This window comes from Microtus pennsylvanicus, chromosome 16, assembly GCF_037038515.1.
Source record: "Microtus pennsylvanicus isolate mMicPen1 chromosome 16, mMicPen1.hap1, whole genome shotgun sequence".
Lineage (NCBI taxonomy): Eukaryota > Metazoa > Chordata > Mammalia > Rodentia > Cricetidae > Microtus > Microtus pennsylvanicus.
The window spans coordinates 8,441,869-8,586,047 of NC_134594.1; positions in this window are offsets into that span (position 1 = coordinate 8,441,869).

Below are 144,179 nucleotides of genomic sequence, written 5' to 3' on the forward strand. Positions count from 1 at the left end.
TCCATGATCCCGGGGCACGAAGAAAGTCGTCTCCGTACTTCTGTTGGCCCATTTGTAAAATGGAATGCTTGGTCCTCACGCTCACACTGGTGCTCAGAAACCACAGCCATCACTTCGGGGAGACACTGATGAGAAACAGAAGGGAGAAAGCAAAAATCTCAACCTTCTCCTCATGATACCCAGTAGAGATCAAAAATGGTATTGGTCTCTGGTAGCTCCGCAGCGTCGACATTTTCACAGGTGTTTCTGCTGGAGAAAGAGCTGTTCAGCCAATCCCAGTTTGGTCCAGCCTTGTCACAGGAACTTATGGGCAGATGATGATTTTTGTTGGATTCATGTCTTCAGAAATGTTTAGCTGACTCACGTGTCTGTGTGTCCACAGAGCAGAGACAACCATGAATGCTTGGCTTCTCGGTTAACTTAGCCTGGGTCTCACAGAGGAACACAGTCGGCCACCTCTTCTCCCGTGGGATCAGGGGACTCTAGAAAATAAGCAAGTGACAAATCCATAAACAATGTCAACAGAATTAACCCTGTGACTGGTTCTGTCCATAATAGATCACTTCGGCCCCATCTCCAGAATACAGAGGCCAAAAGCTTAGGAGATTCACACCTGTGGGTAGTGAGGTCCTAGCCTTGGGCCTGAAAAGAAACTCCAAGAGCAGCTGGATCAAATCCACCCTCCCAGCAGAGCTGGCCCTTGTCTGCCGGGGGTCAGCCCTTTTACTTTGCCTCCAGATTTTAGCCTGTCTCCCTCGCTTCAGGTCAGCCACCTCACCTGCTGTGTGCTCAGACCTGTGGCCAGGGCACACTATGAGCCCTATTTCTCTGCCTGTTGTTTCCAAAGAGCTGAAGGAACTCCCCCTCGACAGAGAGTCAGGGGGTGTTCCCCTCCCAGTACCACTGCCAGCTCAACCTGTCCTCCAGGATCGAGGCCTCAAGTCACCCAGGGAAACCCTTCATTCCTGATCCCGGGGCAGTCCTGACCTTCGCCCTGCCTTTGGTCCTCAGGAAACTGCTATTCCCAGCATGCCTTCTCCACTCTACCCTGGACTCTGCCACCTGCCTAATACCTTCAGCAGCACCTCAATACCCAAACTTCCCGTCCCTCCCCACGCTGGCACCTCACAGAAGACATGTCCCTCGGACAGGCAGCAGGGCCCAGGTCTGACAGTACGCCCCATCACCAACTCTGAAATCAGAAGAGCCTGAGACGGGGAATGGGGAGATGGGTCCATGGGTGAGAGTAACACTGTGGAATCGTGGGGGTGAAGGTTTGAATCTGCGCATCCATGAGAACAGCTGGAAAGAACCACACACGCCAGCAATTCCCGGGCTGGAAGGAACACGCTCTGTGTGGGCACACATACAGAAACATGAACCAAGAGAATCATAGAAGGGCTCAAGGACCACAGGTGTGGTGAGTGCATGCCCTTAGGAAGAAAGACTGGAGGTCAGTGGAGGAATCCACAACATTCTCCTCTCGACTTTCTAATGTGCTAATCTGAGCATAAATGTCATCTAATTTCTCATGGAAAAATGTGGGCACTGGGTCCTACTCCCAGAGATCACTGTGTACTGGTGCTGGACTGGGCTGCCGCCTACCTGTGTTCCGTTTATATGGAAGGCGTTGAGTTAGTGATATGGAGATACACACAGCTCACTGTGTGTAACAGGGAAGCAGGGTGCCTCTGTGTGGCCCCCCTCTGAGGAAGTTTCAGCCGGGATCACGGTCTCCACAGTAGGCCTCTTTCCAAGGACAGGCAGAGGGCAACGGACTCTCCATTGGGGAGCAGAAGTTGACAGTGCGGGACCAGCAGCCCAGATTTCAGTCCCGGCTCAAATTTGACTCTGAGCTTCTCTCAACTCACAGCCTTGTTGCAGACATGCAGTTTGCTGCATGCACTGTGACATGAGAGGCAGGCAGAGTCTCAGTGACAGCAGGGCAGCCCCTCATCCCTGCGGTCTTTACCCCATCGCCTCTTCTGCCTACTGAATCACCTCACGGCACCGTCACCGACTGCTGGGTCTGACAACAGGACCAGGCCACACCGCCCGCCATCCTCTGCCGGTACAACCGTCTACATCACTGGACCTTAGCTGCCTAACTGCAATCCTTGCACAACACAGCACAGGGGTCTCCCTGGGCCAGGTAGGGAACCATTTGGGCTGAAGTCCTCCTGCCTCATGAGAAGTTCTAGTTAAGTCCAGGACAGAGTGGCCATGAGAGCAATTCCATGAAAAAGGCACCAGCCTCCTTTGCAGCTGCCTCTTGAGTCTCGTGGCCTTCCACACTGCACCCCTTTCTTTGGGAACAGCTGTGTCTCTTTTTGTTTTGTTTTGTTTTTTGGTTTTCCGAGACAGGGTTTCTCTGTGGTTTTGGAGCCTGTCCTGGAACTAGCTCTTGTATACCAGGCTGGTCTCGAACTCACAGAGATCCGCCTGCCTCTGCCTCCCGAGTGCTGGGATTAAAGGCGTGCGCCACCACCGCCCGGCCAGCTGTGTCTCAAATAGAGATGAGCACTCTCTTCTCTCTGGTCTTTTCGATCCCAGGCTAAGAACAAATGCGTTTCTATGCTTCTCTCGTCCCAGAATTCAGTGCCCATGGACCCCATTCTCTGAGCTGAAAACACAGATACTTTACATGCACAGCTTGGGGGGAGGGGGGTCAGGTAGGGAAACCTGCTTCTTCTTCCAGAATGCCACCTCCAACATATTCAGGCTGTGTACCTCCTGCTCTGAGCTCTCACCCGCCCCCCCAGCACTTTGCCACTTCTCTTGAGGAAGGGAGATGAGTGTTTCACTAGCCATGTTCCACGTTTCCCGTATCAGTGCGTTTCTCTGGGCAGCGGGAAGTTCCAGTGCTGCCGCCACAAGAACCCGGGTACCAAGGGGAGAAAGGTGGAGGCAGACTTTCCTCTAAGAGAAGACTGCTTCCCACATCTGCAGGAACTTGAAAGAAACACACGTGCTGTGCCCCGATTCTGAGGCTCTAAACGCACGTGCTGTGCCCTGGTTCTGAGGCCCTAAACACACGAGCTGTGCCCTGGTTCTGAGGCTCTAAACACATGTGTTGTGCCCTGGTTCCGAGGTTCTAGATAACTCCACCTCCTCAGAGCCCTTGACACTGATCCAGACTCCCAACTAACCTTTGCCAGAGAATTGCTGCCACTGCCACAGAGAGCATGGTGTCTTCATTGTGTGGCATACTGTACAATAAAAAAATGAGTGTGGCACTGTGGTGGTTTGAAAGAAAATGGCCCCTAAAGGGTGATGGGGGAGTGTCATATGTCAATCTGTTGATTTCATTGGCTAAGCAATAAAGGAACTGCCTTGGCCCATCTCATTGGTTAGAAGATAGGTGGGAGGAGTAGACAGAACAGAACGCTAGGAGGAAGAGGAAGTGAGGTCAGACTCGACAGCTCTTCTCTCGGGAGCAGACGCAGGAGAGACGCCATGCTACCTGCTCCAGGGAAGAGGCACGCTATGAAGCTCCGACCCAGGATGGACTTAGGCTAGAATCTTCCCGGTAAGCGCACCTAGGGGCGCTACACAGATGATTAGAAATGGGCCAGAGCAGTGTTTAAAAGAATACAGTGTCCGTGTAATTATTTGGGGCATAAGCTAGCCGAGCCAGGCGGCTGGGGATTTGGGGACGCAGCCTCGCCGCCGCTCATATTACTACAAAAGGGGGTGGCACTATTAGGAGGTGTGGCCTTGTTGGAGGAAGTGTGACACTGGAGGAGTGGACTTAGGTCTCTTTTCCTCAACTGTCCCTCAGTATGACAGTCAGCCAACTTCCTGTTGCATGCAAGATATAGTACTCTCAGCTCCAGCACCATGTCTGCCTTCAGGATGCTATGCTCCCTATCATGATGATAATGAACTAAACCTCGGAAACTATAAGCTGCCACCCCAACCGAATGTTTTCCTTAGAAGAGTTTCCGTGGTCACAATGTCTCTTGACAACAATAAAAACCCTAGACAAGCCTGCTGGAAATCTGAGAGAGAGAGAGAAGCTGCATTGAGGTAGGTAAGAGAGTCTTTCTTCTGCCCTCAGTTACCTCTGTCTGGGCCTTTGGAAAAGTCACAGTCTCCCTGGCCCAGATGGCTTCCCACACCCTGTGTAGTTGAAGGAACATGTGGGGTCGATTAGCCACAGTTCCCAAGTCACAGTGACACACTGGCCTCCCGATGCTCTGTCTGCACCAAGACCAGCAACACTGGCTTGTCAAACAGGGATGCCGCCCCAGCCTTGGCTCACGTTTCCTATTAGGACATCTTCCCGCAGGGTCTGCCTCAACTATTCAAAGGACACTGGTAGCTAGGGCACTGTCTCCCCTTTAGAGGCCTTGTCTGCACTCAGTGTGGGCAGGTGGAGGTGGTGGCCATGGTGACCGTCTCACTAGATTCATTCCTGCTTCTAACTGAGTCTGTCCAGACTGCCCCCTGCCTCCTGTGTGGGAAAAGATTCCATCTACAGCTTGTTCAACATGGGAATAGCCAGGGTGTGGAGGCCTGAGGTCTGGAGAAGAACAACAGGCCAGAGGGAAATGCCTCCCTATTCCTTTTTGCTTACACAAAACCAATGGAGGACAGACACCAAGAAAGATCTGGCTCAACTCTTTTAAACCCCCTCTGGTTCTTGGGAAACTCCTGTCCAGTGCTGCAAATTCGTCCTCACTCCAGGTGCAGATCACCCGCCTGCACCGTGGGTATCTGAACTTGTGTGAGGTAGCTGTGCTGTCTCCGATGTCCAAGACGAGCATCACTTCTTAACTCTCCATCAGCAGACCTTATCTTCCCAGAAAATAGATGAAAAGGTCTGAGGGAGGCTGGGTGCATCGGGATGGGCAAGGCTTTTATTAATGGAGCATTTTCTCAGGCCTTAACTAAAGCTCATCCACTTTTGTCGGTCAGGGCCGACAGTTGAGAGCAGTATTAGAGGAGGTAATTGCACGTATCAGTCAACAGCCTTTGTCCCTTGGCCGCCCAGAATTACAGTAAAACAGGCCCAGGAAAGCAGCAGGTTGGATTAAAGCGAAAGAGCCCTTTCTCGGGTTTCTCACACTCGCCAGCTGTTCTGGGCTGTGGGCACACAAGCAGCAATAACGTCTGGGGAAACCCACCCTGGTCTGGGCTCCTTCCCCCTTCCACTCCACCTCGAAAGTGATTTATCTTTGACTTTAAAGAGAAACATTTTCAAAAAGCATTCTGTCTCCCCGGAGCAACTAAGCGACTCACTCGCTATGAATTTTTCTCCCGTTCAAGTATGTGAATCCGCATAAACCTGATTCCCCTATCACTTCTCAGACTGACTATAAACTAACCAGCCCAGAGCCTTTGAAGTCACTTACAGGTCCTGATGGTTGCTTAAGTAAACACCATGCAGGACACAGGCATGTTTTATATGCCCAGGACTGACTAAGTGGTCCCCACTTCACTCTGTTGGGCTCTGCGATCCACCTCACCTACGGGAGTGCTGAGTTAAGACGGGGAAGCCTCAGCTGGGTTTGGGCACTTGACACAAACTTTCCTCCTAGGCAAGTGTGACTGTGCCCAAGTCCCTGATGATCCAGACACTGGAGCTTCTGAGCTCTAACCTCAGAATCCTTGCCTTCCTCTCAACTGCAAGGGAAGGTTGCCTAAAGACAGCCCAGCAGGCCTGGCCACAAAAGAGGAGCTGTTCAGGACTGTGTTGTGTATGTGAGAGCAAAATTGACTGTCCTGCCAGGCAGTGGTGGCACACATCCTTAATCCCAGCACTAGGGAAGCAGAGGCAGGAGGATCTCTGTGAGTTCAAGGCCAGCTGGTCTACAAGACCTAGTTCCAAGACAGGTTGCAAAGCTACACAAAGAAACTCTGTCTCAAAACAAAACAAAATAAACAAAAACTGATTGTCCTAAAAGATGGACTGATGCCCAGGAGACCAATGGCAGAAAACAACTGTTTTGGTCAGTTTGGCCAGAGGGTCGTGATGAAACTCGGGCTGGGGTAGCCTTAGCCAGCTTTACCATGGTCTGGCAAGGAAAAAATGAGAAACCAATGCTGAGGGCCATGGGAAAGCTGACAGCTAGTAGGTTGGAGCTTTAAAAACTAGAAATATTGTTGTACCCCAGAGTGGCCATGATCAAGCCATAGCGTGACAACTGTCTTCCATCTTAGAGGTGGAGGCCAAGGTCTCCACACACAGGGAAGCTCAACTGAGTTAAAGTAGCCCACGAGCAACACCAACACGATTCTGGCTCAGCCAGCTTTCAAAGCCATCTCACTGTGGAGTGGGAACTCGATTCTGGACACTGGGGGACAGGGAGCTCATGAGCGGCCCACGATCCTTATTGTGGAGGCCCAAAAATGTGAGCCTGTTCCACCTTGTCTGAAGCTCAGAGAGTTTGAGGTTGCTCAAAGTTGTTAATAACAAGTGTGACTACCCCTGACCTAGGGCATGGTCACTTGGTGTTTTGGACATTGAGATGGCCCATAGAGGCAGATCCTCTCCACTCTGAACAAAAGTCAGAGAATTCAAGGCTACTTCTGCTCCTTCTTTAGAAATAGGAGGTTTGACCTAGGAAGTGCCTGCCTTCGGGATACTTGGTCTAGGGTGGGTTCACTGCCTAAACAACAGAATGCTTTTCTCAAGAATTAGTGACTTGATGTCTCAAGTATTGAAGCAAGTAACTGTTCTAGTTGTCCTTTGTATCATGTTGAAGCAGTCTTTGGCTTTCCCTCCCCTGTATAGGTGTGTGAAAGTGTATGGAAAATTAAACACAGCCAAACTCAGAACTCAGCATTCAGTATCCACTGAGTTGCCCTCCCGGTACTATCCTGTGTCTCTGTGTTTCTTTCTTATCTCTGTTCTTCTAACACTTCTAATTCTCATGCCTCCACCCTGGAATGTACAAACCCACCATGGCAAGGGTCACGGCAGAAGTCACCCCAAAAAAGTGTCTCCTGACACCTTGAGGCATCAGATTTATTTTGATGTTGGTGGATGCCAAAAGACAAAGTAGGGTGTCATGGAATGAAGCGGTTCCAGGTGACACTCACGCCTTACCTTTACAGTCAGTGGCTGGAGCAGTCAGCAGGACAGTGTTGATATGCATTCTATGAAAGGCTGGTGGGATCAATGTGATGCAAAACTCAAAAAGTTCACAAAATGATGGGAAGTTCTCTCTCTGCTGCCTCCATCTTCCCGTTGGTAAAAGCTACATCTTCTCTCTGTGCCTATGTGTGTACAAGACAGGAGGCATGTATTAAAGACTAAATATTTTCCTATTTTTTGAGCACAAACAGAGCCAAGTAAGCATGTTTTCCACACTTTGTTTTTTTTTATTATTATTATAAATCTGACTTCCTATCCATTTTTTTAGAAATTCCTCTCATTCTGGTGTGTGGCTGCTTGATGCTTTGTCGTTCTGCTGCCTGGTTCAATAAGCACACTCTGTGTTCTGTAAGCACAGCACCGCAAACAATGCTTCAGGGAGTTAGGCGGACGTGGGTCAGTTCACACTTCAGAAAACTTATGTGAAGTGGGTGCCTTGTCAGAAGAAGACCTGCTAGGTCTGTGATGGGCACTTCTCCTCTGCACAGACACAGCAGAGTTCTCTCTATGGAAGTCATCCCAGTTGGGTGTGAGCTGCCTCCAGGGCAATGCGATGATGAAAATGGAATCACGCCATCACGGGAATCTGCATTTTTCCTAAGAAGAGCGGGGTAGCTTTTCCTGAACATGACAGCCTGTTCTCTGCTCTCTGAACAGCCTGTGCACACCCTCTGCTAGCCTGGTACAGGGGTTAGAGCTTGTTTAACTGGCTTGTAAACTGTTTCATGACACAGAAACACACTCCTGTCCAGAGACATGCGCTGCAGTTTTTATAGGCCAAGGATATTTCTTCTCTTATGCCAACTTGGTGGCACCAGCCCAATGCTGAGTCTCCACACCCAGGCATCTGTGCCTCCTGGGAAGCTCCTACGCAGCCTCAACCTGACTAGATGAAGCATCCTGCCGCATGAAGACCATATATATCATTTACACACATACACATTATAATACAGAGAACTTCAGCTATTACCTGATATTAAGGAGAACATACTGGCCTACTACCAAAATAACATGTGATGTCCCTGGGGCTGAGCTGAGCCACATTTTGCTAACTTGAGACGCTGAGAGCTCTAGCTGCTTGAATTTCAGGTTAAAAAACAAACAAACAAAACCTAAAGAACCTAAAGAAGCTAAGTAAGAAGGTGAACCCAAGGAAAAACATATAGTTATCCTCTTGGCTAAGGGAAGTAGACAAAATTGCCGGGGAGAAAATTGGGATTTTGGGGGTGGGGTGGGATGGGGGTAAGGGGAAATGGGGAGAGAAAAGGTAGAAGGGAAGGAGGGGGGGACTTGGGGAAACAGGAGGATTGGGATAAAGGAAGGTTGGATAGGGGAGCTCAGAACCACAATTCTTAGTAAAGGGAGCCACTTTAGGGTGGGCAAGAGACTTGACCCTAGAGGGGCTCCCAGGTGCCCAAGCTGAGGTCCCCAGTTAGTTCCTTGGGCAGCTGAGGATAGGGAACCTGAAATGACCCTATGCTATAGCAATACTGACAAATATCTTGCATATCATCATAGAACCTTCATCTGGTGATGGATGGAGATAGAGACAGAGACCCACACTGGAGCAATGGACTGAGATCCCAAGGTCCCAATGAGGAGCAGGAGGGAGAACATGAGCAAAGAAGTCGGGACCACGAGGGGTGCACCCACCCACTGAGACAGTGGAGCTGATCTATTGGGAGCTCACCAAGGCCACCTGGACTGTTACCGAAATAGCATGGGATAAAACTGGACTCTCTGAACATGGTGAACGATGAGGGCTGATGAGACGCCAAGGACAATGGCACGGGGTTTTGATCCTACTTAATGTGCTGGCTTGGTGGGAGCCTAGCCAGTTTGGATGTTCACCTTCCTTGATATGGACGGAGGGGGGAGGACCTAGGACTTACCACTGGGCAGGGAACCCTGACTGCTCTTTGGACTGGAGAGGGAGGGGGAGAGGAGTGGGGGGAGGGGGAGAAGGGTGGGAGGAGGGGGAGAAGGGTGGGAGGAGGGGGAGGGAAATGGGAGGCTCGGAGGAGGTGGAAATTTTTTTTTATTCTCCTTTTATCAATAAAAAAAAAAAAGAAAGAAAAGAAACCTTAGCAGGAGCTGGGGAAATAGCTCAGCTGGTAAAGCGCCTGTTGTACAAGCATGTGGATGAGTGTGAGTCCCAGCAGCTGATGTGGGAGCCCCCTCTGTGTGTTGCTTGTATTGGTTAATGAATAAAAAAACTGCCTTGGCCTGATAAGACAGAACTTAGGTAGGTGGAGAAGACAGAACTGAATTCTGGGAGGAAGAAAGCAGAGACAGATGCTGGGAATTTAACCCGGTAAACCACTGCCACGTGATGATACACAGATTAATAGAAATGGTTTAAATTAAGATGTAAGAATTAGCCAATAAGAAACTAGAGCTAATGGGCCAAGTAGTGATTTAATTAATACAGTTTCTGTGTAGTTAGTTGTTTGGGGCTAAGCTAGCCAGGTGGACGGAACCAACAAGCAGGCCCTCCTCCTACAAAAAAAAAAAAAAAACATAAATTGTACCTGAATTCAAGGGCAGGACATCTACTTAGAAAACCTGGCTGGAGAGTTGGAGCATGACAGGTATATCCCAGCTTACCAGGGAGCAGGGTTTCTGGAGCCACCCACGTCCACATCTGTGCCAGCAACTGATGCCATAATAGCTGACCAAGGGATACCCACATCTGAATACCCACGACTGCATTTATACAAATAACCTTGCCCAGTTCAAAACAACTCCCATCACCTAGGAGAGACAGGGTGACTCGTCCAAGTGACATTGATGCCACCTCAGGAAAGTCAGGGCATACAATACTTCTGATTCCTTACTCCCAAATGGCCACCAAAGAAAATAAGGCTAAGCGGTATCTTTCAATGCAAGCCAAAAGTCTGGCTTCCATGTGGCCAGCCACGCGCAGGCAGCATCAGTGTGTGCTGTGGTTGTTCAGTGCATGTATGCATACATATGTAAGAGTATGTGTCTGTGTGTGTATGCATGTTTCTGAATGTGTGTGTGTGCGCGCGCGCGCGCGCGTGTGTGTGTGTGTGTGTGTGTGTGTGTGTGTGTGTGTGTGTTGGTTGGTTGGTTGGTTTTTGTCAAGTTGACTCAAATATAGACATATCTTGGAAGAAGGACTCTTAACTGAGAAAATGACTCCATAAGATTGGTCTCTAGGCAAGTCAGTGGGGTATTTTCTTAGTTAATGATTAATCCCTGGGCAGGCGGTCCTGGATTATTCAAGAAAGCAGGCTGAGTGAGCCATGGAAAACAAGCCAGTAAGCAGCATCCCTCCGCAGCCCCTGCTTCAGTTCCTGCCTCCAGGTTCCTACCCAGTTCCCTTCATGAAGGACTGAAAACTGTAAAGCAACACTAACCCTTTCCTTCTCAAGATGCTTTTGGTCATGTCGTTTAGCAACAGAAACCTAACCAGTAAAATGTGCTTATGTTTATGCGTGTGCATGAGTGTGTGTTTGTGTCTATGTGGAGATATGTGTCTTTGCATGTATGTGTGTATTTAAATTTCCGTGTGTGAGAGTGTGTGTGTGCGTGTGTGCGTGTAAATGTCCACATGTGTGGTTTTGTGCTAAGAGGCTCTGAAGCCAGGATCCATTCCTGTAACTGAGAAATCTCATGCAGGAACAAGTAAGACAAAAATCCTCATTCTAGTTTATAAAGCAAAAACAAGCATCACACACTATCAAACACAAATCAAATTGAGAATATTCAAGTCTAGTAATGTAGGTGATGATACCTTCTACTTTTAGTCCTAGAGAGAGCTGCATGTGTCTTGCACATCTGGGCATGAGTTCTATCACTGAGCAGAGTCCCCGATCTTTATTTCTTTATAATCAATGTTCACTTTAAAGCTGGTAACTATTAACGGACTATTAACAACCTACTTATTTATCATTCTATAAGCATTTTAGGAGCTGCTAATTTGTATCAGAGGTTTAAAAAACGGCAAATCCAAAAGGGGGAGCATTCATGAGCGAGGAGTTTGTAGGAAGCAAACCAGCAGCCGCGGGGTTTTAAGGGCATTAGTAGAGATGTCCTTGGCATTTTAAGGTAGGGACCTTGAAGTAGGAAAAGTGACAAAAGGTGCCTGAAAGAGCTAGGGAGTTGTGCGCACAAGCAATAGAAAAGCTATCCAAGCGGGTACATGTACCCAACCCGGGGTGACAAACTCCCACCCACAGGCCCCTACTGTGGCTGGGGCCCTGAAGGCCAGGACCACCAAGAGTGGGCTCTGAACACGAGTACAGCCAGGTTGTGAAAGGTCAAACTCCAAGTTCACACTCACCCTGAAACCCTGAAGACCTTCTAAGGTCTTCTAATGTACCAAGCAGAATGGACAGTGACCTCTCTGAAGGCAGAGTGGCCAAAACTGCTAAACAGGAAACAGTGTGTATTTCCTCTAGTCTCCATACTAAAGTCGTTTCCTTCCAAGCCCACCCCTGTCCTTGGCTTTCTGCATGGCAGATCTGCTTAGGGAGGAAATAATTCATAACTTGGCACAAATGACTGATAAGACTCGATTGGTTATGTTTCGATGAGGCAAATGTCAAGCAAAGGAATGAACTCAATTGTGGAATTTTTAAAAATCAAATTAAGTTGACAGGAAATTAAGTTATCAGGGTGGGAAAGGCCAACCAGCATTTCCCAATTTAGGGAGCTACCTGCCCTCTCTCTCTCTCTCTCTCTCTCTCTCTCTCTCTCTCTCTCACACACACACACACACACACACACACACACACACACCAACCACATACACTCAAGGAGGAAGTCGGAGGCAGGAAGGTGTACTCTCTGAGGACCTTTAGGGAACAAACACGTTGTACTCATGAGTGGAGAAGTTTGACCTCCCCATCACAGAACAGAGCCTCTGCTAAAGGTCCGACTCCCAACAAGGAATGCATTGCTGGGAGTTCACAAGGCAGCAGGAGCTATGTCAACTGATAACACCCAAGGAAGCAATTTGAGAGTCTGTCAAAATTGCAACTACATACATCTCTGACCTCAAAATTTCATGGGGAATTTTAACACACCCGTGTGCAAAACATTTATAGATAAAATATTCATTATAAATACTGTTTTAATACCACATAATGAAAACAACACACTATTTAACATTTGAAATTAAAACAAATTATGATTTTAAAATAGAATGAAATAGCATGCAGCTATGCTCTGAAGAAATTCATTCACTGATCATGTAGAAAAAAATCTTCAATACATATCATCAAATGCAAAGTAGAACACAGAGAAGAGATCACTAGTGTTTGCCCATAGAGGGCCTGGTTGAGCGCTCCTGACCACCAGAGCCTGGGAAATATGGAGTTGAGGCCCAGAGACTTCCTTCTATCCCTTTCTCAGTGATATTTAGAACCAGAGAAATCAAAATAAAAGCACATCCTCATCTTTGAGTAGCTCAGAAACGAAAGATGAACAACAGCTATACAGCTGAGAGCTGATCAGAAGGAATAGGGATGTTTAAATGTCTCTTCTCCAGAGTAAAACTGGAAAGTGCATTATTTATTTGAACTCCCCCAACACGTCAGTGCCACCAAAAATCCTAAAGGCGTATTCATTACTGAAGGCACCGAGGTGGGGCTCTTTGCCCAGTGCCCTCACCCTATAGGGACTTGCTCACATGGGGCAGAAGTTGGTGCCCCACACCCAGGGTGGGCTGCTCTCACCTGGTGCCAGCACAACCTATGTGGCACCCACCTGCCCATCACTGGGCCACAGCAGGGTGCAAACCCTGAACCCCTCAGCTTAGGAAATGGTGTGCGTGGCCAGCAGTGTATCCGCTCTGTGTGGGCAGTAACCCTCAGCCTCTGCCATTGATCCCACATCTGTCTTTTCCAAGGGTCCTCCATTTCTCCCTAGCCGCACAGCTTCCCATACCTCCGGTAGGAGGCTGAGTGTGCAGCCGGAGCCGGAGAGCATTTCCTAGTGATCTCTGAGCCCTGGCTTGCTAATAGCGCTTCAGTTCTTCCACTGAAGTGTGCTTCCCACCCAGGACTTCCGTCTGCCCTGCAACCCCATGCAGTTAACACTGAACTCCCTTTGGCCTCTTTGTTCTGCTCCTTCCTCCACACTGGATAGCATCGGCCCAGGCCTAAAAATAGGTCCATCTTCATGATGCTCTCTTTCATCCGTAACGCTGCTCCTTGGCCCCTTCCCCTCCTCCAATGGGGCTAGCGCAGATCTTGCTTTACCAAATTTAATTCGATATAAATAGTATTTTTGAGCTGACAAGATGGGCCCACAGGTAAAGGTGCTTGTGACCAAGCTTAAGACTGATCCTCAGAATCCACACATTGAAAGGAGAGGATGGACTGTAGAAGCTCTCTTCTGACCTCCACACATATGCTGTGATGCAATGTGCACACACACACACAAACACACACACACACACACACCAAGTAAATAAATTATAGTATCCTTATGCTGAACACTGAACTAAATACTTAGCAAGCATGACAGATAATAAACCTTGAGACAAGCTGGTTTAATTGTTGTGCTACCAAAACTGAAGTTTCAACGTCTGTTCCCACAGCCCCCACACTCTTCCCAAGAAACATGAGCTAAATGTGCTGTTATCCACAACAATACAGAGCTCAATATTAAGAGTTAGGAAGATAAATCATGAGAAGGAGATGGGCTCCAAGAGACTCTCTCTGTTACTGTGTGAGTTCTCACGGAGCTCAGTAGCCTGGGGTGGGAATTTTTGAAATGTTATCATGTGAAAATTCTAAGAGAAGACTGATTAGTGCATTTATGAAATTATGCTTTCTGAGGCACGGTGGTTCGATTGAGAGTGACTTCCTTAACTCATACATTTGAATATTTGATCCCCAGTTGATGGAACTGTTTGGGAAGAATTGGGGTTGTGGTCTTGTGGGTGATGTCTGTCAATTGGGGTAGGCATTAAGGTTTCAAAAACCCATGGCCATTCCTACGTGTGTGTGTGTGTGTGTGTGTGTGTGTGTGTGTGTGTGTGTGTTCTTATTGGCTAACTCTTACATATTAGTTTAACCCATCTCCATTAATCTGTGTATCGCCCCATGGCTTACCAGAGATTCTAACCAGCATCCCTCTCAAGCAGAGGATCCACGGCTTCTCTCTGACTCTGTTTTCTTCCTCCCAGAATTCAGTTCTGTCTTCTCTGCCTGCCTTAGTTCTGCCCTATCAACTAGACCAAGGCAGTTTCTTTATTCATTAACCAATGAAAGCAACATATAGACAGAAGGACCTCCTACACCATGTGTGTGTGTGTATTTGTTGTATGTGTATATGTGTATACGCATGTGCATTATGTATGTATGTGTATATGGTGGTGTGTGTGTGTGTGTGTGTGTGTGTGTGTGTGTGTGTGTGTCTTTATATCCCTGTCTTCTACTTGCAGATCAAATGACAGTTCGCAGATGTCGCTCCAGTACCATGCCTACCTGCTGCCATGCCCTCCACCATGCTGGTTCATAGACTTTATCATCTGGAACTGTGGGCCCTTAAATTAATTCCTTTCTTTAATAAGTTGCCTTGGTCCTGGTGGGTTTTTTATGGCACTAGAAAAGTAGTTGAGATGTGGAACCTCACTGCCAATTTTTTCATGATAATTTTTTAAATTGTTTTTAATTGAGCTATATATTTTTCTCTGCTCCCTCCCCCTTCTCATCTACCCTCTCATGACCCCCATGCTCCCAATTTACTCAGGAGATCTTGTCTTTTTCTCCTTCCTATATAGATCCATGTATGTCTCTCTTGGGGTCCTGTTTATTGTCTAGGGTCCATGGGGCTATAGACTGTAGGCTGGCTTTTCTTTGCTTTATGTCTAAAAGCCACTTATGAGTGAGTACATACTAAATTTGTCTTTTTGGGTCTGGGTCACCTCACTCAATATGTTTTTTTCTAGATCCATCAATTTGCCTGCGTATTTCAAGGTGTGATTATTTTTTACCACTGTGTAGTGTTCCATTGTGCAAATGTACCACATTTTCTTTATCCATTCTTCAGTTGAGGGCATCTAGGTTGTTTCCAGATTCTGACTATGACAAATAATGCTGCTATAAGCATAGTTGTTGAGCACATGTCCTTGTTAGCTAATTTTTAAAATAGCCATTCTATTGAGCTAATACCCAAGCCTGGCCTCCATGCCTGAAACCTGTTTCCTCTGAATCAGGCTTTTTTTCCCTCATCCCATCATAGTGATATTGTTCATTGAAATACCATAATATAATAGGTAATCAGAGCCGTCATTTCCCTGCCTTATACACACACACACACACACACACACACACACACACACACACACATCTCCCAAGGACAAGACGTGTTCTACATTTTTAACCAATGAACAAAGTCATGAGCAAGTAAGAAAAGCATGCGCTGTGTGAACATCTCATGAAAGATGAGCAAATATTTCATGCCCTCGACAGAGGATCAATGACAGAACAAAGGAATGCTTCTACCCAAGGTGAGCTTGAGAATTGTTGAGTTTAACTGCGGCTATTGTCAGGGACATGGGCAACTTGTTTCCATAGCTGGCTATACCACCAAAGAGAGGTGTCTCTTCCTCAGCAACTATAAACTGCTTCTACATAGCTGGGCAGGAGCTGGGCCTCTTTTGGGTAATCACAGCAGCTGAGAATTCAAAAGAGCAATGGCCATGTCATGCCCAGATGACAGGGTTCTACAGGAACATGAAGGAGTAATGGGATATAGCTCAGTAGCAGGGCACATGCTAGACATGAGAGAGGCCGGAGTCTCACATCCAGCCACAGAACATAGAACAAAGAAGTGAGAAACTCAAAGCCAGAAGTCTGTCATTGGCTCTCAGGCTCTCTGGTCTTATTTTGACTTCCTGGTGACCACCCAGGATGGGAATGCAGTCGGCCAAACACCCTCAGATTCTACACAGCCCAGCTTCACAAAGCATCCCTTACCATTAGGAATTAAACTATGAAAACCCCCTACTGACCCAGGAAGAAGAGTCATCACAGAAAATAGTTTCAAAATTTGAAATGAGTAGGCTTTGGAGAGAATGTTAACAAGAGGTACCATCAGTTGGAATGCTAATGAAGAGATTAGGTTTATGTAAGCACATAACAAGTGAAAAAAGTTGCCAAGAAGGTCTTTGTGAGAACAACTATGCCCAACATGTCAATATTGGGCAGGAAATACCACCAGGGAAATGGGTCAGAACTCTGGCTTCCCAGTTTCTACCTGGTGTGAGTTCATTACATGTTGAGATACTTAGAAATAAGAATACCTGGTCTCATAGGAGAGTCCCAGGAGGCAAATGGGTGTTGAGACTGAAACGGGAAGGGATTAATACCACGGCATGCCCAGGACGCTGGTGCCACACTGCCTTGTCTGTGTTTGGTCCATCCCTCTCCTTCTCTCCCTGTGAGAAAGACCCAAATCACTCAGCCTACGACCCTCTCTCTATCTTCTCCTAAGATTCTCATCGCTTAGGATCCTTATTCTCATCCTTAGCAAGCTGCCTATGCATCCCGGATTCAATGCTTCTCTTATATGCCCACGGGTCCCAAATCCACAACATGGGTCTCTGGGGAACACAGCTCAGATCTCTCTCCAAGGGCTGGCTATTCAGCCAACAGCTTACAGCCTGTTGTACCTCAGCAGAGTGATTTGATTTTTAGAGTACAATAATTAGAAAACCATACAGTTAAGGAACATATTGTATCCAGAACTCAACCAGCAATATCTCTTTTTTGGCTCCTTTGATCAAATATTAATTTTATACTCCAATAAAAACTAATTAAACAAGCCCTGAGTTGGGTTTTCTAGGTTTTCATTTTCTACACATGTAAGCTTTAATCAAAAAAAAAATTGAGATTATACAATTACATTATTTCCTCCTTCCCGTTTCTCTTTCCAAATCCTCTCATATACTCTTTTATGTTCTCTTTCAAATTCACGGCCTCCTTTTTTGTTGCTAATGTTACATTCATGTGTGCATGCATGAGCGTGAGCATGTGTGTGTATGTGTGCATGTGTGCATATCTTAAATACATAAATACAACATCCTTAGTCTGGATAATGTTACTTGCATGTATGTTTTCAGGGCTAATCTTTGCTATTGGGTAACCAACTGTATGTTCTTTCCTGGGGAAGACTATTTCGCCCCTCTCAGCACCCCTTAGTTTCTTTCCATCCTTTGTGTAGGGTTCAGGCCTCTTGACCTTTCCCCCAAGCACCTTAGTGTGTCTATTAGTGTTGTCTCTAGGATGAAAGGGGCCAAAAGTGAAAAAACACCCTGCCCCTGCCTTGACCCCAGGACCAGGGCCACCAATCCTTGAGCTTGCCCCAGAGTTAGGCTGCAGAATCCCACCAAACCCTGAGCACAGAATCCCATCAATCCTTGAGGTCCCTGAACAAGAAAACCCACCAATCTCCCGAGCTTGCCACAAAAAAAACACCAGTCCCAAGTCACCCTGGAAAGCTTCCTCCCCTTCCTCCCCTTTCCTCTCACCCCTACCCACCCACCCATCGCCACCCAAGAAACTCTATATAAATTCTGTACCCTGATCAGTTTGCTGCTGTTTCCCACCCTAGAGGCAGCCACCTCCTGGATCCTTCCTTCCCAATAAACCTCTCCAGTGAGGTTTGTTGTGCAGTTTGACATTGTTGCTGGAGTGGAGCCCAGCTGTAACAGCTTTCATGGGGACAGGAGTGGAGCAGAACTGTGACACGTTTGCTGGGGAAACTTACTCCTACCCTAGCAGAATTGTTATTCTCTGGGGGACCTGAGCGGAGCTGTAACCCCTACCCTAGCAGAATTGTTACTCTCTGGGGGACCTGAGCGGAGCTGTAACCCTTCTCCAGAGCCCGGTGGAGCAGAGCTGTAACAACTTCGCTGGGGAAACCCTCCTCTGCCAGCACAGAGTGGTTACACTTGCATTGGGGAAACCTGGAGCAGGGCAGTAGGCTGCTACACTTAAGGTAACTGTGAGGTATTCCTTGGCTCCCGACTGCCAGGATACCTTTCCACCTGAGCTCAATGCCTACATCGTCCGTGTTCGGCTCATGTTTAGACATCCACATATTCTTATTCTGCTCATGGTCAGGCATCCACGTTGGTGATACTTCCCCAGTGACTGAAGCACACAGACGGACACTGGCCTTGTCTTCAGGTCAAGCTCATTCCGCGTCTTTCCTGTGCCTAATTAAAAGATAACCAATGAAGCTATGTGACTGATTTCCACGACAATGACTAGGCCCAGTAGAGAACGAGAGTGATGGCCAAGACTTCTAGAGAGACCTCTCTGCAACGTGGGGCTCCTCATTCTACCACAAGGCTGTGCAGTCCAGAAATGAGGAGTTCTGGGTAAGGTTTCTGTGCCCATTATGTCCCTCGGGCTGGAGCCTTGCAAGCAGATACCTGCCATTGTGCCAGGTCCTTTGTGCCTCCACAGCCACCCATCTCTAATTATAGAAATGCATGTGACGATCGCGTTCAGCTATGTGGATGCATTACAGGGAAATAAAGGTTAACGCTGAGAGTCAGTTTTCTGACAAAACCAGACTAACGTTCCCATGGCTATACAAAATAGACAAATGCCACTGTCTGTCTCCGTACATTGTTTCATTAGACAGAACATATCAATTTAATACAGGCAAACTTGGACTCTGTGGACGGCCGAGGAAAATTCCTCTGTAGCATCGTGGCAGGGTTTCCCACCGTCCTTCTCTTTCTGATGAAATTAACTCCCCATGGTTGGCCAGCAGGGTAATCTTATTTTAGCCAATCAGCTTGGGAGCTGCAGTTGACCTCACAAAGGGATCGGAAAGTACGTGCAGTCATAGCAACGGCAGCTCAGCACTCGTCAGCTCTGGACCCTTCCCTAATGACAGACACCGGCTGGCTTCTTCCATGATTAAACTTTTCCCCTGTGATCCTCCTGGAATACATTAGTCAAACGAGTCTGATAAATTTGTTTATCCCAAGGCAATCATTAGGAAATTACCTGCAAAAGCAATTCTCGACAGAGCAGCCCATGAAGAGGGAGCCATATGGCACTGCGAACCAAATGAGCGATGAAATCCTGCATTGTGCATTCCAACAGGTCGGGCAAGGCTTCCCCTTCAACTTGAATATGTTGAGCAAAATCGCAAAATCTCAGTATCCCAGAGACTATTTCATTTCACATGAGTGAAAGCTTTCTTCTGTAGGTGCCAGTAGTTCCCAAGTAGCACTGCAAGCCTACTACGTGCTAGTCCTTGGAGATCAGTGTCTTCTCCAGTCCCGGGGTCTTCTGGGAGGAGGCAGGTGGGTTAACAGATGATTACAGCTTACCGGGAGGTGTGGAATGCAGGGAATGGGGGAGCAAAATGCACAAACCCGCAAGGTTTTTGCCACGGTAGCATTTAGATTGGCAAAAATGGCTGAGAATAATGTCTCCCTGGAGGAGACAGTCTAGGCAAGCATACAGCATCCGAGAATCGTGAGACTGAGTTCAAGCAACTAGAGCGCTGTCACAACTGGTTCCAGACAATGCGTCTGGAAATGGCAGTGGGGCACGGTGAGCACATTGTGGCCTCAAAAAGACAAGGATGGGGAAGAGAGAAGGGGCCGGCCTAGAAGCTGCTTCTCATAGTGTCTCAAAGGAACAGTTTCAAGATATCATGCCCCTTACCCGGGGAAGAGAGAGCCCTGAATGTGCTGGCGCCTTGGGCCATGCCACCCACGGTCACCACTCCACAGAGGCAGGGAAGTTTGGTAAGTGAGTCAAGCTGGGGCCCTGTAACTGGAGTTCTAAAATGAAAGAAGGCATCGGTAGAAGCTGGCGATGCAGATGTGATGACCCAGATGTGATGGCCCAGATGTGATGACCCAGATGTGAGCATGGCCTTGCTGACCCCCATAGGCTTCACAAAAACGAGCACTAGAGAAACTTCCTAGTTCCAGAACTGTAAGGCACCAGATGGGGGCTCTAAGAGTGGTCACACCATTGAACCCAAAGCCATGTTAAGGCAGGATTCAGCTCAGACCGGAGCAAAGGGGCCCACAGCTAAGCCTGTCATTGTTAGAATTCTGCAGAGCAGGGTGTACACGTCCAGACTGTGGTCCATGCCAATGTCTGCAGACCTGTTTTAACCTCTCAGCTCTGGTCTTTAGCTGTTTGCACAGTCTACAAAAAATGACCATCCCTATAAACTTGCTGCGGAGGTGCTTCCCAACAGAACTGGCCGTGAGGATAAGAAATAAGAAGTCAATAGGTTTCAAATTTTCAAAAGTATGTATTAGCTTTTAAATTAAAATTTTATTTCTTTTCAAGATAGAAATTGTAATAAAATTACCTTAAAAGCAGTCTCTGCTGCCAGCTCCAGAGAGAAACGAGTGTGAGTATCACACATGCCATCAAGCACCTGTCTATGCTGAACCTCAGGTTGAGCCCTCGCAGGAGACGACAATAGTTTTTCATTGATTATGCTTTGATAGCTTTATACCTGTGAACAATGGCATCTAATCCCAGCTGCATGCCCAGTACCAACGAGAAAACAGCCTTTGGAAGTGCTTATCTGGAAAATAAAAGGTGCTGGGCTGGAGAGATGGCTCAGAAGTTAAGAACACTGGCTGCTCTCTCTGAGGACCTGGGTTCGATTCCCAGCACCCACACAGTGGCCCACAGTCATCTGTAATTCCAGTTTCAGGGGACCTGGTACCCTTAAAGTTTTAAAAATAGTAATAAAGTGCTGTTCTACCCTCATCTGGCCAAGGAGGGAGCTGGGAGGGGTAGAACCCTGCAACCCAAACACTTAGGTAGTGAAGGCAAGAAGGTTGAGGTCATCCTTAAATATGATGTGAGTTTGAGGCCAGTTTGGGAATTTTTGCTCTAAAAATCCCAACACCTAAATCAACCAATAAATAAAATTATAAATATAAAGTCTGAACAAGTAAAAAAAAAAACCTGAAGAGAGATAGGAAAGTGAGAACAGCAAGGAGAACAGGAAGGAAGGGAGCAGAGGAGGAACTCAGTCGGCTCAGAGTTCTGCCTAGAAGCTTTGTAAACATTGACCAAAAAGAGTGATCTTTGTGGCGGCCATATTCCGAGCATCTACATGCTAAGCTCTCAAAGCCTAGAATAAAGACCCTGGGAGTCTCAAGAGGAAGGATGCTCATGGACAATCAATGCTGAGGCACGTGGTGTGCGCCTTGAGAGAACGTGGCTAAGGAATTGACCAATGGACAGAGGAAGCAAACGTGCCATGAGGCACACCCCAGTGAGCCACTGCCCCTCTGCCAGGGGGCCTGGCCTTCAGCTCTGGGGCATTTAATGCTGGTTCCCAGGCCATAGGAATCAGCAGAGATGCAGTCTTCCCAGGATGGCATCCAGGGGAGGACAAGGAGTCTAGATTTCAGGGGCATATCTAAAGCCATGCCACTGCTCCATGACATGCGGGATTGGAAGCTGGGTCTGCATAGTTCTGGGTACGTTTCATTGCAGTGACATTATAGAAAGGCACCACATTCACATGTGAGAGATTCCAGGGGTTAAGACTGGGCAGCCAACCTTCAGACGTCAGTTTCACACGCACACAGGGCATGACACACTCCACTCACTCCAGGAGAGCCGGAGGCATCTCTTTCTGGATGATGGGAGCAGAGACTCCTTACCAACTCCAAAGAGCTTGTGTTTTAGTTCTCAAAGACAGGCTACACATTAGTTTAGAATTTTCTCTCTCCTGACCTGGAGATTTTATACACCATAGCTTTAACAGACTCTTCTTCCTCTGCCTCTCTTTCCCCTGCCCCCTCCCTACTCTACCTTTCTCCAAAGGCGTTCTCCACCCTTCCTTTTCCTCCCTGAATCCCCTGGAGCAATCAACCTTAATCTTGTGTCTTCAAAGGTAAAAGTCTGCAAAGACTCCACAGGCTTAGAGGATGTTTAAAATTCAAGCAGAGGAGACCCGAAGGTCCCTTATGAGAATAAGAAGCCTGGCCCCTTAACCCAGAGCAGCATGAACTATGAGGAACACAAAAGGCCCAAACACTGGCTCTTTTCCATTCCCTTCTCCACCTTAGATCACCAGCAGGGAAAATCCACCAGAGCAAGAAGGCTTCCTTAGTAACAGTTGTGTATCCCTATCATCTCATCTATCTAGAATTCTCCACAGGGAACACCACCAGATCCAGGGTGTGGGCCACCCCCACATGAGTATAGATACTTCAGGGAGCAGAGTCCTAAAATAAAGAGACTTTGATTCAGCGCAGGATTCTCCTTGAGCAAGCCAAAGACTTAAGCAAGGGTGTTGAGTACCTGGCTGGAAAATAGGTACCCTAAGGTGGGCTAATGATCTTTGACGAGGTTTGTGAGGTCTAAGAAAGATGCCAGTTCTAGTGGTGATCCTGAGAGCAAACCAAAAGCTAGGGCAGAAAGACAGACAGAAAGATAAATACAGACCAGGTGTGTCTCTAGAACAAGCTCCTGTCTACTAGGCATCTAGCATCTAAGGTTTTCTCTAAACATCACCAATAACAGTATGGTTCTGTTCCCCTGCTCAAGAACCTATACAGCTCTTTGTTGCCTCCTTTTGCTATGGTAACTATGCCATCTGGCTTGCTCAGGTTGTCCAGCTTATAAGTGTTATGGAATCTCTGGTTATTTTCAATAGCTCTCCATTTGCTTGATCAAATGGTCACCACATCTCCTCCATACTTCGAGACTACCCAGACCACCTTGACATTCTTTAATGCTTAGGAATTCTTCAGAAAGGTCTTGTTAGTCCCAAAACTTTCAGGAGAAAGACTATCGATCCAAATCATCATGGTCAAATCAATTAAAGCAGGCAATTCATTAAATCAAGTATTTTTATTTGTAAACTTGGGCTGCCTCCCACTAAGGTAGGGCTCAAGAGGTCAGCATTATATATGAAGAAGACAATGTTTTCATAACTCAGGGGTGGGGGCTACCTGACTGGCAGGCAAATAGGGAGGGTTTCAGGAACAAAACATAAGTATAATAAGTTAATCCTAACAAGTCCTGAAACAAAGACATGGTTGCAAGGTGGTCATAACAAGGTAGTCATAAAAACAGGAGTCCTAACAACCTTTTGAAACAAAGGTAGGGTTGCAAGATGGCTATAAACAACTTTTTGAAACAAAAATATGGTTGCTGTTTCCTGAAGCAGGCAGTACAGAACCATTTGTAGTTAAGTTGCAGGTGGGGCATAGCACAATCCTGAAGAAACAGATTTAATCATGCACAGGACTGAGCCTAGTTTGTCTTTACTATAAGACGGCTTTCAAGTCTAAGCTGGGGGTAGGCTGATTCATCGTCTTATTAGCTATGCACTGTTAATGTGGTTATCCCTACAGCCTCAGCAGAACCATAACTATGCAGAAAACAGCCTAGAAGCTGCCTCTTCTTCAGCTCCACCGTCTAATAAACACAACTAGAGTTTGCAATGATGAAGTCAAGCACAGCTCTCTATCCCAGTAGAGTCACTTACAACCTCTGCGTGGTCACAGGCAGGATGACGTTCTCTCCCATCTTCCTCATTAGAAAACAGTGATAAGCAGAAAGCCAAATCTGGGCAGGAAGATCCGGGTGCTTGACTCACACGCTGAGTAATAGATCGCCACTACGGCCACCCTTGGTCTCTAATAACACTGTCCCGATGGCCAGTCTCTCCCCACAGGGGACAGAACCTGTCCTCCTCTGCAGCACAGACACCTATGAGCGATAACCACAGCTTAGGGGCATATCTGGAGGGGATACTGTCTTAGATCACAGCACGTGATGGGTTGGTTTGTTTGTTTGTTTCTCAAATGACTTACCGAGAGAGCTTTCCTGGGGCATTGACTTTCATAAGCCAGTGTGACTGACTAGTTGCAGAGAGAGAAGAGATGCTGAGTAAGATGCTGCCTCAGTTCAGATGGACTTCCATCCCATCCCGTGGGGAAACTCGTGCATCACAGTGAGCCCTACCTTGAGCAATCGGGCTCTGTTAGTGGAGGACCCCTATGTGACCAGAGGATGTCCAGGATGCCAGACAGCCCAGAGAGACTGGAACTTGGACGTCTCTTATGTAATACATTCATCTGTTATGTAATTGTTCTAGCATTAACAAAACTTGGGAATCAGAAATTGATATAAACGTGGGAGCCCACAGTTTTAGATCCATTCCATCTTGACTAAAGATCAGAGTTCAAACCTATTCTTGCTCCTCAAGGACAAATAACAGGAGGTTTTGGCCAAAGGTGTGGCTACTGAATGTCTTACTACTCAAAGACCAGAGCAGGATGTCCGACTTAAGGTGTGATTACTAGGTGCTTTGAGCTGTAAGGAGATAATTATGCTTGTTTGCTCCTTGTGTCCTGGGAGAGACGTCTTGTGCCCTCCCCTTTTGATTGGGGCATATAAGGACTATGAATAATAAACGTGAGGTGGTTACAGTATTAAACGGAAGCCCTTCCCGTGCTATCTTTTGTCACTTGTCTATCGCTTTCCTCAATCCTCACAAACCTTTTCAGGAATGTGCGAACAAGCTGGCCAACCCTGACATATGAAAATCTAATAAATCCAAAGAACAGCAGAGGAGAGATCAGCTGACCCAACTAACCACATTTCCCACATCAAAAAGCCCGTGAATCTTTTCCAATTTTTCGCTCCCAAGTCCTAGTTCATATTTCCCTCCTTTGTTACCCTCCTCAGTCTCAAAGGGATTTTGTTCAACTCTAAAAGTCCTTTTCTCATGCAATTCCATACATCTTAACATTTACTTCACCGGTTCTGTGTTTAAGATCTTAAGAATTCCTGACTGACCTTAACTCATTGAATCCACCTGTCTCAGCCTCCCCAAACTGAAATCTTGTTACAAGCATGTGTGACCACACCCAACTTATTTAATTCATTTCTAATTGTAGATGTGTGTTTGGTCAGTGGTCCTCGATCACCTGCCCCACCAGAGTCCAGGCAATTGCGCAGGACCACGTACATCCTTCTGTTTTAATTGGCCAGTGTTTTCTGGTCAGGATAATGAAGTGCCTTCATTGACCATTTCAATTCTCAGGACTCTCGAAGCCAGCAAAAATCCTGTCCTAGAGTCCAGAGGTGCTCAGCTGACAACCTGGGCCAACCGTGCATGTAAAATGAATGATAATGGCTTCCCCCGCCATTTAGGTCACCGATGAATCTTAGGTGAGACTTTTCTATTGGGCTCTCACAGGTTCTGAAAATTGGCACCCTAGGAGGTGCAAAGTGAACTCCCTGCACAGCCCTGATTACCAACACAGTTTATGCATGCATTGGGCGGCAGCTACAGGGCTGGCCGCCCCCTGCATCTAGAAATTGCTTATTAAATCAAACCTTAACTATTTAGCAAGTACAGAGCAGCCTAATTTATGCAATAAGTATATTTTTGGAAAGTTGATGCAAATTGAATTTGGTAGGGTAAAGGTCACACTATAGCTGAAATTCCCTTGGAGCCCTTTCTAAGTGAGAGCATCAGACTGAAGATTTTCCTTGTAAACATTACCCACCCATTCGTTCAGCCAGTTAGAATGCAGTTTTTAGTTCTTTTTCTGTCCCTTTAAATCAAGCTACACCTTTCAGGCTTTTTGAAAAATAAAATTTAAGAGCTACCATGAATTAATCCTATTCTACTTTTGCTATCTTCTTTGCTAATTCAAATAAGTTACTTCATTCATTTCAAATTATTACAGTTTTACATCATAGATCTTTTTTTCTCTTCTCCCAGCACCAAGGAGGCAGAGGCAGAGGGATCTCTTCTCTGTGAGTCAGAGGCCAGCGAGGTCCAGTACAGCTAGAGCTATTCAGAGAAACTCTGTTTCAAAAAAAACCAAAAGAATAAAATTAAGAATTCACAGAAATCAAATCCTCCAGTTATACTGCTACTCGGGTCTGAGGCTAAGGTGACTTGAACAACAGTGATAAATTTTTCCAGTTGCGGATAGGAGCCCAGGATTATGGTTTCTTCTGATAGTTTCTTTCCTGACTTGCAGACAGTCCTCAACAACCATAGTCTAAATGTTTGTAGCCCTTTAAATGCATTTGCTCAAAACCTAACCCCCAGGGTAGTGGTGTTTGGGGGTGAGATCCTTGGGAGGTTATTTGGTTAGATAATGACATGAGGGTGGGGCTCCCATGACTGGATTAGTGTCCTTTGAAAGCAAAAAAAGACACAAGGACACTCAAATTTATAACCTGTGTATTTGAAGAAAAACTGAATCTTTTTCCTATGACTATAAAGGTATCCTGAAGTCACCAAAATATAAAACTAAAAAGTAATGGATTTTTCAAATTTTCAGTGTCTTTAGTAATTTTCTTTAAATGGTAATAAATGGAAATCAAGTCTTGTAATGGTTGTTTTGATGGGAAAGTTGGCAAGATTTAGAGTCAATTAGAAGACGAACCTCAGAGCAGGTCCCTGGGAGTGTTTGCAGAGAGGATAAACTGAGGCAAAAAGGCTCATCTCACAGTGGGAGTCCCCTTGTTGACCTTCTGACATGGAAAACCAGGGGCTCTCCAGGGAGCCCTCAGGCCCTAAGCTCCTGACTGGGACTACTAAGGCAGCCAGCCTTGTTGTCTGAGCAAGTAGCAGGCTCTAAGCCTCTCTATCTCTAGCAGGTCTGTTGTTGAACAATCCAGTCCCTGTCATGCAACACATTTGAGTAAATCCCCTTTGTATCCTATCTGTTCTTTTCCTCTACAGAGCCCTGTCAAATACAATTTATAAATGTAGAATATATGTCTCAGATGTCCAGCAGTTACTTGGACTGCAGATTAGCCAGTAAGGGTTTTCTTCCTCTTTAAACAAGTTCGAGCTCTGTTTCCAATGAGCAATACACATCTATAAACAGAAGATAAGAACCTTGCCATGCAAATGGATGGATCTAAAAAGCATCATAGTGGGTGAGGTAACCCAGACCCAGAAAGATAAATATCATATGTACTCACTTATAAGTGACTGTTAGACATTAAAAAAAAAATCCTACAATTCTCAATTCCAGAGAACCTAGACAACAAAGACGACCCTAAGAGAGACATACATGGATCTAATGTACATGGGAAGTAGAAAAAGACAAGATCTCCTGGGTAAATTGGGAGCATGGGGACCTTGGGAGAGAGTAGGAGGGGAGAAGAAGGGAGGGGAGCAAAGAAAAATATAAAGCTCAATAAAAATTTTTAAAAGGTCCAATCATTTTCCCTGAAGAAAAAAAAAAGAGCCCTACCATGCTTCTGCCAGCCCTCTCCACACAGAGCGAACACGGGGGTTAGAATGCAGAGAGACTTAGGCTCAAGGTACAATGGACCTCAGGAATGCAGCCCAGCAACTCAGCTAGGAACTGCTCCCAGAGTAGAAGATTCCCTGCGAACTGAAGCTGACCTTGGCAGGGTACCTCTTCTGCTCTTGTCAGACACACTACCAGATCCTTGAGACTGGCAGATGTGAGGATGGATGGATGAGTCCAAGGCCCAAGGAGAGGATGCAGTGCTGCGCACAGACTTTTGTCCAAGTCAGGAGTGAATCTGGAATCTGGCAAGGGTTGAGCCTAGAGAAGGAGGGTACTGGGATGTCAGCAGGAGGAAACAAGTACCACAGGAAGATAATCAAAGGGATATAGGGAGGATGCTCGCCAGAAAATGAAGAAAGATCCCTGATGTGTAGCATTGTTTGGTGTTCACGGTGTCAGTTCCTTGACTGTGAGACTGAATGTGGAATCAAGAGAAGCACACGGGTGTCTCTGAGGCACACCAGTGACAGGCTGGAAATGCCAGCACTGTACCAAGAACATGTGCAGCGTGTGTATACGTGTGGCTTACGCAATTAAAAAAGAGATCAACTGTCTCAACTTCCCACCTTATAGAGACATAGTCAATGGCGTGGCAGATACAGACTAGTCAACATGGAAGACGATGCATAATAATATTTAATGTCAACATATTCAAAACAGTATAAGCAGTATAGTGAAAATATAAATGTATAATTGAATTTCTAGCCGAGGTAGTTGAGAATAAAATGGAAAAATAATAAAGACCAAATGTCACAAACAATGGGGAAAACAATTGACATTTTACCTAAAAAGAATATGTGGATTCATTAGTACTCAGAATTCTAACTCAACTGTCTTCAAGAGTAAAAAAAATAAATGGGAACCCAGAAATCACAATACAAATTATCACAGAAAGAAGCATGGAAAGCATCTGAAAGAACTACCAAAATTAAAAGAGAGAAAGAAGAAACAGGACACAATGATTAAGGAATAGATGCATTGCTAATATAATTTTAAATAACTGCTGAAATCTATAAATAGACTATAAAATGCGTATCCCCATGAAGAAGAATTCAATGTGGCTGGAGAGATGGTTCGGCTGTTAAGAGCATGTACTCTAAGACAACCCAAGCCTGGGTCCCAGCAGCCTTGTCTGGTCATTCAAACCATTCACAACTTGAGTTTTGAGGATATCTGACCCTCTGGCCTTTGTGTGCTGTGGGACAATGGTCTGTACCATGTCACTTGTATTTTAAATAAACACAGATTGGTAAGTAGCCTGGCAGGAAGTATAGGCGGGGTGACCAGTCAGGAAGTATAGGCAGAGCGACAAGAATTCTGGGAAGAGGAAGTTTCAGTCTGGAGTCATCACCCAGACACAGAAGATACAAGATGTGCCTGCCTCGCTGAAATAGGTCCCAAGCCACGTGGCTAACAAAGACAAGAATTATGGGCTAATATAAGCTATAAGAGTTAATAAGAAGCCTGAGCTACTAGGCCAATCAGTTTATGATTAATGTAGACCTCTGTGTGTTTCTGTGGGGCTGAACGGTTGCAAGACCCAGCAGGACAGAAATCTCAGTCAACATTTGTGGGCACACACATTCACATGCACATACCTACATAGAGAAAACATACATGTTATTGTTGTTGCTGCTGTTGCTGTTGTTTTTCAAGACACGGTTTCTCTGTATAGCTTTCTCTGTCCTGGAGCTCACTTAATAGGCCAAGCCAGCTTTGAACTCAGAGATCTACTTGCTCTGCCTCCTTAGTGCTAGGATTAAAAGTGTGTGCCACCACCACCTGGTCACACATAATTTTTTTAATAATAAAAATAAATCTTTTTTTAAAAAAGGAAATCCACATAGTTGGTGGAGAATGTGACTCAGGAACAGCCTGGGATGAGTTGGAGAGGGGAAGAGGAGGTGGATATGCTCTAAATACACTGTATTTATATCTGCAATTAACAAAGAATATAAAAAGAATAATTCAGGGATTGGAGAGATGGCTCAGCAGTTAAGAACACTGGATGCTCTTCCAGAGGTCCTGAGTTCAATTCCCAGAAACAACTTGGTGGCTCAAAACCATCTGTAATGAGATCGGGTGCCCTCTTCTGGCCTGCAGGCAGAACACTGTACACTTAATAAATAAATGAATCTTTTAAAAAAATAAGAAAAATTCAATCTAGTCAATTTTTAAAAGTCAAAAACTGAGGAAGTAGGAGCTGGAGAGGTGTCTCAGAGGTTAGTTAGGTGTTTCCTGCTTTCCCAGGGGACCTAAGTTTAGTTCCCAGCAGCCAAGTGTTCCACGTGTCCACGGTTCCCTCTAGGTATCCAAAGTCTTTCTATGGCCTCCTTGGGCAACCACGCTCACACATGTACATACATACACATAAGCAATAATTAAACTTTGTTTTTAATCTTAAAAAGCATTAAACCAGCTCTTAATGACTCATAGATCAATGCATCTGTCAACGCCTCACAGAGAAACTCTGATGAACACAGAGACCCACACTGGCCAACATGCAGAGAATAAGAGACTGAAGAATGCTCAGCCCTAAAGGGAACATGTATTCTGCACCTTCCTCCCAAGGATCAGGAATCAGGAGGCAAGCTGAGTGTAAGAGTCGAGGCATTGGATGACTAGGAGAAACAAGTTCTGGATACAAAACTCAGAACAATTAGAACAGCATGCACAGAACCAGGGCAAGCCCAGCCAGACCACATCCCAACATAAAGAGGGGAGGGTTGGGCACACAATCCCACCACTGCCTTGGAGCTATAGACAACTGTTAGCTCCCGCAAAAGGGAGAGACTATTTTCTCTAAGAGATGAGTTGACCTCACTCCAGGGGACAACCATGCAGCCAAGAATATTTAGGCAACACAAACTGATCTTGAAAGGTTTTATTTTCTTTAATAACACAAAATTGGGTGGTATAGTGTTTGAATGAGATGCCAACTCTAAGTCTTGGGCATTTTTCATGCTTAGTCCCAAATTGGTGGCTGTTTGGGGGGGTGGGGATTGGGTGATAGAGCCCTGCTGGGGGAAATACGTCTCTAGGGCTGGGCTTTGAGGTGTCTAAAGCTTCACACCATTTGTTAGGTCTTTCTGCTTCCAGCTTGCGGGTGGAGAAGTGAGCGCTCAGTTGCTGCCCCAGCACCATGCAGCCTGTCTGCTGCCAGGCCCCCCACCATGATAGTGAAGGACTTGTATCCCTGTATAAAGCACCAATAAGGTTTTTCTCCTTTAGGTTGCTGTGGTCACGGTGATTCATCACAGCAACACAAACTAAGACAGCTGGGTTGGAAGGACGGGGTAGATCTGGGAAGGGAAAGGTGAATACAATCAAAACAGGTTGTGGGAAACTTTCAGAGAACTAATTACAAGACAGATTTGAATTCATTGAGAAAAATAAACCTCTGAATAAATAAGAAATGAGAAAATGAACTTACACAACAGCCAGGCATGGTGTCTCCTGCCTGTATTCCTGGCAATGCAGAGATTGCAACAGGAGGATTGCAGTGAGTTTGAGGCTACGGTATGCTGCAAAGGAAGGAGCCATGCAAAGCACATGGAAGACGGCTGTGGTTGTGCTAGTAGGGGAGCAGGCACCTAGCCAATACAAGGCCCTGGGTGCTCAGTTCCTTTCCACCAGAGCAAGCATGGAAATACAGACAACACAATAGCTTCTCAGACCAACCGTACAAACAGACATGCAGAATAAAAGAAATAAGTCTGTAATCACAACAAATGGACTTCATCTCACTGATTAGAACACAGAGACTGTTGATTTGAGGAAAGGGTTAAGAATGTGCTACATTGGGACTGGAGAGGTGGCTCAAAGGTTAGGAGTACTGACTGCTCTTCCATAAGACACAGGTTCAATTCCCAGCACCCATATGGAAGCTCACAACTGTCTGTTACTCCAGTTCCAGGCAATCTGACACCCTCACCCAGACATACATGTAGGCAAAATACCAATGCACATAAAATAAAAATAAAATCATTAAAGGAGAAAACAAATGTGCTACATACAAGAGGAACATCTGAAAACAAATTCGTAATTTAAAGGATATTTTTAGCTGTGCAGTGGTGGTGCACACCTTTAATCCCAGCACCCCAGATGGGAGGCAGAAAGTTACCTGTCCGAGAGAAATGCCTGGAGCCATCAGAGAACTGTATGTCATGATTACAAGCCATCATTAACGACACATGGACTTTTAACAAGCGATGGGAATTCCCTTCATGAAGTCACGCGGGCTAGTCAGAGTGTCTTCCTATAAGAACCTTTTAAACAAAGACTTGGCAGGCGACATGAACAGAAACAGAAAAGGTCCTTTGATTTGAGAAGCTCATTATATTTCTTTATGGTTCTGTTCAAAAGCTGAATTTTCCATTCTCTGCTTTCAATACCTAGAGATACCATGATTGCACAAAATGGACTGAAAAAAATTATGAAGAGCTGTCAAATGAGAAATGTCCCCCTTGAGCTTAGATATTTGAACACGTGGTCCCCAAAAGGTAGCACTGTTTGGGGAGGATATGGAACGATCAGGGGGTGGAGCCTTGCTGGAAGGAGCGCATCACTGCGGGTGGGATTTGAGGGTTTATAGTCTCTGCCTGCTCCCTGCTCTTGGCTTCTTGTGTGTGGTTGCAAATGTGGCCAACCAGCTTCTTCGACCTGCCGCTGTGCCTACCCTGTCCTACGGACTCTTCCTAGAACCACAAGCCAAAATAAGCACTTCCGTCTATAAACTTCTTTGGGCCATGGTGTTGTTTTTCTGGCCGTGGAAACAATCTGCTCCCTGAACCATGCTAACGCTGGGAGAACAAATAAACAATGTTGCTTCCTCACAACATCAAAGGAGGCGGTTTGGAGTCACCAGCGGCCACCAACCGGTATCTGCTCAAGGCAAGTTTAGGAAAGAAACCATGCTTGGGAATTCTGAGTGATTGTGACCACAGATATATTCAGTCTCTACCATTGCTACTGACAACTGAATTTCAGAACCTCAAGAAATAACTGAATGGATCTAAAACAGGCCAGACCAAGCAAATATTCTGCTTGATACTATGAGTAGAAATAGCGCAGGTCCTCATAAGAGAGGACTCTTTGGCTGGGTGACAGACCTTCTCCTTGGGATCTGGCATGATGGTCTCCAAAAGTAACAAATAGTCAGTGAACTCCCTTTGTCCATGCCTACTGTCTACTATTTGAAGGATTGGGCCTGCAGCTTGTGAAGAATTCACTCATAACTGTTTTTAAAGACAAGAGCCAAGAGAAAAAAAGAGGAACCACTCAAAACACAACAAATATCCCGCAAACCCAACATAGCGGACAGTGATGAGCTGCTCTCCTAATTTCATTGCTGTGATGAAGGTCCTCTGACAGAGCCGCTTAAAGAAAAAGGCGTTTGTTTGGCTTTCAGTTCAAGGTACCGTCTCTCCTGGCAATGACTGACGTCAGAGCAGCAGGAGCTTGAAAGAAGCATGCACTTACACTCAGTTCTCGCACATCCCAGGATCCCCTGCTCCAGGAAGAGTGCATCCACAGTGAGGGCTTCCCACCTCATTAACATAATCAAGACAGCCCCCCACAGACAAGCCCACAGACACGCCCACCAACCACCCTAATCTAGGTCAGCTTCAATGGAGACTCTGCCCAGGTAATTCTAGAGTGTGTCAAATTGACAACAATATATGTCACATTTACTCAATGACACCACTGTGGTTCTTCCTGACAGTGTTTGGGTTCAGAATGAGAATAGAGTTATTAGGGCCGCCTGAACCCATGTCTCTCTGCACAGACTCTGACAGGCTCAGGGGTCTTGCCAGGCACTCAGCTCTATGTCTCTCCTCTCTCAACTCCTCCTTCGGTCTTTGGTAACCGACAGGATCACCTTCCTTGTCTTCCAGCCCCTGTGTCTCTACCTCCAGCTGACTATAACATCCTGCTCCTCTCGTGGAGCCAAGGTCCCTTCATCTGTTTTTGAGAACTGGGCCCCAGGAGACTGCAGGCTTTGTGCAGTGCTCCCGAGTCATAAATGTGCATCAGATAGCAAGACCCAAAAACTTAAGTTTCCAGATTTTTTTTGTTTCAAAAGCTAAATAAATAAAAATGGAAAAAAGTAAACAAACAGGTAAACTCAAACCTGTACCCGAGCTCAGGGTTGGGGAGGCTGAGGCAAGAGCATCTTCAGTTGGAGGCAGCCTAAACCACGTAGTGAGATGATTCCTCTATTTGGAGTGAGGGATCAGAATCAGGAAGGTCCGTTTCCACAAGTGTCCTGCGTCCTGCACACCCACCCCCATTCCTGGTGCAGACTTGTTACCCTGGCCAGTCCTGAGACTTGAACCAGGGACCAAATCCAAACCCAAGAGCAAAGGGATATCTGCTGCCATTTTAAAAGCTTAGTTGTGCAAGCACGTGACAAATCTCAAATGCCAAAGCTATGTTGGACTTAAGTGGTCGACCCTCAGTACATACTTGCAACTGAGCATGTTCAGACTAAAGCAGCATTCCAGCTCGAGTGGTCTGTCGGCAAACTCAAGCAGGAGTAAGTTATTTAAGAGCAGAGATCCTGAGCCGCGGGAGCCTAGGAGAGAGAGAACTGAGAAATCAGCTAGCGTGCTTGTTTCTCTTTAACATAAAGGTAAATGGCGGCAAAGAGCTGCTTCAGAGCACGGGACGGGGCCTGGGAGACAGCGCGCATGGTAACAACTGCTCACAAAGTTTGAAACATGAGTTCGATCTCCAGCACCAGGAAAAGGACTCTGCAGAGTAGCTCACACTTGTAAACCAGCTCTTTGAGGCAGAGACAGAGGATCCCCTGGGCTCACAGGCTACTCAGCTTAACCCAATGAGCAAGCCCCAGGCTAGTGAGAGACATTATCTTTTAAAAAAAAAAAAAATAATAATGAGAGCCAAAGCTGATCTCTGGCCTCTACGTGTATGCAGAAAGACATAAACACACACACATGTATGTGCACATACACTTGTATACACCTGTACACAGACACACAGAGAAACAAACGAGCATAGAAAGGAAGCTCCACGCAGCACCAAGGCCAGTTCATACAACTTCAGACCCAAGTTAGCTTCAGGACCACCTCCGACTCATCGCAGAGCCTCAAGAACACTTAGGAAGGAGATTTTTATACCGTAAAGACTGAAATGCTTCCTCACCATCATTTCCCTGTAATGTGTTTCCCTTATTCTTTATGAAGTTAAGATCATTGATCCTTTTCATTTCGGAAGTGTCCCGTGAACACAGGCATGCTCTAAAGTCCTGGAGGGAGGGAGGAAGAAAATCATGCCCCATCCCAAACTCACATGGCTTCATGTAATGAAGAAAAACATAAAGAATCAAATATTTTCCATAGCCATAAAATAGAATTTTCCTGAGGGCGCCTGGAAAATTGCCTCCAACATTCTGATTGATAAGCTTTCACGGGAGACAGGGTGCATTTTGAGGTAATAAATCGCCAACTGACATGTTCTGTACAAAGCAGCAGTGTTTGAAACCAAGCTGCACGGACCGGAGTACAAAGGCATCAATTATCCCAAAATAGACTGGGGCAGAGTCCAGTGCGCTATTAGTTCTGTAAGCTGCGTCCACAGGGGCTGGAGAGAAAGGGGGATTTGGCAATCAGCTGGTTAATTTGATCACTGTAGACAACTGCACTGGATAATTTAGGTCGGAGACAAACCCTGACCTGGAGTTCCTCATCTGGAACATTCATCAAAATAATCAAATAATTGGGAATTCTCCATTTCACTGAGCCCCAAAACAGGGTTCCGGGAACACAGATCAAGTGCCCACTTTACTGTCATCGGCAACATGTGGCGGGACACTGTCTGAGCATCTGTGTCTTCCTTCCGTGCGCATCCTCTACCCAGGCTTCGTGGCCACCTCCTCTTATCCCACCCTTCTCTGCAAAGTGAGTGTTTTCTACCCTGTAACGAAAAGACTCCATAAGCCGCAAGAGTCCTTGCCCCACATCTGAGCAAGCATTGCACAAGCAGTGTGCAAACACTGCACACGCACTGGCCAGGCACTGCGGCACACCCTGCGGCAGGCAGGCACACCCTGCAGCACACCCCATGGCACACCCTGCGCACCTCAGCAGGGGACCTTCCTGTCTCAACACCACCAACTTCACCAGAGCCCGCAGCTCCACTTCTCAGGAACCTTTGCTGTCTTTTAGGTTTTTTGCCTTTTCCTTTGTTCAGCAAATAAGAGGGGACAAATCCACACACTGCTGATCTTTTTAAATTAATGGAAACTTTCTGGGAGGCCATGACGGCAGGTGTTGAGGGGATTTTAGAAGTTCATGTTACAGACCCAATGAAGTCTTGCAAGTTGGCTTTGTTTGTTTGGTTTTTTTGTTTTGTTTTGTTGTTTGTTTGGGGAAAATATGTAGGATAGGGAGGGAGCTGAATTTTAAAGATGTACTTGGTACTGTTGTGACCGTGAGGGGAATTAAAAACAAATTAAAAGGCAGACATGTTTCTGGAGGGTTTTTAATGTTGAGGGCAAATATCACCAAGTGAGAAGTTGTACAAATGTATACTGAAAGTATGCTCATGTAAAAAAAAAAGGCAGGAAGGAAGAAAGAAAGAAAAAGAAAAGAAAAAACAGGCTCAGTACCTGCTACTATGCCGAAGTGAAGCCCCTCTGTAAATGAGGCCACTCCAGCGTGAAGGATGGTGTGTCTGTCATAAGCCTGCCCCGCCCCTCAGCAGCAAGCGCAGTCTACACCATGGACAAGTAATAAATCTCTGCTGAATGAATGAATGAGGAGTTTTATTTCTGTCTAATTAAATAACTCCATATGGAGAAATACCCGGGGAGCGGTAAGGAGACAGGGTCTCGCCAATTACATCAGCCAAATCAACCGTGGCAATTAATTTGGGGCAGATGCTGGAGCCAAATCCTGCAACGCAAAGGCAAAGCCGCACTCATGCGCTCAGTCTCCGCAGCCAGCTATGATGGGGAAAGGCCGGCGAGGACCAGCAGCACTTTCGGGCTGTCACGATGGGGTTGTGGGTCGGTTTTGTGACTTTTTCGTACCTTCCTACAACATCCCACTCGCCTACCTCTGACTTAGGAGGAAGTTTAGAGTCAGGTCATCTTGACTTGATGTCCCTGTCTCACTTCCCTGCAACCACGTCTCCTGGAAGGCTCCTCTGCCCTTTAATCGCCAACCACACCTTGGCGCCATCATGCTGAAGTCTAGCATCGCCACTAGCACTACAAGCATCACCATGGACCTCCGAATTGTTAAATCCAGAGTTTAGCCCTCTGCTCACCTTGGTGACCCCTACATTATTGCCCAAAGCCGTTTCTTCCTTTGGACCCCAAGCAATACTCCGGTCTCCTCTCCTCCAGCTTTTGTTCCTCCCATACCCTGGTGAGTGGCAGGTACCCTCTCACTGCTCATAATGGACGGTTGCTCTCACACCGCCTGACATCAATCAAGTGTTCAGACAACTCCGAATTATTTGTCTAGAGAGCTGAAGCTCCCACATACCTAACTGCCCACATTATGTCCCATTAAACCCTAGAATCGCCACACTGAAAAGTAACAGCCCATCTTCTGTCTGTCAGCTTGATCTCTGCTTATAGCATCACCCCAAATATGAGGGATCTTGTGAGACCCCATGGCCACTCTGACATGGTGCTCCAGAGAGTCTCATCAACTGTTCAGCCGGTGGGCTTGCTCGTGACTGTGACCTGTGCATTCCATGCATATGGGTTAATTAATTAGGTCCATCTCTTGACTCATTAGGATTCGCCACCTTATGAGAAAAGCAGACAAACCAGTCATGGACAGCATGCTCAGCAGTTTGAGTGCATATCCGAGGCCATGAGAGTGAAGCATAACCGAGAGATCCAAGAGGGGCCAGGGGTTCCTGTAGGCCGGAGGGGAGGATAGCAATGTGTAAGAATAAATGAAGCCTGTGAAGCTCCAGACAGTCCCAGGAAGTTTGGGTGCTAGCCCAGCAGCAGTGTGAATGAGCCTAGTGATGAAAGAGGAGAAGTAACTTTAAGAAATGAGCAGTACTTCACTAAAACATGGGGCATGAGCCGGGCGGTGGTGGCGCACACCTTTAATCTCAGTACCCAGGAGGTAGAGGCAGGCGGATCTCTGTGAGTTCGAGGCCAGCCTGGTCTACAGAGTGAGTTCCAGGATGGTCAGAGTTGTTACAGAGAGAAACCCTGTCTCAATAAATAAATAAATAAACGTAAGTCGGGTCGGATACCAAAAGACACCTATGTCTACGCAGGTCAATTGTCTTCATTCACTGGGAGAGAAAGTACAAAGCCAGGCACTGTTCATGATCTCCACTATCTTCATTAGGGAGGGAGAAAATAAGAACCCACATTCCTATAAGAAGTATAAGTACAAATAAATTTGTGATACATGTACAAAGAGCCCAGGAGGATAAATATAATCAATGAAAAAAGGCACCAGGCCTTTACTCCCAGCACTCAGGAGGCAGAGGCTGACAGATCTCCGTGAGATACAGACCAGCCTGGTTTACATAGCGAGACCCTGCCTCAAGGAGAGGGGAGCAGAGAGGGTGAGAAACCAAGAGCGACCTCTATAAATTCAAAGAACAAGGATCGCTTGCTCATTTCTGTGTTTAAACAATGAATGAATTACTTTTTTTTTAATTGCCTGTGGGGAATACAGTAGTCACAAAGTCTCACAAATCAAAGGCTGGGAGCTCAAATGAAACAAAGAGGTCACCAGTGACACGGGACAGAGTAGCAGTTAAGTGGGGAGGGTGGAGAAAGGTGGGGGGCTGGAGCTGGAGGGATAGGACCCTCTTCCAATGTAGGTTTGAAAGTAGGGGGGGAAAGGGGGTGGATACTGGGGCGTATCTGAGGAGTGTTGCTGAGAGGTTGGGAGGAGAAAATCTGGGGGAGAAGGGGCTTCCCCAGGCACAGGTCTCCCACACAGCTCACAACGCTCTCCTCAGACTCCCCCTCCCAACAAGAACACACAAGTTCTCCATTCTGTGGTCCTACCCAACGACCCTCCTCCCCTAACAATTTTCACCTGCAAAAGGCTAACCTGTTTCTTAGTTTGCTTACATTTCTGCTAATTTACTTTTGTTAAACACACACACACACACATGATAATAAACCCTGCTCAAAGTCAAAGGCTAGTTAACACCAATGAAAAAATATGGATGAGAAAAATATGATAGAAACAACTTACCATGCAACAGTGGAGAGCACCAAAGCTTTAGGGCTGAGAAGGTAGGAAGAGGTGCACTCACTGTGGGAACCCCTCCCCCCACACCCACAGCCACCCCATTGCTCCCCTCAACCACAGCACTCTTCTCTGCTCTGCCTGTACATTTGTCTGTTTCCTGGAAAGTAACAACCCCAGACCTTTGCAGGAGTTAAACGACACAAGTCATCTTTTTCAGTCCCCTCACTGTGCTGCCTCTGAAGGCTGCAATTCCATAGATTAAATGTGGAATTTACATGGGCTCCTCACATTCGCATGGAAGGCTTGCGGGTTCCAGATTTCAACGCTATTTCCATGCCACACTGCAGAAGTTACAGGGTCAAAAGGTAAGAACCTTGAAATTTTTAGTAGCTGCTGTCAAGGGCTCTCCAAAAATATTCCAACAACTTACACGGTTCAGACAAGCTCTGATTAGATCTGCTGGTGCATGCGAGAGAGAAAAAGAATGAGACGTGAAGTTAACAACCACTGGCAAAAACAAAGCACACGGGAACGGTAAAGACACACAGTCATCCACTTCCTGTGTTCCGGCTCTCATCCCAAGGGTCGCCCATGTGTCCAGCAAAGATGCCCAATGCCCCAAATTGTTTTCTGGATAAGCAAGGAAAGAGCATAAGGAAGGCTGAAAATGGAAAAGATCAGTCTGCTAAAGTGGCATTTCACGATCTATGTTATGTGTGTGCGAAATACATGTGTGTCTGTAAGAGGGTCCCTAAAAATAGATGAATAAAGACGAGTAAAGATGCTATATACATACATATATATAATATATATATTTTATGTTTTTGTAATTGCCAAACCTCCAAGTTTTGGCTAGGGTGCTAACTAAATGCATTTCTGGTCGTGTTCTGGGGGCACTGAGGCCAACGCTGCCCAAAGCAGACATTCCTGGTGGACCGCAAAGAAAGCAAGCTGCTGGCTGGCTTTGAACGGTGTCGACCTTACTTACATTTTCCCACCAATGCGATTGACGGTGTATTGATATGTGCACATCCCTGGTGACAGAAAAAGCAGCCTAGGGTGACCCTGAACATGAGTAACACTGCCAGCATAGACCTGTGAAACAGGGGCGGAGGGAGGCGGGGGAGGGAGGGACACTGGGGAGCAGCAACACTTAACTCTGAACTTCTAAAAGCTTTTCAATAAAGTTTAATGTCAGGGATATTTTGTAGTACTATATCATGCTTCTGCTACTGTTCTGTAAAGTGCTATTGGAAGAATTGCCAAGGGTCTCCTTAACCCTAAAGAGAGAAGCTCCAGGGATGGGAGTTGCCAAGATGCTCCTTATCCTAAGAAGAGAAGGTCTAAGCAGAGAGGAGGCTTGAGTTTCCAAACCTTCCCAGCAGTGTCCTTAGCCTGGTGAATAAAAGGTGCTTCAGGCTGCCCTCGGTTCTGTCGCTCAGGTCTCAAGGGGCCTGAACCACCACAACTTCATAGAATCTGATTTCACCCAGCACCCCCAGAGCAAAAGCTTTACCAGGTATCTGCAAGCACACATGGAAAAGTTCAGTGGTTCTAGAATCCATGGAGGAAACATGCTTTGTGGATTGCATTTATTTTACATGGCAGGATACCTTCCCTCTGGAAAAGAACAACATAAACACAGCAAGGACCATTTCTCTCCAAATGTCCACTCAGAAATGCTTTTAGGATGTAGGCTCACCCCAGCCTGCCAGGCCCATCCAGACCTCAGTTTCTTCACACCCCCTGGGATGACAGTTGTTCCCAACCCCTCAAAGCAGCCTTAGTCACAAAGTCAGAATGACAAGCCAACCCATCTGTCAGGTCAAAAATCCAAACAGTCCAAAGTGAAAGGCTTTCCGTCTTCTTCACCCCGCCCCCTCTCCCCCAATCTCACACAACCTGAATTCAAATATTACAAAATCTGAACTGGAGGGTGGAGAGATGACTTGATATTTAAGAGCACTTGCTGCCCTTCCAGAGGCCCTGGGCTTGATTCCAAGAACCCACAGGGCGACTCACAACCATTCAGGGCATCCCATGCTCTCTTCTGGCCTCCGTGGGCACCAAGCGTGCGCATGGTACATAGATTGTACATGCAGTGAAGGCAGCCATGCCTATCAAGTGAATTAACAGATTAATTTTTAAAATTACTTTAAAATCTGATCTGTCCAGGCATGGTGATTCATGCCTGTAATCCCAGCACTCTGTCCCAGAGACAGAGGCAGGAGGATTGCCTCAAGTTCAAGGCCAGTCTAATCTGCATAGCTAACTGTAGGCTAGCCCAAGCTACATTAGTAAGAAGATAAGAAAAAGAAGGAGGAGGAAGAAGAGGAAGGAGGAGGAGGAGGAGGAGGAGGAAAGAAAGAAAGAAAAAAAGAAAGAAAGAAAGAAAGAAAGAAAGAAAGAAAGAAAGAAAGAAGAGGAAGAAGAGGAGGAGGAGGAGGAGGAGGAGGAGGAGGAGGAGGAGGAGGAGGAGGAGGAGGAGGAGGAGGAGGAGGAGGAGGAGGAGGAGAAGGAGGAGGAGGAGGAAAGACAGTTGTCTAGGGGGGTAAAGTGAGAACCCACAGTCCTAGCTGCCTGTGAGGCCGATACTTTTGGCCTCTGAAAGTGTTCAACAGACAAAACCATGCAACATCTAGCTCTAAAAGTTCCTGTTTTCTGAAACAGGGTCTTATGGGTAGCCCAGGATGGCCTCAAACTTGAAGCAATCCTCCAGCCTCACCCTCCCGAGTGCCACCCTACTTCTCCCACTTAAGCCCTGCACGTGTTAAGCGAGGGCCACTACCCTGTGACCAGTGACAGCACTGAAGAAATCACAGCCACACTTCTCCAGTGACGGGGGCAATGTGACCTTGCGCTTGAACACGCACAAAGAGCCTCAGGACACCTGTGAGTCATGCCCTCATTAACATACAGAATAAAATGTTGATCTTAAACAAGCATAGATAAGAACTATGGTTCCCAAAGCCTAGACAGCACCATGGGGAGGAATAGCCAGAAGATGGGTGTTGGACACAGGGGCCCAAATGGTTGGGAGGACCATATGCTAGCACTCTGGAGAGCAGGAAGCTGGCGGAGAGGACTATGGAACGAGTGACCGTGGTGAAGGACCTGCTGACCACTGTGAATGAACACTGCCAAGTGTGTGTGTGTGTGTGTGTGTGTGTGTGTGTGTGTGTGTGTGTGTACTGAACTCCAAAGAGTACCAATTTAAAATGGTCATACTTTATAGACCCAAAGCTCATGAGACATCTTTGCCTAATGATGTAACTCTCACCCCTCCTCAAAGATGCGTCTCCTTGAAACAGGCAGAGACCTGAAAAACACAACTGGTCAAACAAAGGACAGCTGACTGTGGGGTGCCCAGCCCTTATAGATACATCTACAACATGCTTCCTGCACCTAAGCCTCAGGGATCCCTGCGGGAAGCTGCGTAAAAAGGCATTTATTATTGCAAGTTATTAGGAAATGAAAATAATATGACATCATTCCCCAGCCACTAAATACATCAGTGGTAAACAAGACAGAGAAGACCCAGTGCTGGCGGGGACTCCCATACATTACTAGCTGAGATGCAGGCAAAACAACTAGTTTGCAGCACAATTTGGCAGGGTTTTTTTTGTTGTTCAGTTAAATATTCATTTATCATAAGTCCATGTAACTCCACATCTAGCTATCCAGCCTTGAGAAATGAAGACTGGATGTCCACACTAAAACGTGTGCATGAATGCTCACTGAATCATAATTCACAACAAGCAAAAGCCAAAACATCTTTAAAACCAGAACATACAAACAAATGTACATGAGATACCTGTGATCTGGACCACAGCTCTCCAGTGATGGATAAATTCATACAGAAGGATGGGGAAGCCTTATACAGATGTTAGTAAGGGGCTGCATAGATGGATCAATGGTTAAGAGCACTGGCTGCTCTTCCAAAACACTCAGATTTGTTACCCAGAACCCGCATGGCAGTTCACAACCATCTGTAACTCCAGCCCTGGGGACCCTCACACCCTCTCCAAACATGCCCGCAAAACACCCATACACATAAAAATAAATCTCAAAAAAAAAATACTTTGCTAAGGAAAAGAAGCCAGACTCCAAAGACCACATATTTCTATTCTATTCATGCAAACGTTAAGGATAGGGCAGTAAATTCAGAGTTTAGGCTGGTGTGTAAGGTGCAAGGTGCACTTTCTAAAGTGAGAGAAATATGTTCATGGGCTATGCTGCCGGTCACACAGGTAAAGGAGTGTACTGGAAATCACCCAGTTGTTTAAAAAGAAAGCCACTTGGGTTTGCTGTAGCTGTTTGCTTCAGTAGTGTGCATGCTAAGTATGCACTCAACCTGCAGAATCACTCTTTCCTCACAAGTGATACACTTTCAAGAGACCAAGAATGTGTCTGTACCAACAATAGACAGGACCTCGGGAAACTGAAAAGCTTCCTATGACAAAGGACACCACCACCAAAGTGGTAGGCTCCACAAGTTTGTCTTTAAGAAAAGTGAAGCAAAGCAAGAGGCAGGGGGTTGACTTTATTCACTCGTGTGTGTGTGTGTGTGTGTGTGTGTGTGTGTGTGTGTGTGTGTGTAATCTGAATGAGATGCCCCCATAACTCTCCAGCATTTAGATATCTGTTGGTTGCTTGAGAAGGATTGGTAGGTGTGGCCTTGTTCAAGGAGATGTGTAAAGAGCAAAAGCCCTGACTAGAGGAAGTCCTCAGTGGATGTGTGTTACATTGTTGACATGGGCATGGCCATGTTAGGGACTTCAATGCCTCAGTCCCACAGGAGTGGCAAAGCAATTCCAGAGTGAGGCTCCAAAGGAACAACACAACGTCCCTCCAAGTGTTAAAGAATGACCAGTGTGTGAAAAGCCTAGCAATTTCAGGGCTTCTCAGTCAGCAGAGACCACCTCCCCCGGCTTACCTAATAAACAGGCTGAGGTTGCAAGTTGCAGGTGGAAGTAGGTGGCCCAGCAGAGCCTCAACGTCCCCGCTCGTGTGTCCATCCCTTCTTCATCCCCTCGCTGGGAAGAGACACCATGGCCATGGCGTCTCTTCTAACGGAGCACATTTCACTGAGGTGGTGGTTTACAGTGTCTGAGGTTTAGTCCGCCATCATGGTGGGGAGGATATTGACCTGCAGGCAGACATGGGCTAGCTACATTTTGATATGCAGACAACAGGAAGTGGATTGTCTCACTGGACACAGCTTAAACAAAGGAGACCTCAAAGCCTAACCCCACAGTGACACACTTCCGGTTCCAACAAAGCCACACCTAAGTGTCGCTGCCTTTGGGGGCTATTTCTCTCAGACCACCACAGAAGCTCTAGTCAGGGTCCCTGTGCTGACCCTAAGCCTCCGAGCCACTGTCTCTGCCTCCCTGGTGCTGGGATTACACGTTCTCAGTAACACAGTTGGCCTTTTTGTTGACAAAGTTGGTGGGGGATTTTTAGGGGGGAAGGGGTTTTAGATTGGGGCGTTTTGAGAATGGATCCTGCTATGCAGCTGAGACTAGCCTCAAATTGGAGATAATCCCACCCCAGTCTTCCAGTGCTAAGCTTACCAGAATAAGTCACATAGCCTGACAGTGATATTTTTGGTGAATAAAATAAACCACCCCTGAAGCTAGAGAAGTAACTCAGTAGCACGCTGACTTAGGATGTACAAAGTCCCAACATCCAATCCGCAGCACAGCACCGAAGAGAATGATAGCATACACCTATATAACCTATAACTCAACATCCGGGAGGTGGAAGCCGAAGAATCAGAAGTTGAAGGTCATTTTTGTCCACACAATAAATCTAAAAGCAGCCTGTGCATGAAACCCTCTCATCTTCCCCCTCCCACTCCTTCTCTCTCTCCAGATAGATAGAAATATAGTTATATTCATGTATCCTGGAGCAAGCATGAAGCCAATCCTAAAAATATCTCCTTCACATCGTCTCTAAAACTAGCTGGAGGCTAGAGATTTCTCAACAGGCGCGCACACTTTTCTTCACCTTCAGCAAAGGGTATGTTCATATTCCTCTGGGAGCCACTTGGATAAGTCAGGGGAGAATATATCCCTGCTTCGCCTGAGGCACCCTGGGAACAGCGGCTGCCCTGTCATAGCCCTTACAGCTTACTGACCCTGTCACCTGATGCAGTGGGCAATATCAGCATTGGGAGAAAATTCTTTTCTTTTCCTAGCGACCTTCTTTCTCCTGAGTGAGTAGGAAAATGAAATTAATCTGCTTTGAATGTTAACTTTCAAACGCATGGTGTGTTGACCTCATTGCTCCAGAGAGCCAGCGTGAAGATGAATACCTATCTGAAAATTCTTAGCCACCGATTGCCTTGCATATCCTGGTAGATATAGGTGTAGATACAGCCGCGTTCTGCAGCCCAGGCCGTCCTAGAACTCACTGCTCCTGTTTCAGCTTCCCAGTGCTGTCACTACAGGCGGGTATCACACCCATTTAACAGCATTTATGTACACAGATTAAACAGCTCGAACCCAAAATTTAAAAACTAAATCAGAAAGTTTTTGAACATTATTACGAAGCTGGAACTGAGTAGCGCTGCATCATGGACCGAAGTCAAAATGCAGACACACTAAAAATATGGCTTATAATCAGTTTCATAGAGTGCCTACGAAGCCAAATGAATTTCACATCTAACCTTACATTGTTGAGTATATGCAATTCCCAAAGAAATCTGAACAAGTTGAGCTTGTTTGTCAACTTGACACAAGCTAACTTTACCTAAGAAGAGAACCTCAGCTGAGAAAATGCCTCCATCAAGACTGCCTCTAGGCAAGTCTGCAGGGAATTTTCTTTAATGATTGACAGCGGGGTAGGTGCCACCTGTGGGCAGATGGTCTTGAGTTCTATAAGAAAGCAGGCTAAGCAAGCCGCGAGGGGGAGGCCAGGAAGCAGCACTCCTCCATGGCTTTTGCTTCAGCTCCTGCCTCCAGGTGCCTGCCGTGAGCTCCTGCCCTGACTTCCCTCAGTGATAGAGAAGTGACCAGAAATCCACGCGCCTACCCCACGAAGTTACTTCTCTTCCTTCCTTCCTTCCTTCCTTCCTTCCTTCCTTCCTTCCTTCCTTCCTTCCTTCCTTTTGTTCTTTCTCTCTTCCTCCCTCCCTCTTTCTTTTTTCTTTCTTTCTTCCTCCCTTTTTTTTTTTTAATCACTGCAATAGAAATCTAACTAAAACAAATCCCAAACACTTTAGATAAGTGATACTCTAGCCATTCTGAAACAGAAAGCAAAGTGAACCGAGGTGGAAGTTTCCCACCACCTGAGGTAGTAAAATGTACCACATGTGAATTCTACAAATAGCTACATTTCAACTATGGGGTTCACTGCAGCTCACAGTCCCAAGGGCCACAGTGGAGAAGTCAAGGCAGTAAGGGCTTGGGGCAGGTGGTCCCATCACATCCACACACAGGGAACAGAGTCGCTCACTTTCTTTTTGCAGCACTCCAGCCCACAGTGGGTCTTCCCACCTCCGTGAACCCAACCCATACACCCCCATAGACATGCCAATCAGTATACCCTCACAGGCATGCCCAGACACCCCATTACAGGTGACAATTAAAATCCACCATCACACGATTCTTACTCCAAATCCAAACACGGGTCTTTCCAATTTCAGTCTGGAGCTGTTGGCTGTACGGGCCTATTGGCGTGCTCAGGCAGCCGTCTTAGGGGCCCTCGGTAACAGAACAAGGGGCACACCAGGAATTGTCATAGCTCTTACTGTTAATGTCACTTTAAAATATGACTGCTTTGCAGTATTGGTAGCTACACCCCATATTTTTTTATTGATTTTATTGAGCTCTACATTTTTCTCAGCTCCTCTCCCTGCCTCTCCCTTCCCCTTCAACCCTTTTCCGTGGTCCCCATACTCCCAGTTTACTCAGGAGATCTTGTCTTTTTCTACTTCCCATGTAGATTAGATCTTTGTATGTCTGTCTTAGAGTCCTCATTGTTGTCTAGGTTCTCTGGGATTGTGAACTGTAGGCTGGTTTTCTTTGCTTTATGTCTAAAAGCCACTTATGTGTGAGTACATGTGATAATTGTCTTTCTGGGTCTGGGTTACCTCACTCAATATGATGCTTTCTAGATCCATCCATTTGCCTACAAATTTCAAGATGCATTTTTTTCTGCTGTGTAGTACTCCGTTGTGTAAATGGATCACATTTTCCTTACCCTACGCCCCACATTTTCTGATAGTTTATCCTTTCTTTAAAATTAAAACTCTTAAGTCTGGGCAGTGATGGCTCACACCTTTTATCCCTTCACTCAGGGGGCAGACACAGGTACATCCCTGTGAGTTCCAAGGACTACGTAGTGAGATCCTGTCTAGAAAATATATTAATCTAAAACTCTTTCTGCCTCCCCCCTCTTCCATCCTCCCTCCTTCCCTCCCTCTCTTTCTAAGACTGTCTCAAGTATAATGGAAGCTGACCTTGAACTCCCGACTCTCCTGCTTCCTCAAGAATTTTGAGATAACAGATGCACACTATCAGGAAGGACTTAACAACTTTCCATCTAGAAATCCTACACCCCTCCAGGCAGAGCTAGAAACAAGATGGACAACTGGAGTTGGGCCTTGAGGGGAGCACTGCTCCCCTGTACTCTGGTGGGCCCACAGGGCACTCCCTTCTGAGTTTCTGTACTGCCATCCCCTGGGCCCAGTCTCAGTGCCTCTTGCCTCCAACAGCGATATACATACGCATCTTTTTCTAGTCCCAACTCTGAAATAGCAGGAGCCCCAAATTATATTTCGGTTTTGTGTTCAGTCATCTCCTCCTTCGCATTACAAAGCACACAGTCTACCCCTTCCCAGATGATGGCCTCCTTGTGGACTCACAGGTCAGTTCCTGGCCACTCCACACTTCCCCAGCACCAGACTCACCCTGCAGAGTCTAGCCCGCCATGCCTGGTTCCTTACTTTGTTGCCTCTTTTCTCAGGAGCTTGACTTGTCAGTAGGACCCCAAGCCTAGTTCATCGGTTTCAACTGTCAGTATCTGAACCTCAACTGTCAAGGTCTTTCCCATGGTGCACTTGGACCCCAAGCCAATCAGAGAGAGCTATATGAAGTTAGCGCCCCTGTGTGTTCTGATGTGGTCAAAGGACAGGTTTTCTGGTTGGAGCCCAGAAAGGGAGGCAGGCTATCTAATTAATGAGCGAGTTCAAATCTGGTAATGACAGAATCTGAAGTTTCTGACTAATAATGACCAAAATCCTGGGAAATTTAGGTATGGGTTTTTAAGGGGCAATGTGGGGTTGGAAGTCATATTGTATAGCCAACAGTTGGCAGACCACATTTTTAATAAAGAGATTTGGTTGTACACTGGAGAGATCTGCTGACAGGTGCTGGGGGAATCTTCTTGTGTCTGTACTGCATGTTTAGGCTGGCCTCAGGTGACAGCATCCATCCTTAACAATTTACGCACATTCCTGGTCGTCTCCACCTCACAAGTGGCTCAGAGTCTGAACAATCACCCGACTGACTCTCTTGTTTTTGTTGGGTAACCCTTCCTGAGTGTCTGTAACAAAGCTGCACATGAAATAAAAGTCCGTATTGTCACTGTGGCTCTTTTGAGGTTCTTGGTATCTCATTTGAGGGAGCCTTTGTTCCCTCAAGGTAAAAAAACAAAACCCAGAAACCCACATATTACAGGCCGTATTACTCAGTTGTCACAATACCAGCAGTGCGAGAGTCTCTGCTGCGTGGGAGATAATGTTTGCAGGGATCACTTCCCTCTAAAATGGGGTGCTTAATTACTGTTTTAGGGGGCAGTTAATGAGTGGAACGTGTAGAAGATTAAACACATTTGACTTGGGAGGACCAGTGGGGTGAAAGCAAGCCATCATCCTTCACATAGACATAGTACTACGTGTGTCTCAGGAATCTCCTGTAACCCCACCCACCTCAGACATAACAATGGCTGGCAGAGCCCAGGAAGCCACCCGGCCCTGAGAGCCTTTGCCAGAGGACAAGCCAGTCACCATACAGCAGAGTGGATTCAGCACCCACCACTGAGAACAAAGGGGATGATGCTGGCCTTGGGATAGGAAGCCCTGACACCAGAGCTAACCAGTTCTCATCTTGATACCAGGAAAAAGACAGCCACGCTCGCAGCCCTCAGGGGGCTCCCTTAGGGCAAAGCTGGGAGCGCAAACACTTAAACTGAAAAGGCAAAACATCCTATCACAACCCAAGTGTGAACAAAGGATTATGGGAACCTGGAGCCAGAGACGATGAAAGGCTGCGGAGAAGGGCTATTTGAGCAGGGCTTTGAAGGAGAAAGAGGAGTTCTATCTACAGAGAGATGCCGTGCAGATGCTGTGGAGGAAATACAAACAAAACATCCATGGGAACAGTGGGACCAAATCCACAAAGCAGTTTTAACTTGTCGTGGGCCACAGCAGCCTTGGTCACGCTTTCAGGGACATGCAAGTCATAAGAAGAATGAACGTAAAGCTTAACGAGTAAAACGTGCTCTTCATCCCTGTTTGAACTTGAAAATCGAGTTTGTACCAAGTCAGTGCCCAAAGTTTTTACTCAAAGGGTGGGCAGTAGTTAAAACTCTGCTGAATCCTGTAAGACAAGGTCGATGGGCAAAGTGGAAAGCTGGCATGCGTGTTCCCATTGCAAGCTGACCCTGACCAGTTTCCCTCAGGCAGTTGGGGACCACCCCTCAGTGCTCCACAGATGTGCCGGACGTGGCTTCTCCACCTGGAAGCCCACTAGCAAGGAATGAGAACGCTCGGGCGGAGACTGGGGATGTGGCTCCGTGGGTAAGGTGCTTGCTATACCACGTGAGGACCTGAGTTCAGATCTCCAGCCTCCATATCGATGCTGAGTCGGGGTGGCTTGCCTGTAACCCCAGCACGTGGAAGGCAGAGTGGGGGATGACTTCCTAGACCAGACCAATTGGCAAGGTCGAGGTTAAAGTGAGAAGCCTTCCCTGGTTATATAAAGGAGAGAGAAATCGAAGGATATATCCAACATCGACCTCTGGCCCCCACACAAATGTGTGCCCATGCATATGCGAACGTGCCCACACTCATGAGTTCATACCATATACGTGTACACACGGGAAAAGGAAGAATGTTGAAAAGAAAGCCGTGTCTTGCTACGGGGGTCCCAAAGGCCTGACACTGGGTGGCGACAAGGGTCTCATGAACCTGAGGAAATGAGCAAGGATAACCTTCCTTTATCCTTGAGTGCCACCTTCACCTCGCAGTTGCTGCACAACCCTCGGCAACTCGAGAGGGAAGAGCATCCCGCTGCACCAGAAAGTGGGTTTTACTTTAATTATTTTCATCACAGTGTTGGTCGTTTTCTGATGTGTCAGAGGAAAGTTAGAGTGTCTAAATGTCTGCATCACTTCAGCACGGTCCCTCGAAGGCATCTTGTCACGTCCTTTAACACAGACACACACACACACACACACACACACACACACACTGAAAGCTTGCACTCTGCAACACACGATCAAAATGTCTTACGGAATGCTTTCTCACTTTATCATGTAATCACTTTGCAAACACTTAAACTCAGACATAAAAACAGACTTTATTGAAGCAGATTGAAAGGACTAAAAATTAGTCCTTCAAAAACTACTGGAGCCCCCCCTCCCGCCCCGCGACCTGCCACCCCTCACCCGGACCAACGAGTCGGCACGGCTGTCCCGAGCGCCACGTCGGGTTCCTCTAGCGTCGCAGCCATGAAGAAGGTGGTTCAGCAGCTCCGGCTGGAAGCCGGGCTCAACCACTTGAAGGTTTCCCAGGCAGCTGCAGACTTGAAACAGTTCGGTCTGCAGAATGCTCAACATGACCCTCTGCTGACCGGAGTGTCTTCCAGTACAAATCCCTTCAGACCCCAGAAAGTCTGCTCCTTTTTGTAGTCAGCTATCTTGAGATTTCTTAAACCACTTTTCATGAACCAGTGGATATTCTGAAGTCTGTACAGAAGCTTCTCTAACACGTACCATAATACACAGTCTTTACTTGTCAATCCTTAACATCTACCTCTCTGAATCTTCATGGATTTCTGTTTCACAAGGTTTAACTATTTTATATACACTGGCTATAGCATACAATAAAACAGCATACAAAAAAAAAACTACTGGAACTAACTTCTATATGAGAAGAGAGAATATAAAATCATAGAGCAAGGCATGGTAGTACACACCTTTAATTCCATCACTTGGGAGGCAGAGGCAGGCCCGTGTCTTAGTTATAGGCAATTGTGTAATTTCATGTGGGTGCTGGGAACCCAACACAGGTCCTCTTCAAGAGCAGTCAGTGTTTTTAACCACTGAGTCATATCTCCAGCCCCAAATTGGCATGTGTGTCTGTATGTATGTGTGGGGTGTGTGTGTGTGTGTGTGTGTGGTGTGTATGGTATATGTGTGTGGTGTGTGTGTATGATATTTGTGGTATGTCTATGTGTATGTGATGTGTATATGTTATATATGTATGTGTAAGGTATGTGTGGTGTGTGTGTGTATGGGGTATTTGTGTGTGTGTGGTGTGTGTGTGCGTGTGTATGTGGTATATGTGGGGTGTGTGTGGTTTGTGTGTGGTTTGTGTGTGGTGTATGTGGTATTTGTGTGTGGTGTGGTGTGCGTGTATGTGGTATATGTGGGGAGGGTGGTTTGTGGTGTGTGTGTGTGTGTGTGTGTGTGTGTGTGTGTGTGTGTGTGTGTGTTCTGGATGGTCAATGAAGCCCAGAGATCAGCCTGCATCTGCCTTCTCAGTACTGGAATCATAAACTTGAGTCTCTAATTCCTGTTTTTCTCATGGGTCCTGGGGGATTGAACTTGGGTCCTCACGCTTGCAAGACTAAGGTATCCCTCCATTTTTGCCTCTTGTCCCCGTGGTCTCCTCCCACTGTGTCCTTTGACTATCTGTCACATGGTGGGCTACCCATCCTCCTGGGTGGGATCAGTTTAGCTGATTGCTTTAACTCTCATTTCCTCCTCTGCAAAGAGTAAACGACCCTGGGACAAGCTCAGCAGGGTTTACTGTGGATTAAATGTGACTTTCCCATCCATAGCCTGTCTGCAGGTGACTGGGACTAACCTGTCTTCCTGTCTGCTCCCTCAGCGTACCTGCATTTCAACCTTGCCCCTTTCGGAGTCGTCTTTTCTATTCACTCCTCCTCCACCACCTCCTCATTCTCCTCACCATCTCCCCTGGAAGATGGGTAAACACCTGGTCCCCAGCACTACCCTCCTCCTCACCCCTCCTAGAGTGGGGAAATTCCCTGTGGCATTCAACTGTAAGATGACCTCGTGGCCACGCCCTAGCTGTGGGGTCAGGCCACCTGCAGCAGAGCCCCTGCTGGGCCAAGTGCTACTGCCAACAAGTTACTCCAAGAGCTGGTGTACTGCCTCCTGTAAAGTCTCTGGAGACGGTGCTGAACCCCGGCTCCAAAGTCACCTGGGCCTGGCAGCTGTGCTGCAGGTGTCCAGTCCAGAATCATCCTGTTAATTCTAACTAGGCCTTGGGTTGGAGACACCGGTGTCCAGGAAGATAATCCTTTCGCGTCAGAAACCCTTAGTGCTTTTCACCAACGTGGCCCACCTCCAACTGCAGACTTCTGAATTGTGATACTCTTTACAGAGGAAGACAGGGAGCTTTCCTTGCTGCAGAGCTGCGCTGTGACCACAAAAACCAAGATCCCCTAAAATGTGTTTCATCGGGAAAGGCCTGGCCTGGAAATGGAGCTCAGTGACGGTCCCTGCAAAACTCACGGCTACTCACCACCAAATGTGCTAGTGGCAAAGAGACAGTACAAAAGAGTGCAATTTATCAGCTCATCAATTAGAAGATGGGTTTGTGTGCCAGGCCCAGTAGTGTGAGCCTTTAATGCCGGCACCCAAGAGCCACAGGCAAGTGGATCTCTGTGAGTTTGAGGTCACACTGGTCCACGTAGTGAGATCCGGGATAGCCAGGGCTCTGCAGAGAAACCTTGTCTCAAAACAGCAGTGGGGAGAAGAAGATGGGTTTTAGCCAGGGGTAACGCTGCAGGCTTGCAATCCTCGGGGTGGAGCAGGAGATCAAGGCCATTCTGAGCAGTTACTTAGGAAGTTTGAGTCCAGCCTGGGTTGCGTGAGACTCTGTCTAAAAAGATAAAAATAAATCTATTGAAAAAATATAGCAAACCTAACGTCTTTGCCACTTCGACCCAGTAACTCTACCTTTCAGAAATTGCTGAAGGTCTCTAGTAGCCTAGTGGTTAGGATTAGTGTTCTCACTGCCAGGGTATGGGTTCGATTCCAGGTCAAGGAAGCCTTAATTTGAAAGATACTTTTATAGGAGGCAGAGGCAGGTGGATCTTTATGAGTTCCAGGCTAGCCAAGGTGAAGACCTAAAGAAATTTCTTCTAATTGCATTCATATCTGTGTGCAGGGTGATGGTAGAATGGGTATAAAAAATATAAAGTCAACCTCAAAGTCTGTCAATAAAGGAGTGGATAAATGAGCTATGCTAATTCTACTCGAGGACTGTTGTTTATTTTTTAAATGCATGGAAATGGGACCTGGGGTGCGGCTCACTGGCAGAGGGCCTGCCTAACATGCACAAGGCATTGGATTTGATGTCGAGAACACACTCACATTTATATTTATGTCCTCCAGTGTCACGTCTATGTAAAGCAGCAAAGAGAACTCAGATGGGACTCTCCTGTTCGTCATGCACGGGGTCAGGGTTCTGTATCCAGTTCTCAGAGAGAAAGGGCTAGGAAACCCAAGAAAAATACATTCAAAAGGATACACAGCCGGGGGGGGGGGGGGTGTGCACACCTTTGATCTCAGTACTTAAGAGGCAGAGGCAGGCAGATCTCTGTGAGTTCAAGACCATTCTGGTCTGCATTGGGAGTTCCAGGACAGTCAGATCTACGCTGTCTCAAAAAGGGGGACTGAGGTGGGGGACAGGCTAGCGAGATGGCTTAGCAGTTACTAGGACCTGGGTCCATTTCGCAGCATCTATAACTACTGTAACTCCAGTTCTAGGGATCTGATGCCCTCATCTGGCAATGAAGATACCAGGCACAGAGGTGGCACACAAATGATGTGCATGTTGCAGACAAAATACTCAAGTTTGGAAAAATACAGTTTCTTTCCTCCCCTGAGACAGGGTTTCTCTGTATAATGGCCCTGGCTAGATGTTTTGAAACTTGTTTTGTAGACCAGGCTGGCATCAAGCTCTCAGAGATCACCTGCCTCTGCCTCTGCCTCTCAAGTGCTAGTATTAAAGACGTGCACCGCCACACTTGGCTATTTTAAAAAAAAAAAAATTGTTGAAAAAATACGCTGCAAACTTTCACAATAAAACACTTGTAAACTATCTATTTTAATAATATATTACTAATCATTGTATCAAAATATATTAGATCATCCAATATAATAATAATCAAAGAGGAAGCAGACAATTTAAATTTTGTTAGAAATTTTATTTTAAAAATAAAGACAAAAATGTAAGCACTGAATTAAGAAAACTGATCCATTCCAATTGCTCATTTCCCTGTATGTGTGTGTATATATGTGTGAATATGTGTGTGTGCTTGTGTCTGCCTAGGTAACTATTATATATTATATATTTGTGTTATATATGTGTATACATTTATGTGTATGTGGTTTTATCTCTGCATTTCTGGGTGATTATTTGTGTGCGCATCCATGTTTGTATGTGCATGTATGTGTTTGTGTCTGTGTGTGCACACATACGTTTTAAATGCTACCTTTCCTCAGCTATACCCCCATTTCACTCACCTTTATCTCAGAATCAACTCCTTAACTGATGTGTTTCTAAAAATTAGAAAGTCTCTTTCCGGGAGAGTCACCAGCCTGGTGGATCTACTTTGTTAAGCAGAGTGCTGAACAGGCCTGATTTGGGCAGAATGAGGCCAGGAGGTGAAATTTAGCTCAGCGACAATGGGGGTGCTACCACCACTTGGTGGATTTCTCTTCAGCCCCCCTCCTCGTTTCCTGGCATCCAGGTGAACATCCAGGTAGCATCTCCTGGCTGCATGAGCTCCTGCCTGTCCCGCAGCCCATTCTCCCTGCAGGGTTCAGAGCCAGGGCCTGGCGTCTGCTGACTGCATGTTGCGTCATGTTCAGGACCCTCAGGAAGCTCTACGGTACCCTGACTTCCAGACAGACAAGCCACCAAAGTAAACAGCTCGGGAGGCACACCCGGCCACACACCTACAAGGCCCCGACATTTCAACCATTAGCACACGTCAAAGTGCTTTAAGATTGAGTAAAACGATTAGTCCCTTGCCCTTAGAAGCCGTGCTCGCCACCCCTGAGCGAGTTTTCCCTCGGTTTCCATTTCCTGAGAAATATCAACAACCAGCAAGCCTTGGTAATGCCGCAAAATCTGGAACAGAAAAAAAAAAAATGTCACAGGCTTCTCTGTGGGGAATCTAAACACCTCGGAGACGATGTGAGAAAAAGTGAGCTTTTCCAGCTAGAAAAAAAATGGCCATGAAAGCATCAGAGCGCAGGCATGGAGACTCATAGGGCCGAGGGTGCAGTGTGCGGTGCCTTCTCTTTTAATCTATGCTTCCCAGTGGGTTCATCTCTCAGATTAGTTCTGAGCATCCAAAAAGAATGTTGAGCCCAAATTTTAGGAAGAAGTGATAACACGCAGAGCTGGCAATTGTCTAGATAAACCAGGTCTTGAAATCTGAGTAACAGTAAATAGACCCTCACCCAGACTCCTGTAAACAGCCCCCATTACACCGACTGAGTCACGCGCACGTGCGCATGCGCGCGCACACACACACAGACATGAAAGTAGAAGAGGGCTGTTTGGGAAGAGGAAGGATGAGCAAGAGTGGAAGGGAGACAAGGCAGGGTGACGGAGTGAGGACGATCAAAATACATGATGCGCATGTGTGGAAATGTCATACACGAAACCCATTATTATGTGCAATTAATATATGCTAATAAAAACAGCTAAAGAATTCAAATCACAGAGTTCTCTTCATTCTAGACCTGCTTTGAAATCTGGGTCCCGACCTAGATTTTTTTTTTTTTCAGTGAAAGTTTACTGGTTAGCTGTGTAACACATGAAATTATCAGGAACACAAATTAGGAGACAATTTTCTTTCTGCCTCTTTGGGAATTAGGGAACTTCTTAGTGTGGAGCTTCTTCTGTACCCCAAACTGAAGGCTCCATTGGGGGATAGCTCTCAGCATGTGAGCCAGAAGAAGAAAATCGCCTGCACTGTACACACAGTGGGGTGACCTTGGCTAACCATACTCTGCTGTGCTTTTCAAACTTTTCTCACCACAAAAAAACAAAAAAGTGTTTAGGATCAAAAACACACTGATTCCCCCGAAGGTACTATACATGGCGCAGAAAGTACCACAGGAGCAAGGATGTAGCTCGCTGGCAGTTTGTGCTCAACACCCAAGGGCCTGACTTCAATTTTCTACACCAAAGATAAAACACAGCAACAACAACTAAACAAAGGAGGATTAAACATCACGCTACACCTGTATGCATGTGGAATTACTTATAGCTATTAAACCTGAAATATGGGGCTGAAGAGGTGGCTCAGCAACTAAGAGCACCTGCTGTTCTTGCAAAGGACCAAGTTTGGCCCCGTTGCCCATGCCACTTGACGCCCAATCACCTGGAATTTCAGCTCCAGGAGATCCAATTCCCTCTTCTGGTCTTGGCCAGTACTGCATTCATGTGCACACACCCACACAGATACATAAAAGAAAAAACAATTTAAAAACCAAAATGGGGCTCGAGAGGTGGCTCATAGGGGAAGAGCATTCACTGGCTGCTCTTCCAGAGGACCCAGGTTCAATTCCCAGCACCCACATGGCAGCTCACAACTGTCTGTAACTCCAGTTCCAGGGGATCTGACACCCTCACACAGACATTGGCAAAACACCAATGCACATGAAATAAAAATAAATAGAATGTTTTAATGAAAATAAAATTAGAACAGTTTTAGAAAATGCTCCTTGACAGTACTTGACTCTATTCAGGCTAACTTGCCCCGAGTTCTCTTTCTGACAAACATCATGATGTTGATTCCTCTCTGCTGAGCCTCGATCCTCTCTGCTGAGCCTTGATCCTCAGAGTGCAGGTGGACTTGGCTGTCAACATGGATAGGACATTGGAATTCTATTTTGCTCTCTGACTTGACTCAAGTCCACTCCAACTGCACGCCCATTTTCTCTATTTGCCATTCTTCCTGGCACACAGCAATCCTAACCCCCTCTGCCACGGGAATGACCCATGCTGGATGCTCGGTTAAAACATACAGTATTCCCGGATGTACCTAGGCCAGTCTGGTGCTCTAGGACTCTTAATTGGTAAGTGGCTTTTCTACATTTACCCCTATAGAGAGAATGTTCGCTCCCTTTTTCTTCCTTTGGTTAATAGAAATTTTTTTCAAAGAAAACAAATTTAAAACATGGTTTATTTTTAATTCGGGGGGGGGGGGATGTCAGCAAGTATGGGCGTGAGAAGCAGGTACAGGAACTGGAGAGCAGAGAGTTATCGAAGCCTCTGGTAGTTACAGGAGATAGTAAGACACCAGACACGGTGCTGGGAACCAATGGTTCTCTGCAAGAGCAGTGCACGCGCATAACAGAAAACATCTTTGGCTTAAACTCGACGGGGCCTCTTTGTCTCTCCCTCGCCCTCTCTGGATCCGGCTGTGTTCGCAACACCTGCCTCTCCAGGAAACACATATCCCATTTCTTCAGCTCCAGGAGTAGACATATATATTATTTCCCTGAGGGTAAGAGAAAGCTATCAGAACTTGGCAACATATAAAGTAAATACCCACTAATTGCAATACATTCGTTTAAGTCAGTCTTTATCCCCCATTCGCATTGTAGTCGATGTCTCTCTTTGAAGTCCTGTTGAATTTGTCCAAAATTACCTCGCCCGGGGCAGGCAGCTGTTTGGAACATTTGTTCTGAATGATCCCCAAAGCAGTAAATCTCAGCGCTGGTACAGGCTCACACACCACAAAGAGGAAATGTCCTGGGCAGGGCAAGGATCCAGGCTTACATCCTCATTGTAGGGAAAGAAAAGAAGAGAAGGGGGAAAACAAGCGTGTAGCGCTCAGGGAGGTGACGCTGCGCACACCGTGATGACGTCATAAACCACAGCCCTGCGCATTTGCTCGCATATTTAGCCAGCAGCCTGTTGGTTAGTCTGGGAGCATCTGTCTGTCTGTCTGTCTGACTTTCTTCCCCTGCTGCACCCATCGACGCATCTGGCATCTCTCATATAAAAGTGGTTTCGTGAGATAATGTTATTATTTACTTGCTTTAAACTAGAGGAGCTTATGGCCCTCATCATGTTAAACTAACCCAGAACTGTATTTTACCTATGTGAAGAAGCATGTTCTGTTGGCACCAGTCATCGTACGTCCCTTGGTGTGCGCCGCCCCTGCATGCGAGGTCTCAGACATTTCCAAAGCTTTCCTCTCAGTGCAGGGAACCCGTCCTCACTATTAACACACTAAGTGGCTGTAATTGCTGTCTGCCTATGTCCAGGCTCTGCTTCTCTGAGCTAAGAGCCAGCTCTGCAGAAGTAAAGGTAGAGACCCAAGCTTGAGCGAACGACTCATTAACCCCCCCAATCACGGAAGCAGCCCTTAGTGTGAGCAACTTGGGCCCAACAGGGAAGCATATGTACTCTTCAGACCTTCATGGGCAACACTGTGGGCACATGGGGAGTGGTAGAAAATTCGGCTGCAGTCACAGTGGTACCCCACCTTCAGGCGGGAGCAGATGAAGCAGTCAGAGCATGAGGTGCATGCTAGGCGTGACAGCACATGCCCAAAATTCCACCCCTAGGCACTCAGGAGACCGAGTCAGGAGAATTGGGAGTTTGAGGCCAGCTTGTGGGGCGGGGTTCTAGTAAGCAGTGATTTGACATGCTCAAAACAGCCCCTGGTAGATGCAAAGGAGCTCAGTCAGGACATCAGTAAGTGTGGTGTCAGTCTTGTCTTTAGAACTGAAATTTTCAGAATTCTCTGTGTGTATGTGTGTGCATGTGCACATGCAAGAACAGCAAAGTTAAGAAAAATCCTATAATCCTGAGTCCAAATCAGCAGAATTGGCAAGACTCATGTGTTTTACTCATTCATTCATGTTTGAGGGTATAAACCTTTAATCCCAGCACTTGGGAGGTAGAGGCAGGCCAGTCTTTGAAAATTCAAGGCCAGCTGGGTCTACGTGGCAAGCTCTAGGCCAGGCAGAGCTGCATATGAGACCCTGTCTCAAAAGAAAAGAAATATAAAAAAAAAGAGAAAGAAAGAAAGAAAGAAAGAGAAAGATAGAGAAGAAAGGAAGAAAGAAAGACAGAGAGGAAGGAAGAAAGAATAGATAGATAGATAGATAGATAGATAGATAGATAGATAGATAGATAGATAGATAGACAGACAAACAGATTTGTGCACTGGGAAACACCCCTGGTGCCCAGACACTGTCCTGCCGGCCTGTGCTCAGCTGAGAAGACTTCCTGGAGCAATGTCCAGTTCCAGGTCTTGAGTAGGCAACATACATGCCAGCTCTGAAGGGAGGGAAGCAGCTGCCCCTGGGAGAAGGATGTTCCAAGCACCCATACCAGTAATAACTGCCAGGGGTGAGCAGTCCTGCCACGGCTCTGCCTGTGCATCACTGCTAAGGCAATTTGTCAGAAGCTGAGACAAGTATCTCTGCATCTTCCTGATGCTCATTGCCTATTGTAGCCATTTGATAATGAGTGGGAGGCCCCTTTATTACTTTCAATGTGACTGCCCTATCTTTCTTGTTATTACAATGACCATGTCTGTGTGTATGGGCATGCCACAAAGCAGGGTGGCCTTCTGAGGACAGCTAGCAGGAATCTGTTCTGTCTTTTCACCATGTGGGGCCCTGGGGATTGAACTCAGGTCAGCAGGTTTTGCACAGCAATCTCCTTGACCCACTGACCCATTGCCCTGGCCTCTTATGTGCTTTTTAAAAATTTACTCCTATCTCAGAATCAAGTCACACAGGGTTGAGGGTGTGGCCCAGTGAGAGGAGGTGTGGCTGTCACGCATGAGGCTCTGGACTTAATCCTCAGCATGCACACACACACATACACATACAAAGAATCATTATTTATACGTGACCAAAATAAGTAAGAATATGTTAAAAGATAAAATGAAAATTCTTTGCTTATATATCCCTAAAAACTGGATGATTATCCCCAAATTCCTCTTCTAAAAGTTACCATACTTTTTTAAAATATGTTTAATTTTTGCTTGTTTGTTTTTTTTGTTTGTTTTTGAGACAGCGTTTCTCTGTGTAACCCTGGCTGTCCTGGAACTCACTCTGTAGATCAGGCTGGCCTCAAACTCACAGAGATGCTCCTGCCTCTGCCTCCCATGTGCTAGAATTAAAGGCGTGCGTTACCACCACCACCCAGCACCAGATTCTTATAAGCACCTTTTGAAATTATACTTACCCAAGTATATGTGTGTATTTAGAATCATCATTTAAAAAAAAAAAAGAAAGAAAGAAAACACACACAAGTGAGATAATATTAAAGCAAATATTCTACCCCCTTCTCTCTTTAAATAGGCAAGGGGCATTCTGTTCTGAAATCCTAAGGAACAATCTAGCCCTCCTCGAGGTACTAACTATCCGTTACCAGGCTGTCCATAGTATGTCTAACCAGTTCTGCCACTGCGAGTATTTGTCCCAGTTTTGTGTTTATCTATCTGACTTCCCTGTGTAACTCCACACGTACCTGTGACTCGTTTTCCTACTGAGCTTTACATATGTGTGCAACTGATATGATTGCAAAGTCTTCATTTGAGCATGGAACCCTGAACAAGATCCTTTATGTCATGTACTGTAAGTTCTAGAAGATAATTCACACTTCCGAGACAGTGTATGCTTAGCCCTCATATTGAAAGACTGCTTTTTAAAAAAAGTTCAGATCTGATTTCAGTCCCAGGCTTCGCGTTTGAGATCTGAGAGTAGATGTCAATCATCTGTCATGGTTGCTACAGCAAGGAATAATAACAGTAATGGCAGAGCACCGAGCACTCTGTAAATCCCAGCAGCCATTTCTTCACAGGTGAAGCCGGCGAGGCAGAGGCGAGCAGAAGGGCAGAAGCCCCTCTGAAACCTGGACACTAGCTCTGAGGATTCGGGTTGGTTTTGTCTTGCAGCCTCAGATTTTGTTTGGAGTTGGAGGGTAGCATCGAAACTGAACAGCCCAACGGGGCCGCTACTGTCTTTTCAATACAGCAGTTAAGAAAGGTGGAAGACACCGAGCCAGCTCTGGGAACCACCAGCACGGCACGCGTTGGCGTTAGTCTCCCCTTGAAACGGTTTCTGTAAGTAGGAATTTGGAAGCAGCCCTCTCTGGCTCGGCTGAGACCAGCCAGCACAATCCCAGACACTAAGGTAATTTCTTCGGAAGTCGCTCTCTTATGGGGTGACATGTTGGTCCCTGGTCTCACCAGCCACTGCTGTGGCCTTTAAGATGGCGAAAGCCAGACTGGTCTGTGAAACGCACGCCTGCCTGTGTCGAACAGTGAAATTTTATGCTGGGAAAAGTCCCTATTTTAATGAGCTTTAAACAACAACAACGAAAAAAAATCTACCTTAGGTGCTAATTAGAATCTAGATTCAGGTGTGAACCTCTTTGACTGAAAGTGCGTGTTGAGTAACTGCAGGAAATGGGCCAATTTGAGGTACAGCAGCAATTACTGAATTAGTAGAAAAGTTCAAGTCAGGCTTCAGGTATCAGGTCATTACAGAGCTTTCTGGGTACAGCTAATCCCACAGCCAGTGGGCTCCCAGCACCTGTGCGTGCCTGTGTGCGAGCCCAGGGATGGGAGGGCGTGGCTTCCACCTCCAGGAAATAGCTCACAAGAGACTGCAGAATCAGGGGCTAACTGACCTCCAACGCTTCCCTCTTCGAAAACCAGAGAAATAATATCTTAGAATCCATTTTGTCTGATGAGGCGGCTTCATTCTTATTCCAGTATCAGTTACATCCTCAGTGTCCTGGGAAGGGACCGGTTTCATGCCTAGAAAAAGTCCAGCTCTGATGGAGTCTTCACAACTAGGGGGTGGGGTGGAAGGGGGGTGGTAGGGTGGATGGGGTGGGGTGGATTGGGGGGGGAGTGAGGTAGATGGGGTGAAGTGGATAGGGTATGGTAGGGTGGATGGGGTGAGGTGGGGTGGATGGGGTGGGATGGGGTGGATGGGGTGGGGTGGGAGTGAGGTAGATGGGGTAGGATGGGATGGGGTGGATGGGGTGGGGTGGGAAGGGAGTAGGGTGGGAGAGGGGTGGATGGGATGGTGCGGGGTGGGAAGGGAGTGGGGTGGGGTAGGGTGGATGGGGTGAGGTGGAGTGGACGGGGTGGGAGTGAGGGGGATGGGGTGAGGTGGGATGGAGTGGATGGGGTGGGGTGGGGTGGGAGGGAGTGGGTGGAAAGAGGTGGGGTGGGGAGGGAGTGGGGTGGGAGTTGGGTGGGGTGGGATGTCCCTGAACTTGGTTGTTGCCTAAAAGTGAAGGAAAGCCTTCACTCTACTGCAGTGAGTCCCCAGAGATCTCGAAGAGCGCCATCCGCAGGAGCCAGAGTTGCCTGCGCTGTTGGTGGTCTTCAGCTCCTCAGGATGAGTTTAACTCAACCGTGAGGGCATCTCCAGAGTTTCTAGATGCCTCTGCCACAATCCTAAGGAATGTGCTTGGCGAGTCATTGTTTGCACCCCACTTATCAAGACAGGTCATTTCCTCCCAGAATCCCTGGAGACAAGAACACTATAAAGAATGAGTTGTCAGCATCTGCAATCGGTGATTCTCTTTGTTCAATTGGCTCCCCCTGCCTTCAGCACTTAACAGCCCAGCGATCATTTCGTGCAGTTTACACAGGTGTAATTCACTTTTTTCTTTGTTTGGTTGTTTGTTTTGAGGCATGGTTGCAGTCGGTAGCTCTCCTGGTCTCAGACTCACAGCCTCTGGGGTGCAGGAATTACAAGCATGTGACACCATCCCCTCCCACACATGCATGCAGACGCACGCGCGCGCGCACACACACACACCTTATCATTTTGAGTCCAACTTTAACATTTTCATCACTTGGATTTTACTCTACATCAGCTTAGCTCCTCTCCCCCACAGGTTGGAGTGATCTGAGTCCCCCAGTTTCTTTCACCCCAAAGCATAATGGACAACCTGCCTTTTGTGTCCATTCGAAGCTAAGCTCGGAGAGACCCACAGGCTCTCTGGGCTCCCAGCTTGACTCATGAGGCTCTCAGCATGGACAAGAACCCTTGCAACTTGTCGTCCATGCTGAGGGTCTTGTCACATTCTGAATCAAATCGAGGAAAGAAACCAAAACACCTGGGCCTGGTGGGAGTAAGCCTATAATCCTGGCACTCAGGAAGCTGAGGCAAAAGAATCAGAAGTTTGGGGCCAGTCTAGACTATATAGCAAAACCCTTCCAAAAATGAGAAAGCGGGATGGGAAGGGAAGAGGAAAGGGAGGGAGGGAGGGAGGGAGGGAGGGAGGGAGGGAGGGAGGGAGGGAGGAGAGGTGAATATGTGGTATATACCTGTAACTTCAGCACTTTGGAAGTGTAGGAAGGGAGATGAGAAATCACAGTCATCTTCGGCTGTGATCTCCGTGAAACCCTGTCTAGACTGAAAGAGAGATAAACAACTCTGAGCATTCAAAAACAAACGCAAGAGAATGCGGGTGGTGGTGGTGCACACCTTTAATCCCAGCAGGGGCAGAGGCAGGCGGATCTCTGTGAGTTTGAGGCCAGCCTGGTCTACAAGAGCTAGTTCCAGAACAGAAACCAAAAGCTACGGAGAAACCCTGTCTCAAAAAACCAAAAAACACAGCAAAAGAATGAAAAGGAAAAGTGGTTAAAACAAAAACAACAACAAAAAACAAATTTGCCCTTGTCTTTGAGAGCTACAGTAACAAAGCACCCAAGGCAAGGGAACCAACAAAATAGAAACTTACTTTCTCACTTCTCTTTATTGCTATTCATTTACACCCAATATTCTTAGTTCTCAAAACCGGAAGCTCCAGGTGGTGGCATTTATAGCCTCGTCCTGCTAAAGCCTCTCTCTTGGCTTGCAGATAACTGTCTGCTGTGTCTTCACATGGCCTTCCAGGTCCATAGACCACTTCTTGGGAAGGTGTCAGTCCTACATGTCAGTATCTGACTTTAGGACTGAGCACAGTAGCACACATCTTTAATTGCAGCACTGGGATGCGGGGGCAGGCAGTTAGTTCTCTGTGAGTTCAAGGCCAGCCTAGTCTTTCTACATCGTGAGTTCCAGGACTTGATACATAGAGAGATCCTGTCTCAACAACAAAAGCATCATCACCATCTCTCCTTAACTTATTCATCTCAGAAAGACCCAACCTCACCTTCCAAGGCTCTGGAGACAAGAACATCAATGTAGCTTTTACAGACATGATTTGGCCCAGCTATTGCTTTGGTCATTTTGCCGTTCTGCCTAGAGCCGACCTGTGGGGCTGCCATGACACTTCTGCTAAAGGCTCACACTTAGCCTTGCTGAATTTCTAGTCTGATTACTCACCACTCTTGTTTGCACACAGCCTAATGTATGCAGCTGATTTACCTTCGCATGACTGAAGCCTAAGTATGAACAACATGTTTACAATTCTTTCTGCACCGCAGCTGATTCGAGGAGGCACCTCTTACTCGCGGGACTAGCTAACCATTCTTGTACAGGCTCCCCGAGGGCAGATGCTAAGATTTTCCTGCCACAGTCCACAGCCACTCTCTGGAAAAACACAAGAGTACACAGGTAGGGTTACCTGAAGCTGGCCTTAAGAACTAGTGTGGCCTTTGACCAAGTGAGCTGAATTATATGTATAGTGAATCTTTCTCTGCCCTACCGGACAGCTCCCAAATAATGGCATGGAGATTTCTTGTTAATTATGAAAGCTCAGCCTATAGTTTAGGTTTACTCCTAACTAGCTCTTATAACTTAAATTAACCCATTTTTTGTTAATCTATGCTCTATCACCTGATGCTACCTCTCTTCCATCTTGCACTTCCTGTTTCCTCTCCCAAACACCTAGATTTTTCCTTCTCTTACTTTCTCTCCCTGGAAATCTCGCCTATACCTCCTGCCTAGCTATTGGCCATTCAGCATTTTATTACACCAATCACAGCAATGCATCTTCACACAGTATACAAATATCCCACAACATACATGCCCTAGACTAGATCTATAACCTGAATATTTACCTTCCTCTTCATGTCTTAATATAGCAAGGTCTTGCAGTTTACACAGAAAGTTCAGGACCCTCAAAAGGAGGAGTGAAAACCTTCTGGAAAAGGCATGATAGTCACACTCCTTTGCTAACTGCCCTGGTATTCCAGACCACTTGGTGACTTGAAATCACTAGGTGATGCTTAAAGCTGAGAATGAAGAAAGTGGTTAAACGCACACACACACACACACACACGCATAATTCAGTCACACCCTGCAGAATGGAAACGCCATGTTCCTTTGGAGCAACAGTTTCCTGTGAGCACTGAGTTAGAGTCCTGGCCCTGCTTCTATTAATACAGAATCAAGGTGACAGTTGTGTAGGGCAGAAGTCTGGACAGAAGACAGCCATTAAGCTGAAGAGTTATCATGATTAAACTGTTAAACTGGTCACTCCATTAGTAAGCAACTAAAGGATGATGTCCCTCTCTCAGTTTAACCAAGTGACCCCAACTTCCAGCAGGACAAGGCCGCTGTAAGACAAGGTCCCATGTGACCCAGTTGCACATGGAGCTCAAGGGGTCAGGAGAGAGATGGGATAGCACAGGGGTACAAAAGACAGTATATTTCCTCCCTTTCTTTTAAATAAGGTCTCCGCATCATCCCATGTGACCTCAAATTTACAGCAATCCTCCTGCATCAATCTCCTGGGTGCTGGGATTACAGGTATACAGTACTCCACCTGGCTTGTGTGTGATGAGACTGAGCCAAGTCATTAGAGGATGCTTAGAAGTTAGCAAGCTCAGTGTGGAAATCCCGTTTAAAACTAGAAATAGAACTGCCACATGACCCAGCAACTCCACCTCTAAGCAGATCTCTCAAGGAAAGGAAGTCAGTGTGTATATTACAAACATCTGAACTCACATAGTGTCTGTAGCAGTCAGCGTTCGCAGAGTTAAGATGTGGCATCTAACTGTCTACCAGTGAGGGAATGGATAAAGAAAATGTGGTGTATGTATCTTTGCATAAGTGGAACATTACTCTGCCTTTAAAAGAATAAACTCTTGTCATGTGTAGCAATAGGACACACGTCTCGTGTCTTCATGCCTATTAGCTAAAAGCCTTCATTTCTCAGAAGTAGAATATAGAATAGTAGTTACAGAGTCTGCAAAGGGTGGAATAGGGAAGACAGCAAAGGGGTGCAGGGATGCAATTGAGTAGCAGGAATAACTTGCAATGTTCTGGGGGCACAGCAGAGTCGCAGAGTGTTATGTGTGGCACAAATAATAAAAACCCAGAGACAGATATTGGGGTCCAACCTGAAGATCAGAGAAGCAAAGCAGCCAAGTCACATAGAGAGCTCTTACCTCTATAAAATCTTCAGACTGAAAAATAGCAATTTTCTGTCTCATCCCACCTTATATTCCTTCCTCCCTAGTGCTGGGACTAAAGGCATGCACCACCACCGTCTGGCCTCTATAGATAATTAGTATGGCTGTTGGGATTTAAGCTGTGTGCCATCAATGCCTGACCTGCACGGCTGACTACTGTGGCTGCTTTGCATTCTGATCTTCAGGCAAGCTTTATTTATTAAAATGCAAATGAAATACCACTATATCTCCCTTTTGTCTAAAATAAAAGTTTATAACTAATATAAGAAAAATTATATACTATAAGCATGATAACTATATACAATATATACAGGCAATAAATATATCAACAATGTATAGTCCATTTATATTTGACAAATCCAGAGAAAATACGCTGTATCTATCCTATCATGATGAGTCCAAAGTTTTATACCTAATTTACTTTCTATTGTGACTTGCTTTCTGCATCTGGAATACAAGGAAAACTATAACTATCTAATCTTCAACTCCCTCAGAGACCCAAGAAGAAAATAACAGTAAAATAATATTAACTGAGTAAGCAGGAAGCATTGGCAAGTAATTTCCAAAAAAATGTGAGAAATGACAGAAACAGCTGGCTGCCTGGACAATCACCCAAAGTTCTTCTGCAATGTTGGGGCATCCATCTTATCCAACAGACTTTTCTGTGAAGCAGGATGTTCTGAAGGGCTGTCGCTCCTTGTCTTGACAATGTTTGACTCTGACAATCACTTTCTTTTGTGTCCAATTAGGACAGCATATTGTCAGCAGTAGAAGCAAGGGCATTTTCTTGCTCAGTAGCTTACTTTTGCCCCAAAGAAAGTAAACTCTTTGTGGTGTTTCTTCAGTGCCCATTATCTTCTCTGAAGTACATCGGTGGTTCCAGGAGCAGACAAGTCTCATTATCATATATATATATATATATAATTAAAACATCTTAAATGCCATATTCTGTAGATCTCTGAAGTATTGAAGATGACCTATCTAAAATACATCTTTGTTTGACCTTGAAAACATACCTAATTTGACTACAAGTTCAATTATAATAGGTGATTCACTACTAACCTGCATTTACTTATTATCCTAAATACTTGATGAGCATAATTTTCAAGGACTAGAAATTTATATTTCATGGTAAAATGAGTTGTATAGATATAATACCTTGAACAAGAGTAGAAATTTGTGTACAGTATGTTCTAATAAAATTAATCTCTAATTTTAATTGATATACAAAATTTGTATACAATATACAAAAATCCAATCTAATGAAAAACATTTAAAACTAGTGGTTACTTTTTAAAAGTAGATTCAATAATCTACCCTTTTATTCTATCATATCCCCTGTTTTTCTTTAAAAACCAAGAACTTTGAATCTAATTTCTTTGTTTAGCTTTTTTCCTGACTATTACCAATCACAACTTATAAAAAATACCTCTAGACACTGACAAATATCAATAACCCACTGAACAACCAAAAACCACCCAACCCACCTATTGGGAATGTAGGTGTTATATTCTTAAATTTACTTCCTACTGTCTGAGGGCAATGGCATTATCAGGAGATTCCAAAAAGGAAAATTTTGGGTTAATTGGCAAGTCCTGGGTGAGGTAGCTGTATCATTTGTTATCCAGGATCTGTGTAATGGGAAAGTGCAGGGCTTGTCTCAAGTCCCGGCTAGAGTAGTCTGTTAGACTAAATCATCTCAACTAGCCACCTCAAAACTGCTCTGAGAAGTTTGTGTGGTCTAAAGCCAATCTTTAGGTGGTGTTTTTCAGCTTATTGGTGTTATCATAGTCCTGGAGGAAACATCATGGTGGGGCCTCATTCTCCTTATGGAGATTTCAAAGGTTACTGTTAGGTGTGTTCATGGTTCGCTACAGAAAAATGATAGACTCAAACACAAAATCATGTACAGAAAGGTAGATGAAACATTTTAGTACTCTATATGACCATTAATATATTGTGACAAAATTTAGAATATATGTGTATTAATCTTATACAATTTATACCTTAAGAAAAGCTATTAAAGAATCAATATAAAACCAAAGTTTTATTATATTAGTGTCAATAAAGTAGCCTTTGTTCTTCTTCTGTCCCATATCAGATGGCTCTTCTAACATGAGACATTAATAAGCATGCTTAGGGTTAGGGAAGGAGAGAGCCACACTCCAACCCCAATGTCAATTTTAATCTTTAATTGGACTGGAACTACAAAAAGACCATTTGCATTATATGTCTGTGGAGAACAGCAGAAACAAACATTTGGGAAGAGTTATGAAATTTTATCCTGTTGGAAATGTGATACACCAATGGGCCAATTTACTCTTTTTCTTGAGACATTTTTTTTTTTTTGGATGATTTGTTCTTTTTCTTCAAATGTCTCATTTTTTCCAGTGGTCTTCAGATTTCTTAGCTGGATACCTTTATTCCCTGAAAAGACAGAAACAAAACCCTTGCCAAACCCTAATTTTAGGGAAATTCTCTTTTGGCAAGTTTTATCTGACCTAATGAAAAGCATCTGATAGTTAATAAGTTAGTTTAGATTAAATGAACATGGTGTTTAATGAACTTTCATCTCTTCTAATTAAGGTGTCTCTTGTTCAAATCAAATCTTTATCAATTATGATGGTATCCATAGCTTTTCTTCTTCTTTGGAAACAAAACCAAAATCCCTTCCCCAACATAACACATATCCTGGTTTCCATTCTGAGGTCAGTACATCTTTAAAGTATATTGACTGATTTAATTCTGTAATTTTTTTCTATGATCCAATGTCTCTCTGCAGCTCTTGTTCCTTTCTTATTTGCATTTATAAAATCCAAAGTTAATAAAGAATTATGCAATCTATTTATGGGGGTATTTATTATCCTTTTCTCTTTATTTAACATATCCTTAAAGTTTGATTTGATCTTTCCATAACTGTCTGGCCTATAGGATTGTGTAGTATACTTATAATATGCTTTATATTATAATAAGCAAAAAACTGTTCCATTTTCTTAGAGAAATATGCTAAAACATTGTCTGTCTTTGTACAGGTATATCCATGATGGCCATAACTTCTAGCAAATGTGTGATTACTGAATCAACTTTATCTGAACTCAAAGCAGTTTCCTATTGAAAACCTGAATAGGTATCAATGGTGTAATTTATATATTTTAGTTTTCCAAATTCTACAAAATGAAACACATCCATTTGCCAAATTTCGTTCCTTTGAGTACCCTTTGGGTTACTTCCTGCAGGTAATGGTGTTTGTATAAAGAACAAGTAGGACATTTCCTTACAATTTCCTTGGCTTTGCTGACACATGATGCAAAAATCGTTTTCTAAACCTTTGCTATTGACATGATGTTTTCTATGGAATTCTGAAATCTTCACCATATTTTCAATCAATAATTGATCAATTTCTGTATTACCTTGTGCTAGAGGATCTCACAGACCCGTATGGAATTAGATGTGTGTTATGTATATGGGATAATTTTTATTTCTGATTGTATCTTGTAATTGAATAAATAATAAAGTCCATTCTGTGTCATCTGGTATAAATTCAGTGGTTTTGATATGCAAAACAACTCTTTCTGTATATTAAATCAGTAACTATGTTGAGAGGTTCCTTAAAATCCCTTAGTAACATGAGAGTAGACTATAATTCTGACTTTTGGGCAGAATCATAAAATTTTGAACTACTTTACTTAAATTTTCTGGTTTGTAACCTATCTTTCCTGATTTATTTGCATCAGTATAAAATGTAGGAACTCTAGTTATGGGTGTGTCCTGTACAATGTGAGGAAGGATCCAGTTAGTTTTGGTTATTTCTTTATAATGTATCGTTCCCTTGCTCTTGGAGTAGTTGTTGTTAATCTCTCCTAAAAAAAATATTGCAAGCTTTTTACCAGGGTTCACTTTCTGCTCAAAATTTGTCAATTTCATAACTATTTAAAGGTGCTATAATTTCTGCTAGGTCTATACCTGCTAATTGACAAAGTATCGATTTTTCTTTTATAATTAACTCAGAGTCTTTTTCCACATAAATTTTAAATTGTTTACTAGGTTTATGTGGTGTGTGTGTATGTGTGTGTATTCTAAGATATCTTCCCTCTGAATTAAAATCCCTGTAGTGGAATGTTTGGAAGGGAATATGACCAGAAAGTAGTTAAGATTTGGATCCACACAATCCGCATGTGCATTCTATAATTTCTCTCCAATCAAAGATGGTTTTCTCACAGCTTCAGCTGATAATTCTTTGGGACTATTTAAGTCCTTGCCACCATCTACGGTTTTATTTAAAATAATCAGGTCATCAGGGCCTATCATAATAGTGTGCCATAAATGGAAAATGTCTCCTAGCCATCTTTGGAAGTCATTAAGAGTCTGCAATTGATCTCTCCTAATTTGCATCTTTTGGGGTCTAATTTTATGTAAACCTATTTTATAACAAAATAATTAATAGAATCTCCTCTTTGTATTTTTTCAGGAGCAACTTGTAATCCTCAAAAAGGCAATTTTTCTTCTTCAAACATTCTTTCTAACGTATCAATGTCATCTATATAATGGTAAACTATAGATTCAGGAAATTGCTTATGTATCATTTCCAATGGCTGATTTACAAAATATTGGCCCAGGGTGAGTCTATGGGACTCTATAGCAGAACTTTGCATTGATATCTCTTAGCAGGCTGAGAACTACTGTAAGTAGGCACTGTGAAGGTAATTTTTTCTCTGTCTTTTTCTTATAAAGGTACAGTGTAGAAACAATCTTTTAAATCAATAACTATAAGAGGCCTTCCTTAAGGCAATAAGGAAAGCAAAGGAATTCCAGACTGTAGAGAACCCATTGATTGAAACACATTATTAACAACTGTTAGATCTATTACCATTCTCCATTTTCCAGATTTCTTTTTAACAATAAATACAGGAGAATTAAACAGACTGGATGATTCTTCAATATGTTGAGCAACCAGTTGCTCCTGTAACAGCTGTTCTAAAGCCTGCAGCTTCTCTATTGTTAAAGGTCATTGCTTAACCCATACAGGTTTGTCTGTCAACAATTTTAAAGGTAGGTCTGTTAGTAGCTTTGAAATATCAGCAGCTGTTGTGGCTTGTTCTTGTACAACCTAGATAGGCAGTGTCTGTTTTTTATATCGTAATATTTTTCCCAGAAACATACATTAATTTAAGGTTTGGTTCTAAAATTCGGGGAATGTTAATCTGAGTATTGCATTGATGTAATAAAGCATGTCCCCACAAATTCATTGCTGTGTTAGCTACATATACTTTTAATTTTCCTCTCTGTCCTTCTAGCCATATACATTTGACCCATCTCATGCTCTGCTTTACCTGAGATAAAGTTCTGATCCCTAAAACCTGAATGAACAATTATTTCTTGAAGAGGCTAATTTGAATGCCAAGATTTTAATGAAATTGTTGTTACATCTGTTCCTGTGTCTACCATACCTTCAATGACATAATTTATTCATATTTTTTATTTTGGTCTTTGTTCATTTCTAGAAGTTTGCCAAAATATTTGTTTTATGGTTTCTCCTGAATTTGTTGTTCTTTCTTTTATAGCTGTTCTATTATCCAGAGCAATATGACTTCTTACAATAGGCATTAGGCTCTTTAATTGCTCTGGGAAGTAGTTTCCTCTGCAATGGCAGGAAACAACTGAACTGGATTTGACATGGGGCCTGATGAGGCCCCTTACAGAGTTTCCTGACAGCAAAGGATTACTTTGAATATTCCTCACTGACCTACATTCTTTAGTCCAATGCCTGCCTTTACCATAATCCTTCTGCATGATCCAGAAGAGAGGGACATTCTGAATGGATTATTCTTAGAAAAATGCATTGTTTCTAGGAATGTCCAGTCTATATGTCCCTTTTAAGGTGACATTGTTTGCCACAATTGTAACATTTAACGTTTTAATTTTTCCTCAAACCTCTGGAAATCACCTCTCCTATCCATGTATCATCATGGTCATGAGATTCAATATTAATTTTATCTTGAATCCATTCCTCCAAAGGTTCTGACCTTGCATTTAATGGCCTATTATCCTTTTGCATAGAAAATTGACATTTTCAAAAGCCAGAGATTCAATTATTATTTTTCTAGCTTCCGAATTTGGTATTATTCTATTCACTGCTGAAATCAGTCTTTGTAGGAAATCTGTAAAGGCTTCCTTTGGGCCCTGTTTAACTTTATTAAATGACTCAATTATTTTTCTTATTTCTCCAATTCTATCCCAAGCATTCAAAGCTGCTTCACAGTATGAATCCAGGCTGTTGTTATCATATACAGCTTGCCTTTCTATAGTAGCATAATCTGCTTCTCCCAGAATTTGATCTTGGGTGATTTCCCTACCTCTAGCTTTACTCCATTGTTCAATAATCTTAGCCTCTTCTCTGAACCACATACTCCATTGTAATTGTGGACTTAGTTCTAAAGCACCTTTAACCAATTCTATACAGGTTTTAGGGATAATTCTATTACAAGCTGACCACAAGTTTAACATTTGCCTCACAAAACTTGAATGCATGCCATATAAAACTCTTCCTTCCTTGAATCCTCTTAAATCTAACATTGGCACAGGAGTTCAGTTAGCTGTAACACAAACATGTGTGTGTGGTGGTGCATGTCCACCTGTGATCCCAACATCAGGGGGCATCAAGCGTTCAAGGTCATTCCCAACTATATAGCTGATGCCTAACTTGAGCTACATGAAACCTTGTCTTAAATTAAAAAATGATAGTTTTCCATCTGCAACCCCAGCACTGAGGAGATAGAGGTGGGAGGATTGGGAGTTTGAAGCTAGACTGAACTATGTCATGAGACACTATCTTCCCCCAAAAAAGCGATTTTAATAAATACTATGTTTGCCAAGATCAGGTTCTAGTCTGTTCTACCATAACACAAGAGATTCTTCCAACAGCTGATAAATTAAGGAACTATTAAGCACACTCAAACATCACACTTGCTTACACATGACTGTGTTTGCAAGAAATGTGAGCTCAACACACAAACTGTATGCACGTGAAGTAAGACCAGTGGAGCGCAGAGAAGGGGCACACATTTATGCCTCCCGCACTCCCAGCTCACTGCCTACATCATCCTACAAGTCATATCTTGCCGTTTGCTCAGCCAGTGAACTTTTCCACAAAACAAGCTCTCATTCAACACGCCAAATTTGTCTATGCCTCCTGGTTCAAAATGCAGAGGAGTACATTCTTTTTCTTTTTTATTGATTTTTATTAAGCTCTACATTTTTCTCTGCTCCCCTCCCTGCCTCTCCTCTCCCCTTCAACTCTCTCCCATGCTCCCAATTTACTCAGGAGATCTTGTCTTTTCCTACTTCCCATGTAGATTAGATGCATGTAGGTCTCTCTTAGGGTCTCATTGTTGTCTAGGTTCTCTGGGATTGTGATTTGTAGGCTGGTTTTCTTTGCTTTATGTTTGAAAATCACTTATGTGTGAGTACATGTGACAATTGCCTTTCTGGGTCTGGGTTACCTCACTCAATATGATATTTTCTAGCTCCATCCATTTTCCTGCAAAATTCAAGATGTCGTTATTTTTTCTGCTGTGTAGTACTCCATTGTGTAAATGTACTACATTTTCCTTATCCATTCTTCAGTTAAGGGGCATTTAGGTTGTTTCCAGGTTCTGGCTAAGGTAAACAATGCTGCTATGAACATAGTTGAGCACATGTCCTTGTGGTACAATTGAGCATCCTTTGGATATATACCCAAAAGTGGTATTGCTGGGTCTTAAGGAAGAATGTTCCCTAATTTTCTGAGAAATCGCCATACTGATATCCAAAGGGGCTGAACCAGCTTGCACTCCCACCAGCAATGCAGATGTATTTCCTTTTCCCTACAACCTCTCCAGCATAAATTGTCATCAGCGTTTTTGATCTTGGCCATTCTTACAGGTATATTATGGAATCTCAGAGTTGTTTTGATTTGCATTTCTCTGATGACTGAGGATGTTGAACATTTCCTTAAGTGTCTTTCAGCCATTTTAGAGTCCAGGAGCGCATTCTAAACACTGTACAATATACATGCAAAGACCTCCGTGGAAACTAAGCAGATGCTGCACACATGCTGGGGGCTGTGCAAGTCTGCAGGCCCTGCAGCTCTCTGTAAACCAGCAAGGACACAGACACAGCAGGAAAAGCTGGGATTTTATGGCCAGTTGTTATACAGAGGTGAACTCTCTGGATCCCATCTTGAATTTTGATGGGAGCGATATCTGCTTTGAACACCTGCTTCGATGGCAGCTGTATCTCAGACACAGCTGGAGGTACAGGCCTGACGGCAGAGAGCATGCATGAAATCTTTGTTCCATGCCCAGAGCAGCACGAACCAGACATGGCAGCACACAGCTTTAATCCCAGCACTGGGGAAGTCAAGACAGGAGGAACAGAAGTTCAAGGTCATCCTCAGCTGCACACCATGTATGAGATCAGCCTGGAGTACATGAAACTAATAAGCAAATAAAGAAAGAAAACATGAAAAAGGTCGCTCATTGTGATAACAGGTTAACCAGCCTCGGGAAAACAAGCTACACTATCCGCACCTGGGTGCAACCTTCTGTGAGTCTCAGAAAACACTCCGACTCCCTCCCGACAGTGATTCACAAGACGCAGTTCCTACTTGCATTTGGAAGTGTGTTTTCAAATGGAAGAATCACAAGTTTGTTGTTATCTCTGTGTGTGTGTGTGTGTGTATACATAGATGTGACTGTATTTGTAAGTGTGTATATGTGATTGTGGGGATCTATCTGTAAGTGTGTGATTGTGACTGTGGGTGTCTACCTGTAAGTGTGTGATTGTGATTATGGGTATCTATCTGTAAGTGTGTGATTGTGATTATGGGTATCTATCTGTAAGTGTGTGATTGTGATTATGGGTATCTATCTGTAAGTGTGTGATTGTGATTATGGGTATCTATCTGTAAGTGTGTGATTGTGACTATCTATAAGTGTGTGATTGTGACTGTCTATCTGTAAGTGTGTGATTGTGAATGTCTATCTGTAAGTGTGTGATTGTGACTATAAGTGTGTGATTGTGAATGTCTATCTGTAAGTGTGTGATTATGATTGTGGGTGTCTATCTGTTAGTGTGTGGTTGTGAATATCTATCTGTAAGTGTGTGATTGTGGGTGTCTATATCTCTGTGTAAATGTGTGGCTATGTGCATGTCTGTATTTGCACATGTTTGTGTGCATGCACACAGAATCAAACATGAAACTCTTCAGAGATGCAGATCACACAGCTTAACTAAAACAAGAAACCCTCTGAGGCCTCTGAGACGTTCACTCCCATACTCAGGAATATTCTAGAGAGCCTGGAATGGCACCTGACCACTCCCTTTTATAAGTACCTAGGTGTTATAGGAATTCCATTGATGTTGCTGGTCCTCTATCCAACAGAAGGAAACATTTGGTCCAAGAGGCAGAGCTTACATTCAGCTGCCGGAATGAATCAACAAGCTTGGAGGACCTGGAAGGAGAGGGAAACGGTGGCCAGGAGGAAAACAAATGGGAGAGAAGGTGGTGCTTCCTTTCAAAGAGGGAAGGGGCAGTGGCAGGTATATTGTGGCCATGGTAATTGTCTCAGGCTCTTATATTTTGTTCTTTAATTTTATAATAAATAAACATAAAAGAAATCCTTACCACCTAGGTCAAGTTTCCTCGAGGCGATCCGTCAGGATGAGGCAAGCTGGGAGGAGGGGCTGAAAGAGCACAGGACAGACACCAAGGTGGTGAGTGGGAGACGCTGGAGGCCCCTTGAAGTGCTGTCTTTCCTGCATGTTCCTGCTTCTCCACCGTTGAGCTCCACTGGCTAGTAGCTGGTGCTGAGCCCAGCCTGCCGTATGATTGAACTACAGGTCAGTTTCCTAAGTCAATTCCTCCAAGGAGGCCCTGGCTGACCCTGCAGCTGGCTCTGTGCTCACTGATACAAACAGTTGTTTTTGTGCTTACGTCTATGCTGCCTTTAACCCAATTTTCCAAAGCACTGTGCATTTCATCTCACGCCAATACTGTACTGCATTTAAGTTTAGTAAGGGATTTGTGGAGGACTCTTCCTCCCAACAAGTCCAGTTCTGCTGACGGTCATTGAGAGAATACAGCATGTGACTGAATCGCATGGCCTCCTCTGGAAGCTATTTCTGTGTACATTCAAGGAGCAAGCTACTTGAGCTGAAACAAATTAAACTCTTAGTACGCAAAGCCAGCTGAAACGAAGCAACCACACAGCTGCAACTGGCTGAAGAGGGCAGGATGCCTGTCCCTTGTGAGAGGCACAGGGGGGGAGCGTTGTGCTGTGGTAGCTCAACAGAAAAATTAGCGTCGTGGCAGAGCTTCTGCCTGGATCGACTATGAACTCCACAGACTACAGCTCATGAAGCTAACAAAGCCACAGTGTCTGACCATGTACCCCTTAGCAACCATCGCAGTGTACATACAATTCAAGCTGCGGCTCTCAATTCAACAGATGGTCAAGCCAGAGGACTAGGCCAACAATTTTCTACCATAGTTCAGTGGTGTGGTTCAGTGATAGAGCAAGCGCTTAGCACGCCCAAAACCATGTGCTCAGTCTCCAGGATCAAAATGAAGGGTAGTATAGAGTAGGGTAGGGTAGGGTAGGGCAGTATAGGGTAGGGTAGGGCAGTATAGGGTAGGGTAGCATAGGGTAGGGTAGGATCATAGGGTAGGGTAAGGCAGCATAGGGTAGGGTAGAGTAGGGTGGAGTAAGGTAGGGTACGATGAGATAGGGTAGGGTAAGGTAGTGTAGAGTAGGGGAGGATGGAATGACTCTTACTACAAAGCAGCCATCGAGCTCCATGCAAGAGTGCCCTGTAGTCCACCCTCTCTCCAGTGTCCACCCTCACTCTAAGCAGAGTGCAGCACAAGAACAACCATTGTTTTGACAAGTGTGGCAACTTGTAAATGGCTTAAGAAACACATTACCACAAACCATTGAACACCATAACTTGTAACTAGTAACTGCAATAACTACAGGACTCTCCAGTTAACCACACTCTAGTTGAAGAATTCACAGGTTCTTTTTAAAGCGCTCGCATCCAGTATGAATGAAATGGAAATGGACACCTGAAGTACAGATTTAAAGATAATTCTTACAAGGAGCTATTTAATTTACAAAACAATCCCCTGGGGTTTTGTTAAACACTTAGGTACCCTAGTGAAAAGAAAATGGTTCGGTTTAGGATAGCTTCCTGTACCTAAGACCTATTTAGGACTACCTCATTTTTCAAATAGATAATTATTTGAAATTAAAATCCGGGTCAGGGAGATAGCTCACCGAGTATCACATTATCTCTAGAACTCATGCAAACCCCTCCAATCCCAGCATTCCTATGGTGAGATGGGAGGTGGAGACAGAACCACCCAGAACTCCAACTGACCTGGAATATACAGAACAACAAAAGAAACCAGAGAAATCCCACCTTAGCAAGAAGGGAGGAGGAGCTGACTTAACATTGTCCTGGGCCCTCCACAAAGTGCTATGGCAGATACACACATGTGTTCTACATTCGCTCACACAATAAAATCAATTCATCAGTCAATTCCAAAACAACTAGAAAGAAATCGACTCCCACAATTGTCCTCTGACCACCACATGCTCGCCTCTGACCCATGTTTGACTCAGACACTAACAGTGGCTAGGAATAACAGCTCCGGAACATTCACACAAGACCTATGAATTTTGAGTCTAGCTTTTCAAGTTTTTCCTTATCTTCTAAACTTTGCTATTATCTCAACACAGAATTGTCATCCATAAGACAACCTCCATCCCACCAATTCCTCCCTCAATATCACTCAACAAAGTACATGTAGATTTTGAGAAGGATTTAAAGAAATAAATTACAGGGGGCACAGAAATGCCTCAGCTGTTAGAGCACTGCTCTTGGGGAGAATCTGTGCCTGTTCCCAGCATCCACATCAAAACACTTTCAGCCACAGCTCCAGATCCAGGGCAGTCAGCGCCCTCTTCTGGACTCTGAGTCATCTACACTGATGTGACCATACCCCACTGACTTCCACTAACACAAATATGCACTTACACATAATAAAAGCAAGTAACTGTAGTAGTAGTAGTAGTAATAAATTAAACTCTCAATCCTCATTGTTTGTGGACACAAAAATTTATTTTTAGCCTAACTCCAAATGAAGGTTTGGAGAGAGCCCCACTTCATCTTGTGTTTTGAGACAGAGTCTTTCTCTGAAGCTCTGCTTGACCTAAAACTATGTAGATGAAACTGGCCTTTAACTGGCAGTGATCCTTCTGCCTCAGTCTCATGAGTGTTAAAATTACAGTCATGTATCCCATACTCCAATGAGAGATAGGTTTGTTGTTGTTGTTGTTGTTTTGGGTTTTTGTTTGGTTGGTTGTTTTTTAGCCTTGCCTGTCTTGAAACTCACTCTGACCTCAAACTCAAAGATCTGACTGCCTCTGCCTCCTGAGTGTTGGAATTAAAGGTGTGCACCATCACCTCCAAGTGAGAAATGGTATTTTAGTTCCAAATCACTATATGATAATTTCCTAAAAGTAGTGTTCTTTAAGAAAGGACAATCTAAGCCTGGCAGTGGTGGCGCACACCTTTAATCCCAGCACTGGGGAGGCAGAGGCGGGTGGATCTCTGAATTCTAGGCCATCCTGGTCTACAGAGCTCATTCACTTCCAGAGCTACAGAGAAACTCTGTCTAGAAAAAATAAAATAAAATAAAGGAAGGAAGGAAGGACTAGTGGAGAGAAAGAAAAGCTATCATACATACATACATATATACACACATATATGCATACATACATACACACACGGGGGGAAGAGAGAGAGATGCATATAAGGCATAGAAACCAACAGGGACCAGTTACAGGAGACCTTGTCTCAGAAAGCCAAGTGCGGAGAAAAATAAGGAAGAGGTGGAAAGGAAAAAAACAGAACCTACTGATGTGTGCATGGGCATACCATACAGTGACGGAGTTGCTCTTTTTTCATCTCTACTGAAGACAGAGATTTCTAGACTGTATTCGCTGAACTTTATTTTTTTGTTGTTTTGTTTGTTTATTTATTTATTAAAGATTTCTGTCTCTTCCCTGCCACCGCCTCCCATTTCCCTCCCCCTCCCCCAATCAAGTCCCCCTCCCTCGTCAGCTCAAAGAGCAATCAAGGTTCCCTGCCCTGTGGGGAGTCCAAGGACCACCCACCTCCATCCAGGTGTAGTAAGGTGAGCATCCAAACTGCCTAGGCTCCCACAAAGCCAGTACGTGCAGTAGGATCAAAAACCCATTGCCATTGTTCTTGGGTTCTCCGGAGTCCTCATTGTCTGCTATGTTCAGCAAGTCCGGTTTTATCCCATGCTTTTTCAGACCCAGGCCAGCTGGCCTTGGTGGGTTCCCGATAGAACATCCCCATTGTCTCAGTGTGTGGGTGCTGAGTTCCTTGCTCATGCTCTCTCTCCTTCTGCTCCTGATTTGGACCTTGGGGTTCACTGAACTTTAAACCAACGAGCACAAACACCACTAGCTTTGTTATACATTCGGCTCTTTCTTTGCCAATCACGCATTCCGGACTTCAGGAGAAAAGGACAGGTGTGGAGAACCCCCAAAGCTACCAGATACCTATGCTGAGATAGGCCCCACTTCCTTTGCTGTGTGCCAACCTTGTCTGCACACTTGACCCTTGGCCCTCGAGCCCCTACATCCCACAGCACCGTGTCGAGTCCTGCACCACGATGGGCGAGTGCTGGCCGCCCCTTCCGCAGCCACTGCTGAGATCTCAGCAGTCCCTAAAAGGGTGCCACATACCTGAAAACCAAACAGCAACCCCTAGCCTCTCGTCGAAAATCCAGCCCTAATCCAGTTTGCATTCTCTCCCAAAGCAGCTTGTTCACTAATGGACCAGCCAGATTCCTGTGACTGCACATCTGTTTAGAAAAATAAAAACCCAAAGGGGACCACCTGTATCGGAAGGGCAGCTGACTGCAGGCTTGTTTTCTCTGAAAACAGATCTCTCGGGAGCTGTGCATACCTGGACCTTACTTTCCTGCCTAACAACCCGTGGCTTCCGCAAGCAGTTCCCTTACTGCACTCAGCAGAGTCCTGGATGGGGACAAAGTGAAACAGGTGTTTGCCTCTAAACTGGAGAAACTTCACTTCAGCTTCCTCTGCACAGCACAAAGCATGAAAACCAAGCTTTCTGTCCATGGCTGGCATCCACCCACTCAGAAATCTGCATGGCGACAAGTTATGAAGGCGTTACTTAGGCTTAATGCCCAGTGATATCAAGAAGAGGAGGAGAGGAGACACAAAACAGAATCTATTGATGTTCAGAGGTGGACTTTGGGAACCCGGGAGATTAAGAGCACTGGCTGCTCTCTCAGAGCACCTGGGTCCGGTTTCCAGTACCAGGTGGTGGCTCACAACTGCCTGCAATTCCAGCTCTAAAGGATCCTATGCCCTCCTTTGCCTCCTCATACGCAAGAACATCACACATACACATAACATAGAGACGCTAACGGAAAGAGGGAGGGAGAGACGCGAGAGGAAGAGGAAGGGAAGGAGGAAGGAAGAACTGCAACACGAAGCTGCGGAAATAAAATATACTGTATCACTGATTGACAAGCTAGTTGGCCTCTGCAGATCATTAATAAGATCCTTGACAGATTAACCCTTTTAAATACTTCCTTCTCACCTGCTGGTGTTGGCCAGTGGGGCCACAACTAAGAAACTGTCTTATAAAGGAAGCGACTTACAATAGCAAAAGTTTCATACAGAAAATAAAAGGTCTGGGGGTTTTGTGTTCGTTTGTTTTGTGTGTGTGTCCCTGTGGGCACACGTGTCCTAGCCCAGCCTCAGCTAGACCAACTTGTCGCCTGTTTTGCATTTTGTTTTTGTCTGTTTGTGTGAGGCAGGGTTTTCTTGTTTGTTTGTTTGAGCCTGGGTCTTTTTTTGGTTTGTATCTCACCAGACAGGAAGAGCGGGCTGGCTGCCCAGTGCACCTAGATACCTGCCTCTGCCTCCCTGGCACTGGGATAACAAGCACCCATTGCGTGTTGACTGCTCTCCAGAGGATTCTAGGGAACCTGGAACTCACGTCCTTGTGTTTGTGAGGCAAGCACTTTAGTGGCTCAACATTCTCCCCATCCCAATAGAAGTCTGTTTTAAATAAAACATTTCTTCTTGCTAGCTTCTTTGAATGAATGACCCAAACCTGAATTAAATAGTGCTAGCCGAAGATTGGGACCATGGATGGCAAATCAACATCTTCTGCTGCAATTGACCCCACACACACACACACTCAGAAACAAATCTTCCTTTCTTCCTATGGAAAGAAAGCCCACCCAACAAAGCACGTGAAAATGTTTTTTTCAATAACAGTGAGTTTTTCAATGACTCTGAGATCTCCTAGGCTAATATATAGCCCTACCGAGGGCAGGGTGGGGACAGACAGGCAGAGCAGTCAGGGAAGTTAAGAGGGATTTGTGATGCTGCAGGTGCGTATGTGCTCGTTCGGAAGCATCCTTCCTCTTGTCACAACTTTTCTGGATCTTGTCAGCTCTTCATTCCCCTGCCTCCCCTGTGAGGACCACTGGGTAACGATCTGATTCTCCACGTTGCCTCTTCCGAGCATCTTACTTTGCCCATCTGACTTTTCCCTCTGGGAGAGCAGACTTGAGTATGTTTGGCCTGGCATGGCAAGCAGGGGTCCATCATGGTGGGCCCGCCCGAGGATGGAGTCCAGGGCTTGAGCGCTTGCCTAGCATGTCAGCATCGACAATGCACAACTCTCTGGCTCCTGGGAAGAGCATGAGAAACTCACAGACTTCTGAGGAACGCAGAGGGCTACTGTGTGCGCCTCTGCCCGCTCTGTGCTGTCACGGACAGAAAGGGGAACAAAGATGTCAGTTCCTGGCAGAGTTTGCTCCACCCGAATCTGCCGAGGTCAGAGTCAAGGCAGAGGCCTTTTGCACTGCAAAGTGTCTGCCCTGAGCTTTGGTGGGCAGGTTGCCCATTCTCAATGAGGAACGCGCCCCACCTGTACGTGGCGAAGGCCAGGTATGGCACAGCACACATCAGGCCTGGGCCTGGGCTTAGCACTTGCACAATCGGCCAGTTTCTCGAGTGTGATCCTGGAAAGCATCGAGCTCCCTAAACCTAGGCACCTATGTTTCTAAAATGACAGCTTTGAATTTGTAGTCGTTGGCAAACTTCAAGATAAGCAGCTGCAAAGGTCAAAGGCAACGATGCTCCGGAAAGCCCTGGTGTGTTGAGCGTTCAGTGGAGGCTGTGGCTATGGACCAGCGCTGCTGTTCAAAAGCTCTGGAAGTCATCCTCTGAGGTGCCACTGTGAAGCTGCAAAAAGCTCTCTCCTCCCTCCCTCCCTCACTCTCACACCCACCCATCCACCCACCCACCCACAATCTGTCCTTCCTCCCCAGCACTCATTTCTCTCTCTCTTCTTTTATCTTCCTCTTGTGCTGGCAGTCTCGTCTCTTTCTGGAGTTGTGTGCCTTACTCCACGTTTTATTACAGAAACTTGAATACACAACATCTGACTATAATCCTCTGGCCGAGAGGCTGACCCAAGGGAATCCTCAGAGGTCCAAGGTCAGGCAGGGTGAGGTGATGCACACCCTTGATACCAGCACTCAGGAGGCAGAGGCAGGCAGATCTCTGTGAGTTCAAAACCAGCCTAGTGTACACAATGGGTTTGTGTCCAGTCAGGCCTTAAAAGTGAGACTGTCTCTAGATAGAGTGAAGTTGATTGAACACCTAATATCCCAGAAAGCATTTTCAAACACAGTTTTATTTCCTTTTATCCCATTTTTTAAAAAGTATTTCAGTCTTTGTGGAATTGTGGTTTGCAGTAATACACTCAAAAAGCAAAACAAACAAAAAACCCCACACCAATATAGAACATACCCAATCCATCGAGCCGTCAGGTTCACTGTGGACAGGGGCGGCATGCGCAGTGAACGGGGCTGAAGCTGAAGGGGTTTCTAAGTCCTCCAGGAAGGTTGTTTTCCTGAACTTACTCCAAGGGTTGGATTCTAAACAAAATATGAAGACAATGAGTTTAGCCAAGCTTTGTCCCCCAGTTAGACCAATTCCCCATAGCTCCATCCTTGGAAATTGGGTCTTTGTCCTCAAATGTGGGCCCCTGGAGTCTCGGTTGCTGGTACAGCACCGCCAACATTATTAGAAACCACATCTCCTGGGCTCTGAGGCCGAGTTCTCAGTACCGGCAAGCTAATTATGTGATTACCAGACCCCTCATGTGCCATCAGCCAGGAAGCTGAAATATGCCTGTTTTCAAGGCAAATGGCTCATTTTCAATTGTCTCAAAATGCAGAATCTCATCTTTTGGGTCAAAACTGGGAAATGCAAGCCAAGTTTTCAATTAGAACTTTGAGCAGCAAACCTCAGGCAGGCCAGAGTCCTGGTGCCTGGGCAGCCTTCTGTGAAACATCCCAAAGCCTAGGGCCTGGGGACTACATCACAGCCACTCCCATCCTTAGCCCTCAGCCTGGCCCGCTTCTTCGCCTGAGGCAGCAGATGCCCAGCCTGCCTCACCTTGGTGTAGTCCCAGACTTGAGAGTGCACCCTCCCGGAGTTTTTATTGCTCTAAGAACCAGAAACCGGAACAGGAGGCTGGGGAGTACATACATGCTCACTGCCAACTGAGGAAACCCGCCCAGGCTTCATGTAGAGGGAGAACTGGGAGTGGGAAGCAAGGAGGAAGAGGGAGGGGGCGCGGGCGCGCAGTGGCGGGTTTGGCTCCACGGAGCACAGAAACTGCATCGCATTTGCTTTCGTAACCACAGAGCTCAGCACGCAGTAGGATGGCTCAGAATGTTCAGTGAGTCCAATTGAAATGAGATGAAATAGGTGTGGCCAGAACAGCCAAGAGTGAATAAATATAATTAATTCGTGATGCTCTCAGAATCATCTAATGGTTGTTTCCAGGCTTGGTTATAATTTTCATCTAGCAGCAATTCCTAAGGCCAGATAAGAATTTCTTTAAATTCCTGCCGTGTACCAGCAGGAGCAAAATGCTAAAGGTCTTAGCTGTGTTAGCATGCATCACCAGGGGCAGGGGAGAGATCAGGACAGAGGCTTACTGTGCCCAGCAAGCACTCTGGGACCAGAATGGCTCTGTCTTGGATCTGAATGTGTGTGACAAAGCAGTCCATCCTATGTCTAGGTAGGAGCAGAGTCACAGTTTGGGCTGCAAGATGCTCTCTGGGGATAGCAGCACCATATTGCACAGAGAGCTACATGGAGTTGACCCTCAAGAATGAGCAACTGTAAAAATAAAGTAAGTTGCGCAGGCTGGGCTTTGGAGACCTTCAAAAACAGCTCTGTGGGAGATTTCCAGGTAAGGCTGGCTGGCTGGCTGGTTTAGCCTTCTATGCTCGGGCTTTAACTCTGAGTCTGGTGTCTGCGCGGCAAACTCTCCCACTGAGTGAACAGTCCCGGTTCACGCTTGCATCTTCCACCTTGCGCCTGCGCCCAGCTTTTGGTTCAGGTGTGGTCTCTACAGGGCAGATTAGTAGCAGCGCCCTTTGCTTGACCTGTCCCGCCTTTCCATAGACAGGTGCACATGAAAAAGACAGAGAGACTGGAAACCCCACAACGACATCCAATTCCAGGCACTGTAGCTGCGCCGGGGTCTCCAAGAATGCTTTCTGCTGGCGGAGGCAAAGGAAAGGGTGTGGCTCTGGGTGATCTGGAGACAGGGTTGTATCTTCTTTTTAAGCTAAAAATGTGCCCTGTACCAACAAACATCTGGGCTGTCTGTTCTCCCACGCAGAAGGATCAGGAAGTTTGGGTAGCAGAGACAATGCCGGCTGCTACAGACAAAAAATAATGACTTGAATCAGGACAAGTCAGTGTCTGTGTTGGTTTAAGATGCTCTGTCGGCGACTGTACAGTCAGAGCCATACAGTAGGGTCCCCTTTGTATTTACTTCCCAAGTGAACAAATAAGTACAAGACGGGCAGATAAGAGTACACGGTACTCTACACAGGGGTGGGTGGATTTAGGGGTGAGCCCTGTATGAGCTGTAGGAAGCTAGGCTTGAGAAAGGGTGGAGTGAAGGGAGAGAGGAAGGGAGAGGAGGGGAAGAGAGGGGAGCAGAGGGAAGCGGAGGGGAGGGAAAGAGAAGCTGATTTGGTTGACTGGGTCTAGTGTGTGCAAGGCTTGGGTCTTAACCCCCAATGCAATGAAAGAAAGAGGGGGAGAGGGGGAGAGAAGGAAGAGAATGCCAACGGAGGGCTGAAGACAGCTAATGAAACGCAGCCTGTGATGGCTTACAGTAGACAGTCTGCATGAAAGATGGGGTCTGACATTGTTTACATTTAACTTGCTGTATTTCCAAATGCACCTTGCTGAAGATGGGTTTCTGTTATGATGAGGAAAGGGTTAATTTATGTTCTATACTGCTTGAAAAGGGAGATCAGGGAAAATACATGGTCCACCCAGTGCTGCTATAAAGACGAGGTTGACTATCTTACAAGAAATCCTCCTTAGAGACATACATGGATCTAATCTTCATGGGAAGTAGAGAAAGGCAAGATCTCCTGAGTACATTGGGAGCACGGGGACCACGGGAGAGGGTAGAAGGGGAGGGGAGAGGAAGGAAGGGGAGCGGAGAAAAATATACAGCTCAATAAAAACAATTTTAAAAAATTCTAAACAGGGGCTGGAGAGATGGCTCAGCGGTTAAGAGCATTGCGTGTTCTTCCAAAGGACCCGAGTTCAATTCCCAGCAACCACATGGTGGCTCACAACCATCTGTAATGAGGTCTGCTGTCCTCTTCTAGCAGGCATATATGCAAACAGAATATTGTATCCATAATAAATAAATAAATACTTTAAAAAAATTCTAAACATGCAAATATAGTTTAAAATATTTATTTTTAAGTTCAGTGGTCCTTGGGCTGCAGTTAGGGATGAGGGAGACAGGCTAGGAGTCCAGAGGTAGAACATATGTCTATTGTATGAGGCATTTGGATGCATCACCAAAAACCATCAAACATGTCTGTATGCCACCTCACAATTGCGGCACCAGAGGCTGCGGCAGGAGGGATGAGAAATGAATGGCCCTTAAAAAACGATAGCAGTGAAAAGAAGCAGGAGCCAAGAGACAGGTAGAGAGCCTCTTGGAGCTGGCACCATCTTAAGTACATCTCCTAGCACCCCAGCAACCCATCATCCAGTGGAGGTGATGACGTCACTCTGGCCTTCCTTGAGTAATGAGGATTGCAGGAGAGGAGGTGAGGAAAGAGCTTTGAGAGCTCAGAGCTGGTGTGTGTGTGCACAGAGGAAGGGCTGTCGTCACAGCAGGGGCCTGTACATATTCACAGCTCCTTAGAGGTCAGCCTCACTTTCGAAGCATCATCTGACAGTCTCCCCCCCCCCACCAACGAAAAACAAATCAAGACCTTGACTGACATAAAACCTAAGTTTCTGAAAACTAACACAAGGCAGGAAAAACAGTCATATATATGTTGCCATAAAAAATTTCGCATAGCCGGGCAGTGGTGGCGCACGCCTTTAATCCCAGCACTTGGGAGGCAGAGGCAGGCGGATCTCTGTGAATTCAAGACCAGCCTGGTCTACAAGAACTAGTTCCAGGACAGGAACCAAAACCACAGAGAAACCCTGTCTCGAAAAAAAAAAAATCGCATAGCCAGATGGTGGTGGTTCAGGTCTTTAATTAGGAGGCAGAGAAAGGCAGATCTCTGGGAGTTTGAGGTCAACCTGGTTTACAGAGTGAGTTTCAGGGCAGCCAAGAATATACAGAGAAACGCTGTCTCAACCCATCCCCCGCCCCACACAAAAACAAATTCGATAAAGCACTGTTCACTAGCTTTCTGTGTGGTCTCTGAAGTCTTACTGGAGCTATGGAGCCACAGCACAGTGAGCGCCCTCACAACACAGCTCACGGCTGCGCTAGGATCCTGGCAGAGCTCATCTTCCTTCAGCTCTCGTGAATGAATGGGTCATCAGAGAAGGCGCTGGCAGGCTGACGTCCTGGAACATGCCTTCACATATGGCTGGTGAATAATTCATCTCAAATAATCGTTGTAAATGACACGCACTCATTGCTGGTGTCAGGTTCACTGTTATGGCCTTTGGGTAGCAACACGGAAAAATCTATTAAGCACCGTGAAGACACCCATCTATTTCCATTCTAGGCATTAGCCCCCTGGGAATTTATCATGGGAAGTAATTCATGCGGAATTGTGTAAATGTTCAACCACGGTAATATACACTGTCTTTATGGGCTGAGGAAGTAGCACAGGCTTGCCCAGCATGTTCAAAGCCTTGAACTCATTCCTCGCAATAAATAAACAAATATGCCATAATCAGGACCACAGCAGTAATAAAATGTTATCAGCTGGGAATACAAACTTAGTGTTTACCTATCATACACAAGTGACCTGAATTCATTCCCCAGCACCAAAAATAATTCTCATAAAAAAGTAAAAGACAAGCCGGGCGGTGGTGGCGCACGCCTTTAATCCCAGCACTCGGGAGGCAGAGGCCGGCGGATCTCTGTGAGTTCGAGGCCAGCCTGGTCTACAAAGGGAGTTCCAGGACAGGCTCCAAAGCTACAGAGAAACCCTGTCTCGAAAAACCAAAAAAAAAAAAAAAAAGTAAAAGACAAAAATAAAATGCCAGATAGTATTCTAATATGAATTCAAGTCTGTAACACATATGGTAGGTAAATAATCTTCAGAATAATGGAAATCAAAATAAGATGTTAAAATAAAATTTTGTTATTGTTGATTTAGTGTGTGTGTATGTGAGTGTATATGTGTGTGTTTATGTGAAGTGTGTGTGTGTGTGTGTGTGCGCGCGCGCATGAAGGTGCTAAGGGCATCAAGGACGGGGGAGAGCTAGAGGAAGAAGAAACAAGGGGAAGGGAGAGAAGCGTGGGAACAAGGAAGGAATCATCCAGTCAAGCTGAAAAGGCCTGGGAGTTCCTCTTGCGGCTGGCAGAATATTCACTTTTTGACTTGTGAGTAGATGGTGTATGGTAGCAGCTTAATAATGAATAGAAGACAATTTCCCGAATTGGGGTATCTGAGCTAACAAATGCCATACATTCCTATCAATGACAACATAATAAATGAAGACAGAAAGAATCAGAGGGTGGGTGAGTAACTGAGTTAGAAAAGGGCCTGGCTAGCGTGCAGGTCGGGGTTCACCTCCAGCACCCATGCAGCTGGTCACGGTGGTGCACACCTACAACCCCAGTCTTCTACCAGTGGACAGGTCAGGGGGTAAAGGTTGTCCTTAGCTATACAGTTCTTCCAGGCCATTCTGGGCTACATGAGACCTTGTCCTCGAGTGAGGGAGGCAGAATAAATAGCATCATTTTGCAGACACCGATGGGTCTAAAGAAGGATTGTCAACAATCACTAACATCATAAAAGGACACAGTCTACATCTGTCCTGTGAGGCAACTGCCAAATGCCTCCTGTGAGTACTCCCAAGAAATAAAAGCTGAGTAAAGATCTGTTCTAAGTCTGAACAGCAACGTCATATGTACTTAGAAAGAAGAAAAGAGTGGAAGGCTACGGAGTGGAATAAGGAGACATTGCTGGTTTTGTTGTCTGTCTGTTTTTTAGGGGAAACAGAAGACAACATGGAGGTTCTGGAAATATCGATACCCAAAACCCAGACCATGGAAGCTACAAGCCCTGAAAGGCTGTTTGGTTCACATGCACACACACCACATTGTGAAGACAGGGAGGGGTGGAGCAGCAGAAGGGAAAGAGACCTATAGACTATTAAAAACTCTAAAATGTCACCGTGTGGCCAGGTAACTGCGCACACCTGTAATCCAAACATTTGGGAGGCAGACACTGGAGGATCAATGAGCCGGCAAGGCCAGACAGGACTATGTGAGTCCTAAGCCAAGAAGGACTACATGGACATGCCCTGTCTCGGAAAAATGAGCAAAGAAAATTAAGAGGAAGAAAGAAAAGAACAAGCTAAAGTTTTTCTTAGAAAGTGACAGAATAGAAATAAGAGAACACTTGATTTTTTTTTTAATTTCTTTCAAATAAGGAGAAAGGGGAAGCCTGTATGGGGCCACTGGAAGGGTCCTGAGGGTGGTCAGATTAAATGGATTTAAGTAAACCTGGAAACTCCCACATGAGGAGGTTGGGTTGGTATTATAGGGAAATCATGGAATTGATTGAATGGCAGTTGGAAGATTCTAAGCCTACTCATGGCTGGGACTAATGACCCAACTTCTAATCTCCATGCTGCAGAGCAAGGGTCTGTCTGCACCTTAAAGAGTTCAAGACTGCAGAGACACAAGAGTGCTTCCTGTGAGCAGATCTCACCTGCAGCTTATTCTCGTAAGGGCGGGTCTATTTGCTTCCATGACCAACGGGAGGAACGAAGATGCCACTTAGCCACCATCACCTAGGCACTCTAGACTCTGGTTCCCGTGGTCCAAAGACTTCTCTAAACATCACTAGTATCTGTGAGTTCTGAAACCCAACGACTCACTCTCGTACGACAAGTACGTGCGATGAAAATCCTGAACAGGAGATGAGCAAGCCTGGGGGTGTGAATGGCCTTCAGTACTGGACGATGACTCAGCCCTAAGGGTGGATTTCCAGCATTCACACCAACAGGCATGGCCATGCAGAACCCCCATTGTCATAGGGAGGTGACAAATGGATCCTAGGAACTCGCTGGCTGCCAGCCTGGCAGAGCCCACAAGGTTCAGAACCAATCAAAGACCCTGTCTCAAATGAGTCTAAGGTGGTGAGTGACAGAACAGGACACTTGACATTCTCTGCTGGCCTCCATGCATCGGAACAGGGCATGAGGTCACACCCACATGTATAGAGATCTCCAGTGCACACGAGTGTGTGCCCACACGCACACATAAATAAATACATTAAGTCAAACATGGTGGCACACACCTTTAATCATAGCACTGGAGAGGCAAAAGCAGGTAGATCTCCGGAGTAAGGGGCCACCCTGATCTATATGCTGGTTCTAGGACCCCCAAGGGCTATAGAGAGACCCTGTCTAATTAGTTAATTAATTAATTAAAGTGGCCTTGAGACACTTTGGACTGAAATTCACAAACAGCAAATATTTGACTAAGACATTCTCCTCCTTGGTGAAAATCAGTTTGCCTTTGATGCATAATGCCTCAAAGACCTCCTTTGAAAATCTATCCCTGTCAGCTCATTCCAGAACACAGGCTTAGGACAGAAAGTAAGTTCAGGTGCCAAGTCCCAGGCTCTCTGGCCAGTGGGCTCAGTCTAGAACTTTCCGAGACCGTTGGGCCTCCTGTCACCTGATCCTCTGTAAGCGCAGCACAGCTTCTGTCCGCAGTCACAAAAGAGGCCATCTCAGAGCAGAGTGTCCCTCAAGCACCCTGCACCCACGAGAACATTCACGGTCTTGTGTTTGATCCCCAGTCCCAGAAACAAAGGTGGGGACTCTCTAAGAGCAAATGTAATGTTTCAGTTTGAAATTATGTGGAGAAAAATACAAATCTCTGAGTTCAAGGCCATCCTGGTCTACACAGAGAGTGGAATTCCAAGCCAGCTGGGGCTACATAGTGACACTGTATCCAAGCACACATATTGAGCTGGAGAGATAGCTCAGTGCCTAAGGACACTTAGTACTCTGGAGGGGACCTGAATTCAGTTTCCAGCACCCACAAGGTGAATCACAACTGTCTGTCACTCCAGTTGCTAGGTATGCAATGCCTTCTTCTGACCTCCACAGGCAGCAGACACACATGGTACATAAATGCACATGCAGGCTACACACTCATACACACAAAATAAAAATAAATCCTTTTCAAAGGTATATTGTTATAGTACCAATAAAAAGTAACACATGGTGTTGGATGTGTTCTCAGTAGGTAGAACGCTTGTCTAACATCACGAGGCGCTGATGCACAGCACCAAATGCACCAAATAAAACTGCTTGAGATGGATGTGGGGAGGGGCACTCCACCTGGGCAGCACCCTGGAGTTGACCCTGTCGTCAGGTGAGCAAGTGAGCTGACCCCACCCCCACTCCACCTCCAAGGGCCCTGCACTTTGTCTGGGCAAAGCAACAGAGCTGGCCCTGGTGATATAGGGGAGGTGAACTCCAATCTGAGGTTCCAAGACTAAGAGACTGTCCCTGCTCCTTGCTGCAGGCTGCACTGGGTGAGCTAGCTGAGGCAGTGCTGGAGCGCTCTCCCAGGTGGTGATAATGAGGGAAAGCTAGGGAGCTGACCAACCCAGCTACCACCCAGGCCCAGAACCAGGGTTATAGAGTTGGCCCACCCCAAAGTTCACCTCGTCTATGAACTAATGCAGCATGCAATGGGACAAATCTACAGATCCAAAACTGCAGGATCCACAGCAGGATATCCAAGAGGAGCCCCAGTGAGAGCCCAGTCTTGCCAGGGTCCTCGAGCCAGACCAATGGCCCGTGGAAATGAACACTTGCATGTAAACATGAAGAGAAGGTAAAATGTGTGTCTCACCAGGACACACCACAACTCCCACAAGATTCTTTGTTTTATTTTGCTTCTTTGTTTGATTTGGTTTTTGTTTTTTCTTTTAAATTTGGTTTTATTTGGAGGGAGGCTGCCAGGGTCAGAAGGCAGATGTGAGGAGACGGGGAGATGGGTGGGACAAGAATGCATGATGTGAAACCCACGAAGAATCAAAACAAAACTGGATGTAATGGTACATGCGTGTAATCCCAGCACTCGGGAGGTAAAGGCCGAAGGGGCAGGATTTCAGGGTCATCCTGTGCTAAATAGTGAATTCAAGGCTAGCCTGAGCTACATGAGACTCTGTCTCAAAGAAGACTAAAAAGAGGGGGGATGGGAGAGAAGGCAGAGAAAAAGGAACACACATTCTCTGTGTTTGAAAATCAGATAATCCAAAAAGAGAACATTATGTTCCCTAGTCTTGTACTGTACACAGATAATTAATGTTACCGTGTTATCATTTAAGAATGTTTTCTGGGGCTGGAGAGATGGCTCAAAGGTTAAGAGCACTGACTGCTCTTTCAAAGGACCTGGGTTCAATTCCCAGTACCCACATGGCAGCTCACAACTGTCTTTTTCTCCAGCCAGAGGATTCTGACACCTTCACCTTCACACAGGCAGGCAGGCAAAACACCAATGTACATAAAATAAAAGCTAATATTTTTCATTCTTTACATATGTATCTACTGTTTTGTCCTTTTTCTTTTCCTTTTTCCAAACAAAGCATAAAAAACAGCATAGTTTCAGAATCGTCCCCCCACGCACACACATACACTTTTAAGACAGGGACTTGATGCATAGCCCAGGCTAGCCTTGTATTCCCCATCCTCCTGCTTCTGCCTCCAGAATCCTGAGCTTACATCCCAGTTACTTTATCATTTTAATGGCTATATAATATTCCATTATGTAGAAATGTTATAATTTACTTAACAATCCTTTCTACTGGATTTTAGGATCCTGTTTGTTTGCTTGCTTGCTTTTTAGAGACAGCATCTTGTTATGTTGCCCAGGAGGGGTACAAAGGCTATCTGAAGGCTCAAGCCTATCACTGACAACACAGTATGACCTACTCCATCTGTCCAGACTGCCACACCACTCCTCAGGCCAACTGGTGCTCTCTCACTCCCAGGAGGTTACCGTATCCACCCTAACGTTAGTGCCATAGTCCTATGGTTCTCATGACTAGGAAGATCTGCACCTGGGAGCCAGACCTCCCGAGGCAAGCAGTGGCACACTGTGACCCGGTGTTTGTTTGGGTGAATCCCATGGGAGGGTCACCTTAAAGACCAGGAAGCCTCATGTTGACAGAGCTTGAGTCAGCGCCTCCGCCACCCACTGAATCAAAGGTGCTTCGGCCCCAGCTTTGTTGCAGGGTTTGCCGCAAAGATAAAGGGGGTATGATGCCAGGGACGAGAAGCCACCAGACGTTAGTGCCTTTTCATCTCTACTTGGGTGGCAGGAGACACACCCTTTTCTCAGCACCAGCTCCCATCAGTCTCACGAAACCCTAGATGTCATGCCCAGGTGGCTTTGTCCTAGCGGAAGCATCTCCTAAATACACCCAGCAGACCAGGAAGCGACGCTGGGACAATAAGCCATAGATGTGGCTGGAGTACAAACCCCAGTTCCCAGAACACTGGATTCTCCCAGGATTGCTGTTATCTGCATAGACAATACAAAGCAATAAACTTCAGCAGAAAGTCATTTTTAGGTAGGAGAACACTTTTAGGTACAGATATAACAGTAATATACGAAACGAGTAGACACATAATATACACACTGTACCTTCCAATGTATGTTTTCTATTTTTTCCTAAGGATCTTACTGTTTGGCTCAGGCTATGGCTGAGATCTCCATCTTCATACACTACCCTCCCAAATGCGAGGCTTAGGGGCTATGCCCAGCTTTCCACCATCACCACCACCATCCCACTTCACCTCCCACACTTGGGGTTGAAACAACAGCCTTGCAGTCACTCAGTGTATTTGTTTCTTTACTCCCCTCATTGCTGTGACCAAACATGTCACAAAAGCAACCCAGTATCCAATGCGTATGGGTAAAGCTGCTCTCATGTGGTTGAATGAAAGCCAATGCCAGAAGTGGGCCACATGTTAACAAGCTGTTCGTAATGGAGACGCCTGCACCGCCAAAACACTACAGCAATGGTCACTGCTGTTGGTTGCCCACCAGAACTAGATGGCAAGACCCTATTGCTGAAGACACCACGGGCCTTGGTCACGGGGCAGAGGAAGGCCAAGCTGGGCCTGGGCTGGAAGCATCCTCCAGCTGGCCAGCCCACACGGTGCCGGAAGGTGTCACACAGACTGCTGGGGGGAAATTGTCACCCACGGTCTCATCCAGCTGTGGAACCTGTGTGCGGGAGCTTCAGCAGGCAGGCAAGCTGAGCTCGGTGGTGCACTGGTGGACGTTCATCCTCAGCTAGACACTCGTCTTCAAGGAGTACCTGCTCCCCAGGAAGGAATTCGCATATGGTCTGTAAACCCAGCCAAATCCTGCTGCTGGGGAGGGAACAGGCTCTAAACGGAAAGCCACTGCCACTGTGTTGCTAAATGGATATATTGTATCTGTGGGATTGCCTTCTTACATGGCTTGTTTATGTGCACACATGAATTCTGCTGTTAGCCTTGTGAAGCGTGAAGCATTTTCCCCTACCATAAAGCCTACAACTGAGGACCTTCTCACTGGCAGGCTGTGGGCCCATGGAGACAGAGAGGCAAACAGCACTCCATTGGGCTGAACCACGGAGGGCCATGGAAGATAGGGGAACCACCAATGCCCTCAGGGTCTGACATCTGGGATGAGGATAGTGGAAATGTAGGTGACGGTGATGACCCAGACTAGGCAAGAGGCATGCTGAAGTATTCGGTGCTGTCTGTGGAGATGCAATGGACCAAGGGATGTTTATCAGCACTCCAGCAACCCACTGAAGATAGTCACCCCGGGGACAGAGAAGCTTCCTTCTGAAGTGGGCGATGCTGACTACAGAGACTCATATGGGCAGCTGTGACAAGAATAGATGTGGGAAATGCTCTGCCACAAATGGGGACATCTCTATCACTTCCTCCAGAGCCAAGGGAACATTGCAGAAGGACACAGAAAGATCGTAAGAGCAGGGTTGAGGGATGGAATGTTTCAAAACAGTGGCTTCTGGGCATGGCGTGGCTGTTTCTCTCTTGAACTCACTGCTGCTGTGGCTACCTGCACACAGTAGGACCTACACACCGTCAATGCCACTGCTGCCTGTGATCCCACAAAACCGGTGTTAGTAAGGACCACTCAGCCCAGGCCCCTTCGAACCTCCGCCTCTATGTCCATGCATGGCCCCTCACGTGGTACTTCCTTTCACCTCAAAGAACTGGGACCAGTGTGATGGCTTAGCCAGTAAAGGCAGCTACCGCCAGGCCCAAGGACCTGAACCCAATCCCCAGAACCCAAGTGGTGGAGAGAAAGCTGGCTTCTACGGGTTGTCCTCTGACCACTGACCATGGAGCACACGTGCATGAACATAAAGGAGAGAGGCAAGAGGGAAGGAACAGAAAGGACTGGGGAGGGAGAGAGGAAGAGGGGAAAGCCTGCTTGAGTGGTTTCAGATAGCTTTAGAATTCAGGTTAACTTGAAGAAGATTAAGGAACTCAGGTGAACTTGTACTCAATTGCAAGGCACTAAGGACCACTGTTCCCTCAAATCACCAAGTTGTAAGGGTCCCAAACAGGGAAGACCTTGAAATCCAGGCATCTGGAGTGCAGCTCAGGGCAGAATATCAGTCTGATTAAGAGGCCCTATGCTTCATTCCCAGGTCACAGTGATGCAGATAAACAACCCAAAAACCCACAAAGGCCCGACCAGGATTGATGTCTCAACCAAGCACAGAATGACAGGAAACATCTCTCTGATACCCAAGAGGCCACTCTGACCTGGTGCTGGCAGGCTCCCTACAGGACCGCAGGACTCAGCCTGTTGAGGAGGCTTCAGGTTTGCCCCCAGCAGAGCCACAGCCTAAGGCTCCTCTGTAGGATCACTCTTAGCCTGGTTGGTCTGCAAGCTGAGAGTTCTGCCCCAGCCAGACATATGTCCAGCCACTAGGCTGTGAGAATCACAGCTACCTGCGCCACAGCTTGCACACACAAACTCACTGATATTTACCTCACATCAGAAGAGGATTCTGGAGTCTGACTGAATCCTCCAGGGTTTTTATCTATCTGCATTAGTAGAAAGTCTATTCTATTCTCCACTTAGTTTCCCAAGCAAAACTTCCCCCAGACAACTATGTAGCATGACATGTAAATTTACTATTAATGCAGAGCGGCTGTCACTTACTCATTCCCAACAGGTGAATGAAGACCGCGGATGGGCGATGGGAGGGTGGGGAGCTTGGCTCCCTGATTTAACTAAGACTTGTAATGTTATTTGATGCAATTTTCTATATTTAATTAATTTAACATTCCAGATTTTTAATTTGCATTTAATTTAACATTTCAAGTTTTTAATTTGCCAGATACTGTTTATCAAATATTTATTCCAGAGACTTTCACGTATACACCCTGCACACCCTCCTTTAATTAGTGTGTGGTAAATTAATTTCTCTATCCTTGCTCCTTCATCAGATATTGGGTTAAGGAAGTTGAAGTGTTTCAACATACCGCAGAAACCCACTCATTAAACCAAGATGGCACATTTCCCATGCATGTGTTGCTTGCTGCCTTCCTGCTTAACCTAATGAAAAGATCTGGTTAAAACCAGATGCCTTGGGCTGGGGATGTTGGTAGAGTGCTCAGCTGATTTGTGTTTGCATAGCATGCTCAAGGCCCTGGGTTCAATGGCCAACTCTGCATAAACTGGGTGCTGCCATGTGTCTATAGTCATAGCACTTGGGAAATAAAAGCTGGAAGCTCAGAACTTCAAAAGGCATTAGGGCTGTGAAGAGACACCATGACCACAGCAACTCTTATAAGGGAAGATATTTAAAGCTGAGTCACCGATGATGGCACATGCCTTTACTCCCAGCACTTGGAAAGCAGAGGCAGGAGGATCTCTGTGAATTCAAGGCTGACCTTTTCTAGAAAGCGAGTTCCATGACAATCACAACTGTTGCACAGAGAAATCCTGTCTCGAAAAACAAAATGAAAACATTTAATTGGGGTGGCTTACAGTTTCCAGGGTTTAGCCCATCGTCATCATGGCTGGCAGCCTGCAAGCAGACCTGGTGCTGGAGAAGAAGCTGAGAGTTCTACATAGCCCAGAAAGGCCTTGAGCCTGCAAGTCCACCTGCACCTACTTCCCAACTACCAAAATCACAGGTCTGAGTGACTCACTTAGAATTACTGTAAATGGCCACATAATATTCCACAACATCCATTTACTTTCTCTCCAAATTTCTCTTATTTGAAATAACACTATCACTGACAAAAAGCCTTTGGGTCATCATAATTATGTACTTAAGGAAAAGTAATTAAAAATTACACACACGAGCCAGGCATGGTGGTACACACCTTCGCCCCAGCAGTCCGAAGACAATGTCAGTCAGATCTCTGTGAGTTCAAGTCAGCCTGATTTATGAAATGAGTTCCAGGTAGGCCAGGGGTAGATACCAAGACCGTGCATTTAAAAGAAAAAATTTAAAAAAAAAAAAGCCACGCCAGACAGGAAGACAGTCGGAGGCAACAGTGGTAAGGAACAGCCTGACATGAGAAACCTGTGCTGACACCTGAGGCCACGGTGCCACTGAGCACCACGTCTGGGTCTATGGCCCGACCACAGCATGGGGTCTGTGTTGATATTCAGTGGCCATGCTGACGTCTACCCTCTGGCTGCCATCTGGTGATGATGTCTGGGTGTCCTGCCGAGCTGGCCCTAGCCGCCACACCATCGCCCCATGTACTGATGGGGTGGGCATGGGAGAGCCGGCCCATTCTCTTGCCTGAGCAGTGGGGGAGAACTAGTGGGCTGACCAACAGTGACCACCCAGGCTCCGGCCGGGCTGGCCCACCCCAGTATCTACCCCACCTAGGACCAGTCCTGCAGAGCAGTGCTGCAGTTTCTCCACAACTCAGGGGAGCAGCCAGATATCCTAGAGTCTCAGTGAAGGAAAGCCCAGTACTGGTGGTGGAGCAGAAGCCAGAGGCCGGGAACTGGACCAAGGACTCACTGATATGAACATCTGCAAGTAAAGCTGTTTGGACAAAAGGATAGTCTCCGTAACACACCATGACACACATATATGGAAAGACTGGAAAATGAGTGGGCGTGGGTGCAAGCTGTGAAACTCACAAAGCATCAATTTAAAAATTATGGGAAAAACAAAATAAAAATTACACACAAATACACACACATTTGAAGTGCTTGATGTCCTGCAGAGAATCCCCTCCCTTCCCACAGATGCTACTCAAGCATACCTCCCTCCGACTTTTTTTTTTTTTTTTGGTAGTTTCTCAAGACCGGGTTTCTCTGTGTAACCACCATGGCTGTCTTGGAACTCGCTCTGCAGACCAGGCTGGTCTCAAACTCACAGAGATCTGCCTGCCTCTGCCTCCCATGAACTGGGATTACAGGTGTGCGCCACCACTGCCCAGTCTCTCTCTCTCTCTCTCTCTCTCTCTCTCTCTCTCTCTCTCTCTCTCTCTCTCTCTCTGTTTTGTCTACATGAATGAATGTGTACCACAGGAACAGGAACATGCCTGCTGCCCACCAAGGTTAGGAAGAGGGTATTGGAAACCGTGGAACTGGAGTTACAAACATTTGTAAACTAGCACATGGGTGCTGAGGACACCTAGACACACGTGCATATACTCACATGTATAATTAAAAGTAAAATAAACACTTTAAAAATAACTGTTAACCTCTTCTCTCTCTCTCTCTCTCTCTCTCTCTCTCTCTCTCTCTCTCTCCCTCCCTCCCTCTCTCTCCCTCCCCCCCTTCACCCTTCCTCCTTCCATAACCCCCTGAATAAACATTCAACCTCAAAAAAAAAAAACTGTTAATATATACTACATTGAAGATGTTAACAAAAAAAGTCAAATTTAAATTTGAAAGGGGGTAGGCTTATTAGATTGGCCCACACTATTCAGGGTGGGTAGACCCACAATAGAGTCTAAGGGCAAGAGAGACTGACAACCTGGTAGTCACCCCGTGTGAGCAGTTGCTCCAGCGGTCTCAATGTGCTCAGGAAAGTCTGGAGGATGCCCTGGAAGTCACAGATATTCAGTCCATGCTGTAAACCTGAAGAAGCTGGGTTTTGCCTGTGCCAGCAACAGACACTCGAAGCAGGGGAAGCAGGAGGGAAGGAGCCCTGCTTTTCCCACTTTGTATCTGGGCTATGGCCAGGAGATGCCACCAATTCTGGTGCAGGGTCCTCTCCTTTCAGTAGTAAATCCTTTCAAATAAACAACCCAGAGGCATTTTTTAGTTGATCCCAGATCCGATCAAGTTGACAGCCGAGATTAGCCAAGATCACCTGAGTGAGGGAACTCAGGCACAGGTGCGGCCACACACAGTGGGCCCACTGGGACGGACACCTGGGACTGTGGCTCCCAACCTGAGCTGGTGGCCCTCAGCAGGCAGGAAGCCCCTGTTGAACACCCACTGCGTGGGCCTGTGACTACAGCAAATCCTCCCTGGAACGCTGTCCTCTTCCTCATTGGGGACCTCAGCTCTCAGCCAATCAGCTCTCATCTCCTTCTGCCAAGAGGTGGGGAGGGGGGACCCCGTGGCCCGTGTGGGCAGCTAGGAGCAGCATGCCATTGCCTCACCAATGCTAAGGATCAAGCCCGGGCTCACAAGAGGCACTTCACCACTTTGCTAGATCCCAGATTTTTTTTTTTCCATGACAGGGTTTCACTGTTTATCCCTGGCTGTCCTGGAACTCACTCTGTAGACCAGGCTGGCTTCAAACTCACAGAGGTCCACCTACCTCTGCCTCCTGAGTGCTGAGATTAAAGGCGTGCACCACCACCCAACTTGTTTTCCATTTTTTAAGACAAGATCTTACTATGTTTCTCAGGCTGCCTCAGACTCATGAGGTGCTGGCATTACGGGCTGAAATACCAGGCCCAGCCATTTGTTAAGCAAATATAAGTGAAAGAGGAATAAGGAATGGAGTCCCCAAGGACACCTCTCCCCTCCGCACCCCCGAGCATGCTCAGTTGGTAGAGTGCTCACTCAATATGAATGAAACCCTGGGCTCAACTCCAGAACCACATATAGACCTGCACAGACCTGCAACCCCAGTGCTCGGGAAACAGAAATAGGAGGAATGAAGTTCAAGGTCATTCTTGGCCAAGTAGTGAACTCAAGGATAGGCTGGGGTATGTGAAACCCCATGTCAAAAAAAAGAATGCTGCTTTGGGAAAAAGTGAGCTTAAATCCCAGGTCTGTCAATTTATAAAATGTTCAGAAGTAGAAGAGATGTATGCCACATCCCCAGAGGTCCACATAGAGTAAGGCAAGTCTCACAGTAAACAGCTTGAACCCCAATGCTGTGCACTAGATATACCCACAAATGGCGTTCTCAGAATTGTGTCTAAAGCTGTTGACATCAAGATGTCCAGAAGTGTCTGTCAGGATCTGAGATTTCTGTCGGGGATGGGGAAACCGAGATGATATGAGGTAAAGCACTAGCCTAACACATGAGCTATGACCATGGGTGGACCCTGGGCACGGGGGGAAAACAAAAATGGTGGCACCCACTTTAATCCCAGCACTCAGGAAACAGAGGCAGAGCCGGGCGGTGGTGGCACCCACCTTTAATCCCAGCACCCAAGAAACAGAGGCAGGCGGGTCTCTGTGAGTCTGAGGCCAGCCTAAACTCACATAGTAAGACCCTGCCAAGAAAAAAAAAAAAGACAAAGAAAGGAAGAAAAGAAGGAAGGAAGAAGAAAGAAAGAAAGAAAGAAAGAAAGAAAGAAAGAAAGAAAGAAAGGAGAAAGAGAGAAGCCTCAAGCTGTCAGTCACCTGTGGCTTATATCCTGCACTAGCCAAGTAACCTTGTAATTAATATTTAGCTGAACAAAAGAGTTCCTAGAACAGTGCATGGAGAGATTCCAGACTGGATTGGGGGTGTAACTCAGTGGGAAAACACTTGCCTAACTGTAATGAATCAGCGACACAATACGGCTGACACTTCCAGGTTCCAGGGCCATGCGTGTGCAGAGAAGCCCTCAGGCAGAAGTGCCTAATGGCCCCGGGAATCTTAAAGGACCCTGTATGACCCACATGCAGCATGGTTGCATTATCTACGTATGACGCAGCTGTGTCAGCCATCCGCGTATGATGTAACCATGCCAACCCCCTGTGCGCATGCACTAGGCAGCCCTTAAAAGCTGGAGGCGCCATCTTCAGCCCCCCTGTCTCTCTGCACACTGACCTTCACCAAGCCTGAACACCCCCGCCCCCCATAAATTCCTAAGTGGATTTGTTGCATGTTACATGTTTCCTTCTCACGCACACCAGGTAATATCACTAACAGTTGCAAGGTCTTGAGTTCAATCCCAAGCACTGAAAAAATAAATTACTCTTAGCCAGAAGAAAGACATTCTCCACTACAAACACGTAAGAAACAGACTTCCACAGACTCGATGCAATTCCCATCAAAAACCCAGAAAAATTCTTCAAAGATCTTGAAAGAACAGTACTCAACTTCATTTGGAAAAGCAAAAAACCCAGGATAGCCAAAACAACCCTGAACAACAAAAGAACTTCTGGAGGCATCACAATCCCTGACTTCAAACTCTACTACAGAGCTACAGTACTGAAAACAACCTGGTACTGGCATAAGAACAAACTGGAAGACCAATGGAACTGAATAGAAGACCCGGATATCAATCCACACATCTTCAAACACCTGATATTTGATAAAGAAGCAAAAAATATCAAACGGAAAAAAGAAAGCATATTTAACAAGTGGTGCTGGCATAACTGGATATCAACATGTAGAAAAATGAAAACAGACCCATATCTATCACCATGCACAAAACTCAAGTCCAAATAAATCAAAGACCTCAACATAAAGCCAGCCACACTGAACCTTATAGAAAAGAAAGTGGGAAGTACACTTAAACACATTGGCACAGGGAACCACTTCCTAAATATAACCCAGCAGCACAGACACTGAGAGAAACAATTAATAAATGGGACCTCCAGAAACTGAAAAGCTTCTGTAAAGCAAAGGACACTGTCAACAAGACAAAACGACAGCCTACAGAATGGGAAAATATCTTCACAAACCCCACATCAGACAGAGGTCTGATCTCCAAAATATACAAAGAACTCGAGAAATTGAACACCAAAAGATCACATAATCCAATAAAAAAAAAATGGAATACAGACCTAAACAGAGGACTCTCAACAGAGGAATCTAAATGGCTGAAAGACACTTAAGGAAATGTTCAACATCCTTAGTCATCAGAGAAATGCAAATCAAAACAACTCTGAGATTCCATCTTACACCTGAAAGAATGGCCAAGATCAAAAACACTGGTGACAACTTATGCTGGAGAGGTTGTGGGGTAAAGGGAACACTTCTGCATTGCTGGTGGGAATGCAAGCTGGTACAGCCCCTTTGGATGTCAGTGTGGTGATTTCTCAGAAAATTAGGAAACAACCTCCCTCAAGACCCAGCAATACCACTTTTGGGTATATATCCAAAGGATGCTCAACCGTGCCACAAGGACGTGTGCTCAACTATGTTCATAGCAGCTTTGTTTGTCATAGCCAGAACCAGGAAACAACCAAAATGTCCCTCAACTGAAGGACAGATAAGGAAAATGTGGTACATTTACACAATGGAGTATTAAACAGCAGAAAAAAATAATGACATCTTGAAATTTGCAGGAAAATGGATGGAGCTAGAAAACATCATTTTGAGTGAGGTAATCCAGACACAGACAATTATCACATGTACTCACTCATAGGTGGTTTTTAAACATAAAGCAAAGAAAGTCAGCCTACAAACCACAATCCCAGAGAATTTAGACAACAATGCGGACACTAAGAGAGACTTACATAGATATAATCTATATGGGAAGTAAAAAGTAGAAAAAGACAAGATCTCCTGAGTAAATTGGGAGCATGGGGACCTTGGGGGAGGATTGAAGGGGGAGGGGAAAGGTGGGGATGGGAGCAGAGAAAAATGTAGAGCTCAATAAATATCAATAAAATATGCATTAAAAAAAGAAACAGGTTTCCATTAATCATTCCCATGCCCAGGATCTCTACTGATCTTCACTCCTTCCCTTCTCAATCAGGGGAACTGTGGCAACCCCGTGCTGAACCTCTGCCCAAACACCTACTGTGTGCGAGGCATGACCTTGGCTAACACAGTGAGGAGTTCAATCCTGTAAAAGACACAGTCCTACAACATTTTAAAATCTAGTGGTGATTATAAAGCAAACACATGAGACAAAACCTTATTATCACCTTGCACAACCCCCCAAGGCCAAGGCTAGGCCTCCCTGCTCGGTCCAACTTCAGGTGTTGATGAGAAAACAGCCGCCCATTAGAAGAGTTCTTAGCACGGGGCCAGTGCCACTCCCAGCGGGATTTCACCTGTCAAGCTGCCTAAGGAGTGTCCTAACTTTCACTTCAGAAACTTCATAACAACTCCACAAAACGGGAGAAGATAAAAATAAGTGCAGAAGTCTGGGTGTGTTGATAAATGCCTGTCATATCAACGCCTGGGAGGCAAGGGTTGGGGGTCAGGAGTTAAAGGCCAGTCGGAGCTACGTGGCATATGGGTTCACAAACAAAAACAAAAGGCAGAGGGCGCATCTCTGGCGATGGAATGTTTGTCTAGTGTAGTGTACGCAGTCCTGTGCTTGGTCCCCAGCAAGATATAATGAACAAGGGTAGTAATACGTGCACGTAACCCTAGGCACAAACAGGAGAATCAGGAAGTCAAGGGCATCCTTGACTATGTAGAGAGTTCAAGAATGGCCTGGGATACGGGAGGCTCAAAATAAAGGAAAAGGAAAAGGAAAAGGAAAAGGAAAAGGAAAAGGAAAAGGAAAAGGAAGGAAGGAAGGATAAGAATGAGAGAGAGAGAGAGAGAGAGAGAGAGAGAGAGAGAGAGAGAGAGAGAGGAAAAGAGGAAGCCCCCTCCACACACATTCAGTAAACAAAGGAAGTTAGATCTCTAGGAGATTGAGGCCAGCGTGTTCTACAGAGTCAGTAGTCAGTTCTAGGTCAGCCAAGGTTACATAATGAGACCCTGTCTCAAAGAGGGAAAAGGGAACTAGTGAGCTGGTCTAGGGCATCCAAGCCTTAGGACTTATTTGATCCCCATGACCCTTATGGTGGAAGGAGGGACCCAACAGCCACAAGATGTCCTGCGACCTCCACACATGACACACATACACACATAAAATTAATTAATTAACTAGCTAATTTTTAAAGAACTATCAGATCAACTCCCAGTGGCCCTCTGATACCCACACATGTGCCATGTCACCGGATGTACATGCAGACATACTCACGCACACGTACGCACACCCTTCATACATGCATGCACACATGTACCATGTCACCTGATGTACATGCAAACATACTCACGCACACCGTTCATACATACATGCCACACAAATAAAAATATTATAATAAAAAACTTTAAAGAGGGGATTCTTGGCTGCACAGTTGCAATGCAGGGCTCAGGTTCCAGTAGAATGAGGTCCCTACTTTACAGGCATCCTGGACCCATCATCCTGTCACCAAGCCAAGCTCAGGGGCTCTCGGAGTCCCCACATAACTGTAGTAACTGCAGCAGACCTGAGTCGACACTTGAATGTCACACAGCTGGGAGACCACTGGGATGAGGCTCAGAATCTCATCTCCAAGCCAAGATGCTGAACACAGCAATGAATGTGGATGCCTTGTTCTGCCCTTTCTGCCTCCGTGTCTTAAGGGAATGCCATATGCCAGGAGTTCCTGGCAACAGGAAGCCAAAATACTAACAGAATAAATTACTTTACATTAGACACATGCCGTTGACCTGCTCGAGGTAACTAGAATATTAACACCCCACAGTCCCTGAGCCAGAGCCTTTGCAGCTGCTCAGGTATCAACAGCTGCACCACACTTCTTCAAGGGGCTTTCTCTATGACACCAAGGCAAGAGATGCTAACCTGGGGACGGTGCCAGAACCCTAGCTGCCTGCATTGGCAGGGCCAGTTCCAGCAGGACCCAGACAGCTGAGGAATGCGAGGAAGGCAGAGGAGGGTCGGCCTGGGGGAGAGGAAAAGCTCACTTCCTCTCCTCCGGGGCTGCCTCCAGTTAAAGGGCTGCCAAGACCGCATCAATCCGTCACGCACATTAATGGAGGCAACAACCCAGACGTGAGACTAAAATACAGCGTGTAAGAAACTGCCTCTTTACTTGACGGAGCTGGGCTTTATTGCTTGCTACTTGGACACGTTTCCTGAATAAAATATGATCCTTGCCAGGCATAGTAAGACACACCTGTAATCCCGGTAGCTGGAGAGAAAGGATTGTGGGTTTAAGGTCAACCAGGACTACATAGAAAGAGAGATGCTGTTCAGAAAAGAAGTATGCACTTCAAAAGTTTGGGTCATGGAAAAAAGGGGGTGGGGACTGGACAAATGGCTCAGAGGTTAAGAGCAGTGACTTCTCTTCCTGAGGACCCAGATTCAGTTTCCAGCACCCACATGGCAGCTCACAACTGTCTGCAGTTCCAAGACCTGACACCTTCACACAGACATACACACATGCAGGCAAAACACTAATGCACATAAAATAAAAATAGTTTTTCTCTAGAAAGTTTGAGTTTGGGGCTAGAGAGATGGCTCAGTGGTTAAGAGCATTGCCTGCTCTTCCAAAGGTCCTGAGTTCAATTCCCGGCAACCACATGGTGGCTTACAACTATCTATAATGAGGTCTGGTACCCTCTTCTGGCCTGCAGACATACACACAGACAGAATATTGTATGCATAATAAATAAATATTTTTTTAAAAAAAAGAAAGTTTGAGTTTGGTTTTTAAAGTGACACAACTTGACATAGTGGCTTACACCTGCAATCCTTGCAAACCCGTGACCAAGGCAGGAAGTTTACCTTAGCTCAAGGCCAGCCTGGGCTAAGGAGTAAGAGCCTAGAACTGTGGGGACAGTGAGATGGCTCAGTACTGTATTACAGCCCTCGGGACTTGAGCTTGATCCTCGGAAACCAAGAACTGCAAACTTCTCTCTCTCTCTCTCTCTCTCTCTCTCTCTCTCTCTCTCTCTCTCTCTCTCTCTCTCACACACACACACACACACACACACACACACACACACACACACACACACACAGGGGGAGGGTGGGACGCAACTGTTTCACAAGTCCAAGGCGGATGCTCACTTCCACTGTTCCCTTCAGCCAGCTAAACTGCTCACTTGCTCCTGGCCAGAGTACACAGCATTTACAGATGTATAGTTTCTTCTCTATCCTAGAATTTATGTCCAAACAAATTTTTACATGAAAAATAATATTAAGTATGCTCTTCTCCTTGCCTTTTGTGGGGAGGGGGCAGGTATATCATAACTCCTCCCACTGTGGTACAAAAAGAGCCTTGCAGTTTGTAGCTCTGGCTGGCCTGGAACTCAGTCTATAAACCAGGCCAGTCTGGAATTCAGAGATCTGTCTGCCTCTGCCTCCGTGAGCTCTAGGATTAAAGCTGTGGGGCACTACACCTGGCCTCTGTCTGTTCTTATTTCCATCTGCATAGTACTCCATCTTAGAAAGTTTCACTTCGCAGTGAAACTAGCCGCTCTCACTGTGTTTCCTGGAATGAATAGCAGGGTTTTTTGTTTGTTTGTTTTTCCGTTTTGCTTTGTTGAAGCCTGAGCGTTAAGCAAGCCGGAAGCATCAAGTTCTGTGAAGTTGTCTGCTGGAGTGAGTCTCTCTGAAACACACTCTAACTCAGAAGGAGGACAAATTCCTTAGTGTCTTGTTATGCACCATGGGCATCCAGAAAGGGTCTGAGACAAGTTAGAAGAGGAGCTGGAGAGGTAGCTCGGCTAGGGGCGCACTGCCCTTGAGAGGACCTGGTTCGTTTCCCAGCACCAGTGGGCGGCTCCAGCCCAGGGGATCCAATGTCTCCTTCCGTCCTCCGTGGGCACTGCGCACGTCACACACACATAAACATAAAATCTAACAAAAATTTAGGGGTACAGGAAATGATCCCAGAAAAAAGCAGAGAGAAACGGGTAAGAAGCTCAGCGCGGGAGCACACGCCAGCAGTCCCAGCCCACAGGAGACAATGACAGAGTTGAGGCTGGGGCCTTAAGAGAAGGCTCAGAGCTCAAAGAGGACCTGAGTTGGAGCCCCAGCACCCACTCACAACTGTCTGTAACTCCAGGTCCATGGGGATCCGACGTCCTCTTCTGGCCTCAGCACGCACTACATGTACATATTGGACAGACATAGTGATATAAATCACCCATGTTATGATTCAGCCACAACATGGCTGACACTTCCAGGTTCCAGGGCCACGCATGTGCGGACAAGCCCTCAGGCGTGATTCATGTGCCGCGTGGTTGCATCATCTACGTATGATGCAGTAGAGTAAACCCTTGCGCACATGCGTGAGCTTCGTCATCTGCACATGACGCACCACGTCATCCCAATGTGCGCGTGTGCTAGACAGTCTTTAAAGGCTGGCCAGCCTGCTACCCTACAGGAAACTTTGTCTCAAGGAGAAAATCAGCGGAGCTGGGTGGTGCTGGTAGTGCACGCATTTTATCCCAGCACTGTGGAGGCAGAGCAGATGGATCTCTGGGAGCTCGAGGCCAGCCTGGTTTACAGAGAGTTCCAGGAAAACCATGGCTATACAGAGAAAGCCTACCTGGAAAAAACAAAAAAGAAAGGAAGAAAGCTGGGCGGTGGTGGCGCACGCCTTTAATCCCAGCACTGGGAAAGGCAGAGGCAGGTCTCCGAGTTCGAGGTGAGTCTGTTCTACAGAGTGAGTTCCAAAAGAAAGAAAGAAAGAGAGGGAGGGAGGGAGGGAGGGAGGGAGGGAGGGAGGGAGGGAGGGAGGGAGGAAGGAAAACAGCAAAACACACATGCATGCACATAGACATACACACACAGACCAAGCTTGCCTTGAATTTATACTTTCCTGCCTTAGCTAGACAAGTACTAGAAATACAAGTAGTGCTGGGAACATGGGAGCACGGGTGATGTTTTACACCCCTAGCCATTGCCTTTCTGAGCATCTAGATGTACTAGGGAAATACTACATTCCAGCCATGCACCAACAACAGCAAAGTAGATGATAAGTGTTGTGGTTTGAATAGAAATGTACCCTGTATGCTCCCATATTTCAGTACTTGGTCATTAGTGGGTGATGCTCTTTGGGAAGGCTTCAGCGGTGCAGCCTTGCTGGAGCAAATATGGGGTGCTCTGAGAGTTCGAAGCCTTGTCCCACTTCCAGCTGTTCTCTGTGCTATTCTGGCAGTTGAGTTCGCGAGCTCTCAGCTTCCTGCTCTGGTTACCAAGGCTGCCACTTGCTGCCATGCGTCCCTACCATGATGGACCCCCATCCTCTGGAACTGTAAACTCAAATAATCTCTGTCCTCCACAGCTGCTTTTGGTGGTGGTGTTTTTCACAGAGACAGAAAAGTAAGGAAGACGAGTGTTCTCAAATAGTTTGGGCTCAGATACCCATTCCTACATTTAACCATTTGTACATTTTTTAGTACACTTCGGGGTTTTATTGTGTATGGGTGGTGTTTAATAACATTTCTATTTTGGGTACTAGAGAGATAGTTCAGCAGTTAAGAGCACTTGCTGTTCTTTGCAGAGGACCTGAATTCAGTTCCCAGCATCCAATGGAAGCTCACAACCATACGCAGCTCCAGTTCCAGGGGATCTAATGTCCTCCTCCAGCCTTAGCTGCACCGGGCATGTTACAAAGACATACGTGCAAGCAAAAGTTCACTCACAGTTCAGATGTTCGGTTCATTATCATCATGACGGAGAATGGCGGTGTGCAGGCAGACTTGGTGCCCACTATGTCTTGACCAGAAGGCATCAGGAAGTTGACTGACAGTCATACTGAGGGAAGCTTGAGCAAAAGAGACCTCAAAGCCCACCCCCACAATGTCACACTTCCTCTAACAAGGCCACACCTCCTAATAGCGCCACTCCCTTTGGAGGCCATTTTCTTTCAAAGTACCACAGGGGGGGGGGGGTTGAAGGAAAGAGAGAGGAAGAGAAAAGAGTAGAGAGAAGGGAGGAAAGGAGAAGAGGGGAGAGGAGGAGTGGAAAGGGGAGGGGTTACACACAGAGGCTTGATCTCAAGGTACCTCCACCCACACCTCCTGGCCTGAGTTTAATCCCTGGGACCTAAGTAGTAGTGGCAGCTGTCCTTCCAGACACACACAACTAAAATGTACCAATAACTAAACACAAGGGGCTGGAGATGTGGCTCAGTTGGTAGTGTGCTTACCCAGCATGCATGATTCCCGAGTTCTACCCTAGCACTGAAGAAACCAGGCCTAGTAAAACCTGCTCATGATTCCAACATTGGGAGGGGAGGGGGGACTCAGCAAGATCGGAAGTTCAAGGCCGTCCTCAACTACCTAGAGACTTAGAGGCCAACCTGGGCTAAGGGAGACAGAAAGAATGGAAGGAAAGAAGAGTGAATTTTCTTCTGTTAATTTGTGCTTGCTAAATACCCCTCAAGAAACATGTATCAACTTATAACAAAGAATAAGAAAAATGCTTATAAAATGAAAAGCACAGACCTGGAGGTGTGACTGTGTAGTAGAGGGTGTGAACACAGTGCCCAGGGTCCTAGGTTTCAATCCCTGCCTCTGCCATTTTAAAATAAAAGCTTTTGGATCGAAATAAATCGAAAATTTACCACCAAAATAATGTGAGTTTGCTAAATAAGTCATCACAAAACTTGTATTCTCTTCCTGAGCGGAACTATTGCCCTTAAGTTGCTCTTCTGTAGGGCCTGCACTATGGGACGGGACGGTATGCAAACCAGGAAAGGGGCTGGAGATTTAAACCCACACACACACCACACCACACAGAGAGAGAGAGAGAGAGGGACAGGGGTCATCTTGAAACGAGAATGCCAACTGTATTGTGCCAAACCCACCAGAACCCACTCCCCTGCCATCAGGAACTCCCGAGGGTCTTGCACTCAGAGCAGCTGCAAACACAGGAAAACAAGTTGTTTTGCTCAGAGCAGCTACAAGCATAACAAGTTGTTTACAGGAAATTCAGGGTCTGGGGGTCCACAGTCCCCAACACCCTCCTAGGGTCACAGTGGACCTCTACCTCATTTTCTCCACTCAAGGGGTCATTCATGTCAGTGAAGTCTCCAGCCCTCTGTGGCTTAGCCTTACCCAGCCTCCTGGTGTCACACTGGAGGTGCCTGAGGCCCCTGCAGCTGCAGTGACTGGCCCAGGGGCACGTAGCATTGGGTCACCGAGCTGGCACGAAACCCCATCTCCTGGCCCTCACTTTAATTACCCTTTTCACTCCTTGTTTCTTCTTCCCCCGCCCCCCAACAGTCACAGAAGTGCTATGGGATTGAGCTGGATTCACACAATAGCAAATCAACAAATCATTTCAGACTAACGACGTCGAACAAAACAAAACTGTCGGCTCCGTTGAAAACAAAATTGTACCGACTTCTTCCTCATCCCAGTGTAGAAAGAACCTGCAATTATGAGTTGTTCCCCACAAGGGCGGTTTCTCGTCAGGTTCTCAGTGTCTGTGAAAGACCAAGCATGGAGGTGTGGGCGCGGAGGAAGGGAACAGGACTTCTCAGAGGCGGGTAAATAACTAAACTGGGAGACATCCCCAAGTATGCTCGCCGGAAGCAAGCGGACTCATGATGTGGGTGGAAAACGTGAGTTCTGCTTGATACGAACTTGAGGACCCCACAGGATCCAAGCGCCCTAATGCTCATTAGCAATCGTTAGGCAATATAAGATCAGAACAATGGAAATCTATGAGTCCATTTATTTATTTATTTGGAGGTAGGGTTCCTGTAGCCCAGGCTAGCTTAGACTTCTGGCTTAGACTTCCTTGTACTTTTCCGAGCCTCCAGCCTGCACTTCCCTAGTGCTGGGATGACAGGCCTGTGCCGCCACAGCCACACTCAGCTAACACAGAGCTGCAAAATGAACCAAGGACACTCCATAACTGAGCCTCGTCCCCAGCCGGCTTTGCACCACTCCCCCATAATAAAGCATGTTGAACTGCAGCTCACCGACTCCAGGTTCGGTTTGTGTCTGTGCCTCCAAGATCCGTTACCAGCTGCGATGCTCCTTTGTTTCTTTTTATTTTAAAAAAGGTGTGTGTGTGTGTGTGTGTGTGTGTGTGTGTGTGTTCATTGGTGTTTTTCCTGCATGTATGTCTGTGTGAGGGTGTCGAATCCCTGGAAACTGGAGTTAGAGACAGTTGTGAGCTGTCATGTGGGTGCTGGGAATTGAACCCGTGTCCTCTGGAAGAGCAGTCAGTGCCCTTTACCACTGAGCCATCTCTCCAACCCTCCCCTTTGTTTCTTACACCTGTCTCTCGAGACAGCTTAGGAAGATGAAGCCTCAATGAGATGCAAAAGTTTTTTTTGTCAATGAGTAAAGGCCAGAAACCTCAAAGGGGCTCCTTGCTGCTGCTCTGGGATCTAGTGAGAGAGAGAGAGAGAGAGAGAGAGAGAGAGAGAGAGAGAGAGAGAGAGAGAGAGAGAGAGAGAGAGAGAAACCGAGCGCCAGGGTCTTAGGTAAAGAGAGAGAGAGAGAGAGAGAGAGAGAGAGAGAGAGAGACCGAGCGCCAGGGTCTTAGGTTTCAGTACTCCGCTCTCAGTTTTTGCTTGCCCAGAGCATGTACCAGGATGTCACTCAACTGGCCAGAACATCGTTAACCAGATGGAGTACCCAAGACATTCACTTCCTGCTCATTAAAAAAAAAAGCAGGAAGTGGAATTATCTTAAAAAACAAATGCAGAACTCTATAGGTGTTTGCTGAGGCGCAGTCATCTGCAGAAAGACCTCAGCATCAGGTCTCCAGCCATCCCAGGGGTAAGGAGTTCATGACAGAGGACTCTGCTTCTCACTTAAGTGATAATAGCTGGTGACTTCATTTCGTTTACAGTGCTTTGTGATTAGAAAGGGGATGCCGGGAATAACTTACTCTAGAAAAATAGGAACCACGAATGACAAGAAAGAAGACTGAATCCACATAGACTCTCAACACACAGAGATAACTTGGGTATGACTAGACCCCCAAGTCTTTTCTTTTTTGGGGGGTTTTTCAAGACAGGGTTTCTCTGTAGCTTTGGAGCCTGTCCTGGAACTAGCTCTTTTTTTTTTTTTTTTTTTTTTGGTTTTTTGAGACAGGGTTTCTCTGTGGTTTTGGAGCCTGTCCTGGAACTAGCTCTGTAGACCAGGCTGGTCTCGAACTCACAGAGATCCGCCTGCCTCTGCCTCCCAAGTGCTGGGATTAAAGGCGTGCGCCACCACCGCCCGGCCTGGAACTAGCTCTTGTAGAGCAGGCTGGCCTCGAACTCACAAAGATCCTCCTGCTTCTGCCTCCTGAGTGCTGGAATTAAAGGCGTGCGCCACCACCTCCTGGCTTAAAATTAATTTTCTTCCTTTTTTTTTTTTCGATTTTCAAGACAGGGTTTCTCTGTAGCTTTGATGCCTGTCCTAGAACTAGCTCTTGTAGACCAGGCTGGCCTCGAACTCACAGAGAGCTGCCTGCCTCTGCCTCCCGAGTGCAGGGATTAAAGGCGTGCGCCGCCACCGCCTGGCAAATCTTTTCTTTTATCTAAGTGAGGTTATGCTATATGCAATCCTGTATCATGTTTTTTCCTTTGACATCATATATTCATAATTTCCCTTTTACTTGATCGATTCTTTGAAACACGTCTGTGAACAATAAATCTGTATTTCTGATTGTGATGGTTGGTCTGAATTGTCAACAGAATCTAGAAGTACCTGGAAGAGGGGCCTGTGGACATTGCCATCTTTTTTACTATTATTATTATTTTTTTTACTGATATTTTACATTTTTCTCTGCTCCCCTCCTTGCCTCTCCCCTCCCCCCTTCAACCCTCCCCCGAGGTCTTCATGCTCCCAATTTACTCAGGAGATCTTGTCTCTTTATACTTTCTCCTTCCCATGTAGATTATATCTATGTGAGTCTCTCTTAGTGTCTGCATTGTGGACATTGACCCATGCTATATGGGGGAGGCGAGCACGGGTCTTGAGTGGCATGGGTTGCTTCCTGGGTTTCCTAACTGTGACTTGCTGCCTGGACTGACTGCCTTGCCATGGTGGACTGTATCCTGGAACTGTGTATTAAAAAACCCTTTCTTTAAGTTGCTTTCATTGGGAGGTTTGTCATAGCAGCAAAAAGAGAAACCAAGAGGCAGATGTTCAACAGCATCGTTCTATGCAGTAGGCTTACTTTACGACACTCATGTGTGTGCTCACTGTCTGTGTACCCACATGGCTTGGCACACGTGTGTAGATAAGAGGACAGCTTAGCTCTCCTCTTCTAACATGGCAGTCCCCAGGGACCATGCATGATCCCAATGCAGATCTTCCGACTTTCCCCAACTGAGCCAGCTCGCTGGTCCAGCACTCTTACGGTTCTTATCAGTCATCAAAAGAGCTGTCTGAAGGTAAAAATGACAAGATACTTTAGAGAAAAGGAAATAGTCTGCTTTAGGCCACACATAGAAACACAAAAACATGAACTTGAACCAATACTGACATGTCTCTCTTCTAGAGGAAGTTACCTTCAACACCTGACTCAGTACCTTCAGCACCTGTGCTCAGTACCTCCAGCACATGGGTTCACCATCCCTGGCATCTGTATTCAGTATCCTTGATAACATCATATTTTCCCTCCTTATTTTGTTAACTTGCCTCATTTCTGTCCTGATGAATTCAATGAAAGTTCTATCTATCATAAAGTTAGTTTTTTTTCTGCTTTTGTTTTTTAAGGTTTTGTGCTTTGGGACCTGAGAGGTGGCTCGGGTTAAGAGCTCTGACTGCTCTTCCAGAGGATTGGATTTGACTCTCACCAGCAAGATGACTCACAACCATCTGTAACTGCAGCTCCAAGGGTTACTATTGGCAATTTGGCAAGATCTGGGATGCCCCGGGAGATGAGCCTCTGAGCAGGCATCATGGGGATTGTCTTAATTAGGAAGACCTGGCCACCGTGGATGGTGTGGTTCCGTCAGTGGAATGGGAACTAAATAGCTGGAAGAAGAGAAGTGAGTGGCAGCTTGTATTGGATGCTCACTTCCGGTGACAGTAGAAGTCGGGGAACCCAGCAGCTTCCTGCTCCTGCAGCCCTCCCTCTTCACGGTGCTTTTGTTGGGTGTTTTGTCAGAGCATCCAATAGTAACTAAGACATCTGTCTCAAAAGAAATAAATAAAAGAAAAGCAACTCCTTGAGAGTAAGAAGCTAAAATGTCACTGTCATTACCTTCACAACTTTGTAGCCCCCCTGTCTTTCCCACCAGTGCTGTGTGAGCTGGGAACAAGCTCAAAAGGAAGGATAAAAGTATTTGGACTAACCTAACTTTAAAGTGACAGAACACAGGCAAACTAAAGCAGCCCCCCTGGAAACTTGGGGCTGGCGAAGCTTCGGGGCTTGAACACCAGGCAAACAGACTCTTCTGGCCTTTATTTCCCAAGTGCATGAGACTTTAAATAAACAGTCATATTATGTTCAGAATGCCTCTCGGATGAAAAGGACCGTCAGCCAAGCATTTGCAGAAGATAATGGCAGGAGAAAAGGCAGGTTTGCAGAGGCGAGACATCTGGAATAGAAATCACGTAGCTAACTTTCAGAGCTGGTTTTGCAAAAGGCAGACTTCTTCGGCCCTAAACTGAAAAGGAGAAGAAAAAAACCTGAAGTCTTTTTTTTTTTCTCTCCTGTTAATTTGGTGCCTTATGGGCTGGAAGGAAGCTTGGCCTAAGGGGAAGAAACTGATACCTAGAAAATTCCCCGAGGCAAACAGGTCGGTCCTCAGGTCTGGTCAGCCACTCACGCTGTGCCCTGGGTTGCAACAAACAGAGCTGGTTCTGAATGTGGCTAAGGGACGCCCTCCAGAGCCTTAGAGAAAACACCAAGATTTTTAACAACAGACAACGTAGGAGGGACTTTCCTGTAATTCCAGCACTTGGGAGACAGAGGCAGGCAAATCTCTGAGTTCTGGGCCAGGATGGTCTACAAAGCGAGTTCCTAGCAAAACCTTCTCTCAGAAACACAAACAGACAAAAATATTTAAAAGTATCAAATAATACAAGAAAACAGGATGTCTTTAAACACAGAACACATTTTCCTTGGCTGGGGGTATAGCTCCATGGATGGAATGCTTGCCTAAGGACTAAGTCTTGTGTTCCACCCCCAGCACTTCAGAAAACCAAGCAGGAGAGTGCTCAACCAAACTCTAAGAGGTAGGTGCAGGGGGGGTGGGGTCAGAAACTCAAGGTCAAGGAGTTCAAGACCAGCCTGGAGTACAAGAGATCTCTGTCTCAGAAAACAGAAGGACAGGAAGGGTGATGCACACCCTTGGTCCCAGCCCTCCTGAAACCCAGGTTTCCCTCAGTCTGAAGCCATCCTGGTCTACAGAGTGAGTTCCAGAGCTATATTAGGAGTTGTCTCAAACAAACAGACAAACAAAGAAAACAGCTGAGCAGTGGTGCTGTGTGCCTGAATCCCAGCACTTGGGAGACAGAAATAGGTGTTTCTCTGTGAGTTCGAGGTCAGCCTAGTCTACAGAGTGAGTTCCAGAACAGTCAGTTTTACAAAGAGAAACCTGACTCAAAAAAAAAAAAAAAAACATTGAAAGTAAATATGGTCACCTGGGTCTTCTATTTGGGGAAAGCTGTAAAGAAGTTTAGGAAAATGATTTGTAAAAATGGATACCAATTGATGCTAAATTTTCTAAATTTAATAGCTTCTGTAGGTATGGGGGGAAAACTCCTTATTCTTAGGGAAATGTAAATATTTAAAGTTGTCAGGTTTTGGGCTGGAGAGATGGCTCAGAGGTTAAGAGCACTGCCTGTTCTTCCCAAGGTCCTGAGTTCAATTCCCAGCAACCACATGGTGGCTCACAACCATCTGTAATGAGGTCTGGTGCCCTCTTCTGGCCTGCAGGCATACACACAGACAGAATATTGTATAAATAATAAATAAATAAATATTAAAAAAAATAAAGTTGTCAGGTTTTGTATTACAATTTTTTAATTATTTTATCAAATTAAATTCATTAATTAAGCCAGGTGGTGGTGGCGCACACCTTTAATCCCAGCACTCAGGAGGCAGAGGCAGGTGGATCTCTGTGAGTTCGAGGCTAGCCTGGTCTACAAGAGCTAATTCCAGGACAGGCTCCAAAGCTACAGAGAAACCCTGTCTTGAAAAACCTAAATAAATAAATTAATTAATTATTTTGAGACAAAGTCTCACTGTGTGGGTCTGGTTAGTCTGGGACTCACTATATATGCCAGGTTTGGCTTTGAACCGAGGGAGACTGCCTGCCTCGGCCTCCCAAATGCTGGGACTAAAGACACATACCACCACACACGGCTCTTTCTATATGAATATGTGTGTGTCTGTGTATGTCACATGTGAGCAGGTACCCACAGAGGACAGAGGTGTCAGATCCCCTGGAGCTGGAATCATAGGTGGACCGATAGGTGGGTGCTGGGAATTGAACTCTGGTCCTCTAAAAGAGAAGCTGTTGCTCTCAGCCGCTGAGCCATTTCTCCAGGCTTGAAACACAGTTTAAGAGAAGCCGCACTGGCTTGCACTCTGGCTCGCAGAAGGCTGAAGCCAGAGAATTGCAAATTCAAAGCCTGCCTGGGCTACCTGACAGGGACGCTTTCTTCCAACTTGGGTCCAACCTTGGCTTGGGTTTAGTTTTTGAAACACGGGGTGGGGGCTGGAGAGATGGCTCAGTGGTTAAGAGCATTGCCTGCTCTTCCAAAGGTCCTGAGTTCAATTCCCGGCAACCACATGGTGGCTCACAACCATCTGTAATGAGGTCTGGTGCCCTCTTCTGGCCTGCAGACATATACACAGACAGAATATTGTATACATAATAAATAAATAAATAAATAAATATTAAAAAAAATGAAACACGGGGTCATATTGAAGAGGACTAACCTGGAACTCATGGCAATCCTTCTGCCTCAGCTTCCTGAGTACTGAGATGATAGGTCTGTACCACTGCTGGAGTAATAAACGAGACAGCCAAGGCTACAGAGAAACCCTGTCTCTAAAACAAATAAACAAACAAAAACCTGGTCCGCAAACTTCGCTGGCCCTCATGGGAGGCCTGGCATCATGGAGACCTGGCATTCTGCTTAGATGGGGTTGATACTTGGCCCAGGGTCTACCCCAGGAAGGCAGGCTCACTTTGAGTCATGCTAAGAGTTAGGCAGAATATTTAGTTCTTTAAGGAGACACTAAACCTGTTCCTTCCCAGAATCCCTGCCTGTAATCCAGCATTTTTACAGGTATGTAGGGCCCTAAGTCTGCCCACTTGTGACTTTCCCTTTTTCATGACAGGGTTTCTCTATGCAGCCCTGGCTGTCCTGGAATGTCTGTCCTCCCTGTCAGTGTTGATGGCATGTTCTTTCTTCTCTTCTCTTCTCCAGCCCCCTCCTCTGGGCAGCTGCAGGGCTTCACAGCTCTCCTACCCTGGGGTTTTTCTTTTAGACACTAATAAAATAGTCCTTGAGTTTCCATTTGCGTCCATTCCTAAATTCTTTTATTAATGGGGCTTAAAGCTGCAAAAGGGGACACGGTCTCCTGTATCATCATCACACCTGGTCTTTGACTGACCGGAGGGACAGAAATCTCTACATCAAGTCCAGCCTACTGTATGTAGTTCTAACTGAGTCTCGCTTCCAGGAAGGTTCACCAGAAACCAGAGACAGCGAGGTGACAGAGACAGCAATCCGCAATGGGTGGAGTCCTTAGGTTGCTACTCCCCGTTTCTCCTCGGCTCTTCTAAACCTGCCCAGGGTGCCTACTTCAAAAAGCCACAGTGAAGTTTAAATTGCAAGCCAGATGTAGTGACACATACCTTTACTGCACTCAGGAGCTGAAGCAGGAGGATCAGGAATCCAAGGGCAGCCTTAGCTACAGAGCATGTTCCAGGCCAGCGACAGCCACACGAAACCCTGTCTCAACCTCCCTCTCCCATTCGCCACCAAAAATTAAAGATTAAACTGTGCAGTAGAAAAAGCTCTAAGACAGAAATAAAACAAACTTTGTTGTTTACTGAAACAGGATCTTGCAATACAGCCCAGGTTGCCCTGGTACAAATTAAAATTTAAAATTGAAATTATGGGGCCAGGCAGTGGCGGCACACACCTTTAACCCCAGCACCAGGGAAGCAGAAGCAGGCAAATCTCTGTGAGTTTGAGACCAGCCTGGTCCACAAAATGAGATCAAGGACAGAGAAATCCTGTCTCGATGAACAAAAACCAAAATAAATAAATAGACAGATAAATAAATAAAAAGACATTGTGGAGCTTGAGAGCTACTCGGTGGTCAAGAGCACAGGCTGCTGGGTTCAGGTCCCAGCGCCCACCTAGAGGCTCACAGCCATCTGTAACTCTAGTTCCAAGGGATCTGATGCCCTCTTGTGGCCTCTATGAGAACCAGCAATGCACACGGTTCACAAACATTTAGGCAAAACAGGCACACAAATAAAGTAAAAACAAGAAAAAATATTTAAAAAGCCAACGATCAGGCACGGTGGTGCCTTTGGTCCTAGGGTTTAGGAGTCAGAGTACAAGATATACCTGGTCTCCATAGTGACGCTACCTGGTGAAACCCTGTTTATTAGTAGAGATACTCTACACAGGTCACATCTCAGCCGTCCAGTCTTCCTCCAAGTTATCAGTCATGTGGGCAGGGAGAAGGAGTGAGCCAGAAAGGCTGGGGAGGGGAAATCCAAAGAGAGTGACCTTAAGGAACAGAAGACAGGCAAAAGGAAATCCCCAGCAGAGATTAGCCGAAGACCCGCGCTGTAGACTTCCAGCTTCTGAGAAGGCAACCCCCTCCCCAGGAGCTCAGAAAAACTGGGTGTGGTGGTGAGCGCCTGCGCTCCTGGCACCAAGCCTGCTGAGAAAGAGGTCACTAGTTCAAGGTCAGCCTCAGCTACACTTAGTGAGTTTGAGGTCATCCTGGGTTCTTTGAGCCCCAATTTCAAAAGTACTGAAGAAGTTCCTGAAGTTGGGAACAGAGAGCATGGCAGGGAAACCTCAACTAGCCTCCAGCAGGCGACAGTGGGGCACAACGCTCTGCAGGCCCGATCTACCCAAAGGGTCACGTGGCTCCTGGACAGCTACTTCCTCTGTGTCCCTGTGTCCAGTTACCCACATCGCTAATAAAGTACACAGAAGCTTATTTTGTTAGGCAGAACTGTGATGCGGGCAACACGGCGGAAAACCAGAAGTCCATGCATCCGCACATTCTGGAAAAAAAAGTGGAAAAGTAAATGAGGCCACACACTGAACACAGCAGTCACGCGGGAGGTCCAGGCAAGCCACTGAAAGGTCTGGGCCTGCATGGGCAATTTAATAAGACCTTGTCTCACAATGGCAAAAATATTACATAATAAATTGGGCAGTGGTGGCGTGTGCCTTTAATTTCAGCACTTGGGAAGCAGAGGCAGTTGGATCTCTGTTTTGAGTTCGAGGCCAGGCTGGTCTACAACATGAGTTCCAGGACAGCCAGAGCTGTTACACAGAGAAACTGTTTTATGAATGACCTCAAGTCGTAAGTATTTTATGAATGAGTCTCCTGCCTCTACCTCCCAGGTGCCAGGATGACAAGGTGCACCAGTGGTGGAGTGGCCATCATTGGTAACAATGGTCCCCAGGTGATCTTATTTACAATGTATCATTTCTTCTTAGTCAGGTGTGGTGACTCAAACTGGCAACCCCAGGACTTCGGAGGTCAGGGGGAGGTTGTGAATTTGAGGGCAACCTGGTAACTTACAAAACAGCAGAAGCTAGAATGAGACCCTGTCTGAAACACTAAACAAAATGTATTCATAACCTTAGCCTCTCTAGAAGAGGCCTGACAAAATGACTTAGTGGGTAAGAATGCTTGTCTGGGAGAGACCACCTGAGGTCAGTCACCAGGACCCAAGTGGTAGGAAGGACCCCAGTAAGGTGTCCTCAGATCTCCACAAGTGTCAAGGCGTGCACAAGCCCGGCTGGCTCCACTAAGACCATCAGCCCCCCCCCCCCCCCAAGTCCTCAGACCTTCCTCTTCCTGGGTGGCAAAAATCTGGTGTGAGGTGGATAATTAAGGTACGGGAGTTAAATCAATAACAATGACAATACTCGCCCTCAGCTGTGTCCTGAGACTATGCTAAACAACTTCCTCAGAAACTGCCCAGGGGCAGCCGTCACAGGATTCCACTACTCTGGGAAAATAACTTAACTCAAGGTCAGACTTCTGTGTGGACACCAGACTTGGACACGGTCCTAAGCCTTTTCAAACTGTAGAAACCGGCCCCGGGTGGGCGAGGAGGTAGACCTTTGAAAGAGTTTTCCTGAGTTCACGAGGCAACTTAAACCTGAGAGGGTTGTTGTAATCAGGCCTTTTCCCTGTAAGAAGTGGAGAACTGGGGGGGGGGGGGGGGGGGGGGGGGTGACACATGACACCTTCAGGCAGCGGGGAAGCAACACAACAGCTCTTCTCCGAGCAACTCTGCCCCAGGCACCGGGTGACCTTATAGTTGGACCCCAGGAAATCATTCCCCTGCGGTAGGCAAACTGGTGGTTTATAGAGGAAGGACAAAATAGGCACATTCAAACTCAAAGTGGTGGTGGCCAGGTCAGTCATCCAGCTCTCAGGAAGCTGAGGCAGGGGGATTGCCACGGGCTCCATTGCTAGCTCCTGTCTCAAAAGAAAACAAATAACCTTCCCTACCACCCCCCTCCCAAAAGCATAAGGTGAAGGTAGTCTAGTGGTGCACCCTGCCATCCCAGCTACTCAGGAAGCCGAGGAGGAAGGTAGAGAGTTTAAGGCTACAGGAGCTACAGAGGGTTCAAAGTCAACCTGGACAACTTAGTGAGCTGGGTCTCTTGCCTAGCTAGTGAGAGGTCCTAGGGTCAGTCCCCAGTACACATACACACATACATACACACTTACATATGTACGCATATACATATACCACACAAAAAAAATAAGTGGCGGAAGCTAAGTAAAATGAAAGTCACCCCTGGGAACAATTCAGTCTTTACCAGAAGCCGAACCAGTGAGGAACCAGCCAACACCCACCCACCCCTCCCCACCCCTCCCGGGATGGATTCAGCCCCAGGCCGTAGCCCTCTTTCACAGGGTAAGTGAGCAGTGATGGACGGTGATCAGGACAGTTACCGCTTCTCCGCAGAAATCTGCCTTCTCTTTCACATTGATTTTTTCCAAGGAACTAGAAAACTCTGGTTCAAAATATTCCTTTTGAACTGGGGTCGTAGAACAGCCTTAGAAAGGGGTCTGCTCTGCCCAGTAGGCCACGAGCCCAGCCCTGGAGCCATTTGCATTCAATTATCCCCCAACTGCCCTGGACTGACAACTCACCTACAGGCTGCCAAGAGCGAGAAAAACCTACAGGCTCACAGAGAAATGGCCTAAGGGAAAACCTCTTTGTTTTTTTTGTTTTTTTTTTTTTTTTTTTGGTTTTTTTTTGAGACAGGTTTCCTCTGTAGCCAAGGCTGGCCTCAAACTCATAATCCTATCAACAACAACAACAAACTATAGATAATAAGAACCCATTCCTCCTAACTTCACCCTTCAAAGATAGCAGCAAATTGTGTGGTTCTGAGTCTCTTTGGACTTGGGGCTAACTTCACACTTCTGCGTAAGTGTTCTCCTGACTTGTGAGCAAGTTTTGCATAGATAACTTTCGCATGCACACAGATAAACAAGTAGAAGGGGTGTACTGCTCCATCGCTCCCCCGTCTGAGATACACACCCGGTTCACTGTTTGCTCAGCTTGGCTTGTTTTGAAGAACTCAGACAGGCCAGATACTGTATGCAGCACAGGTTTTAAAAACCCAACTTTCTGGAAGCTAGGGTAGACGTGTCTCTGTGTGATGGAGGCCAGCCTGCTCTACACAGTGAAATCCTGTCACACACGAAAAGTTTTATTTACTACATTACCAAGAGAGCAGAGGGTACGGCGAGAACAGAGGCGCCACCTGCCCAGTCCTGTTGTTTTGAAACAAGACCTCACCTCTATCCCAGGCTGGCTTTGAACCTGCACCGATCCTCCTTCCTCCACCTCCCAACTGCCAGGGTTATAGGGTTATAGGTATTCGTTTCAATATCCTGGAGTATCCTATTGTGTACAAAGCCCTATTTGTTTTTAACATTTATTATTTGGTGGAGGTGTGGATTATGGGCCATAGCAAATGTGGGGGGGGGGTCAGAGGACAATGGTGGGAGCTAATTCTCTCCCTCTACTACATAGATTCCTAGACTGAACGGGGCATCAGTCTTGGTAGCAAGCACCTTTACCTGCTGGGACATCTCCCGGCAACATCAGACATTTTTTTTAAGGCAGGACCTTGATATATACCTCTTGGCTGGCTTAGAACTCCCTATGTGCTAGGCATAGAGAGGCACTAAAGTGAAAGAGGCAGGCCTCCTCTATCATGAGTTCCAGGCCAGCCAGAGAGCCACGTAGTGAGACCCTGTCTCAAAAACAAACAAACAATGCCCTATGTATGTCAGGCTGGTCTCCGATGACAGAGATCTGCTTGCCTCTGCCTCCTGAGTACCAGGACTAAAGGCATGTCACCACGCCTAGCCCCAGACTCAACTTTTTAATCAAATGCACATCAATAGTTGATTGCTTTTCTTGAGTTGTTTATCTACTTGTGGATATGCTTACTCATTTATTGTGATTACAAAAACTCCGGCCTCTTACAGTGGCTCACAATTACACCAGTACTCAGGAGTCTGAGGCAGGGGGATTGCTTCAAGTGTGAAGTTACCCTAGTTTGTTATACAAGATTTCATCTTCAACCTCCCTTTCTCCATTTTTTGTTGTTGTTTGTGTTTTGTTTTTTTTGGGGGGGGGTGTTTTTTGTTTTTTGGTATTTTGAGACAGGGTCTCTCTACTCGGGCTATCCTGAAACTCACTCTGTAGACCCGGCTGGCCTCGAACTCACTATCTGTGCCACCACTGTCCAGTTTCTTTGTTCTTTAATTTTAGACTATTGTGCACATGTGTGTAATATAGGGGTGTGTGCACATGAATGTGGGCACCCACAGAAGCTGGAGAATGGTATTGGACCCCCTTTACCCTGGAGGCAGCTGTGAGCAGCTTACCCTGAATTCTGGAAACTGACCTCCAAACTCCTGAAAGAACAGCAAGTGCTCTTGACTGCTGAGCAGACTTTGTGGCCCATTTCTTCTGGTTTTTAAAACTACTGTATTTAGCTGCCTTGCTCACGATCACACATTTGTGTAGGTTACTTTATAGGATTGGATTCTGAAAGAACTGTCCAAAGAACAGCCATGTTTGTATTGATTCGCTATCAGCAGCAGCCTTCCTTCTAAACACTATATCGGCCCCACTCTATGGGGCCAATGCCTCCCTCTCTCCCTCCCCACACCGGGCATCATCTACAGTTCCAGAGGGCTTGCCCAACCAGCCAGCTCACTTTCAAGGGGCGAAGGCAGCCAGGAGGTATTTCAGAATCCTTGTCATGTCACAGCACCAGAAGACCAAATTCTTTCAGATTTCAACAATCACCGCCTTCCCTCCATGCCCCTCCAATGAAAAATGCACAAAAGTTAGATAGATGACCAGCCTGGTCTACAGAGCTAGTTCCAGGACAGGCTCCAAAGCCACAGAGAAACCCTGTCTCGAAAAACCAAAAAAAAAAAAAAAAAAAAAAAAAAAAGTTAGATAGATAGACTACCTCGCCAGTCCCTTCCACAAGCTGTATCATTCTGACACACAGTCAGGCTCCATATTAATCAGGTATTAATATTAATCAGATCCAGGTGACTGACGCCAAAAAAGGCCAATGAAGACGAATGGAGGGCTGGAACTGTAGTTCAGCTGGTACAGTGTTTGCCCCGGCTTCAGGAAGTCCTGGGTTCCACCCCAGCACCACAGAAACGGTGGCACACCCTGTGATCCTAGTACTCACGACGCAGAGGCTGTGGGACGAATTTTCAAGGTCATCATGGCTACTTAGCGAAGTGAGACGCGGAAAATTACTTGGGGGTAGGGGAGTGGCCATGAATGGTGACGCACACCTTTAATCCCAGCACTCAGGAGGCAGAGGCAGATGGATCTCTGTGATTCTGAGGCTAGCCTGGTCTACACAGCAAATTCCGGAACAAGCCATGGCTACACAGAGAAACGCCGAGTCAAATAGTAATGTAAAACAAAACAAAAAAATTAAAATTGATGAGCACGGTGGTCTCAGGCAGGAGACGATGAGGTCAAACGTAATTAATGAAGTTGCGTTTCTGTGAAGTTTTTATTGTTTTCCTTTTCTCTGGGTGCATACACGCGTTGTATGTGTACATGTGTCCCCACGCATGTGGAGACCAAAGATACACATTAGATATCTTCCTTAGTCGCCCTCCACCTATTTTGAGAGGTGAGACTACCAAGGAGCCTAGAGTTCCCTGGCTGTCTGGCCAGCTCTGGTTATCATCCTCCTGTCTCCTTAGCTGTTTGTTTTGCTTCTTTTTTTTTCTTTCTTTTTGAGACAGGGCCTCACTATGTGGCTCTGGCTGTCCTTGAATTCCCTGTGTAGACCAGGCTGGCCTCGAACTTACAGAGATCAGTCTGCCTCGGCCTCTGGAGTGCTGGAATTAAAGGCTTACACTCCCACACCTGGCCAGAACCTAGTTTTCCCTGTGAGTACCAGGGATCAGAACTCAGGGCCTCTTGGCTGCACGGCACAGCACCTTACTGGCTTAGCCATCTCCCCAGCCCTGCCCCCTTGTGTTGGGTTTGTGGTGTCCAAAGAGCCAACCCAGGGTGCTGTGCCTACTAGGCAAGTGTTCTACCCCAGAGCTCCCACCCCAGGAACCAGGCACGGCATATTTCTCTGGGAAATGATACTTGCCCTCCTTTGGAGAGCTTGATTTGACAATTTCCCTATGTTCCTCTGTACAACTTAGAGTGTTTGAGAGCTTCTTTGGGGGCCACTACACGGACTTCATGGTTTTCAGACAATCCTGGCACTTTTGTGGTTGAGGTGGCTTGGTACAAAAAGCAAAGGGCGGATGTTCTCTGGAAAGTCCCCTTCTCTTCTCAAGGCTGCCTGCTACCAACACTTAGATGGAAGAGAAACGCAAACTCTCGCATCTTGAGACCCTCCTCAGCAGGCAGGGGTGATGAGCCCCGGTTTGGGGTGATGCGCCCCGGGGTTTGGGGTGATAATTCAGGCTCTGTCTGGTAGCGCAGTCAGGATAAATTCCTTATCTTTACTAAACTTCCCCTTCCTTTCTTTACAGTGTAAGGAAGTACCCCCGGGGTGATTGCCAAGGGGAGACTTTCTGATTGAAAGAAAGCCCACATCTGGTGATTCCCACACTTCAGTCACGTGTGAAAAGTCCCTCAGGTAAGTGACACTGGCCACTTAGGAAATGTGGTGTCAGGACGAGAAAGAATCTGAGTATACACATACATACATAGCATATATACATGCCAGAGAGGCTGCTCGCTGGTTAAAGCACCTACTGCTTTTCCAGACCTGGATTTGCTTCCCAGCACCCACACAGTGGTTCACAACCTTCTGTAACTCCAGTTCCAGGGGATCTGATGGCCTCTTCTGTCCTCTGCCCCCCCCCCCCAGGTATCCACACGGTGATCAGACATATGGGCAGGTGTATACGTGATGGTGTGGATTTGATCCCAGCAAGGTAAACCACAGAGAAACCCTGTCTCGAAAAACCAAAAAAAAAAAAAAAAAAAAAAAAAAAAGCATCACATAAATGCCTGGAAATGTCACAGTGGAACCCACCTTTTTTTTTTTTTTTTTTTTTGGTTTTTGGTTTTTCGAGCCTGTCCTGGAACTAGCTCTTGTAGACCAGGCTGGTCTCGAACTCACAGAGATCCGCCTGCCTCTGCCTCCCGAGTGTTGGGATTAAAGGCATGCGCCACCACCGCCCGGCTGGAACCCACCTTTTACATATAACTAACATATGCTGCTGAAGAGATGAAAAAAGAGAAAAATATGGAAGAAAATCCATTAAAATTCTCCACGATTTAGTGGGACCATGAAGGTGTGGGTTGATTTTCAATATTTCTCTTGTCAGCTGGATTCTTGAGTTCTTTGAATTATTCTATGAAAATAATTAGCAGCCCAAACTTGCAAGATTGTAACTTGCTGGGCAATCTTTGATACACTCTACAAAGTCAAATATTTGTTAGTAAGTTGGAACACACCAAGTGTCACAATTTGAAAAAGGTAAGTTTCCCAGGTCATCAGTAAAAAACCAAGGCTCAGACTTCCTCAAAAATCCCAGGAACTTTTAGCATTGGGCACCCCCAAAATCCATCCTGCTGAAGACACAGCGTGGGTGGGTCTTAGCAGCCGGACAGAGAGGTCCTTAAGAATCTACGAGAATGAGAATGTCTCTGGCAGGAATGATTGATGGGAGATACACAATTAATTTCACTTGACAAGCATCAGGGAGAAGTTTCCCCAAGCCTGTGTAACCCGAGCTTAGGCAGCCCTGCGAAGCAGGGGCGTGTGTTTAGACTGGATCTCACCTTGGTGACTTAGCCATTAGCAGGAATTCGCTGTTTACCTTCAGGATTCTTATCAGTACTTACACTGTGTTTGCATGTGATTTTTCTCCCGATTGCTCAACAGACTCGGCCATCTATGATTTAGAAATGAGTGAAAATGTTGGCAGATCAGAGAAAGCTAATCTCAGCCCGATAATCTTCTTCAAACGCTACGATTTCCCCCTCTCTTTCAGGATGCATTAGCGTTGTCTCTGGAAGGAGCCTATAAACAAACAGGGTCTCTCCCTCAGGTGCAATAAAATCAGGTCTTTTTGTTGCCTTACACATTTGACCAAATGTCTTCCCCATATTCTAGGGAAGTGTCTGTCCGTGAAGGAGCTCTTCTAGAGGAAGTTATAGAAAAGTTCTTTTCTCGGTGTGTTCGGGGAGGGGGTGGGGGTGAGACAGGGTCTATAGATCCTCCTGCCTCAGCCTGCTGTGTCCTAGAACTAAAGGCATGGGCCACCATGATTGGTAATAAGATGCCCTTTAAGAGTCTACAGAGAGGGGGCTGGAGAGATAGCTCAGAGGTTAAGAGTATTGCCTGTTCTTCCAAAGGTCCTGAGTTCAATTCCCAGCAACCACATGGTGGCTCACAACCTTCTGTAATGAGGTCTGGTGCCCTCTTCTGACCAGCAGGCATACACGCAGACAGAATATTGTATACATAATAAATAAATATTTTTTTAAAAAAAAAGAGTCTACAGAGAGGGTTGAGCTTTTTCTTAGACTCTTTGACTAGCGTAACTTGAAGCCCTGGGTTCCATCCCCAGCAGGAACAGGCTTGGTGTCAAACATCTGTAATCCCGCACTCAGGAGGCAGGAAGATCAGAAGTTCAAAGTCATCCTTGGCTACAGAATTTCTTTTTTACTTATATATGTATTTGGTTAGTTAATTAGTTATTATGTATACAGTGTTCTGTTTGCACATTTGCCTGCTGGCCAGAGGAGGTGCCAGATCTCACTACGCATGGTTGTGGTTGTGAGCCAACATACGGTTGCTGCAAACTGAACTCAGGACCTCTGGAACAGCAGCCAGTGCTCTTAACTGTTGGGCCATCTTTCTAATCCCCTGGCTACAGAATTTGAAGACTGAAGTCAAGCTGAACGACATGAGACCATATGTGTGTGTGTGTGTGTGTGTATACATATGTGTATATATACATATATCGTAAATAACCTTTAAATCAAAATTTTAATCTTATTTATTGGGTGCACATGAAATGGGGCTTGTCTGGCGGTCCGAGGATGACTTTGTGCCTCTGGCCATTCCTCTCCTCCTACCTTTACACCCAGGTAAGTTGGCTTGCATCATCTAATTCTCAGCACCCTTTCCTGCCAAGTCATTCCAGCAGGCCCGTAAAGAACTTAGAGAGACTCTAACTGAGTAACCCTAGACAGGACCCAGGCAATCTCACTCTGGTTGTATGTTTTCCTAGCCACGTGACTTCACACAAGGCAGCCCATATACAAGGACCAGCTCAGAAGTGATCTACGCAGAAGTGTGAAAGGCAGGCCAGGCTGGGCTAAGAGAGCCTGACGCTGGCAAGATGGATTCATATAGACCTTTGCTTGGACAGCTAAACAGCCAGCCTAACTCCATCATATTTTATGTTCTCAGACTCAAAGGCATGGATGCATTGCATCAATGGAGATGCGTTTATCCTCCTGGATGCCTGGAGCTGCCACTCAGAAGTACTGGGGAGTAACCGGACGAGAAGCAGCTGAGCATCAGAGGGAAGCTTCCAGATGCCTCCTGGCAGCCTCCAGAACAATCCAGAGCCCTCGTCGGGGCTGCTGTGATGTGACCAGGTGCCCAGGGCAGCAACAAGCCTGGCACTGCCTTTGCTTGTCACTGCCCTCCAGGCCCCTGAGCACACCCCATGCCAGTGCCAGGTGTGTGCACTGGGTGTGCTCCCATGGTGCAGGGCCGGGTGGGGGTGGATTGGGAACAGCTCTCACCAATCCCCACCAGAAGCCACGTGACCTGCGCCCTTGCCTTTGATCTCAGCTGCTTAGTTTCCTCTCTAAACACCTTCCCTTGGTGGGTGGCTTCTCCTTCCTCAGCCTTCGGGAGCTGCCCGCTGCCCTCTTCCTCCACTTTTGTTGTGGTTGTTGCTGCTTCTGTGTTAGTTTTTCAAACAGATACTCCGCTTCTCACACAACACGCGGGCCGCAGCCAATCCTATGAATGCGACAGTTGCACCCAAAAGCACCACCATAGTCCTGCCTCCCTTTGCCTTGGTCCAGAACAGTTTGGGCTCCAAGTTAAATAGTCTTACCCACAAAGAAGGGATTCCCAAACCAGGGCCTACAGGTCAGCAGTGCATATTTAACTGACTGCTATCTGTGGGCCGAATAAGGAAGGTTTCTCCTTTACACAAAAGCCATTTCCTCAGCAACCTTGAGGTTGAGACCAATGGTTGACTTCTCCCCAGAATGTCCAGGATCCTTCTTTTGTAACAGTACTGGGGAGACTGAAGCAGGAGCATTTAGATGAGTTTGAGGCCAGCCTAGGCTACAGAGTGAGTACCAGCCAGAACTACATAGCATGAGCCTGCCAGAGAGAGAGGGAGAGAGGGAGGAAGGAAGGAAGGGAGGGAGGGAGGGAGGGAGGGAGGGAGGGAGGGAGGGAGGGAAGAAATAAGAGAGGGAGAGAAGGAGGAAGGGAGGGAGGGAGGGAGGGAAAGACGGAAGAGGGAAGGAAGAAGGGAAAGACAGGTGTGGTGATATACCTATAATCTAAAAACTTTGAAGGCTGAAACAGGAGGATTGCCATGAGTCCCGGGCCAACATGGGCTATAGAGTAAGACACTAACTGCCCCTCACCTCCACATCATTAAAAAGTAACCAAGATTTGGGTGTGGTGGCAAACACTTTTAATGCTGACCCTCAAGAGAAGGACACAGGTAGATGCTCTTGAGTCTGAGGCCAGCCTGGTTTACATGGCAAGTTCCAAGTCAACGAGGGCTACACAATGAGGCCTGCCTCAAACTTAATTAATTGATTAGTATATTAAAGATGAAATAAGTAAAATGAAAAAGCAAACAACTTCTCTTTGAGGAGCCCACACATGTGCTGTGGGAGTGTGTCCTTTCTAATCACCTTTTTTTCACTCTTAATCTTCATGCTTGGAATCTATATTAAAATACCCTTAGTAAACTAGGTGATGGTGGCCTTTAATCCCAGCACCCTGGAATCAGAGGCAGGTGGATTTCTGAGTTCAAGGCCAGCCTGGTCTACAAAATGAATTCCAGGACAGTCAAGGCTACACAGAGAAACCTGTCTCAAAAAAACCAAACAAAATAAACAACAACAACAAAAACACCTTTAATAACCCCTCTCCAATTCTGCTTTGAAAAAAAAAGAAAAAGAAGGAAGAGAAAAAGAAAAAAAAGCTCAAATTTGTGGGGAAAGGTAGAGAATAGAGAGCAGATACACCCATCTTTTTTCCTTTTGAATATAATAAATTTCTTTCATAAGATTTTTAATTTTATATGTATATTAGTGTTTTGCCTGCATTTGCATGCAGTGCTCAAGAGAACCAGAAGGGGGCGACAGTTTTCTTGGTACTGGAAATAAAGACTGTTGCAAGCTGTCATATGGGTCCTGGGAATCAAAGCCAGGTCCTCTGGAAGAGCAACCAGTATTCTTTACCAATGAGCCTTAGCTCCAGGCCCTGGGCTGCTTTTCTTAGAATAGTTGTAGACTCACAGAGAATCTCAGTGGCAGGCACAGAGCTGTGACAAACACTCCTGCTCCTCCACCTCTCTCTCTCTCTCTCTCTCTCTCTCTCTCTCTCTCACTGGAAATCCCGTGTTCTGCCCATGTGTCCCTTCCTCCCGTAGCGTGTACTAGCAACTGCTGAATGTCTCTACTTTTCAGAATATCATATGCTTGAATCCATATCAATGTTACCCTTTCAGGCGGAGCTCTAGTGGTAGGTAATATGGGCTTCCTGTTACAGGAGTGTGATGGGGGATGGGAGGGATGGGGGTTGCTTTTTGGCTTTCTGAGATAAGGCCTCTGGTAGCCCAGATTGTTCTACAGCCAAAGGTGACCCTGAACTAATCTTCCTGCCTGTGCTTCACAAGTGTCAAAATTACAAGGGTGTACCACCATACTAACTTGGTTGATTGGGTAGTTGGTTAGTTGGCTTTGTTTTGTTTTTTGTTGTTGGTTGGTTGGTTGGTTGGTTGGTTGGTTGGTTGGTTGGTTTGAGACAGGGTCTCGCTCTGTAGGCCAGACTTGTCTGGAACTCACTGTGTACTCCAGGCTGTCCTCAAGTCCAAGGCCACCTCCCTGCCTCAGCCTCACAAATGCTGTATGAGAGGCATGAGCACCTCTTACAACAGTCATGAGCATCCAGTCGACCCACGGTTGTTCCACGCCTGGCCACTTGTTTGTTTTTATCCCGATGCCCAGTTACACCACAGATAATTTATTAATTCACCTACTCAAGGGCATCTTAATTCTTCCAAATGTAGGGACTTATTGCTAAAGCTAGTGGGGGTAGCAACCACAGGCTTATTTCCAGATAAATATCAAAGACTGTCACCGTTGGATCTGGCGGTAACAGCGAAGTTAGTGTGAACCATCCTCCAAACGCTGCTAACAGTGTCTGTCTCTCCACATCTCTGCCAGCCTTGATCAATGTGCTACACATCTGGGCTTTCCAAATACATGGATGCAATGGTTTCTCTGTTTTCATGTGCACCTCTGGCCAGTCACAACCGCTCTTGTCCTTAATCCGAGCACTTGGACTGTGAAGGGTAGGGATTAGAGGTCCAAGACCTTCCAGGGTTATAAAAATAACAAGGTTGGGCTGGAGAGATGGCTCAGAGGTTAAGAGAGAGCACCCACTGTCCTTCCAGAGGTCCCGAGTTCAATTCCCAGCAACCACATGGTGGCTCACAACCATCCATAATGAGAGCTGGTTCCCCATTCTGGCCTGCATACATGCAGGCAGAACATTGTACATGAAATAAATGTTTAAAAAAAATAATAACAAGGTGTTAGTGATACAGTTCTACTGGCAAGATGGTTGCCTGGCATGGAGGATGCCCTGACTTTTCTTCAGTCCTCGGCATCCAAAAATATCTGGGTGTTGTGTGCACATGTGTAACTGCAGGGGTATAGAGGAGGAGAATCAGGGGTGCACAGCTATCCTAAACGGCTGAGGCTACACTGAGACAGGGTTTCTCGGTAGATATGGAGCCAGTCCTGGAACTCATTCTGTAGACTATCCTGGACTCAAACTCACAGAGATCTGCCTGCCTCTGCTTCCCGAGTGCTGGGATTAAAGGTGCGCCACCACTATCTGGCGAGAAACCCTGTTTTAAAATCAAAACAAAACAAAAAAAGGCCAGGCAGTGGTGGTACATGTCTTTAATCCCAGCACTTGGAAGGCAGAGACAGGCAGATCTCTGTGAGTTAGAGGCCAGCCTGGTCTACATCTACAGAGTGAGTTCCAGGACAGGCTCCAAAGCTACAGAGGTGACTGTCACTTCATGTGCATCCTTGAGACCTGGCTTCCGCTGAGTGGTGGGATCAGATGCGTGCACCATCATAACCCATCTTTGCAGTGTGGAGGATCAAACCCAGGGCTTTGTGCATGTTAGACGAGATCCCTGAGAGCTGCTGGTCACCTACCCACACCAGACACATCCTATCTCCAGTGTCTGACCCCCAGTTTCTTGCCTGTAAGATGATGGTGAAGCTGTAAAAGCTTTCAAGTTGCCTCTAATCCTATGCTAGCTCCGTCTCTTCCATCAGAGCCAGGGCAAAGGCTGTGTTTCTCTCAGTGGGAACCCTGAGTCCACGTGCTTCCTACACAGCCGTGAGCCCTGCCTTGCATTTGGCATTGCAGGGACTTGAGACAACAAATTTTAGAGCTGGAATTTAATGCAAACTCGACGAGTGCATGGATTAAATTACGAGATTGACATCCCCACCAAGCACCACCGTGGGCCACAAACAAACCCAGCATGATTTAAATGAGAAAGTGGGTGCAGATTTAAATGAGAAAGTGTGTGTGTATATATACACACAATTACATATAGGGCAGAACACGGAGAATTCCAGACCCAACATACTCTGCAAGTGCGAAGAGAGACAAAAATAGAAACCATCGAATGGCCAGATGCTCTGTTTTCTATTTTTAAACAGAGCGTGAGTTCCGTGGGAGAATGTCATGAGCAAACCGTGAAACACGACGGAACCTTTAGCAGTTCTGATCTCAACCCATGTCACATGCATTGGCGAGAAGCCACTCGGTGGAAGGAAAGTCACTGTGGTAGCCTCTCAATCGGTCCTTCGGGAACTCACCATGATTCGCAAGATGAAGACTTTCTTCCTCCTTGAATCCTGAGTTATTTACCAAGACTGTCATATTTCCAAGAAATCCCTAAATTAGCAGGTGAAGTTACCTTCCCCCTTCTCAAGTTGCCACACTCAACGTCTTTTCAAATGTCCTAATATAGCCATGGCGTGTCCGCGGAACGTGACAGAGTAAACACGCCGTGGGTCACTGATGAGCCAAACTTTGCGAAACATCTGAGAAAATGTGTTTGGAAAAGGACTGCACGGTTTGGAAGAATTTTAGAGCAACTCACGAATCGGCTAACCCAGTCAAAAGATTACTCACTTAAGAATGATATAATTACTTTCAGTTTGCTTAAAGCCAGGAAAAGTTGACACAGTGATTAAAGAGAGAAGGCGGGAAGAAAATAGAGTTACATTCTCCGGCCCGAATTCGGGCTGTCCCAGGGAGCAGGCCCAAGGCTTATTTGAGGAAAGATTATCTTGACAAATTAGATAAACATTTTCTGCATGACAGCAATGCTGATGGAGAGTCCGCTCAACAAGCACACCTGGTAGTGGTTGGCTTCGTGTTTGACCAAGGTGTTCAGTTTGCCTGAGTTCTCCCGGGGGCTTTGTTTACCATTCTGCAGGTAGGGGCAGAGCCAGGGAGGCCTTGGTAACGGTTGTTAGGTTGTTGGGCACCGCAGATGCCCTACCCCACCCCAGCCCTACCCCCACATCCCCTTTTGGGCCAAAACAACTCTTGACTAGACTGAGCCATGAAAGCCAACAGCAGACTCAACAAACAGGCCTGTAGTCGAGCGTCCCTAAAGCAAATACATGCATTCATACCCCTTGCCCCCTTCCATGGTCAGCAAAGATGGAGAGAACAGCCCACTCAGGGAACTACCGTGGACGCGCAGCCTCCGGTCTGGAGGCCAGAAGGGGAAGAGTGGCATGAGCCTCCATTCTGGGCCCTGCTGCCTGTACCCCAGTGACAGTGGTCATGGAGATGGGCGGTCTCACCTCTCCGGCTATCCCACGGTCTTTGGGTATAACAATGTCTGCCTTACACGGCGCCCGAGAAAAGTAGTCACTTCCTGGAGACAGGAAGAGGAGGAATGGCTTCTACTGCCAGTATTTCTCAGGGTCGTGTTTTGAGACAAGATCTTGCTGGGTGGCCCAGGCTGGCCTGGGGTCTTGCAGTCTTCCTCTCTCCGCCTCGCTAATGTCGAGCATGCACCATCACATCTGACTATTTTCCCGCCTTTCTGTTTCCACTTTCTCCTTCCTTTATTTCTCTTTCTTTTTAAAAAAAGGTTTTATTTTAGTATTTGTTTTTTGAAGCAAAGTCTCATTGTTGGCTAAGCTAACTTCAAACTCACTTAACCTAGAATGGCTTTTAAACTTCCGATACTCATGATCCCACCTCCCCACGTCTCACCTTACAGCCTTGTACCACACACACCTGGTGTTCTGTGTTGCAGGAGACCGGGTCCAGAGGGTCATACGCACTGGGCAAGAGTTCTACTGAGCTACATTCTCAACCTTTCCTTTGCTTTTTATTTGTTTGCTTGTTTTGTTTTTGTTTTTCAAGACAGGGTTTCTCTGTGCAATAGCCCCAGCTGTCCTGGAACTAGCTCGGTAGACCAGGTTGTCCTCGAACTTACAGAGATCCACCTGCTTCTGCCTCCCAAGTGCCAGGATTAATGGCGCCATCACCACTTGGCTCCTTTGCTTTTAAGAACTAATAATGTAGCCGGGCGGTAGTCGCGCACGCCTTTAATCCCAGCACTCGGGAGGCAGAGGCAGGCAGATCTCTGCGAGTTTGAGGCCAGCCTGGTCTACAAGAGCTAGTTCCGGGACAGGCACCAAAGCTACAGAGAAACCCTGTCTCGGAAAAAAAAAAAAAGAAAAGAAAAGAAAAAAAAACACACACACACACACATCTGTTATAGAAGATTTTAAAATTGCAGAAATAAAGCCGGCGGGAGTGGTGCACACCTTTAATCCCAGCACTCAGGAGGCAGAGGCAGGTGGATCTCTGTGAGTTCGAGGTCAGCCTGGTCTGCAAGAGCTAGTTTCAGGATAGGTTCCAAAGCTACAGAGAAACCCTGTCTTGAAAAAAACAAGACATAAAATAAAACAAGATAAAATAAAATTGCTGAAATAATTAACTTTAGTAAATAGCATGGCATACCTCTAACCTAGCACTTGGGAGGCAGAGGCAAGCAGACCTCTGTGACTTCTAGATCAGCCTGGTCTTCAAATCAAATGCTAGGCCATCCAGAGAGACACAGTGAGAGACTGCCTTAAAAATATATATATAGAGAGAGACTATAGACCATATCCGTTTTAGTGGAGCCCAGGAGTCACTAAGGGAATCAAGTTGGTACAAGCAGGAGTGTGATCACGTTCACTGTAGTGTGCACTGTCAGAGACAAAGCTACTATCATGAAATATGGGGGCAGAGAGTCACCTTCAAATTGTACACAAGTTGCTAAAGTCTCCAGGTCCCAGGACAGCCTTCCTATATATCGTGTGTGCGTGCGTGCGTGTGTGTGTGTGTGCGCATGCGTGTGCATTTGTGGTGCGGCTGCGCATGTGTGGTGTGTGTATACATGGTGGTGGGGAGTATAGATATGTTTTGACGCAAGATCTCACTCTATAGCTCTGGCTGGCCTGGAACTCGGTATGTACACCAAATTGGCCTAAAACTCGAAGAAATCTGCCTGCCTCTACCTTCCTTGTGCTGGCATTAAAGGCACACACCGCCCTGCCTGGCTCTGTTCATGTTTTAGATAGGAATCCCAAAGGCTCGTGCCTAAGGCCCTGCGCTGAGCCTGGCCAGGGTGGACGAGCAGGTCTGACTCCAAGGACTGATGGATGTTTGTCTGTTACCTTGAGTTGCTCAAGCAGAGAGTGCCAAGAGGAGGAGGGTTAGGGAAGAGAGAGATCTAGAGCAGAGATTCTCAAACTTTGGGTCTCAAGCCCTTGGGGGAGGGGTTGAATGACCCTTTCACAGGGGCTGCCTAAGACTTTCAGAAAGCACAGGTATTTACGGTTTAGGACAGTAGCAAAATTAGTTATGAAGTAACAATGGGGTAATTTTATGGTCAGGGTCACCACAACATGTGGAACTGTATTAAAGGGTCTCAGCATCAGGAGAGTTGCGGACCACTGTCTAGAGGGACACACTGGAGAACCTCAGTCCTGGCTGAGGTCCTGGCTGGTAGTCCCCGGACCTTGAGCCAGTAACTTCAGCTATGAATGTCTCAATTGAAAAGGAAAAGAGTGTGTGTGTGTGTGTGTGTGTGTGTGTGTGTGTGTCTTGATTCTCCAAGGCAACTGGAGCTCTGCTGTCTCAAGATATTTGTTCGTGTTTTGATCGATTTTAATTTTGAGGATTTGGGATTTTTAGTTGGTTGGTTGGTTGGTTTGAATTGTTGTTGGTTTTTGTTTGTTTGTTTGTTTGTTTGTTTTGTTTTTGAGGCAGGCATTCTGTGTAGCCCTGACTGTCCTTTGTAGAGCAGGCTGGCCTCTAACTCACAGAGATCCACCTGGCACTTTAATTTGCTTTTTTAAGACAGGGAGTCATGTAGTACAGACTATCCTTGAACTCTCTGTGTTGCTGAGAATGACCTCAAATTCCTAATTTTCCCGGCTCTGCCTTCTGAATGCTAAGTTCGCAAGCTCTGCACACCATGCCTGGCCTCGAACTTGTGAGTCGCTGTTACCGCTGAACTCAGGCAAGTGGGAAGTTCACGATTCTCCCACGTTTGCCTCCGGAACACCAGACTCATAGGTGTGTGCCATCGCCACTGCCAGACGCATTTTGATGAGGCGATTTTTCTGTAGCTAAATCCGTGAAAGGAAAATCACACGATGTGCTGACTCGTCGTGACTACATCTTCTCGCTAATCTACTTTCATCCTCTTTTGACTCCTCCAACTTTCCCCCACCCCTCAGGTCTCAGGTACACTCATTCTTAGCTGATAAATCAGCTTCATCTTCCCCTTTAGAGCTAACTCTTCATATGGTTGCTGCTAACTGTATGTTACCATAAAATTAGCTTTATTAGGGATTTGCACCTGGGTGGGGCTGTCAGGATGGCTGCGGGGAGGTGGTTAAGGTGCTTGCTGCCAGGCATGACAACCTGAATTCATACCAACCCACACGACATGAAAAGGGGAAAAAAATTCAGGAAGTCTCCCTCTTACTCCACAAGCAAGCGTTGGCATTTTTCAGGCACACACACACACACATACACACACACACACAGGTTTAAATGTTTGCCTGAATGTGCGTATATGTTTGTCTTCCACGCGTGTACAGTGACTGAAGAGACCAGAAGAGGGGTTTGAACTCTCAGGAACTAGAGTTACAAATAGTTATGACCAGTTGTGTGGGTGCGAGAAATCGATCCAGGGTCCTCTGGAAAAGCATGCAATACCATCCCCCACCCCCACCCCTCCGCCATCCCCAACTGAGCCTTCTGCCTAGTGCAAAATTAAAAAAAAAAAAAAAAAGATTTGCTTCCCAGCTGGGCTTGGTATTGCATGCCTGTAATCCCAAGACTCAGCAAGTGTGGGCAGGAAGATCAGAAGTTGCCCGGCCACTGCTGTGTGTGGCTTGAAATGCACCTGAGGCTGGGATGGTGGCCAAGCAGCCTCTTGGTACAAAGGAGGAAGTGCAACAATCAAGGGATACGCCTTCTCCATTTTAGCCTCCAATCTGGCAAGTAAATTAGATAAACCTGATGATGAGAGAGGGCAATAAAACGGTAAAGAAACTCTTTAGGTCTGACCTTTAAAAGAAAAAAGGAGATGGGTGGGGGTGGTGGTGACACAAGCCTTTAATCCCAGGAGTCAGGAGGCAGAGGCAGGCGGATCTCTATGAGTTTGAGGCCAGCCTGGTCTACAAAGCAAGTTCCAGAACAGCCAGGACTGTTACACAGAGAAACTCTGTTTCAAATCAACACCCCCCACTATACACATGGAAGGAAGGAAGGAAGGAAGGAAGGAAGGAAGGAAGGAAGGAAGGAAGGAAGGAAGGAAGGAAGGAAGGAAAGAAAATCTGCTAACCTATACATGGGGGCATTAACCGCAGTCTCAGTACAAGATCCAGTAAGAGAGGGTGACCCGAAAATACTCAGACCTTGTGCTGAACCGGGGAAGTTGAACAGGCAATGAAAGAAGCTGTAACAGTGGCTTGTGAGACTTGGGGACATGGGAGTGGGTGTGGTCCGTCTGGCTGCTGAGGAAGCAGGAAAACTGAGTTGCCTGTAACTACCCAGCCCTCTTCAGGGCAGAGGCTGTCCTGAGAGGCTGACACACTGGCTAAGGGGAGCCCTAGGAACACTTGGTGATCTCTGGCTGAAGTTCCTATGAATCCCCAGGGCTGAGCGACTGGAGGGAAGGGGCAGCGCTGTTGGGGGAACTGGGAGTAAGAGAAAGTGTGCTTGAGCCCCAGCTCAGTGGGCCAGGAGGAAAACAATGAGTCAGCAGTAAACCCTGGCTTTGCTGAGCCCACCGTGGGGTGGGATCTTTATGAAGTAGGAGAGGCTCTGGCAAATTAGAATGATCTAGACCACAACATGAGTGAGTTATGAAAATGCTAAAGCAAGTGTGAGGAGAAGAGTAGCAAACTGGGCGGTGGTGGCGCAGGCCTTTAATCCCAGCACTTGGGAGGCAAAGACAAGCGGATCTTTGTGAGTTTGAGGCCAGCCTGGTCTACAGAGCGAGTTCCAGGACAGCCTCCAAAGCTACACAGAGAAATCTTGTCTCAAAAATGGGGGGGGGGGGGGGTGATGGCTCAGTCATTAAGAGCACTGACTGCCCTTCCAGAGGTCCCAGGTTCAATTCCCAGTAACCACATGGCAGCTCACAACTGTCTGTATTCCCAGTTCCAGGGGTCCTGATATCCATGAAAAAAAAAAAAAAAAACAATGGACACAGTGGGTTTGTTTGTTTGTTTTAAAAAAAAAAACAAGAAAGTAGCAGACTCAATCCTGGAGGTGGTGGCACACACCTTTAATCCCAGCATTTAGGAGGGAGAGGCAGGCAGATCTCTGTGAGTTCGAGGCCAGCCTGGTCTACAGAGTGAGTTCCAGGACAGGCTCCAAAGCTACACAGAGAAACCCTGTCTCAGAAAAAATAAACAAATAAGCGTAGCAGACTTCTGTCTTTGTCATCCTGAAGGCAATCACAACCATCCAACTGGAGAGTTCCCAGGGAACCTGTGTCCTCTTCTGACCATCCCAGCACAGAAATATGTACACAATACACAGACATTCAGGCAAAATCAGCCCAACCTACTGACTCTTGCCAAAGAAGCACTAAAAGGCAACTCGGTAAGACAGGACATTCAGATAAAAGCTGTTTTACTCACGCCAAACACCACAGGGAAGTTGGCGCCACATCCCTAGTGGAGGGCAAGGCTGCTGTTCCACAGTGGGGGAGAGGGGCCAGAGAAGACTCCCACGAGGTGGTGGGTGTGGGAGAATGTCAGATAAAGACCTGGTGTTTTTCCCCTGCTGGACAGTAACAACCCTCCTTAGGTCAGCAGAGGCATAAACTCAGCTGCTGTCTGTCAGATAAGGTGCTCCTCCTTCCTCCGCTGCGCAAGTCCAGGGAAAGCCCTGTGGAGACTCAGGATCCATCCCCAGCTCCCAGTAGTGAGCACACACAGTAGTGCCTTTTGAGACTGAGAGAAGGCAGAGCCTCCATCTGATAGTGAGGAACCCTAGTCAAGGGGCCAGCAGAGACCTCCCTGAGCATCGAAGTAAGGCGGGGGAGTCTCAAAACAATATGATGATAACCCGTGATTTTCCACCCCAAATACCACTGAGGTCTTAAAATGAACAAGCATAGCTGAGCCTACCACCTCCTGCCTGTGATTCCAGGTATGTGGAGGCAGAGGCAGGAGGATTGCTGGGAGTTTGGGGACTTCCTAGTGTGTTTCAGGCCAGCCACCAAAGCACAGCAATACTTTGTCTCAAAAACACATAAAGACATTTAAAAATAAGTAAAAAAAAAAATCCCTCAATTCATCTGAGGATGAGAGTATTAATTACTCTGCTATGAAATAAAGAGAAAGAGACAGAGGGAGAGAGAAAGGGATGGAGAGAGGGAGGAAAAGAGAGAAGGAGGAAAAGAAGGGAAAGAGGGAAGGAAGGAGAAGATAAAAACACAAACCAGAAATCCTCATAAAAATAAGCATGAAAATTCTTACTAAACATTCATCAAATGGTCCATCTATTGCCACACAGAAGTTAATACTATATATTACATAAAATACATACAGATGCATTTTTATCTAATCATGCAAAGCAGGTTCACATTTGAAAATCGATTACATAACCTACTATATTAACAGACTAAACAAAGAAAAATCAAACAAAATATTAAAAGAATCCAATGTCCACTCATGATCTTTAAAACTTTTCAAAACACCAGATCCCATTGCTCATTTCGGTGACACATGACCTTCATGCCAATTCTCATGAGGCTGAGGCAGGCAGATTTCCGTAAGTTTGAAGCTAGCCTGGTCTACATAGCAAGTTCTAGACCATTGAGGGCAACCTAATGAGACCCAGTTTCAATAAACAAATTAAATTAAAACTTCCAGAAAAGTGTTAGCGAGAATACTGGGTGCTCATACTGTCATGCCTGATGACTTGAGTTTTATCCCTGGAACCCACAAAGTGGAGGGGGAGAAGTGAGTTATTATCTGACCATCATATGTGAGCCGTAGCATGCGGAGCACTCACCTGTGCGTGTGCACACACACACACAATTGAAATTAAAAGTGTAATTTAAATGATCTTAAAAGACAGAGATTAATAGTAAGTGTCAGATTAAGAAACGGGACAAAAAATGTAATAGTCTATCTACATATAAGACAGCACTTGCTATTCTTGCAGAGAACCTGGGTTCAATTCCCAGCACCCACATGGCAGCTCACAATTGTCTGTAATTCCAGTTCCAGGGGACCTGATATCCTGTTCTGCCCTTAGTGGACACCAATCATACCCGTGGTGCACAGACATATATGCAGGAAAAACACACATATAAAATAAGTCTTTTTAAAAAATGTATTAAGGCATTATGGTTGACTGAACCTGGATAGACAGAAATGAGTAAAAGAAGCAAAATGTTGTGACACTTAGGAGACCGAGGCAGGAGGATTATCGTGAGTTCCAGGCCAGTCTAGGGAACAGAGTGAAAATCTCTCTTGGGAAACAAACAAAAAAGTGAAGCAACTAGGCGGTGGTGGCGCACATCTTTAATCCCAGCACTCAGGAGGCAGAGGCAGGCGGATCTCTGTGAGTTCGAGGACAGCCCGGTTTAGACAGTGAGTTCCAGGACAGCCAGGACTGTTACACAGAGACAACTGTCTCAAAAAAATAAAAGAGGCGAAGGAAACGAGCAAGGGGGTCGCATTGCTAGTCACAGCGTTGGGAAGATCACCACTGCTCCCGCTGAGGAATGGGGTTCAGTGCCAGCACCTACAGGTGGCTCATAACCATCCATATTTCCACTTCCAGGGCATTCAACACCCTTGTCTGACCTCTGAGGGCACCAAGCATACACGTGGTGAACATATCCATATATGCATGCATACACACATGTAAGCAAATATTCACACACATAAAAGAAATATAATTTTTTAAAGAAGTTAGACTTCGGTCAGGTGGTGGTGGTGCACGCCTGTAATCCAGCACTTGGGAGGCAGAGGCAGGCAGGTCTCTGTGAGTTCGAGACCAACCGGGAGTACAGGTTGAGTTGTAAGACAGCCGAGGCTACACAGAGAAATCCTGTCTCAAAACAACAGTAAGAAAGTAAGAAAGAAGGAAGGAAGGAAGGAAGGAAGGAAGGAAGGAAGGAAGGAAGGAAGGAAGGAAAAAGTAAGTCAGACTTCTCCGTGTTTTTTTCGAGACAGGGTATCTCTGTGGTTTTGGAGCCTGTCCTGGAACTAGCTCTGTAGACCAGGCTGGTCTCGAACTCACAGAGATCCGCCTGACTCTGCCTCCCTCCCGAGTGCTGGGATTAAAGGTGTGCGCCACCACCGCCCGGCCAGACTTCTCCGTGTTTTAAGTATCATTTTTTTTTAAGTTGGATAATGTTTTATTTTTTGAGATGTGTCTCACTGGGCATCTCTGGCCAGCCTGGAGTTTACAGGGCTTGGGCTGCCTCTGCCTTCCCATGGCATGCACCACTGCATCCATGCTGTTTAGTTTATTTTGTTTTGTTTTATCATGTAAAATATTTTGGTTATATTCAGAACCCCACCCCAACCCCATTGACCCAACTCCTTATTTTTCTCTCTATTAGAAACAAAACATAGAAACAAAGCAGAAACATACACAAAATAAAGCAAAACAAGTCTTTCTCCATAGATAACACAACTTTATATTCTTTCTGTCTCTTAAGAAGAAAGAAAGAAAGAAAAAAAAGAAAGAAAGAAAAAGGAAAAATCCAGGTAGTGGTAGTGCACACTTGGGAGGCAGAGGCAGGTGGATCTCTGAGTTCGAGGCCAGCCTGGTCTACAGAGCAAGTTCCAGGACAACCAGGGCTACACAAAGAAACCCTGTCTCAAAAAACAAAAAAGAAAGAAAGGAAGGAAGGAATAAAGGAAGAAATTATTTAAAAAGAAAGAAGAAAAAGAAAGCACATAAACACAAAGAAAAATAAACCAAAACAAAATGAAAAAACAAACAAAACACACAGGGAGTTGGTTCTGTGACAACCAACTTCTGCACACGGGGCGTGTCCTGGGGTGTGGCTGATACACAATGTCACTCCGTTGGAGAAAGCTGATTTTTCCTCTCTCAGTTATTATCGGCTGCAGATAGTTTCTGGCCTAAATGTGGGACTTTGTGTCTCACTTCCCCTCTTTTCCATGCTGACAGCTTGTCTGGCTGTCCAGGTCTTGTGCATGTCATGGTCTCCGAGAGTTCATATGGGCATCGCGTCTGTTGTGTCTGGAAGACACCGTTTCCTTGGATCCATCCATCACCTCTGGCCTCCGCACCTTCTTTTCTGCCTAGGTCCCTGAGCCTTGAGGTGGGAGGGGTTTATAAAGACATTCCATTCAGGGATTGGAGCTCCAAAGTCTCTTGCTCACTGCACACTGTGCAGTTGTGGGTCTCTGGGTTAATTCCCAGCCACCACAAGAAGCAGCTTCTCCGATGAGATCTCTAAACTGTTATTGGGATAGAATGCAAAAGAGGGCGCTCATCAGCAATTCACCATGGCGCCCCAGGGTATAAAGTAAGAGCTGTTCCCTCACTTCCCATAGGCCTCCAGGCAGGCTCTGCCCTTCTTCTTCATCCCAATAAGGAACAAGGAAGTGCCACCTGGGTGATGTGACAGATGTCAACAGAGGGGCCTGTTAGCAGGCTAAAGTAAGCAAGGCTCCATGCTGCCACGCCCCTGTGCTTCTGAACCCTGCGAGCATCTGCCCCCCAACTCTCCTTCTGAACCTCTTTTCACCCTCTACCTCCCTTGGTGCCCCCTGCCCTGAGTCCCAGCTTTAGGTGGCTTATGTTATTGATTGTTTCTCTTTGAGGGTTATACAGCTAAAAGGCTCTTTACGAATATATATATTACATATACATATATAATATACACATATATAAATATACATATTTATGTATATATAATATATTATAATGTATATATAATATACATATATGCACACATTATATAAATTATTATTTCTCTCTGTTTGGGGGAGGGTCAGAGGACAGCTCTATAGAGTAGGCTCCCTCCTTCCATCTTTATGTGGGTTCCAGGAATCAAACTCAAATCACCAGGCTTGTTCAGTAGTTTTTCACCCAATAAGGTTCTCTCAACCTGTAAGCCAAGAACCCCACAGGGGTCTCATATCACGTATCCTGCATATCAGATATTAACATTATCATTCATAACAGTAGCAAAATTACAGCTCTGAAGTAGCGGTGAAATTAATTTTATGGTTGGGGTTGCTACAACACGAGGAACTGTACTGAAGGGCTGCAGGGTTAGGAAGGCTGAGAGTCATTGCTCTTACAGTAGCTGACAAATGACTTTCACCGGCTCTGTGTACCCATGGGCCGCTGGCTGTGTGAGTTCCCTCTGCTGTTTGCCATCTCAGCCATGACCCCTTTGAGGATTAGGTGCAAATGTCATTCTCCCTTTCCAGTCATAGATTATGCAAGTAGGAACTGGATTGCATAAGGTGTGGGCTGGCTCCTTCTCCTGTACCAACACAGCGACGGTGTTAAGGAACTTTTTTCC